At 48.3% G+C, this 122,194-nt stretch overlaps 6 protein-coding genes across 17 annotated transcripts; 2 read left to right on the top strand and 4 right to left on the bottom strand.

The window, feature by feature from the left end:
* The first annotated feature begins 30,733 nt into the window (after window positions 1-30,733).
* Smpd1 (sphingomyelin phosphodiesterase 1) lies at window positions 30,734-34,616 on the top strand. Its single transcript, XM_021655065.2, has 6 exons — window positions 30,734-31,197; window positions 31,517-32,289; window positions 32,806-32,977; window positions 33,181-33,257; window positions 33,578-33,723; window positions 33,852-34,616. The coding sequence occupies exons 1-6, from the start codon at window positions 30,907-30,909 to the stop codon at window positions 34,259-34,261; spliced, it is 1,869 nt and encodes a 622-aa protein (XP_021510740.1). The 5' UTR covers window positions 30,734-30,906; the 3' UTR covers window positions 34,262-34,616.
* A 53-nt stretch (window positions 34,617-34,669) lies between these two features.
* Window positions 34,670-58,211, bottom strand: Apbb1 (amyloid beta precursor protein binding family B member 1). Of its 4 annotated transcripts, none has more exons than XM_021655059.2 (14): window positions 57,870-58,211; window positions 50,232-50,966; window positions 44,260-44,435; window positions 44,106-44,162; window positions 43,938-44,023; window positions 43,779-43,842; window positions 43,246-43,395; window positions 42,804-42,931; window positions 42,291-42,405; window positions 42,055-42,139; window positions 41,744-41,827; window positions 35,617-35,732; window positions 35,321-35,497; window positions 34,670-35,239 (listed from the first exon to the last, which is right to left on the bottom strand). In XM_021655059.2, the coding sequence occupies exons 2-14, from the start codon at window positions 50,950-50,952 to the stop codon at window positions 35,072-35,074; spliced, it is 2,127 nt and encodes a 708-aa protein (XP_021510734.1). In that variant the 5' UTR covers window positions 50,953-50,966; window positions 57,870-58,211; the 3' UTR covers window positions 34,670-35,071. The 4 variants fall into 4 exon arrangements, with proteins under 4 accessions (XP_021510734.1, XP_021510733.1, XP_060223758.1 ...); XM_021655058.2 differs by lacking the exon at window positions 57,870-58,211 and adding an exon at window positions 57,551-57,708; XM_060367775.1 differs by lacking the exons at window positions 50,232-50,966; window positions 57,870-58,211 and adding an exon at window positions 45,984-46,119.
* Window positions 58,212-68,597: 10,386 nt separating this feature from the next.
* Hpx (hemopexin) lies at window positions 68,598-76,395 on the bottom strand. The gene is made up of 10 exons (XM_021655088.2): window positions 76,240-76,395; window positions 76,041-76,099; window positions 75,889-75,960; window positions 75,470-75,591; window positions 72,971-73,124; window positions 72,179-72,391; window positions 71,794-71,922; window positions 69,317-69,447; window positions 69,071-69,233; window positions 68,598-68,937 (listed from the first exon to the last, which is right to left on the bottom strand). The coding sequence occupies exons 1-10, from the start codon at window positions 76,320-76,322 to the stop codon at window positions 68,678-68,680; spliced, it is 1,386 nt and encodes a 461-aa protein (XP_021510763.2). The 5' UTR covers window positions 76,323-76,395; the 3' UTR covers window positions 68,598-68,677.
* Window positions 76,396-85,357: 8,962 nt separating this feature from the next.
* Trim3 (tripartite motif containing 3) lies at window positions 85,358-107,605 on the bottom strand. 7 transcript variants are annotated; one of them, XM_021655077.2, is made up of 12 exons: window positions 107,434-107,604; window positions 100,087-100,252; window positions 94,059-94,290; window positions 93,734-93,885; window positions 93,363-93,543; window positions 92,230-92,962; window positions 91,968-92,071; window positions 87,947-88,114; window positions 87,598-87,766; window positions 87,296-87,366; window positions 86,025-86,165; window positions 85,358-85,910 (listed from the first exon to the last, which is right to left on the bottom strand). In XM_021655077.2, exons 2-12 carry the CDS (start codon window positions 100,215-100,217, stop codon window positions 85,758-85,760), a joined length of 2,235 nt encoding a protein of 744 aa, XP_021510752.1. In that variant the 5' UTR covers window positions 100,218-100,252; window positions 107,434-107,604; the 3' UTR covers window positions 85,358-85,757. The 7 variants fall into 7 exon arrangements, with proteins under 7 accessions (XP_021510752.1, XP_021510750.1, XP_021510753.1 ...); XM_021655075.2 differs by having other exon boundaries at window positions 93,734-93,903; XM_021655078.2 differs by having other exon boundaries at window positions 107,408-107,604.
* Window positions 107,606-109,594: 1,989 nt separating this feature from the next.
* On the bottom strand, window positions 109,595-114,383 carry Arfip2 (ADP ribosylation factor interacting protein 2). Of its 3 annotated transcripts, none has more exons than XM_021655085.2 (8): window positions 114,212-114,383; window positions 113,294-113,434; window positions 112,980-113,076; window positions 112,205-112,323; window positions 111,827-112,048; window positions 111,131-111,288; window positions 110,809-110,983; window positions 109,595-110,357 (listed from the first exon to the last, which is right to left on the bottom strand). In XM_021655085.2, the coding sequence occupies exons 2-8, from the start codon at window positions 113,390-113,392 to the stop codon at window positions 110,202-110,204; spliced, it is 1,026 nt and encodes a 341-aa protein (XP_021510760.1). In that variant the 5' UTR covers window positions 113,393-113,434; window positions 114,212-114,383; the 3' UTR covers window positions 109,595-110,201. The 3 variants fall into 3 exon arrangements, with proteins under 3 accessions (XP_021510760.1, XP_021510761.1, XP_021510762.1); XM_021655086.2 differs by having other exon boundaries at window positions 113,294-113,394; window positions 114,212-114,358; XM_021655087.2 differs by lacking the exon at window positions 109,595-110,357 and adding an exon at window positions 110,365-110,506 and having other exon boundaries at window positions 114,212-114,368.
* A 108-nt stretch (window positions 114,384-114,491) lies between these two features.
* Timm10b (translocase of inner mitochondrial membrane 10B) lies at window positions 114,492-120,935 on the top strand. Its single transcript, XM_021655068.2, has 4 exons — window positions 114,492-114,571; window positions 114,710-114,805; window positions 114,984-115,183; window positions 120,792-120,935. The coding sequence occupies exons 1-3, from the start codon at window positions 114,542-114,544 to the stop codon at window positions 115,158-115,160; spliced, it is 303 nt and encodes a 100-aa protein (XP_021510743.1). The 5' UTR covers window positions 114,492-114,541; the 3' UTR covers window positions 115,161-115,183; window positions 120,792-120,935.
* The last annotated feature ends 1,259 nt before the right edge of the window (window positions 120,936-122,194 follow it).

Here is a 122,194-nt window from a genome sequence, read left to right on the forward strand (position 1 = left end):
TGAGTGTTTACCTGTGTGTATGTATGTGCACCATATGTGTGTCTGGTGCCCATGGAGGCCAGAAGACTTCAGGTCCCTTGGAAATGAAGTTGTGGATGGTTGTGAGCCGCCATGTTGAAGCTGGGAACCTAACCTAGGTTTTCTCAGAGAGCAGCAAGTGCTCTTAATCTCTGAGCCATCTCTCCAGCCTCCTTTTATTTTGTACTTATTAGTTTACAAGGTAGTAGATTTCCGCATTTCATACATCATTTGGTTGGCCCCTCCTTTTCTCCATCTTCCTGCCTCCATCCCCAATTATAAACCCAGAATTCTCTGTCTGCTTTCCTGTCACACCTCTACCTTTCTCCCTTAAAGCTCGTCCCCACGGCCCCTTTGTATTTACATTCTGTTCTCTTTCTATGCTCACTACCACAAACTAAACTAACTCTAAGAGCTGGAAGCTGAGGTCTGCATACGAGAGAACGTGAGCCTGGGTCACCTTGGGCTCATAATATGATCCGACTCCAATCATTTTTCTGACCCCAGTTCCTTTCACACTAGGGCGATGCACAGCTCGTTGCTGTTGTCATGGCGTGGCTGTAATGAAATCCCTCAAGCAGCGGCACCCAGTTGCCTCAAGGAACTGAAAGTCCAGTGGAGGAGTTGACGCTAAGCCTGTGAGTATGAAAATACTTAGGTGTAATTGGGATAAATGTCAGCACAGAGCAGTACTAAAGAGAGGCAGCGAGAAGGCCCCAGTGAGTGAAGCACTCGCTGCGTAAACCTGACAGAGTTTGATTCTGGAACCCAGGCAGAAGGAGACCTGACTCCACAAAATGTCTTCCAACACAAACACACACGCAAACACACCCACCAACACAAAAGAACATCGATAATAATAATTTTAAAAGAAAACATAGAGAGATGGCTACCAGCCAGATGGCGGTGTATGCCTTCCAGCTCCCGGGAGGCAGAGGCAGGCTGCGTCAACTCCAAGACAGGAAAACCAGTGAATACAAACCAAGCTGCGTGGCCACAGAGCCTCTCTGAGCTCCTCATGGGTGAAAAGAAAAAAGAGAAAAGAAAAGAGAACACTAGAAGCTGATTTGTGATTAGTGAGATAAAATTTTACAAACATCAAACATAAACATTGTTTTCCTAAATTCCCTATTTCCTCACTTCACATCCGCCTCAACACAAAATGCCATTTATCCTCCATCCTAAAAATCCTTCAAGTTTATTTTCTCTTCCCTCACACACTTCTTAATTCTCATACACTTTAGGTACTGAGGTGTGGCTCTGGAGGCAGGGTGTTTGCCTAGCAGGCACGAAGCCCTGAGTGTGTGCCCCAGCACCACAGAAACTAGGCCTGGTGGCACAGCATGCTTGTTGTCCTGGCGTTTGGAAGGTGGAAGCAGAAAGATCAGAAGTTCAAGGCCATTCTTGGCTAAATAGTGACCCTGTCTCAAATGTGTGTGTGTGTGTGTGTCTGTGTATGTCTGTCTGTATGTGTATCTGTGTGTGTTTGTCTGTCTGTCTGTCTGTGTGTGTGTGTGTGTGTGTGTGTGTATCAATTCTAGCAAGGTTTCCTTCCTGTGCAGCTGGCTCTGCTTGTCTCCACTTTTACACCTTGGCTGCCGAAGTCACAAAACAGAAACTTGGCTGTATTAACCTCCTATCTGCAAATCTTCACCAGCTAAGGACAGGACCCAAAGCCTGATCTGGGTTGTGGTGGCCTCAGTAACTTCCTTGCCTTATCTTTCTCCCTCCTTGCCATTTCCCACCCCTGGTCTCTCTCACCCTGGGCCTTAGGCATGTGGCACATGGACTTCCAGGAAATCTACCCATGCCCCAGGCTGTTTTAAACTCCACACCCAAAGCCTCTTTGTCAGGTCTCTGTGGCCCCACACAGCTCCCTCATCTGTTGTTCACCAAAGGAACCTGCTCATACTCGGAGGAGCCACCTCAGCGTCTTCTCTTTCACCTTTGAACGTTTACATCCCCTTCAAACTGAATTCATCCCTGGGTTCCAAATCACTGAGTACCTACTCATACTACAGCCTTTAATGTGTTTATTATAATTACTCCGCTTATATTAAACTGTTATTTCCGTGACTGTCAGCTCTCGACAGTAGTGACCACCCTGGGGCAGCCCACCCGTGTGTCAACAGGGCCTGCCATGGATTCTATCATAATTCAAGTGTGCCCTTGCTGAACAAATGAAGGTGTGAAGGAGCCAAAGGCAGCGAACAAGTCGCTGGTCGTTGCAAGGCTTGGCCTCTAGTTAGCCTGTGCTTGGGGATTTGCCGTCAAACCTGATTCCTTCCTGCCTCCGGGGACAGTTCATTTCTCTCTCTCCCACACCTCACCTGCCTCACCTGGGCCCCACCTTGGGCCCTTAGCCAGACATCCTTTCACCCGTGACGCTGCAGTGCCACCTGCTGGAAGTTGGGACACCTGCAGCTCAGGCTGGAGAAGAGGAAGGGTGAATCTGATCACTCGTTAAACCCCGCTATTGGACCGTATACCAGAAGTTCCCACCAAAGCGAGCTCAGATTAATGGATGTTTACTTAGATTTTCCACTAATCAAAGATCAAGAATTATGTCTCAACATCTTTCCATACTGTTAGAAAGGAAGTGGTGTTTTGTGAGGACGTAAATGTGAAAGCTGAGGCAAAAAAGGGGAATTTAAGAAAATAATGACATTTGCTTAGCGTTAAACATTTGTAATGCTGACATGACTGGGGCCTTTTCTCAAATTCTCAGAGACAAAGTTCCCACCCTTTTGCCAATGACCCCAGAACAGTCCTCCGTCCCCTCAGAACAGAGCTGCAAGCTCAGGACCATTGGCCACACTCAGGAATTGAGACAGCCCTGGAGACTCGGGAGAGTATTTTTTCAGATTCAGGGATCTGAGCCCTATACAGGAATTGGAAGGATAGGGTATCGTAAGGGGCTTCCTGGGCTTTCAGTGTAATGCCTCCTGCAAGCCTTCTCCATCCCACTGGAAAAAGACCTCTGCTTCAGACCCTCATTGATCAGAGGCCTGCCCTTGGCTCCTCCAAAGCTACCCTCAGCATGATCTGGCTAGGAACCCTCACCCAGATCTCACTCAACCTCGGCACTGACTACATCCTCCTAGGGACCTATATTGAGCTCTTTGTTGACCAGGAACTTTACACAGTCCCCTCAATGACCAGTGTCCCTGCCTCAGCATCCTTCACAGCCAGGGCCTCTCTGGTTTTCCTCATCTCTGTGACAGAGGCCCTCCCTCAAAAGCAACATCAGGGATGGATTTCTTCATTGGATCCACAAAAAGGCATTGATGGCATCATCAAAGCAGAAACACCCAAATTAAACAGAGAACACACTTTTTAAATGAATTTAGCATTTGTAGAAAAGTATTGGTGAGATAAATAAAACTTCATTGGCCATTCTGGATGACCTTATTGGCTAATTTTATGATCAATACTATTTTGTTTAAGATAACATAAAACTGGTTATCAACTTTACGGTGTTAAAATTTTCAGCAGTTTCGATCAATCCTCATCCCCATAGGGACCTGATACCTATCACTTGGGCTTTGTGGCTGAAGATCTCTAATGAGGGTCCAGCAAGCATGATGGCCTAGACAGTCCCTTATGACCACCCAACTAACTGCTTTCCACTTCCCTCTGGTCCCCTAAGAAGTTGAAGTCTCCGTGATTCTGCCGCCTGCCTTGTCCCCAGACCCTCGTACAGACATAGGACACAGCTGTGTCCAGGCCTCCAGGTGTAGATTCTACCAGTCTAATTGGTGTAAGGCCAGAGATTGCTTCCCAGAAGGCCAGCGCCAGCTACCCCAGCCTGCTCTGCCTGTGTTAGCAGAGATTAGCAAAGACTCTCTGGACTCAGTGCATCTGACACACACTAATCCTCCCAGATAGCCTCTCAGATCAACAGACCAGCCTCCCGTTTGACCCCAAATCCTCTGAGGCTATAGCACAGGGTCAAAAGTAAGTGTGATTTATGAGAGCAATTAGAGTCAGGTAGAAAAACAAACAAAAAAACCTGGGACTTGACGTCTCATTCCTCCCCCACCCCCCAGCCTGAGACATCTATCTTTTCCCTGTCATTTTGGTCCACGCTGGGCCTTCCTGTTCTTAACAGGAGACTCCTGCCCAGGAACTTTTTTAAACATTAACCATTGCTTGGTCACCAGCTGCCCCAAGGCCTATTTTTTGCCTTTCATAAATATTAATAGAGCCTCCAGGTTGAGGACTCAAGTCAGAGAAACAAAACAACCCCTTGTTTACCAAAGGCACAACAGGTCAACCACTCATTTCACTCATTCATTCATTCATTCATGTTGAATTTACTGAGTAGTACTGAACACAGATTCCATGTTAGGTTTGGAGAATAGACAGTGAATAAAACTGAACTCACCTCCCCATGGGAGACACAGATTTTAGGGACATGGAGTGTCTCTCCCATCCACCCCACTGCCTGGCTTCCTGATGCACGTCACTGCTCCCAGCCTCAACTGGGATGCTGAGGTGCTCATGCTAGTATCCACTGAGCCTTCTCCCCTGCCCTTGCGTGAGAAGGGGCTGGAGAGATGGCTCAACCTTGAGAGCACTGACTGCTCTTCCAGGACCCAGGTACACAGCTACGAAAGCAGGCAAAATACATGAAATAAAAGTAAATCTTAAAACAGAACAAAAGCACATGAAATATTGAAAATGAGCTGAGCACCTCTGTATCCAGGCCTGTGTTTCCTGCTCTGGGTGAAAATGGGGAAGGTGCATCTGCCAGTGATGCGCATCTGGCCACTGCTCCTGGAAGAGAAGCTTAAAGAGGACGCTCACTGTAAACATTCCTTGGGTTCACTTGTTTGCTTTGTTTGAGTTTTGATACCGTGTCACTGTGTATCTCAGGAAGGCTTCAAACTCTCCGTGACTGTCTCTCAGCCACCCAGGGCTGGGACTGTACATGAGGAGCTCTTAGGAACATCTCAAAACTCCCATGCAAAAAGGCAAAGCAAGCTAAATAAAGAGGCCCAGATATCAAGGCCAAAATGTCAGGACTGGCCTGAGAGATCAGCTCCGCAGGCTGAACAGAAAGCAGGCTGAGTTTAAGAAACGTTATTTGTGGGGCTGGAGAGATGGCTCAGTGTTTAAAAACACGGGCTGCTCTTCCAGAGGACCTGGGTTCAATTCCCAGCACCCTCATTGCCTCTCACCAATGTCTGTAGTACCTCTAGTTCCACAAGCTCCAACATACTCGCAAAGACAAAACACCCACACAGGTAAAACACCAATACACACGAGATCATAACAAAGTCTTCAGAAAGAAACCTAGTTACCTGGGAATGCCAGGGACCCAGAGAGAGGCCTGCAGTAAAGGGAGGCTATTTGGCAGTCAGAGAAAGTGTCACACAGTGTTTTGCTCACTCATGTACTCATGTATTTGTTGACCAAAATCCACTGCTGGACACTCAGGGACACAGTGGTTCATTTCTTGAAATTTGATGGGAAAACAGGCAGGAAGACAAACACACAACACAACATGTTAATTGCACTTAGGAATATATGTGTCAGTTGGGTGTGGTAGCAGACCTTTAACTCCAGGATTCAGGCGGGAGTGTCCTCATGAGTTCTAGACCAGCCTGGTCTACACAGTGAGTTCCAGGCTAGCCTGGAATGCACAATGAGGCCTGAGAGGACTGGAGTTCTACCTCCAGAACCCGAACAGACAGGACTAACTACCAAATGTTGTCCTCTGGCCACTACATGCGCACCGTAACACATGCTTGAAAACACGCATAGACACACACATGCACACACATAAAGCTTAGTGGGGCCCCACCACTAAACTTCTTTGGGTAGCAGTTTCACCCTCATTAATTTGGGGGGCAAAGGAATGGCGCCGCAGCCTGTGCTCAGAGAGTGGTTCTCTGGGGCTGTGCCTGATGCGTAGCCAGCAGGAGCTGGAGTGGGCAGATTTCAAGTTCAGCCATGGCCTTGCCAACTTCGGATTATTGTATGTACTTGAGATGCTATCGTTATTTTTACCATTGGCTTTGGTTCCTGGAAAAATTCTTCCTGGGTATAGATAAAATTGGGTTTAGCCTTTGAGATGTGTGTGCATATGGATGTCATCCGTCGTGCGTGGGTGATGGGAGAAAAGATTAAGAATGGCCCCCATGCATGGCTGCACACAGCTCAGGGTGAGTCACGAACCTCAGACCAGAAAGGAAGCTGAGTGGGAGGCCAGAGCAGGCGAAGCCTCAGGTGAGAATCGTGACAGCTCAGTCTGGAGGCAGTCAGGTGGCAGGGGACCTCTCAGCCTCCCACGGAGGTGCCCACAGCTAGCCAGGCCTGGAACCTGGCAGAGGGTCCTGGAAGGCCAGCGGCAGGCCAGGGTCGCCTTTCCACAGCAGGGTGCTGTGTTCTGCAGAAGTAGATGTCAGCGAATCATTTCTATTTTCTCTTCTTCTGCTTAGAAAGAAAAGCTTCAGAAAATGCTGTCTGTTCTTTTGCCAACGAATACGCAGCTCTTGGTTCATTTTAAGGTATTTATTAAAAGCAGTATTTTTAAGACCTTAAAATAAAAATGCCAGTTTGAGCTATGTTCAGAAGAATGAAAGAAAGTTTTGCTTGCATTCCTGAGTTATTTAAGTGGGGGTTGGGGGTGAACCAGTTAGGGGTAGAGAACCAGTTTTAAGTCAGAAAATTCTAAGGTCCAGTGAAAGGAGAGAAAGAAGAGAAACCGTTACTGACTCAAAGCTCTAAGGCAACTCGGGGAAATGAAGGAGATGACTAGGGACCTGGCAGAAACAAGTCAGGTTCCTTCACGAGCTCCCTCACCTGGCTCATGGTGTCTGCCTCATGGCGCAGCTATTCTCATGATGGATGAATGAAGCTGGCCAGAAAGAACCTAAGGTTAGTGTGGGTCTGGGCCTCAGAAGCCCCACAAGGTCTGAGGAGATGTGGGGGAAGGGAGGGCAGTAGTGAGTAAGGAACTAAGGAATGTCCCAAAACCTGCAGCCTCCTTCCTCATCCTTCAAGTCTTTGTGTTTGAGAATAAGCCCACATGCCACCTCCCCATGAAACCTTTCTGGCTTGAAACCCAGCTGACCTCTCCCTAGTATTAACTATTAGCTTAGATCCATTTTCTGACTTGCTGCTCATTAGCTGTCAGAGCATCTATGCTTGGCCTGATTATGGGGGCTTTGGTAGTCTTTTAAAGCCAATTTTTATGATAATTCTTTCTTCTCTTCTTTCTTCTTCTTCTTCTTCTTCTTCTTCTTCTTCTTCTTCTTCTTCTTTTTCTTTCTTCTTCTTTGTTTTTTCAAGGCAAGGTTTCTCTGAGTGGCCTCGGCTGTCCTGGAACTCACTATGTAGACCAGGCTGGCCACAAACTCACCGCCTGCCTCTGTCTCCCAAGTGATTAAAGGCATCACCTGGCTTGGAGGTGTCTTTTAGCTTTGGCTTTTACTTTTTTTTTTTTTTTTTTTTTGAGGTAGAGTCTGGCTTTGAATTTGCTGTCTAACCCAGGCTGGCCTCAAACACAGACTCCCCCTGCCTCAGCCTCCAAAGCACTAGGAGTAAAAGTACGCACTGCCGCACCAACCTCCGAAGCACTAGGATTAAGAGTGCGCACTGCCGCACCAGCTATAAAAGTTGTTGCTGCAGCTAATTGAAAGTATCTCCTTCATCGGACCTGGCATGATGGCGCACACACCTTCAGCCCCAGCACTTGGAAGGCAGAAGCAGGTGGATATCTCTGAGTTTGAGGCAAACTTGGTCTATGCAATGAGTTCCAGGCCAGCCAGGGCTACAAAATGACACCCTATCTCAAAACCAAATGTCCTTCATTTGTTCTTCTATTTGGATAATGTTTTGATGCTAAAGCTTGAAACGTCCTGGGATTGATAAGAGAATGAAGAAAGGACACACAGACGCACATACAAACAGCGCTGAAGTCAAGTGGATCACGCTTTGATGGAGAGACAAGCAGAAACTCAGCATGTGTGTTTATGTGCTTGAATCAGGGAGGCAGGTTTAGAACTCACTCACTCAGGACTGCATCCCCACACTAACAGAATCTGGGCTATGCTGAGACCTGAGCCAGGCTAGATCCTAGAGGAAAAGGTGAGAAAGCTAGTTTGTGGTGGTACACATTTTTAATCCCAGAACTAGTTACATGGATATAAGCAGGACAGGAGTTCAAGGCCTGCCTTGACCATTTAGAGAGTTGGAGGCTAGCCTGGACTACATGAGACTCTGTCTAGGGAAAAAAAGACAGAACACTGGTGTCACTTCCCAGACTATCCTGAGCAGGAAAAGGGATCTTACCTCCATGAAACAATTCTGCATAATTCCCTTTTTTTTTTCCAGAATCTTTCTTGAGGTTTGCTTCTTTAATTTTATTTATTTATTTATTTATTTGTCTATTTATTCATTTATTTATTTATTTATTTATTTATTTATTTATTGTCTGGAAAGATGGCTCAACAGTTAAGGGCACTTATTGCTCTTCCAAAGAACCAGAATTCAATTCCCAGCCCCCACACGGTGGTTCACATCTGTAACTCCATTTTCAGGGAATACAATAGCCAATCTGGCGTCCACAGAGGCACCAGACACACACAGTGCACAGACATACACACAGGGGAAACACAACACAAAATTTAAAATGAATAAATCTAACTTTAAAAAGCTTTCTTTTTGGTTGCGAGCCTGATCCATGTCTCCAGATGTGGAGATGTATTTCTGACTCTTTTGCTTGCTCTTGGGACTCTTTTCCTTCTGTTAAATTACCTTGTCCAGCCTCGATAGGAGGTCATTCAAATTGTCTTATTGCATCTCGTTTTGTCCTGTTGGGCTGTTGTCTTTTGGAGGCCTGCTCTTGAGAGAGAGTAGATCTGGGAGAAAAGGAGGTGATGGGGAGCTAGGAGAAGTGAAGAGGTAGGGAACTGTGGTTGGGATGTATTATATGAGAAAAGAGTTTATTTTTAGTTAATGTTTTCTATTTTCCTGCATGTGTGAAAATGTGTGACATGTAATCTCCAGAGTCCAGAAGAGGGTATTGGATCCCCTGGGGGTTGTGAGCTGCTGTGTGGGTGCTGGGAACTGACCCAGAGTACCAAGTGCTGTTAACCACTCAGCCATCCGTCGGCCACCACTGCCACACAGAGGAGGAGACTGAGGCTTGAAGTGTCCAGATCACAAAAGGACGAGATGAAAGCTTCGGCTTGAACATGTCACCTTGGTCGGCTCTTATTCTTCCTTGGGGAATGTGTGCCTCCTGGCTTCACGCCTCCCACCTCAGCCTGAGTCTCTACAAGGTGGCATTGCCCACCAGAGCTCTTAGACCTCTGCAGTTCAGCGAACTCATGGACAGTCATCAGGGCCTGGAAACAGCCGTCTGGCAGGGTCAGGAACAGACAAGGCCCTGGCGTGCGATGTGGCTTGTTTCTCACGAGGTCGGACTTTGACAAGTTCTGGTGGAACTGGGACATGGACTAATTCTGTATGGACTTTACAAGGTCTGGCACAGACACATCCTGGAGGGTGTGTGGTTTGACAGCAACGGCTGGATGAACCCCGGGAGGCAGTAGGCTAGACTTGGTGGGACTTTGTCCTGACCTCTGCCGACCTCCTGGGATATGGGCAGCCTAAGCTACACACAGCCCTCTACCTCCAGGGGTTCTGCCTGGGGCCATCTTCTCAGAGAGTCTAGTGAGGATTCACCTAATTTCCTCTCCCTAATCCCACTGCTCCTACAGTTGCCACAGCCTGCAGCTGAGCCTGTCTTAGCGGACCCTCCTCACCCTAGGGACAATCCCTCTTGCGGCCAGTTCCGGTTCAGGCATCATGTGAAGCCACAGTGCCATCTGCTGGCCATTATGAGCCTTGCCGGCCATGCCAGTCACAGGCAGGATTTAGCCAGTATGTGAAGACTTCTGTGTTCAAGACCTGGAGAGGACAGGAACGCCACGAGGACCAAATATATCAGGGCACAGGGGTCTTTCATGAGACTGTTTCTCCAACCAAGGACTATGTATGGATACAACCTAGAATCCCTGCTCGGATATAGCCCATGGTAGCTCAGTGTCCAAAGGTGTTCTCTAATAAGGGGAACAGGGACTATTTCTGACATGAACTCAATGGCTGGCTCTTCGACACACCCCCCACACACACACCCAGGGAGGAGCAGCCCTGCTAGGCCACAGAAGAAGACATTGCAGCCAGACCTGAAGAGACTTAATAAGCTAGGGTCAGATGGAAGGGGAGGAGGTCCTCCCCTATTAGTGGACTTGGAAAGGGGCAGGGAGAAGATGAGGAAGGGAGGATGGGCTTGGGAGGGAAGGAGGGAGGGGGCTACGGCTGGGATACAAAGTAAATAACCTGTGATTAATATAAAAAATAAATAAATTTAAAAAAAAAAAGAGAGAGAGATGACTTCTCCCTCAGGCCTCAGGCTTTGATGATCGGAACCTTTGCTCCAGGACTTTGGTCACCATGGCTTCTTCCAGTCATCCTCCTTGGGGTCAGTACTCACTCGGACTCCAGCCCCACCCCTGATGACCAGGGCTCCCTGGATCATGACCCCGGTGGTCAGGACTCTTCCTGAACATCCACAGTAACCACAACTCCTCTGTGCAGCAGTGGTAAGGGAGCTTCACTTGATCTTCCCTCAGTGACAGGCAGAGACCTGTGCTCAAAAGCACTAGAGGGGCCAGGTGTGGTGGCACACACCTGTGACCCAGCACTCCGGGAGGCAGAGGCAGGTGGAATCTCTGTGACTTCGAGGCCATCCTGATCTAAAAAGTGAGTTCAGGGTGGCCACAGCTACACAGAGAAACCCTGTCTTGAAAGAAAAACAACAACAACAAAACAAACAAACAAACAAAACCCCAGCAGAGGCCAGAAGGCCAGGACCCCTTGATGAAATGCTGTGAGCAGTCTACTGAACATCCTGAGACATCCTAACCACTCTGTTAGGAGAGGCCATTGCTTGGAGAGCACTACACACTCGGAGTAGCCCATGGGAGCTTTTGCTTCACAAACACTGATAAGGTCCTATCTGGTTCCCTGTCTATCATATCCTCCCTTGACTCAGCAGAGGCCAGTGCACGGGTCCTGCCTTGTCCTTTCTGAGCTCTTGGCTCCATGCCTCAGACAGAGACCTGGCTGTGCTCCCATCTCTGGAGGAAGGTAGTCTGTGCTGGAATGACCGGTCCCAGGTGGGAAGTCCAGCCCGAGGAAACCCGACTGCGTCTTCTGCCACCTGGACGTGCACCTGCCACCGCCTGGACATGACATCTGCTGGCCCTCCAGCCCCTGGCCCCAGACCTCCATACTGTCTCAGCTCACGGCCCACAGAGTCCGCCGATCCAGCATCCCTCCAGCGTCCCTCCAGCCCCTGGCCCCAGACCTCCATACTGTCTCAGCTCACGGCCCACAGAGTCCGCCAAGAGCTTGTCGATCCAGCGTCCCTCCAGCGTCCCTCCAGCCCCTGGCCCCAGACCTCCATACTGTCTCAGCTCACGGCCCACAGAGTCCACCAAGAGCTTGTCGATCCAGCGTCCCTCCAGCGTCCCTCCAGCGTCCCTCCAGCGTCCCTCCAGCGTCCCTCCAGCCCCTGGCCCCAGACCTCCATACTGTCTCAGCTCACGGCCCACAGAGTCCGCCGATCCAGCATCCCTCCAGCGTCCCTCCAGCCCCTGGCCCCAAACCTCCATACTGTCTCAGCTCACGGCCCACAGAGTCCACCGATCCAGCATCCCTCCAGCGTCCCTCCAGTCCCTGGCCCCAGACCTCCATACTGTCTCAGCTCAAGGCCCACAGAGTCCGCCAAGAGCTTGTCGATCCAGCATCCCTCCAGCGTCCCTCCAGCCCCTGGCCCCAGACCTCCATACTGTCTCAGCTCACGGCCCACAGAGTCCGCCAAGAGCTTGTGGATCCAGCATCCCTCCAGCCCCTGGCCCCTGGTGCTCACTCACTTCCTCCTCTTTATAGATCCTAACATATCCCAGGTGCGCTCTCTCTCTCTCTCTCTCTCTCTCTCTCTCTCTCTCTCTCCTTCCCACTGAGTTCACTTCTTTATTCAAGCAAATGTCAAGTGAGCGCCAGCATGTGTTAGAAATACACCAATGCAGGAGAAGAAGGGACAGTAACATGGCAAGGGGTGAGAGCTAAAGGATGAGTAAGAACCCACTGTAGAGCTGAGGTTGAGGGAAGTATTTGAAGAAGGAACCACAGACACAACGCACAAGGCCCAGGCATCCCGTGCGGCTAGGGCATAAAGTGAGGGATAGAAAGGAGGAAAGAGAGATTTGGACAGGAGCAGAGAGACAAGGGTCAACGCCTGGAACACCTTGGAGGTGATAAGTATGATACTTTTTTTAATTTCTCGTTTGATCAGTCCAGTAGCGCCATGGAATGCTGGAGAGGAAGAAACATAAATAGAGTCAGGTAGACGGTCAGTTCAGTTTGTCATCAGCAAACATTTACTGAGTGGTAAAATGAATAAAATGGTAGTCCACCCCCCCAAAAAGAAAATTATGCCCTGGAATCTGTGCATGTGACTTATTTAGAAAAGGGGTGTTTGCAGAAAATTTAGTTAAGGCTTCTAAGATGAGACCATAAATTCAGTGGGCCCTAAACCCAATGACAAGTCCCCCATAAAAGACACATACCAAACTAGAGTTGGTGGCACATGCCTATAATCCCAGCACTTGGAAGGCTCAGGCAATGCGATTTCCATGAGTTTAAAGCCAACCTGTGCTTAACTGATGCTACATATAGCAAGACCATACCTCAAAAACAAGAGGGTTAGGGTATAGCTCAGTTAGTCAAGTGCTGTGTAGTATTCACAGAACCTTCGGTTAAACCTCCAGGGCCACATCGGCCCATTATGGCAGTATACATTTGGAATCCCTGAGGAGCACTGAGGAGGCGGAGGCAGGAGGATCAGAAATCCAAAGCCATCTTGCTACACATCACATTTTAGGCCAGCCTGGCCTACGTGAGACCCTGTCTCCAAAACAAAGCAGCACCACCAAAAGCAAACTCACAGTACACGCACACAGCATAGAAGGTCAGGTAAAGACAGAGGGAGAGACAGACGTGGACCTACCACAGACTAACGAATGCCAAGCACAAGGTCCTTCCTTGGGGCCTTTGCAGAGAATGCTCTGGTAAGATCTTTTACATTTTAAATCTAGGCATCAGAACTGAGAGTAAGTCCCGACTCTCCTAAGCCACCAAGCTGTGGTGACTTTTTACACAGTCCTGGGGAACTGCCACGGTGCCAACCATGTGCTGTGATTCAAACTGAGCGTATAATGCACACATGTAGGCCGTGAATCTTATCGATGAACAATTTGGTAAGTAAATGTTTGCTTAGCACCTATTATACAGCAGCTACTGTTCTAGCCACTGGGTTACACGGGCAAAGCCTTCCACTCCCTTGTAATTAATTCCGTTTAGTAACGCCTTTGTTTGTTCATCTCTGGGTGGCCTCATTTCGGTAGGAGACTCAGCCCTTCTTTTTCTTTTTGGTGGTGCTAAAGATCGAACCCAGGGCCTCCCAAATGCTAGACAAGCTTTGCCACTGAACTATACTCCACAGCCTTCTTTTTCCTTTCTATATTCCAAAACAATATCTCTTTAAATTGCCCCAGCTTGGCCTTGAACTCACACCGTGTTTGAGATTCCCCTGTGTATCTGGGAGCATGGCCACCAGGCCCAGCTCAAGATTTAGCCTTTCTTCTCACCCACGTGATCCATTCTTTGCATTAAACTCTCTCTGAGGGGCTGTGGAGAAGACTCAGCAGTTACGAGTGTGCACTTGTAGAAGACCTTCAGCTCCCAGCTCCTAAGTCAAGTTGCTCAAAACTGCGTGAGCCTCTTGCTCCACAGAATCCAACACCCTCTTCTGGCTCCTCAGGTATCCACACACAGAACACCCACCCACCCACAAGACACACACTCATACACATAACTAAAAATAAAATATTTATGCATAAATAAACGCCATCTTATGCAATGTGGTTCGTTTTTCACAGTGCCCTAATCATATAGGTATAAGATGAAGGGGTATGTTCAAAACTGTGCTAGGAGAGAGATCCAAGTGTTGTGAAGGGTTTCAAACCACAGAAAAAAGATCAGTAAGAGCCAGGCATGGTGACACACATCTTCAACCCCAGCACTCAGAGAGTAGAGAAAAACAGATCACCATGAGTTCAAGGGCAGCCTGGTCTACATAGCAAGATCTAAGCTATAAAGTGAGACTCAGTCTGAAAAAAGAGGGAAAATAAAAGTCAGACGGGAAGAAAGAAAGGAAGGTACCAGCAGCAGTACTACATACCTCAATCCCAGCTTTCAGGAGGCAGAGGCAGGTGAGTTTGAGGCTAGCCTGATATACAGAGTGAGTTCCAGCACAGCCAGGGCTACACAGAGAAACCTTGTCTTGAAAAAAGAAAGAGAAGAGGAGGAGAGGGGGAGAGAAAAAAGGAGGAAGGGAAGGAGAGAGGAAAAGAAAAGAGCTCAGGCAAGCATTGTATTTCAGGGAGAAAGAGGAGGCTGTGTGGAACAATGAAATACATCTGAGTGTATTCAAAGAACAATTTACAGCTCCTGGTACAATCCTGTGATCCTGACCACCGAGAAGAATGAGGTGTAGAGGAATTTTAACCCAGCAACTTGGCTGCTCTGATCAGATCTGTGTGATCCTGCTGGAATGCAGACAGGCCCTTAGCACACACCTTTAATCCCAAACAATGAAGGTAAGGTTAGTTTGTAGAAAGAAGCACTCATGTTCGAAAGTGATGTCTAGTTGAGAGGCAGACAACCAGGTGCAGTGGCAGATGCCTGTAATCCCAGCACCCAGGGAGCCAGAGGCAGGTGGATAGCTGTGAGTTCGAGGCCAGCCTGATCTACAAAGTGAGTCCAGGACAGCCAGAGCCACATAGAGAAACCCTGTCTCGAAAAACCAAAAAAGGAAAGGAAAGGAAAGAAAGGAAGGAAGGAAGGAAGGAAGGAAGGAAGGAAGAAAGAAAGAAAGAAAGAAAGAAAGAAAGAAAGAAAGAAAGAAAGAAAGGAAAGGAAGACAAAGGGACAAATCAGAGAAAGATTTGACAGACTAGAAGCCCAGCTCTCAAAAGAAGGAGAAAAAAGTGGGAAAGCAGCAGAGAGAAAAGGAGAAAAAACAGTTTTACCACGACAGTTTCACAGAGACAAGTTGTAGAGAGAACAATCTAGAAGATGGATGAGCCAGAGACTGAGAAGGAGCCAGAAGATTAGAGCTAAACTTAGTATGAGACTAAGCAGAGTAATTCAGTCAGAAGCTGAGAGAAGCCAGTTTGAAACAGTCTTCTTGGAGAGGAGTTTGAGCCAGAACACCTGAGTTGGACCAGTCAGCCAGAATTCAGAAAGCACTGGAAAGGGTGAGTTTATTCAGCACTAAATCTCAAAGGCTGAAAGTATTTTAGACCTAGATTAGACTGTATGGAGGTTAGAAGCTTCCAGGACTAGGTCTAGGTTAGCAGAGGCAGTAAGCCTCTGAGACCACATTTACATCTGGCAAATAAAAGTTACTTTTACAGTGAGGCTCTAGACCAACCTGAGCTACATCTTGAAACTGTCTCTAACAATATAAAGAGGTTGTGGATCTGATTCTGTGGCAGAACGCTTGCCAAACATTTGGGAGGTGCTGAATTCAAGTTCCTATAATCCTAGAACTGGGAGGTAGAAACAGGAGAATCAGGAGTTCAAGGATAACTCCAGCTTCATGACAAGTTCCAGACCAGCCTGGGTTACAAGAGACCCTGTCCAAAAAAAAAAGTTATATGGATGAAATATATCTTAGAGTATGGGTTTGGTGTAGTAAGAAAACAGTCAAGCAGCCAAAGTTGTGGGGTAGGTGGGGGTTACCTCTCCATTCAGTGGTTCTCAACCTGTGGATTGTGACCTCTCTGGGGGTCGAAGGACACTTTCACAGAGTCGTTCAGATATTTACATCATGATTAATAACAGTAGAAAAACTGCAGTTATGAAGTAGTAACAAATGTACTTTCATGGCTGGGGGTCACCACAACATGAGGAACTGTATTCGAGTGTCGCAGCATTAGGAAGGTGAGAACCACAGCTTTAGATGGTTCCTAACTATGGTCCATGATAGTCTCCTGTCCATTAGTTCTTCCGTTTCAGCTCACTCCATTTCTTGCAGTCTCAGCTCTATCAGGATGTGATTTCCTCCCAAGATCTTTCCACTTGTTCTTTCTTCTGCCAGGAATTTTTTCCACCAGTTAGTCCATTCTCATCTCCTTTGAGTCTTTTCCTAATCCACCTGCTTGAACTGAATACGCACCAAGCTCTCCTTCACCCCAGCCACACTTGGTTTTCTTCATGGCACTGATCGCCGCCCCACACTTACTTGCTTTGTCAGCACTGTGATAATAAGGATTTCTTAATATTTATTTACATATTCTCAATGCCTAGAATTTGTTCTAAGTTACCTACTCAAGTAATTAATTCACCAGTATGATCTGATATACAGTGTATCTCTCTCTCTCTCTCTCTCTCTCTCTCTCTCTCTCTCTCTCCCCCTGTGTGTGTGTGTAAGAGAGAGAGCGATGCTGAGGATTAAACTCAGGGCCTCATACATACTAGCCAAGCACTTTATCACTGAACTGGCATTCCTAGGTGTCCTGTGGGCCACATGATTGCAGTTGTGAGCTGAAGTTCTCTGAATAACTGTTGCTCTTTCTTCCTGATATTTATTTATTTACCTATTTATTCACCTGATATTTATTTCCCTATTTATGTGATTTTGGTGTCTGCACATGTGTGCATATGGCAATATGTGTATGTACATGTACCCAAGCACAAGGTGCAGAGGCCATAGAGGGATTTAGGTGTCCTCTGTCACTTGTCACTTTCTGCCTTATCTCCTGAGACAGGCCCTCTCACTGGTCCTGGAGCAGGCTTGCTTTCTTTTTCTTCCTTCCTTCCTTCCTTCCTTCCTTCCTTCCTTCCTTCCTTTCTTTCTTTCTTTTCTCTTCTCTTCTCTTCTCTTCTTCTTCTCCTTCTCCTTCTCCTTCTCCTCCTCCTTCTCCTACTTCTTCTTCTTCTTCTTCTTCTTCTTCTTCTTCTTCTTCTTCTTCTTCTTCTTCTTCTTCTTCTTCTCCCCTCCTCCTCCTCCTCCTCCTCCTCCTCTTCCTTCTTCTTCTTCTTCTTCTCCCCCTCCTCCTCCTCCTCCTCCTCCTCCTCTTCCTTCTTCTTCTTCTTCTTCCTGAGCAAGCTCCAAAGATCCTATCTCTGCACTTCCTCCCTGCCACCAACTCTGGGGTTACTGGTTCATGCAACTATACCTGGCTTTTAAGTTAATTTGTAAAATGTGATTGGATGTCTTGCCTGCATGTATATCTGTGCCCCGCGTGCATGCCTGGTACTTTTGGAGGACAGAAGAGGACAGATGTGTTGGGTCCCTTAACTCTCTGCTTCTGCAAACAACACTTTGCTGCAAATGTCCACAGCTATCTTTCTGTATATATCACAATTTTGGTTTTTTGAGCCTTTAAAAACTCAACATATTTTGGGTCATGACTGCTTCCTGCCATTCTGACAGGGACAGCCTCGCAGGCCGTGAACAAAGGCTCCATGTACTTTGACTTATTCAAGCTTCTTGGTGGTTCTTTCTTCAACTACCACATAACAATGAGATTTAAGACTTCTGTCCTACCTGTATTCAGCCTGATGATTTAACCTTTCTTTACGAGAACAATGTAACTAACAGTCAACATTACTTTCCTTGGGTTTCCCATACAACCAGCTCTTAAAACCTAAGCTAATACATAGCTGCAATCTTAAATTACCCACACTTTGATGGCCCTGGCTTAGATAATGCATATGTATCTTTTGCTGAAAGTGACAAATACAGAGTTTGAAAGAAGCTTCCTAAAAGTTGAAAGCAGGGGACTGCAGAAATGGCTCAGTGGTTAAGAACACTAGCTGCTCTTCCAGAGGACCCAGGCTTCAATTCCCAGCACCCACATGGCAGCTCACAACTGTCCATAACTCCTGTTCCAGAGGACCAGTACCCCTCACACATGCAGGCAAAACACCAAGTGCAAGCAACCATTTGAGAATATTGGTTTAAACGATGATGTTTGCTATCTGGGTCAGTTTGGATCAGTTGAAGGCAATGACGTAATCCCTTGTAAGACTCTGTTAAAGATTTCTGTGAAATATCCCATTTCTCCCCCCCCTTGCAGTGTTTTCTATAATGTTAAATAAATACAGAGAGAAGCCTCTTGTGAGGGACAGATGTGCACAAACACCCAGAGACCTACATACAGAGGACAGACAGACAGAGAGACAGAGATACAAACACAGCTCACGTTCAGACTCGTACAACGGACAAAGGGCAGAAGACACGAGGAGCATGAAGTAGTGAATCCAAATCTGGACCTGCTCCTGGTTAAATGACTCCAAGAGAAAGTGCTTTTATTTACATCCTTAATGTGACACCGATCCACTACTGTTAACTTGGAGTTCATCACTAAGGCCCACAAACCTCTGGTGCTTGGGACCAGCTGAGCCCAAAGATGTCATCCAGGTTCTCCAAGTCCAAGTGAGGGTGCAACAGGCAACAGCTCCTGTTTTCTTTTTTGTTACTTGAGACACTCTCCTGTAGGCCAGGCTGCCTTAGAACTCTCTGTGAAAGCTGATGCCCTTAAGTCCCTGGTCTTACCACCTCCAGCTCCCTAGTGCTGGGTAGTACAGGCATGTACAAATACTACATCTGGCATTGCTATCTCTTTTCTTCTGAAAAAAACAGAATAGATATTTCTAAAATAAAATCCATAACAGAGAAGTTAAACTTTAAAAAAAACTGCATTCCAATAGCTGCCAAAAGAGAAAAAAAAAATAAAACTAGAAAAAAATTATTGAAAAGTTTGTTTTGTTTTGTCTTAAGACAAGGTCTCCAATGGCTCTGGCTGGCCCCAACTGAACTTGTTGTTTGGCTGAGAATGACTTTGAACTCCTAGTCATCATGCTTCTGCATCCCATGTACTGCCCAGCTCAAGATGGAAACTATTAGCCGTATCAAAGGGTAACCTCTATAGAAAAGAAATTCCTAGAAATGCATAGCACCGACAAGCAGGCTGGAGAGATGGCTCACCGATTAAGAGCACTGGATGCTCTTCCCAGCATCCATGTGGTGGCTTACAAAGGTCTATAACTTCAGTCTTTCAGAAGAGGGATCTGAAACCCTCCTCTGGCCTCCAGGGGTACCAACAAATGCATGGTACAAGCAAAATACTCATACAAATAAAAATTTAAAAATAAATCTTAAAAAGTACCAACAATCCAAGAAAAAAAAGGGTAAAGGAAAGAAACCAACTAAAAGTTAGACAGGTGGCTAGAAATATAAAAACGCACCCAGGTTCAGTCACAGAGAACTTTCAGGTGTCATTCGTGAATCCCATCACCGGTAAAGGTACGCTCTGCTGCGCCGTGCAACTTAGGAAGCAGGAATTGCCAAGTTCTTGTTTCTGAAGGCAAAGATTATCTATACAGAGTAGATAGGAGTCGTGCTTGTCTTAGATGAGAGGAGCTCAGTGGCTGAGAACAGGTAACATTTTCTTCTGGCTTTCCACTCTACTCTCTTTTGAACCTTCTGAATTTAGATTCATATAAATATGTTACTTGTTTTTGTTTTTGTTTTGTTTTGTTTTTATTTAATCAGCCTGATCTCAGCCCCCTCCCTCCTCTTCTCCCAGTCCCACCCTCATCCCTCCCTCACCCTCATTCCCTTCTCTCTTTCTTCTCAGGAAAAATAAGGCCCCCAAGGGGTGCCAACTCACCCTGGCACTTCAAGTCACAGCAAATCTAAGCACATCTTCTCACGCTGAGGCCAGATAAGGCAGCCCAGCTAGGGGAAAGGGATCCAAAGGCAGGCAACAGAGTCAGAGACAGCCCCCACTCCCATTGTTAGGGAATCACAGGAAGACCAAGCTGCACATCTGTTACATATGTGTAGGGAGTCTACGTCCAGCCCATGCATGATCTTTGGTGGGTGGTTCAGTCTCTGTGAGCCCCAGTTCACTCTCTGAAGGTCTTCTTGGAGCGCCCTTGACCCCTCTGACTCCCTCAATCATCCTCCCACTGCTCCACAGAACTCCCCAACTTGGCCAATTATTTTGCTATGGGTCTTTGTTTCTGTTTCCATCAGCTCCTGGATGAAGCCTCTTAGAAGACAGTTATGCTAGGCTCCTGTCAGACGTGTTACCTGTTTTTAAATGTAATTCAAAATACTTCAATAAAGGGATCTCAGCTGAAGTCAATGTCACTGTCAGAACCCAAACCTGTTTCCAGACTTGCTTGAACAAGCCCTTCTGCCACCTCAGTCTAAATTTCCTCCATTCACTACTACCCTAAAGCCTTTAGCGGTCACTTCAGTCCCAGCTGACCCTTTCATCTTGTGAACACAGGAACTATTTTAAACGTCAATCCCAAAAGGAAAACAAAATAAAAATCAGTTGAAATTCTTATCTAAACTCAAAAAATTAAGTCACTCCCAAACTCATCATGTTCTCTGAACTTTCACAGGCCACACGCCATAGCCTTGAGAATGCAGAGGGAATGCCAAGGCAAATTTAATCAGAGGCAGTGAGGAATGACCAAAAGTATCTCTTATTCCCTTTGAGGAGACATGGGACAGGTGGGGTGGGGGACCACAAGAAGGGAAATGGTTCAGTGGGTTTTAGTAAGTACTTGATGCACAAGCATGAGGACCTGACCTTGGATCCCGAGAGCCCAAATGAAGCCAGACTGGCATCTACAATCACAGCAGTCCTACACAGAGACGGGAGGCAGAGACACTGGAAGCCCAGCCAGCCTAGCGTACACAGCAGCAAGCAACATGAGACCCTACGGCAAAAAGAGTGGCAGATGATGACCAAAACGACACTTGTGCACCTCTCTCTGCCTCTGTCTCCATCTCTCCACACAAATGCACTCAAGCACTATATTTTACATAGGAAGGGAGAGAGGGAGGGAAGGAAGGAAGGAAGGAAGGAAGGAAGGAAGGAAGGAAGGAAGGAAGGAAGGAAAGGGAGAGGAAATGAAGGAAGTGAAGAGGAGAGGAGAGGGAGAGGGAGAGGGAGAGGGAGAGGGAGAGGGAGAGGGAGAGGGAAGAAGGGAAAGAGAGGGAAGAAGGAAAAGAAGAAGGAAAGGGGAGGAGAGGAGAGAAAGGGTGGGGAGAGGAGAGGAAAGGGGAAGGGAGAAGGGGGAAATAAAAGCGCTTTGCCATTCGTCACAAGCCTCCATCATCTGCATGATCTTTGATCTTCTATTTACATCCCCTCCTCTCTCTACTACACAACACTTGGCTTTCAACATGCCGAAGAGCTTTATGAGGCATGAGGTGAAGATGAAATAAGCTCTTCGGTCCTGGATCCCTTTCACGCAGATTCACCTTGGACAATGACAAGAGCCTACAGTAAGCTGAACTGTGTTTCATCACTCACATTTGAGAGCGTTCCTTAAAGTAGCTGGATTTACTTATCCTAATTATGACACCAACTAAGAAGCAGAGTAGTAGCCCTAAACACCCAAATATTTCCAAATATCACTATGCTTTCCTAATCAGTCAGCCTGTGTACTGCCATAACTCTGCTGAAATTACCAACTTCTTGTCCCTCATGGTTGCTTGTGTCTTTTCCGATAGAGTAGTGGAAATTTGTCAATCAAAAGACAGGAATCAAAGCCATACTCATACAATAAAAAACTAGACCAATTTCTTGGTTGTTTAAAAATAATTTTTAGATTTATTTATTTTATGTGTGTGGGTGCATGGCTTGCAGTTCCCACAGAAGTCACAAGAGGTCATCAGATACCCTCGTCATGGAGTTGCAGATGGTTGTTGAGGGGTCCCTGCAGTCATGGGAAGTAGAGAAACATGGGAGTGAGGACAGACGGAAACTCCGTTCAGCCTAGCTCAGCCAGTCTGGTCCAGTTCTGGAGCCTGACAGTCGGCCAGTTTACTTTTAGACAAATTTAAATCTGGTACAATTTTGGGGAAAGTTTCCTAATGTCAATTGTTCCAATTCCATGTGCACAATAAAGCTTAGGGCATCTATAGCTTGAGGTCCTGGGATCTTTGCTGTCTCTGCCAAGAGAGCATAGAGCTCAGCAGAGTATAAAGTGTGGCGTCTCCCCTAAGCGTGGGTTTTAGTGACTAAGAAACAAAGATAAAGCTCTGGAGAGGGAATAAATATGGAATAAATATTCTAGGGTATCTGGGTGAGGTCTGGCCCCACACACAGCAAAGGTCACAAGGTCATTAACAACATCCACACCCAACCTTCTGGGTGGGAATCGGGTATTCATTTTCTCCATAGAGGAGACAAGCCTGTGTAATTAACATTCTTGGTTTCTCCAACGCTTATCTGTGAGCATTCCTGACCTCTGCTAGTTGTCAATTGTGAGTGCTGAGAAACAAACCTGGATCCTCTATAAGAACAAGTGCTCGTGAATGCTGAACCATCTCTCCAGTCTTTGCCCTGCTCCTTCCTTGCTTTTTTTTTTTTTAACATCTTCAGCTTACTTCCTAACCAGGCAAAGAGTGGAAGGACTCTCTCTGTTCCTGCTTTTGCTCTGTTCCTGCTTCACCCACTGTGAAGGCTGGAAGGGTGGCCCATCAGCTGAGAGTATTTGCTGAACAATCATGAGGACTGGAGTGCAGACCCCAGAACCCACAACACCAGTTCTGAGGGAACAAGACTTTTGTGTGTGGCATGCTCACCCTGCATGCATTCGTGTACAAATATAAACCTCTAATAGTAAAATGAATGGCTCCTTGGTGATTTGCAGGTGTTGCAATGTGACGCTGGATTTCCCACCTTTACAGTCACGTTTAACCTCTGAGGCATGGCTGTCTGGAAATGCCAAACGGCATCTTGAGATCTGTGACTGTTTCCTAAACTTAAATGAATTGTGGGATCATAACAGCCTGTCACTGACTGACAAGAGTTTCACAATAATGTGTGGGGAAAGAGGATGAGACAGAGTCACACAGAGAGAGACAGAGACAGTGGTTGTAAGACATTACTACTGAGATTAAGATAGAGGCGTGGACAACCAGGAAGAGCCCTAGGCCTTGACTTCTCCACTTAGTGGACTTAAACCAGAGTCTCTCTGAAAGGTAAAAACTGGACCTACTTTAGGGGCTTGTGACACTTTTATTAAAATTTCTGGTCCTTCCAGGCTTCTTACCTTTTGTTCTTTTTCTGTTTGTTTGGTTGGTTGATTGGCTGGTTGGTTTTTTGTTTGTTTGTTTGTTTCTTTCTTTCTAGACAGGGTTTCTCTTTGCCTCTCCTGGAACTCACTCTGTAGACCAGGTTGGCCTTGAACTCTGAGATCTGCCTGCCTCTGCCTGCTTCTGCCTACCGAGTACTGAGATTAAAGGTACCACCATCACCTGAATTTTTTTTTTAGATTTATTTTATTTCATATGTATTTTGCCAATATGCATGTGCATGTGTGTGTGTGTGTGAGAGAGAGAGAGAGAGTACCACATGCATATTGGTGCCATGGATCCCCTGAAACTAGAGTTACACACAGTTGTGTGTTGCCTTGTGGGTGCTGGGAATTGAACCTGGGTCCTCTAGGGAAGCACCCAGTGCTCTTAACTGAAGAACTGGACATTTGGGGGTTGTTTGTAATGCTGACATTAGCCCTAGGGTCTTTCTCATGCTGGGCCCTTGCTCTCCCACAGAGACACATCCCTAGTCCTGCTTTTAGTTATGAGACAGGCTATAAGTAGTTCAGGCTGCCCTTGAACTTGAGTTTCTAACACCCCTGCCTCAGCTTCCTGAGTAGCTGGAATTACAGACCTTTCCCAGCAGACCCAGCTGGACTGGATGCATGGATGAGGTCAGAAAGCTGTTGCACTCGGGGTAAGAACTGTCACATGTGCTCATAGCCAGCTGGAAAGTACCCCAGAGCTCAGTTTCTTCAGAGACCAGATATGGTGAGAAATGTAAAACTCTCTGGACTTAACAACAGGATTTCCCTTCATCCAGTGTTGAGACATTCTTTCCTCCTTCGAGCTCTCGTTACACATCTCTGAGTCACTACAAGAGAGGCGTCCACATGGAACAGAGATAGCAATGTCTCCAGACACAGGGAGGCGCTCACGCCAAACGCCCCGTGTGAGGCGGCTCTGGATGGAGAGCCTCCTCCAGCAGTGACTAGATCGTCTGGAATATGGGTAACTCCGTGTGTCCGCATGCGTGCTGACAGGAACCAGCTGGGGTTGCTTGCTTTGCCTTTTCACGCCGACTGATGGAAGAGACACAAGCCACCCAGTCATCACGATGCCAACAGTGACAAGACAGTCATGACCAATTCCTCACTCCCAGATGGCTGCGGTCTCTCCCCCAGGGTAAGGGCAGGTGTGGGAACCACAAGCTCTTTGGCAATGCAGACATACACTGCATGTGCGAAGCACACACCTTGGATTTTGTCTGTGGTTCCACCATTACAGAGATCCCAGTTTTCGTCAAGGTAACGTGGCTACTTTCCAATCAAATCTAGCATGGCCTAGCTGGGTGTGGTGGCTTTCAACTCTAGTCCCAGCACTTGGGAGCCAGAGGCAAGAGGAGTTCCATGAGTTTGAAACTAGCCTGCCCTACAGACTGAGTCCAAGCAAGCCAAGGCTACAGAGTGAAAACCTTTCTCAAAAAAGAAAAAATTAAAACAGCTTAGCAAATATTTTCTATAAAGACACAGGCAACTTCAGATGTTGAGACTCATACTATCTATCACTGCTGTGATTATTCATCTCTGGCATGTCGATATCAAAGCTGATGCAGATAATGCGCAATGAACAACACGGCAGTGTTCCAATAAAACTTTATTCACGGACATTAACATCCAAATGTCATGTAATGTTTTCTCTCTCTTCTCCCCCCTCAGATAACTACAGGTGACATTTAATATCAATTAAATCATGCCTTGTTCACCGTGGTCACACACACCTATAATCCCAGAACTAGGGCGTTTGGGGGAGTGGCCTGCTTTGTTCAGGACCACACAAAGAGTCAGTGGCAGAACCGGGATTTAAACCCGGGAGGCCTCAATCTAAAGCTCCCCTTAAGCACTGCTAGGAGGGAGTCTGCGTCCAGGGTGTTGGAATTGCCCGTTTCTAAATGCACGTTAGTTCACTAGCATTCCCAGAAAACTCCACAGGAGGGAGACCTTTCCCTTCCCAGACTCGGCTGCTGGCTTGGGAGTTCTGGATTTAATTTGGAGTTTCACAGGCAGTTGAAGAATTGAGTGACCAGAATTGGTACGGAATTTACACAGGTCTTCTGACACAGAGAAATTTGGCACCATAAACAGGTGCTCAATCAAATCATCCCAAGTTAGAGATTAGCTCTGATCCCAGACGCTAGCCTATCTGGCACAAAAACCCAGGTTTAAGTTCTAGCACTGTACAAAAACCAGGCCTGGCAGCATACTCTTGTAATCCCAGCACTGGGCAATTGCAGACATGAAGAGCACACGTGTATGTTCATCCAAGGTACACAGCTAGTTTGAGGCCAGGCTGAGCAGCAAGCATGAGGCACTATCTTTAAAATAGAACAATAAGGGAACTGGAGAGATGGCTCAAAGGTCAAGTTAGGCACTGGCTATTCTTCCAAAGGTCCCGAGTTCAATCCCCAGCAGCCACACGGTAGCTCACAACCATCTATAGTGAGATCTGGTGCCCTCTTCTGGCGTGCAGGTGTACATGCAGGCAGAATACTATGTAAGATGTAAATAAATAAATCTGAAATGATGAGTGGTTTTCCGCGGCCATGCGGGTGCCAGGAATAGAAAAGCAATATGAGCTCCTTAAATCACTGAGCCATCTCGCTAGCCTTCCAAGCCTTAGGTCTTTATACAACAGCACTTCCCCGAGTGCTGCCTGTCCCGTAGCCTAGACAACTCCAGGAGAGGTTTTTCAAGGTCCTAACGTGGTTCCCAGCCTTGTAATGGCACCGGCTATATAGTGGAACCCTCTAAGACAGACACTTGGAAGGAGGGTGTGGTCGGCACTGTGCGCAGCCCAGGTTTCCCTCTGCACAGCGTCAGACCCTCACCCTCGGCCTCTGAAGGATCTTCTACCTATAAGAGTCACCATGCCTGTGGCCACTTCCCTTCCAGAGGCAGCACACATCCTGACTGACCTGCTTGGGGGAGAATGAAGGTTCAGCATACTCAACCTTTGCTGGGAACAGCTTTGAAGGTTGTCTCCTTCCAGCTTGCTGTAGGCCTCTGTAAAGACTCTGTCTGCCCAATCCTCTTTTCTTCTTCCCGTTCTCAGGTTCTGGCTCCTACACTAAAGCTCCTGTATGTTCAGCTCTAGCCTGTGGTCTTGAGAAGCCTGATATCCAAGTGTCAGTGCTGGGACTGCTTGAAGAACAGATGTTGGAATGATGTGGGTCCCTCACCACCCAGCTGCTAATAAAGACAGTATCCATCACTTGCTAAGTGGAGCTCAGGAAAGTTTCTAACAAAATGACATGATAGAAAAAAAAATGTATTCCCTGGCTTAGTGAACTGGAGAATTTTAGTTGTTCTGTTAAGACAAGGTTTCATTCTGCAGTTCAGGCTGCCCTGCACCTTACTGTCTGGACCTTACCGTCTGGACTGTCTGGATCTTACTGTCTGGACTGTCTGGATCTTACTGTCTGGATCTTAACTGTCTGGATTTTACTGTCTGCACCTTACCGTCTGGACTGTCTGGATCTTACTGTTTGGACCTTACTGTCTGGACTGTCTGGATCTTACTGTCTGGACCTTACTGTCTGGACCTTACTGTCTGGATCTTACTGTCTGGACCTTACTATCTGGACTGTCTTGACTGTCTGGATTTTACTGCCTGCACCTTACTGTCTGGACCTTACTGTCTGGACTGCCTGGCTCAAGCCAGCCTTAAACACACAGCAATCCTCTTGCTTTGCCTTCTCACATGCTAAGACTACAAGCAGGAGCCACAGAATCTAGCCTGTAAATCAGTCTTTTGGAAAATGCTAGAGAAATGTTAATTGTAAGGATAAGAGAATGAGTTAGGTGTTGCTTAGCCTTACCAATATTCTGAGGGGAAAAAAAAAGATGAAAGCAATTCATTGACGGAAAAACTTTAAAAATTATGGTCTAAGTGAGGTAGAAATGCTTTAATTGACAGAAACAATTGGTGCCTTCACAGAGTAGGCATTGAGAAGATGCATATAAAGAACAGAATCTCCACCAAGTAACTGTTCCATGAACTCTCAGAGGACATGAGGTTTACTAAAGCAATGAGGAATGTAAGGTGAAGGAAGAATTGGAATGTCCCAGGAGATCATAAAAGATCTTCCGGACAGGCCACGGCTGGCCAAGGAAATAGCACTTCTTAGCAGGCCCCATAAATAGCAAGATGTTAGCTAGAAGGTGCCCTGAAAAACAGAGACAGGAGACAAGCGCTGCCGGAGGAAGTCAGGCCTTTAATTCCAGCACCTGGGAGGCAGACGCAGGTGGATCTCTGTGAGTTAACGGCCAGCCTGGTCTACAAAGTGAGTTCCAGAACAGCCAGGGATACACAGAGAAACCCTGTCTCCAGGGAGGGGTGTGGGGTGAGGAGTGGGGCAGACAAAAAGAGACAGAAAGAAACGACGTGATAGGGTCCTGGGTTGTCTTCACAGCTGTGGGAGTGGTTTTGATGACCTTTTCGGAACCATAAAGCCTCTCTGGAGTAGGTATCTGTGGTTAAGCTTGCTGTCAGCCTCCCCTGTGTGAATGTGCCACCTCCACCCCACCCCCCAGGAAGTGAACTTCAGGGTGGTCCCCACTTCTTGGAAGTGTCTGCCTTCATTCAGCCACCAGAAGCTCCACAAAGGTCTTTCGGCATCACTGAAACACCTTCAGTTTAAAATATTCTTTATATATTTATTCTGGGTTTCTGAGTCTGTTAGTGGTATTGAGAATTTTTCTCTGGGAATGAGAAAAACAACTGATTATTTGAGTGGAAGTCAGGTACAGAGAGCTCTTGAAGGGGTGAACTGTTCTGAGAAACAACCAGCTGTAAACTATAGAGCAAAGTGACCTGATTTTCAGGTATAAAAACCCTGTGTTTGCATGTTTGGGGTCGTCTCCTGTCTTTGGAGGGGCGACCCTATCTCGATAGCAATAAAACCTCTTGCTTTTGCATCAAGTTGTGGTTTGTGAGAGTTCCTGGGAAGGGCGCGATCCTCAGCTCCTGAGCAGTGAGACTCCAGGTCTTACAGTATCAGGTTTAAATCTGAAGAATTGGGGCGGGCAGGAGACTTGACCCAGCTGTTTAGAGCATGTAGAGCAATTGTAGCTTTTGCAGAGGACCCTAGTTTGATTCCAGGCACCCACGTGGTGCCTAACAAACATTGGCAACTCCAGTTTCAGGGAATCTGTCATTTTCTTCTGACCTTCCCCAACACCAGGAATTCTTATGGTGCACAAACATACATGAAGGGAAAATACACATATACATAAAATAAATAAAAATCTAGTCTTTTATGTGAAGATAACAGCCACAGATCAGAAACATCAGGGGGTGGGGATGTCTGTGCTTAAGCAGGTACAGACTTCTTTCCTGTTAACAATGCAATGTGACTACTATAACTAGGAAAACAAGCAGTCTAGAATGGACTGAAGTATACCGATGTGTACTCTATTCTATAGAAGAGACCTGAGCATTCTTGGACTTTGGTATCCCAGGAAACATGGCAGGAAATTTGCCTGAATTTGTTGTGAGGATTGAGTTAACTCAGAGCCCTCAGGAAAGCCCAGCACATAATCTCAGAACGTTTTTTGGTAACTATCATGAGTGTCTGAAATGAAGTCTACAAGGCAGGGAGAGAGTGCCTTGAAACAGTTTTTCTCAGAAAACCACTAGTGGGGATTCATAGCTTGGACTCTTGGATTGAGTAGGAATTGAACAGAATAAGTGGCTCATTGTTGTTTTAAACTGCCTTTGGCTTGGTTTTCCCACCTGGGAATAGAGGCAGTTTTTGCGTGGAGGGAGGGTCTCCTACCAGCTCAGGCTGGTCTGAAACTTGTTGCCTCAACAAGGATGACCTTGAGCGCTTGTTTCTCCTGCCTCCACCTCTCAAGTGCTAGAATCACAGGCTTGTGCACCACACCCAGCCCAAGAAGAGCAGTATTAGAGTTATTTGTGGGATTGTGTGAGAATTGAAAATTAATCATCAAGGAATGCCTGGATGAGGGCTTAGCTTAAGGAATTTGATAAATTAATCTTCTTGCCACTGAATATAATTTCTTTTTAATTTTTGAAGCATAGCTTCACTCTGTCCAGAATGGATCACACTTCTCAAATTCACTCTGTAGATGAAGGTGGCCTTGAATGGCTGATCTTATTTCCACCTCCCAAGTGCTGGGATGATAGGAGAACATCCAACTCCTCCTCTATTAAAAAGGAGGAAATGGAATCTCTAGGTGAGCCAAATGTCCCTTCTATCCAGAGAATTGAGTCAGATTTTCAGTGAAAGCCACACTGGGAGAGGTTGGCTGGCACCCATTTGTAAACCCAGCCAGTACTCTGGAGCCTGGCTCCAGACAGAGAGAAATCCTGATTCAAAACATTTTTAACATATACAACTTAAAAACAATATTTAAAACATTTACATGGCTGCTTTCTGATTGGATTTAAGACCCCTGGGAGATGAGATGGAACCCATATATGGCACCATTATCAGCATAACACAACACCTCTCCCCACAAGGCTGAGGGACTGAGAGAGGGAGAGACTGAAAGACCAGAAGCAGTGGACAACTACAAATAAACTGTTTTCTGGACACAACAGGAAAATTGACTGCAATGAGCTCACGGAGATTGTGACAGCATGCACAGGGTATTCAAGCTAGACAAAATTCCAGCCTGAGAGCTGGGAAACCAGCGTTCCCCTCCTAGCTAAGGGGCTGCCGGCACTGGATAGCTACTAGGAAAGAATCCGTCATGGCCTCTTGCAGGTGAATCAGGATCCAGGACAAGTTCACACCTAATAGTGATGCTCTTCCAGAGGAGCTGGGTCGAATTCCCAGCATCCACATGGCAACTCAAGACATCTGTAACACCAATCCCAATCTCCTACGCTCTTTCCAGACCTCCATCCGGCACCACGCACGTGGTGCACATACATACAAAATACACATACACATAAATAATAATGACGCAAAATTTAAAATTAAAATAAAGTAACATTAACAAAGCCTTAAGTGACTCAAGATTGCTGCAATGGTGGCAGAGACTAGGGAACCGAGGGGAGGACCTCCATGGCAGGTCAATCCGCTCAATAGAAGGATCGGTACCTCAACCCTCTCTCCTTCGTCTCCGCGCTCAGCTGAGCCTAGCATCTATTCTAGGAATCTGAAAGGAAAAATAAATAAATAAGGAGCGGGGAGGGGACCGAGGAGGCTCTTGGGAGACCCCTAAGCGCTTCTTCCATCGATTTTGGCCCGAAAGCACCGAGGCGGCCCCTGGCCGGCGCGCCTCCGGCAGCAGTGGCTCAGGATGGCCGAGCTGAGTCACCGCGGAAGGCACCTACCCAGCCCCAGCGTCCCAGGGCGGCCCGCAGCGATGGGGCGTGGCAGAGGCGGGATCTGGGCGGGCCGGCGAGCCCCCGCTTTGCTCCGCCCCCAAAGCTTTGACAACACTCCCCGCGGCTGCTGGGGCTTAAGAGGAACAGGAAAGGGCGGAGCTGTTTGGTGGCTAGTTACTAAGCTATCTTCAACCACAGGGAAGGGTAATCGGTGTCTCCAGCGTTATCCCGGGGGCCTGAGGGCCAGTCAGGGCCTCGGCCTGTGGCCTGGAAGGGCGATCCAGTCCTGTCTACGAAGCCTGGCAATGCCCCACCACGGAGTGTCATCCGGCCAGGGCTACCTCAGAGCCGGCTGGGAGCAGAGGCTGGAGAGGTCCTTACCGGCACCCAGGTTGGCACTCCTTTGGATGGGGCTGGGCCTGGCGCTGGTACTGGCTCTGTTTGACTTTATGGTTCTCTGGGCTCCTGCCAGAGCTTATCCTCTTCCTGCCCAAGGCAGTGCCATAGTGCCCCCACTCCAGAGTGCCTTTGGGTGGAGGAACCTCACCTGCCCGGCCTGCAAAGCCTTATTCACTGCTCTCAACTATGGGCTGAAGGTGAGCGCTTGGAAGGGCTGTGGTGGAAAGCCGGGGGCAGGGTGAGGTGCTTCTTATGCAAACGTGTTACCGACACTGTGACCTTTGTAAAGCAAAGCACAGGCTTTTAATGATACCAGACCCTGAGCTAAGGGGCAGGTAGGTGAGGGCCTGGAGCTACCTAAGCTGCGGGGCAGTGTGTTGGAGGCACTGATGTCTCTCTATCATGGTGACACTGAGGTCATCCTAGCCCTGATTTAGACATGGACGCCTGTGGAGTGGTGGCCAGGGTTCATTTGTTCTGTCTCCGACCTCTCATCATTGGTCCCTTCTACCACAGAAGGAGCCCAACGTGGCACGGGTAGGCTCTGTGGCCATCAAGATGTGCAAGATGCTGAACATAGCACCAGTGAATGTGTGCCAGTCAGCCGTCCATCTCTTTGAGGATGACATGGTGGAGGTGTGGACGCGTTCCGTTCTGAGCCCGTCTGAAGCGTGTGGCTTGCTTCTGGGCCCCTCTTGTGGGCACTGGGACATCTTTTCAACCTGGAACATCTCTTTGCCATCAGTGCCGAAGCCGCCCCCAAAGCCCCCGAGCCCACCAGCCCCCGGTGCCCCCGTCAGCCGCGTCCTCTTCCTCACTGACCTACACTGGGATCATGATTACCTGGAGGGCACAGACCCTAACTGTGCAGATCCACTGTGCTGCCGCCGGGGCTCTGGATGGCCGTCCGCCTCCCGGATGGGTGCCGGGTACTGGGGCGAGTACAGCAAGTGTGACCTGCCTCTGCGCACACTGGAGAGCCTGCTGAAGGGGCTGGGCCCCGCTGGCCCTTTTGAGATGGTGTACTGGACAGGAGACATCCCTGCCCACGACGTCTGGCAGCAGTCTCGCCAAGACCAGCTGAGGGCCCTGACCACCATCACAGACCTCGTGAGGAAGTTCTTGGGGCCTGTGCCGGTGTACCCTGCTGTGGGCAACCATGAGAGCACTCCCGTCAATGGCTTCCCTCCCCCCTTCATAAAGGGAAACCAGTCTTCACAGTGGCTTTACGAAGCCATGGCTAAGGCCTGGGAGCCTTGGCTCCCAGCTGACGCCCTTCACACCCTCAGGTACTCACTGTCCTCGGAAACCAGGAAGCAAGATAAAAAATGGGTGAGGGGGGGAGGACAAAGGGACTGGTGGACTGACTCTCCACTGCCCTCCCTGACCTGACCCCACCTTCCCTTCTCCTGTCTCCAGACTCCCTCTTTTCAGAGCTAGCAGCACATTACCACACCCTAGCTTGTGTCTTTGTTTGGGGTAGCTCTCTCTTTAAAATGAATTCCCCTCCCCTTTGAATATCTCCCACTTTTCTCAACTTGACCTGGCCTGTAACGTCTGCCCTCAGAAAGGCCTTTGTTCTCTCACTCACTTGAATCTCTGTCCTGAGCTCCTGGCACCCTCAGCCCTCTGCGCCTCTTTGCTGTCAGAGCAGCCCTGTAATTACTGCTGTTTGGTCTTGAGCTAGGATGGGAGCTCCTGGAGAGGGGAGATGACATCATGTGTGCCTCTGCCTGGCTCAGAACCAGGGATGCAGGACTGGGGTTGTCCCGAGTATTGACACCTCATATTTACTTTTGTTTCAGAATTGGGGGCTTCTATGCCCTCACCCCACGCTCTGGCCTCCGCCTCATCTCTCTCAATATGAACTTTTGTTCCCGTGAGAACTTTTGGCTCTTGATCAACTCCACAGACCCTGCAGGGCAACTCCAGTGGCTGGTGGGGGAGCTTCAGGCTGCTGAGAATCGAGGAGACAAAGTAAGGGCGGTGTTCCGAACCTGGTGGAGTCTGTGCTGTTGGGGCCGCAGAGAAGCAGGCTGCTGTGGGGCTGAGGCCTGTGAGGCCTGTCACTCCACTTCCTGGAACTCCGGTGTCACTCTCCGTGTAATCCACCCGCCGCCACTATCCCCACAGCCGCCTGGGTTTCCTCGTGCTCTAACTGCCCTGAATTTTCCCTTCAGGTGCACATAATTGGCCACATACCTCCAGGGCATTGCCTCAAGAGCTGGAGCTGGAATTATTACAAAATTATAGCCAGGTAAGGGGGATTGAGGGCTTGGGTGTGGAAACTGAAGGGTTGAAATCCCCTGAAGAGCCAGGCAGTGGTGGCACATGCCTTTAATCCCAGCACTCTTGAGTTCAAGGCCAGTCTGCTCTACAAAAGTGAGTTCCAGGACGGCCTCCCTCTGAAAAACAAAACCCAGCAGTTCTCGCAGGCCTCACTTCCCACAGCGTGCACTTCTCTGTGGGGTGGAGGCTCTACTCTGCAAGTTGGAGACCGGCTACCCTGACTCCCCAGGTCTACCCAGCCTCCTTTCTGCCTCCCTACAGTCTCTGACTATGACTGTCTCTGAGCAGGTATGAAAACACTCTGGCTGGTCAGTTCTTTGGCCACACTCACGTGGACGAGTTTGAGGTCTTCTATGATGAGGAGACTCTGAGCCGGCCTCTTGCTGTAGCCTTCCTGGGGCCCAGTGCCACCACCTATATCAACCTTAATCCTGGTGAGTGGGGCAGAAGGGAACATTCTCTGTCCTGAGGCTGGTGAGACAGAAAGGGTTCTAAGCTGACGCAGGCCCTTCCTAGAGCTGCCTCTGTTCCCTTCTTCCTACTCACACCTTCTTTCTTACAGGTTACCGAGTTTACCAAATAGATGGAAACTACCCCGGAAGTTCTCACGTGGTCCTGGACCACGAGACCTACATCCTGAACCTGACCCAGGCCAACACACCGGGAGCCACACCAAACTGGAAGCTCCTCTACCGGGCTCGAGAAACCTACGGGCTTCCGGATGCACTGCCGGCCTCCTGGCACAACCTGGTCTACCGCATGCGGGACGATGAACAACTCTTCCAGACCTTCTGGTTCCTCTACCATAAGGGCCACCCGCCTTCAGAGCCCTGCGGCACACCCTGCCGCCTGGCCACGCTGTGTGCCCAGCTGTCAGCCCGCGCAGACAGCCCTGCTCTGTGTCGACACTTGATGCCCAATGAGAGCCTCTCAGACAGCCATAGGTTGTGGTCAAGGCCCCTGCTGTGCTAGTGTTCTAGGCACCAGAGTGGGGAAGTTCATGTGTTAGGAAAGGGACACACTCCTGAATACTGCTGAGTCAACCCGAGGCAAAACTTCTGGGGAAAGGGAGCCCTGTCAGGCCAGGGAGCAAGCCTTCTCCTGGAGAGCTTGTTTGGCTAGACTGGGGGAGGGTTTGGCTGCCCTACCTATGCCCCAAATCTGGATTCCCCTGGGGCTGGATGTCTTCTCCAGGCCACCGAGATGAGATCTCGGTGCCCTGGATACGCAGGGAGGAGCTGCTGCCCCAGCCTGGGCTGTGCACCTGTGAACTCTGTACTGCTGCTTGATCCTGCCGGGGTGTCAGAATAAAGAGGCTTAGACTCCAGACTGCACTGCCACAGTGTCTCCCAGACAGGCAGGGACACAGGAAGACACACAGCAGCGCAGACAAACTTTATTAGTGATATCAGTACAGCGGGAGGTGCCCGCAGGACAGTGGGGAGGGGATCCATGCCGAGACCAGTCCCCTCCTGCCCCTGCTGGGCCTTTGAGGATGGGGCCTGGCTTGGACCAGTTCCTCCTGCTCCACCTCAAACACTGGGGATGGAGAGCCCAAGGCTGGCCTTGCTTCCAGCCCCTCATGTCATCAGTCCAGTGTAATGACTTCTGTGAAGGAATTCAGTTTCTCTCTCCCAGCCCCTTGGTCAGGAACCCCAGCTACTGGCGGGTCAGCCCAGGGAACATGAGGTATTAGGAACAGCATTCAGAGCCCCTACCTGCCCCAAACCCTTGAGTTCCCTGGGGCCCAACACAAGCAGGTGGAGGGAGGATGGGAGTTCTTCATGGGGTCTGGGATCCTAGACGTTTGGGCTTGAGGGAACCCCACAGTGACTGAACACCCCTGCGGACAGTCCACCCTACACGTCTTGCAACTGACTCCGCAGGGGGTGCTGGGAGGCAGGAGGTGGAGGTCTGGGAACGGGCATCCAGACACTTCTGGTAGCGGAGCTGCCGAGAAGCAGAGGGGTGGTCAGTCTCCACCTCAGCCCCGTGAGGTCACACTGCTAACCCACTACCCAACCTACTTACCATGCATGCAGCCTGCACAGCCTCTGAGAGGCTGGCAGCATTGGGCTCGCACCAGAACATGTGACAGCAGAAGGAGGCTGGGCCGGCAGCCATGATGAATGCGAAGGTGTGCACATCTCTGCCCACAGCCAGGAAGGAGAGGAACCGCACCCGGCACTCCCCCAGCACTGCTTCAGTCTGCAGGGGAGGCGCCCAGTTAAAAAGGAACAGCCCCTACCCCTGTTCTGCAGAGGCACACCCTTTTGACTGGCACCTCTTCCCCTCCACGGCAAAGCTCGGTCACCCCAGCTCTTTACCTGCTGGTGCAAGATGGTGAGGGTAGCAGGGGCCACGCTGACGTGACTTGGGGTCCACTGCTCACGGCTACTGGAGGACAGGACTGACTCAAGGGCCCCGTTAATCACATCTACCCCTGGAAGATATGAACACAAACATGCAAAACTGAGGGTGGAAAGAAGCCAGAGAACCCAGCTCTGACTGTCAACCCAGCGTCGTGCTGCAGCCCCATCTCTCCAGAATGTAGCCTGAGTGCGCGGTTGTCCAGCTGCCCCTCCTGGGCACTCTCCTCCTCAACTTCACTGACTCCTGACCCTTTTGTTCATCCTATCTTGAATCTTGCTTTTCTTCACTGATTCTGTCTCTTACTTCAGCCCCCTAAATGGACGGACCCCTCCCCACTGAGTTCTGATTTCTCCATGTTACTCTACGTATTGAAACATTACATGGCTTCTTTCACACAACAGTGCCTTCCAATCAACCAGGCCAGACCTCTCTCTCCAGACCCAAACCTTTTGTTTTGAAACAGGTTTTCTCTATGTAGCTCTGGTTGTCCTGGAACTCACTCTGTAGACCAGGCTGGCCTCCCAGAGACCTGCCTGTCTCTCCTCACAGAGTGCTGGGATCATAGGCATGTGCCACTGCACCTGGCCCAAACTTTTTTTAATTCTTAATTTATTATTCATTTGTTGTGTGTGCATAGAGGTCAAAGGATAACATGCAAGAGTTAGTTCTCTCCTTCCGCCATGTGGATCCAGAACTCAAGGTGTCAGGCCTGGCTGCAAGTGCCTTTACTGGCCGATCCACCTCCTGATCCTGCTTTTCTGCTTGGTTTGGGTTTTGTTTCATTTGTGAGACAGAGTTTCACTATGAGTTCAAAACCTGGTCTACATATGGAGTCCAAGCCAGCCAAAGCTACATAGTGAGACCTTGACTTGAAAAACAGAATAAAACAGTAGTTGGAAAAGCAAGCAGCTCAACAGATGGGACTGGCTGTGGGGCTGCACAACTTCCCAGCACTCTGCGGCAGGCAGAGCTCTGTGAGATTCAGCCTGGCCTGATAACGGTGAGTTCCAGGACACACACACACACACACACACACACACACACACACACACACACAGGAGGTTCAGCAGGAGTGAAGGAGAAGGTGAATATTAATAAAATACATTATATACATGTATGGAAATGTCAGTGAAATTCAGTATTATGTATAACACATGAAAACAAAGTGGTCTCTCTGGAAGTGGTGGTGCACACCTGTAATCTCAGCACTTTCCCCAGAGATGGGAGAATCACTGTTTAAGCCTAAAACGAACATAGTGAGTTCCAAGCCATTCATGGCTACATTGCAAGACCTTATCTCAAAATCACAATCAAACAATCTCATAATGGCATCCTCCACCTCAAATTGCTTTTAAAGTTCTATAAAATCCCAGCATAGGGAAGGCAGAGTCAGGAGGATCACCAGCCTAGTCTAAGAAAGTTTCAGTTAGAGCTACTTGAAGAGACAGATGTGAGTATGTTGGGGGAGAAAGGTATTTAAATTTGAGTGGGAAGATGTCCTAAGGACATAGTCTATATGACTAATGGCCAAGTCTCCAAGGGCCCCTTTCCATTGCCTAGCTCAGAACTCCTCATTCACATCCTAGGTTCCAAGACATGGAAAGACACACCAGAGAGAAAAAAACTCTTTTGTAATTGTTTTCAAGGCAGGGTTTCTCTGTGTAACCTTGGCTGTCCTGGGACTTGCTCTGTACACTAAGCTGGCCTTGAACTCACAGAGAGCTGTCTGCCTCTGCTCAGCTTCAGAGATAACTCTTCTACATTGGACTGTGGTCATCTCAAGGACAGAGACCTGGATTTTGATTCCCAGTCTTCACCAAGGACTTATCTGCTGAAGATTTGGGGAACATGGGGATGTCACCATCAAGGAAGCATGGGCAAATGCAGGGAAATGGAAAGTCCAGTGACACAGGAGTGCATAGGAGGACGATGACACAGGAATGGCAGATGGGCCGAGGCATGCTGCGAGAGCCTCAATCGCAAGGCAGAATGGCGTAATGTCTATGACATTTAAACTGAATCACTGGGGATTTCAAAGGTCATGGAGGTGGAAGGATCACCAAGGTCAAAATGAAGAATATGCAGATGATCCTGGGTTGGAGCCTGACTTCTGAGTCTTCTGAGGTGGTCCAGAAAAAGGCAGCTGGTTGGGTGTGGTGGTGCACAGCTTTAATCCCAACACTTGGGAAGCAGAGAGAGGCGGATATGTGAGTTCAAGGCCAGGCTGGTCTACAAAGGGAGTTCTAGGAAAGCCAGGGGTACACAGAGAAATCCTGTCTTGCAAAAAAGGGGAGAGGGGATGGGGAAGAGAGAGAGAGAGGGAGAAAGGAGAGGCAGCTAAGTAGCTGAATTTTTAGCTCAGGGTTAAAACCTGCACGCTCACCAGTCCTACACTACTTCCCCTTATCCTTCCATGCATTTCCACCCCCAGGGCAGCTGTTACTTTCAAACATACCATGCAATGCACTTCTTATTGTTTATCTCTCCTGGCTAGATGTAATCCATCTGAATGACAGAATCACGGTCAGTGCGGTTCACTGATGTATGCTATTAGAACAATGCCTGGCACAAGTAAGATATGCACGAATAATCTACTGGGCTGATGGATGAGCACTGCAGCTTCAGGAGAAAGACAATGTTTTTAAAAGTGGAGGTGGTGGCACACACCTGTGATCCCAGCACTCTGGGAGGCAGAGGCAAGTGAATCGATGTGAGTTTTAGGCCAACTGGTCTACAAAGTGAGTCCAGGACAACCAAGGCTACACAGAGAAACCCTATCTCAAAAAAAAAAAAAAAAGGAGGGAAGGTATAAAAGGGGAGTCCATGGTTGCTATGATAACTCAGCTGACTTGCCACATGAGCCTGAATGTGAGTTTAATCCCCAGAATCCATACAGAGGTGGAAGGAGAGAACTGATTTCTCAAAGTTGTCCTCAGACTTCCATAGATGAACGAACACACACACACATACTTTAAAGAAGTACAGTTTTAAAGGAGGAAGTAGGTTAAGAACCCCCTGATCCATAAGCCCTGTCTTTAAAGGGGCAGACCCATGGACCTGAGAGGGTAGCCAAAGATTGCAGGTGGCACAGGTTGCTTTGGCACTGTGAGGTCCTGTATACAATGTCAAATGAAAAGGGCTGATAACTGGAAGAGCCAATGGGCCTTAGAAGTTGTGGGTAAGAAGAAGGAAATCAAAGCCAAGTCCCTGGGTCAGCTACCCATTTCTACTCTATAAGAACTTGTTCCCACCTCTAGCTCCAAGCTTGGTCATTCAATCCTTTATTCCTTCTATATTTCATTCCCCTGTTCCTCCTGTTTTGTTTTCCTCCATACTTATGACCAGCCATCACTACAACCTAACGATGCCCAAACATATAAATCAAGCTCAGACTCTACTCTCAGCTATAGACAAGACCCATGAACCTAGATGCCCAACTTGTGTTGTTTAACAACATATCAATCATTCAATTTTACCAATAAAGACTCGGGAGCCAGATGCTGGGGTGAAGGCCTGCTAGCTCAGAGAGGCAGAGGAAGCACCCAGCTGACCTTTCTCCTCAGCCAATGTCCCAGAAGGAATCTTCAAACAGGACTCCTCAAACTAAAGGTCCCTCCCTTCTACTTCCTGCGTGTCTCTCTATCAGTTCCTCTGACTTCCTCTTACTCTATTATGTTTTGTTTGTTTGTTTATTTGTTTTTGCCTCATTTTTCGAGACAGGTTTCTCTGAGTAGCCTTGGCTGTTTTGGAATCACTTGATAGACCAGGCTGGCCTCGAACTCACAGAGATCCACCCGCCTCTGCCTCCCTTAGTGCTAGGATTAAAGGCGTGAGCTACCATCCCTGCTTTTCAATGTGTTTTGTTTTGTTTTATTTTGTTTTAATGATCCTATGTTCATTTGCTGGCTTGCTTGTTCCACCTCTTGACCTACGGTTGACTTTATTTAATCCTGTTTACAATACTGAAGTAGAAAGCTCTTGGATTAAAGGTATGTGTTAAGTTTGAGCCACAGCACAACTAAAAACAGTTTTTCCTAGTAAATAACACAATCTTGGGGTTCACAGTATGTTCAAATGTCCTGCAACAAACTGGACTCTCCCACTCTGTTTCTCCAAAGACACCTTGAATTTGGCATATTTAGAACTGAACTCACAAACCCCACACCAAAACTAAGGTCTCTGCCCGTGTCTGCTCCTTTCAGAGGAAGGTGCCACTAGCCAGCTGATACTCAGTCAGTCCAATGCCATGGCTCCGTAATGACTCCTTCAAGTCATCCTTAAAGCCTTTGCTTCTCACCCTACTGTCAAGCAATCACCTACTGGCTTACACTCCTTTTCAGCTGTGCTGTTGTCTAAGACATTCTTATTACCGGTTACCTTGAAAGGCAAGATCCTCCTGCATGCCCTATATCTTCTTCCACCTGCTCAACATCTTTCTTCATGGTATAGCCTACATTCAAATATGTGCAAGAACACTCCTGAAACATACATGGTTTTGGTAAGTGTCAACTGTGCCCCACAAAGGCCTATGTGCTATAAAGCCTTGATTCCCAACCCACTGTGCTTCTGGAAAGTCTAGAACCTTGAGAAGGACAGCAGCAGGTCTATCCCGGGAAGGGATTGTACAGCTTGAGCTTCTTCTCTTTTTTCCCCAGGGCACGGAGTGGCTTTGCTGTGCCACAGGCTCCTGTGTGATGTGACACTGCCACAGACAAAGCCAACCAAGCATGAACAAAAATACACTTCTTCTCTTTATATGCTCATCACCTCAGGTGTTTTCTATAGCAATGGAAGCTGACCAATGAAAACGGTTCCCTGCAGCTCTTACCTTGAAGACTGTACTACTGTCCTAAGCTAGTGGTCTCTGAGCTTGATCACTGCCCGCCTCTCTGCCTAGGCCCACACAGCTAGCCTTCTCTTGGTGCTTCCCAAGTCCCACAGTGTCCCTGCTGTGGACTCTGACACACATCCCCTGCAGCTGAGAGTGGCCTCTCCCTGGCCTTCATTTAACTTGAACACATTCACTGCTAGTCACGTTTCTCAGTTCATATGACACTTTCAAGGTAACTGTGGTTTTTCCTCCCCATGTTCCTATGTTGAGGAAGCAGGGTCTCTCTGTAGCCCTAGCTGGCCAAGAACTTGCACAATCCTGTTTCAGTTTCCCAAGTACTGGGATTACAGGTGTCACTACATCAGGCTTCCCAGGAAGCCTTCCCTGCTCCCCTAGACCAAATGGAAGTCTTCTGTCACATCTTGTTCCTTCCTTCCCATTAAAGACTTAGTTTATTATCACATTTGTTGACTGGCTCCTGATTCTCTATTGGAGGATCCCATAAAGTCCATGAAAGCCAGGCTGTGGCCATTGTTTCCCAGGACCCACCACAAAGCCTGACATAACAGGTTTCTACGGCAATTGTTAAATAAATAAACAAATAAATGCAGGGCACTTTGAAAGCATGGCCTCTTGCCTCAATTCGTTATTTGTAAACAGGTATTAATGTAACTGAACACATAGGATTATCAAGAATTAATGAAGGTTGGAAGTAGAACTCAGTGGTAGAATACTTGTGTCTTGTATACCTGAGGATTTGGGTTTGATCCCCAGTCCTACATACACAAACACACAGACACACATGCACACACACACACTTAAATAAAATAGTGGATAAAAAATCTTTACACTTGTTCAATTAATGAAGCCTGTGTCAATTATGCTTACTGCTTCCTTCTCTAGTTGCTCATGTCTCACATTTAAGGCTGCTGTATTGAACCCAGCACCAGGTTAATGCCTGGTGTTTCCAGCCACCCAAATACCTGCCTCCCACCGAAGCTTTCCCATGGGGTGGGTGGGAGGAAGTCTCCCTCTGTGCCCAGCTCAGCACTAGTCCTGTGGAGATGTTCACCGAAGCATGCACACTGGAGCCACAGGCAGGACACAAGGCTGAACCAGAGCCCTAGGGAGGTGGGATGAATTCTGGGAGGCAGGGAGATGCCACATGTAGGAAGGCCCAAGAGAAGCGCTCCCTAGAAAGCACAGGGCAGGCCCAGAGCCCTGGGGCTGGGGGAAGAGGGCACACATACCAACAGGTTTGGCGACAGGCACGTTCCCCAGGTAATAGACTTGGAACTTCTGCACCAGCTCGTTCTTAGGTGCTGGAAATTCCACTGTGGGAAGAAAAAGGTCAACTGTTCTCCTAGCCTGCAACACCAGCATGTAAGCTCTGCATCTGCCCAGCCAAATCCTCACCCCCTCTTTGCCCTACTCCCTCTACAGAAGCCTCTCCACTTATGTAAAGTATCTCATCTCCACGTGCTCATGTCTGCCCAGGAACCTAGTCACTTCACCTTAACTCACGAAGCTGGGCTGGGCCTTAGGAGGCTGTGGCACTTACCTTGAAAAGGGACATCCACAAGTTTAGAGTGGTCCAGGGAGAGTCCATTTACCAAGCAGCGAGCATTGCGCCGTTCAGACATGATCTGAGGAATGAATGGGGGTGGGGGATGGGATCTGTTAGAGCCACATGTCCCAAAGCTCCCACCTCACTCACTACCCACCAACTTAGCAACCCTAGCCACACCCTCCTAGAGCAAAGGTGGCAGCTAGTCCAGGGAGTGGAGGGGGCCGTGCCTTGGAGCAGATCTCATGCAGGCTGGTGGCGATGTTCTTGGCAGGTGCCTCACAGCGAAACACGTGGCACTTGAGCATCTGGGTCAGCTTATCTCGAGCTACGTAGGCAAAGTCCCTGTTGGGGAAGGGTCAGCTCAGTATCCCTAGAACCAAGTGTCAAGCCTGGCCACCATTCCACCCTCCACCTCCCTGGCCACGGCAGCTCCTCCAGGTTTTCCACCCTGCTCTTCTGTAGGTTCTGCCTTAAGGAGCCGAGGAGGACAGATAGGCGAGCATGCCGAGGTGGGGGATAATGCCCAGCGCAGCAGGCAGGAAGGGACAAGGCACAGTAGGGGAGCCTGGGTGTTTCCACACATCCAGTCCAGGCGTGGAAGAGGGCTCAGTCAAAGCAGATGTGCATTAATACCTTTCTCTGGGTCCGGCAGCACAAGAGAGCCAAAGAACAGATTAGAAAAGATTCTGACTGCCAGATGGGTGACCCCCCGCCCCACACTCCTGGTGCCCTGTGCCCACCTTCCACTGTCCCGCCCAACGCCCCATACACGAATGCTGACGATGGGCTGGACATGCAGCAGCGCCTGGCTCTGTGGCTCCACCAGCTTTAGTGTCTCATCCTCCAGCTGGAGCAGCAGATCCTTCCCCTGCAAAGCAGGAACTCAGTGGTACCGCGGGGGGGAGGTGGCAGTGCTCTGCCATCTCCAGCTCAGGGGACGCTGGCCACCACTTGGGAGGAGAGGGCTTACTTAGCTATCAGAGTAGCTACCTGGGGGTCTTATTCTAACCAAGGTTCTCTCACGACCCGTCATCACTGTTAGGCAACCCCCCGTCATGGTTACCGGTCAGGGTACACATCCATCCCACAGGGCTGCTGCTACACCAGTACCCACTCCCATGTCCCCATCAGCCCTCTCTGAGGCAAGTCAAATCCTCCGTATCTCGTGGCTCGGGTCCTCACCTCTCCCCAGCCCCCAGACATTGGGTCATGTAGATTGTTTTTGTGGTAGGAGAGCTGACGGATACAGTTGTTGACTGCCACACTGCTGCGTCCCGGGGCCAGCTCCTCCTCCGTCATCTCCACCCAGCCTAGAGAGCGCACTGCGAAGCACTGCCAGACACAGAAGGAGGTGGGGATGGAGATCTGAGATGGACTTGGAGGTGCCTCAGTCACAGGACAGAGGAGCTCCTGACTTGGAACACAGAAGGCGGGAGGCATTCTAAACTAACATTTGGGGACGCTCCCCAAATGAGACACGAAGAGATGTCTGCTGATGATGTCGGGAGTCCCTAGGAGACCCTTGGGCCAACTGACTTAGATACTGAATCTGTCATTAGACTGCCCAGCTCACACACACAGTCTTGTGCTGAAACTGGGAATAACTCCTGGTTTTGGAGCTTTGCTGAGACCACAGACACACCCATAGCACAGCACTGAGGCCTCTCCTCCAAACACGGGCCTGCTTACAAAATGGGTGCTGATCTTGAACAAACCTTGACTCCTGGGTTGGTGTTTCGTTGGGGCAGCTTCTCCTCCTCTTGGGGCAATGGCTCTGGGCTGGAGGCAGATGGGAACACTTGACATAGCACCCTATTTTTAGAGTTGTGCCAACACCCCTTCTAAACCGTAACCCACTACATCTGGTGACTCACCTGAGGCTCTGAGCTGGGAAGGGCAACGTCCCCTCCTCAGGGTCCTTCAGTCCCAAATCCATTGGGGCCTCCTCACTGGGTTCATCCTTTGAAAAGGGATTGAGGAGTCAGGCCCCAAGTGAAGCCCTTCTCCAGTCACCCCACAGTGAAGCCGGTTACTTCATTTACCTTCCAAAACTCTCCTTCCTCAAAGCCTTCTTGGTGAGCAAAGCCAGTCCAGGTGAGCTGAAGGAAGAAACAGTGTGGGGGTGGTAGTTCCACCTGCTCCAGAAGCACACACCCCCTCCACCCCTGGCATGAACAACAAGCCACTGGGCCTCACCTGAGATTCTTCTTGGGGACTACTCCCCTGTGAGGGGGAGGCCCGGCCTGGGGGTTCCCACTGGGTGGTCCCTGTTGGGATGTGCCAGTAATAGGTCCCTGAGGTGTCCTGGACCCTCATCCATCCAGCCGGCAGATCGGAATCCGTCTCGAAAGCGTTGGGGTTCCAGAAGGAATCTGCCAAGTAGGAGACTCAATGAGGGTCAGCCCACCCACCAGGCAGGCAGTAGATGACCAGTCCCCTTCCCAAGACCCCATGGCTGAGCTGGCAGAATGCTTCCTGCCTGCTTCTAGAGCGGACAGCTGAGTCACCACATTGGAAGCCACCAGTGGGGAGCCTGGCCCAGGTCTCCTGTGCCCTGCTGCCACCTACTGTGGCCACATGGAGGGAAAGTAGAAAGCAGAGAGGAAGGAGAGAAGAGAAGGAGGTTGAAAGGCCCCAGTTTACTTCTTCATACATCATGCATATCCATTATGTCTGGCTATAAAAGGCACACACTGCCAGCTCCTGCACACATCCACGTGCACACAAACTCACAATACATGTAAGCCCTATCACACACCTGTGCAGCCATAAACAGTGCACAGCCACATAAAAAAAAATTCTGGAATGTATCACATACAGGTGTGCTTGTGAGTTCAGGGGCAAAAAACATAGCAGCACCAGTTACATACTCGTGTAGAGCTATGCATATATATATGCATATTTTTATATAGCTATATATGCCAGCCCTACCAACAGGTGTGAACAAATCAGTGTAACAAAAGCTCCCAACATATGTGTGAGTGCCACACATACAGGTGGAAACACACTCAGACACAATACCTGACCAACCCCTGCTACCTCTGTGCAGACACACACACACACACACACACACACACAGAAAGAGACTACATATCTGTAATATACAGCCCTCCTCTCCTGCATCTACATCACTCTGCCCCTGTCACCACACTATGTGCCTTCCGCCTGTGCTCTCCTTCCTGGCCCCACCCCACAGCACAACCCGCTTCACACTGCCCCTCACCAGCACACCCCACTTCACACTGCCCCTCACCAGCACACCCTGCTTCACACTGCCCCTCACCAGCACACCCAGCTTCACACTGCCCCTCACCTGGACTGTTGTCCTGCAGGATGATGGCCAGGAAGAAGTCCTGGGAGAACATGACGCTCACTCCCTGCCCCTCCTGCCTTCACCCTCCCTCCTCACATCCCCTCCAGCCAGCTGGGCTGGCAGCCTGGTGCTGGGCTGCAGAGAAAAGCTCATCCCGCCCCCTTCTCACCAGGGCAGAGCGTCTGCCAGGCAAGATCCTCCTCCGCCTGGAGTTCTTGAGGGAGGGACCAAGACCACCATACTAGTGAACCTCCTTGGGATGGATATGGGTGAGGAAGAGGGACTTATGAGACCCCAGGTCTGCTCTTTCTTTACCCTGGCACCCCTCCCCAATCCTGAATCTCTGCCCCACCCTCCAGTGGTGACATCAAAGCCACAGTTAAGCCAGTCTTACAAACAGCAGGAGGCTCTGCCTCTTGGGAATGGTCCAGTCACCTGGGGCCCAGCAGAATCTATACACAACACAAACAGGGTGTGGCTTCCACACCCTCAGGGATCCCTCTCCTATCTAGACCCTGTCCTGCACTTTCAACTAAAGGGTGGTCTTTGAGGACCTCAGTCCTAGCAACCTGGAAGATTTGAGGCTTCCCAGCACCGCCCCCCTCACCTGCCAGGGCCCAGCTAGGCTGCAGCGTCTCCTCGGCAACCGCAGCACCGGGATGGCTGGGAGTGCCCAGACTGCTGACGTGCTTCCCGTTACCAAGGAAACCAGGAATCCTGACTGGTCCAAGAGGCAGCACAGAGGCTTAGGCAGTCTCAAGACCCAGGCAGCTGGGTACCAAGGCACAGAGGGCCTGGGAGTGGGTGTGGCTATGGCAAGGTGTTTCCACACCTGCTATGAGTTATTCAGGCGAGGTGTTTCCCCACCCTCAGCCTGCAAATGAGGTAAGCCCACAGACACCCAATGAAAAGGGAGCTCTTGCCCAGCCCACCTTCTAGATGCCCATCACGGTGACTCCACCCTCTACTATCCCCCTCTACTGGGGCTCAGCACACGTGTGTTTTCCCCAGACCCTTCCCTCTCAGGACTTTGCTGCTAAAACCTTCCAGGAACACCAACCCCAAGGGCCCCTTGCCCTCCACAGCCTGCTTCATGGTAGGTCAGGCATTTCTGGAATGTGGGGGCCAGTTCACTCTTTCCCCTGACTGAGTCATGCACACCAATCCATCTGCCATCCCTGTCAGCCTGTGCCTTCCTGCTTCAAAGAGCTTCATCCTTCCGATCTGTCCTGGAGGGGGCAGCTCCTCCCCCCTTGACCATCTGGGAGGCCCTTCTGGAGCCTGGCACTTCTCTCTTCAAGCACAATCCACCAGGGGCCTTTGCTTCCACGCACAAGCACTAATTCCACAACCGTACACTTTTCTGCAGGCACTCACACGGATCCAAATATCCCTGTGGCCCTCCCTCCATTCATCCATAAAAGCTTTAGCGGTTTAGGCAGGCAAACTCCTTTGCTCAGGAGACCAGGATTCGTGTAATGCTCTCCCACACCCCACCCCCCAGGCCACATCACTACTACAGCCCAGACAACCAGCATGTTTTGATCTGGATTACTGCAGAACCCTCTCAACTGGTTTCCTTCTGTCCCCACCACTGGCTACGCACTATAGCCTGAATGAGCCTTAGGAGATGCCAAACTAATCAGGTTACTCTCCAGTTTAATACTCTTAACTGCCTTCTCATTGCCCTCAGGACAAAACCCAAACCCCTGCACAGGTTTTCTGTACTATTAAGAGCCCCTAGCTTTCTGGCTCTCAGCCTTGCCTCTGACAACTCCCCAGCTCCCCTGGCTCCCTGCTAGGGTTCTAGCTATTACTCACTCCACCTTCAGACAACGGCAGAAAGGGAACTCTCGTTACTGACCCACTCTTCCCCCCTTCCTCAGGCAGGCAGGGTGCCCTCCTACTCCTCTATCCACCCATTTATCATCACTGATTATGAGTCTATTTCTGTTTCCCCAGTGTGAGGGTAAGAACATCTCTGTCCTGTCTTAAACATTCTGAGCGTTCAGGACAAGGCCTTGCTCAGAGTGTGACTCCAACACAGGGAGTAAAGCTCGTTCATCCTCCATTCACATATTCACTCAGTTCACGTAGTTCATTCACTCACAATGACTCTGTGGCGATCCTAAAGTGGGAAGGAAAAGACAACTTTTGTTCCATCCTACCCCATTTCCACTGAGCAGAAACCCACCATCTGCCTCTCTCATGTCAGAGGCTGTACAGAAAGAGCAAGCAAGAGTAAGAAAGAGCAAGCAGTAAAGAAACACCTACAACTCCCAGAACCCACCAGGGCAGGACTGGACTGCTGAGCCCTCTCACCCCTCCACGCCCTCAATGACATCACTGGCCATACCCAGTTCACCCTTAGTTTTTCTGTACTGCCACTCTCCCACCTCAGAGGACCAGAAACACTGCCACCAGTGACAACTCCCAGAACCAAGCCTGTCTGGCCAGTGACATCCTGCCCAGGGCTGCAGCTAAACCACCTGCAGCCTGCAGTGATACATGCCTCAAAGAGATATGCTTTCCTGCACAGCCCTCCTGAAAAACCAAAATTAGTTTCTGGCTTTCTGGCATTTAGAAACTGGGCTAGTATACATCAGAATCTAACTTTCGGCTTGTATATCTTTCCTCCAAACTCAGCCCCATAAACAATCAGCTTGATTGAAACGAAGCTGTTCCCTTTGAGAGGATGGAGACATTGACCAAAAGCCACTAACCTCACACAAAAAGAAACAATTAGACTTTACCTTATGTAAGGGACCACCAATGAGGTGCCCTCAAAAAAACAAAACAACAAAAAGCCACTGAAACCTGAACCTGATCAAGGTTCTAGAATCATCTACTAGTTGACAAGAAATCCAGAAGAGGAATATATTCAAAATCACTTGGGGAGAAAGGTTTCAAAAAATCGGATCATAAAATACTGAGAACGGAAAATGTGTGTGTATGCAATCAATAGAAAATTAAAGGGAGAATTTTTATACATTCAAAGAAACTTTAGAGCCACGTTTTGTGGTTCAGGCCTATAATCCCAGCACTCAGAAGAGAGACAAGGGGATCGCCACCAGTTTAAAGCCAACTTGGTCTTCACAGTGAGTTGTGTGTTCTAGGTTAGCCAGGACTACAACATGAGTCCCTAACTGAAACAAATGAAAGAAAGAAAGAAAGAAAGAAAGAAAGAAAGAAAGAAAGAAAGAAAGAAAGAAAGAAAGAAAGAAAGAAAGAAAGAAAGGAGGGAGAGAGGAAGGAAGGAAGGAAGGAAGGAAGGAAGGAAGGAAGGAAGGAAAGAAGGAAGGAAGGAAGGAAGGAAGAAGGAAAGAAAAGGAAGGAAGGAAGAAGGAAAAAAAGAGCCAGCAAGATGGTTCTTCAGGTAAATGTACTTGCTGCCAAGCCTGATGACCGGAGTTCAGTCCCTGAAGCCACATGTTTGGAAGGAGAGTACCAACTCCTGAAACTTGTCCTCCCTCCACATGCATGAGCATGTATTTAAAACTAAACTAAACTAAAAAATATAACGACTGTGGGGCTATTTAAGTATCAATTCATGTAGTTCTCAGCCTTTCAAAAGGCTGAGTGGGACGTTTATTAGACCACGGGGAAAACAACGTTAACATTAAGTGAACATTCGATGATAGACGGAATCACAGAGTTTGTTTTTATGTTTTTTTATAACCTAGACTGGGGTTCAGAACTAGATAAGGCATTGACACAGCAAGATCAACCATGCTCTGACGAGTCTCGAAAATGGGTGATGAATAAGTCAGACTCCTTAGCTCTACTCTTGTGTGTGCTTGAAAACACTGTTAGGCTTTTTTTAAGAAAAGAGATGGGTGAAGCTCTTGGGTATCTGAAATGTATGTCCTGCCAGGAACCGTTTGTGGGAGTGCAGGTATTGTTAGTACCTTGAGAAGTAAAAGTCAGTGTCTCTGTCTCTCCCTCTCTCTCAGAACCCAGGTCATGCATGCTAAGTGAGTGATCTGCCATTAACTTGTATCACCCCCTACCAAAGCTTTTCTTATATTCCCTCCCTCAGAGCTTCTGGGCTGTAGCTAGAGCTACAGCAGAGAAATCTCTGCTCTGTATAACATACCCAGATGCAGAGCTTCAACTTTACTAAATGGGTCACATTTAGTGATCAGTCTTTGTTCTCTAATACCCAACTCCCCAGAAGGATGCCTCAGTTTATTCTTTCTTTGTCCCCTAACTTTTAGCCAGTATCTCATTCCTGGCAAAATGGCATCCCCGAAATAGCCGCATGGTGCTCTGCATGGGGCAAGTGGATCAAAAGCATAAACCAACCCCCACACTTTCCAGACAGGTATCTTTGGGGAGGTGCTGGCTGCTCCTTCTAGATGTGGATGTGACTGATAAAAGAGGGCGTTCTATGCCAAGCCCACCCTAGTGCCCAGGCTGTGTGCACTGGTGACTGTAGAACACAGGCCTCAGAGCTCACTCAGGTCTACACTCAGCTCTGCTTTCTCTCTTAGTTCCACTGTGAGCCTCAGGAAGCCACTACCCTTGCCTGGGCCTCTTTATCATCATGTGTAATATGAACATTGTCACAACAATCCTCTCATTATTAAACGCATGATGGTTAGCCAAGGCTCAGTTTCTTGGTAAGAGCTCAATAAGCCAGTGACTCTACACACCAGCCATGACAAATGGATCTACTCTTCATTCTACGCATGATGGACAGACTTTTCAAACGGACCAAGCACCCTCTGACTGAGAAAATGCTGGACTGAGGATATAGGATCTGCAACTCATGCTTGGGCTAGCCATGGCCTCTGCATGGAGTGGATTCTGACCCCATGCCCTCCCTATTGCCACATCTAGCTCCACAAGGTACCTGTGTCCTCCGGGGAGCCATAGGAGGGGCTGCCCTGTGATAAGGTGGCCCAGCTTGAGTCCTCGTCACTGGCTGCACTGTTCCGCATGCCAAATAGGAGGCTAGCACTCTTGCTATGTTCCCGGGGGCCGTCTGTGAGGGCCTGGGGCCCAGAGGGGACTTCCACATTTTCCAGAGGCTCAGGCGGCCCTGGAGGAGAAGACAAGTCTTCCTCATCATCCTCTTCTTCCTCGTCTTCATCATCCTCCTCAGCTTCTCCTGCTGCCTTCTCCTCTCCTTCATCTGGTCCCTGCTCCTGGGTGTTGATGATCAAGCCCGATCCACAAAGCCCTCGGTTGGCTGCATTGTGGGCGGAGAGCTCCAGCTCAGAATATAGATGCATCAAGCCTTTGGGACCCAAAGGTGCTGTCTCAGCCTCCTGGCTGGCCTCCTCTGCCAAGGTCAAGGTCACATTTCGGTTCTGGTCTCGGTGGGCTGTGGCAGCCCTCCGAAGCTGGTTCTGGCCTTCCTTCAACCACTTGGCATTGGCAGGGCCTGGTTCAGGCACACTGCCCTCCCCCATAGCACTGCGAAGGTCCTTGGGTACCACAGCTGTGGCTTGCAGCTTCGCGTTGAGCAGCTGGTTATGGGCAGCGTGCAGGGGCAGGGGGAAGCTGAGAGCAGGGCCTCCGTGGCTGTTAGCATTAATGGCCGACTGGCTCAGGGATGATGGAACAGACATGGCCTTGGTAGATCCTGTGAGACAGGGGGGAGAGACCATGTTGAGTGTTCCTATTTCTACTCCAGTTTTAGGTCCTGTCCCTCATCTTCTTGTAACTCAGTAGGGTGGCACACACCAACCGAAGGTACCTGTCCCCACAACCCCCCCCATCACAAGCCAGGCCCAGCTCTGCAACCTATCCTTTTCCCTGGTGTTCTGGGGAAGCGCAGTGGTGCCTGCTTTCGCTTCCCTACCAGAGTGTCTGCACAATGGCTCTCTGTGCATCCCCATGCCCCACTTGACCAGCCGGGGCTCACCGTGCCAGGGACACAGACAGCACAGGACAGGCTCAAGTGTTTTGGATACTGAACAGACTATCCCTTCCCTCCAGCCACAGTGCTATCTGGAGCCTCATCACTGCCAGCCCCCTGGGCTGTGTGCCCTTCATTATAACTCACTAATATCAGCCACGCCTGGGCCCACTCTAGACCAGGGACCCGTCAGACAGGAGTGATGGGTGTGCAGAGCCAGCATACATTGTCCAAGAGAGCAGGTCACAGAAGAAGGGCCTTCAGCTCCAGTTCTTGGCTCCCCTAACCATAGGCAGTGTCTGCCTGTGAAATATTTCACCTAGGGCACAGTCTCCCCTGCCAGCCCTTATACCACCATGGTCACCCCAGAAGCTCCTGATCTGGAACCTTCAGCCTTTCAGGTCTTTGTCCAAGGACCCCTTTATCAGGAAGACTTTCCCTACACATCCATTTCAACCCAATTCAGTTGGCATGGACCATCACCCACCACACTCATTTAGCATTTGTATTTGCTTACTGATCTCCTCGTAGCTAAGTTTCATGTTGGTGAGACTTCTGTATTATTATTGTTGTTATTATTATTATTTACAATACAGTACTCTCAGCCTCTATCAACATAGAGCAAGAAGCTGGAGCCAAGTAGTTTGCATTCATTGAGTAAGTGTACAAACCTACCCTCACACCTCCTCGGAGGAAAGCACACCCTGGATCTGTCTGTCTCAGCAGTGGCTCAAGGTATCTCAACCACATGCCTCCTAGTCTGTATGAGAAAGGGAACCTCTTGTCTACAATGCCAGCCCCTTCTCAGGTGTCTTCCTCAACAGCCCCAATCAGGTTTTCAGTATAACCTACCCTCTGAGGATCCCTGGGACTCCTCACAAGGCCCAGTCCACCCTTCTCATTGTCCCTGGCCTGCTCTGGAACTCTCTTTATGAACCCTGCTCTCCCTGAAACCCCCAACACTAGTTCTTCCTTGACCAACCACTACTCAACTCTCCCCCACTCTCAACTCACTGTAGTACCTCCCTCAGCCAAGCCTTCCTGCCACCCCCCCAACAGCTTCCCTCAAAGCTCTCTCTTCCTACTGGACTCTTTTCTGTGCACACAAATCCCCAGCACCCCAACAAGCACTGTGGGTCTTCCTTTCTGATTGCAGCTCTTTTCCTTATCTTATCTAACACCCTGTCTCCTTACTCTCTAGCCCGAGATGTCTGACCCCGGCCCACCACCGTCTTAGTCCTCCCCACTGACCGCAGTGAGTGCAGGTGTTACAGGAGGCCTGAGCTCTCCCATCTCCTCAGGCATGGCCCAATACCCTAAGACAGGAGCCAAAGTCTGCATCTTTTACCATCTCGAGCTCCTGGGAATCTAGCACAAGGCTGGGAATACTTGTATAAAATAGGTAAGAGAAGGCAGATCGGTCTGAGTTTAAACCAACTGCTGGACTGATCAGTGTGGCTCCACCTGGGCTCTGAGGAAACAACTCATGGTTGCTGGAATAAATGAAGGGGAAAAAATAGGCAGTTCTCTCTCCACCCAGAACCACAGTAATTTTCCAAAAATGGAAACCAGATTGTGTCACTCCCTGGTTGACAAAATTAAAGGGCTCACCACTGCCTTTAGGATACAGTCTGAGCTCAGTTTACAGGACACCTGAGAGGCCACTGCAGCCAACCCCTAGTGCCTCTCTGGCCACCCTTCCCCCTCACACCTTATCATCAGCCATATGAAGTATGAGAGGTTCTGGTACACATCAAACAAAACCCCCCAGTCTTTGTTCACAATGTTCCCTTAGTTGGAATCTATCCCTTCTTGTAAGAATCTCTTCTTGTATTTCAAATCTTTCCTCAGCATTCAAGGCTCCTAAGCAACCTTCCCTGAACGTTCCTCTCCTTCCAAGGGCCATCCCCTTTCTGTGCTGCATAACACCCAGTGTCATATGCTATCAGGAAACTCTGTCTTGCTCAGTATTATAATACCATCATAAAGGATAATATGTTCTGTGTCTGCCAGAGTAACCACTGTGAGGAAGGAAAGGACGGATGAAGGTGGACAGATGGGGGAACTAAGAACCTGGAAGCTTGGAACTGGCTGGAAACTGATATCAAGAAAGCTTGTACAGACATCTTGGGCTAGAGAAGACAAAGGCGACCTTAGAAAAGGAACTGGGGAACGATGAAGGAGCCCTGACAGGGACAGTGAGACAGAAGTCCTGCCCAGATGAGGCTCAGGTCTCGGGGTGGGAGGGAGCAGGAAGAGAAAGCATTTAAAACAAAGTTCTGGCTTAACAATTGTTCCAAGACAGCATCTCACAGAGACCCCATGCCTCTGGACAGCTCTCAGGACCTCAGGAAGGATGAGTTCTTCTCTGAAGCAATGGGGGACAAAGCTATGCTTCTAAGTCAGGCTGGGGCTGACTTTCCTAACACTAGAGCAAATGTACCCGAGGAGAACACATGTTTTGAGACACTGGGTCAGTGAAGGGCCAGGCTGACTTTAGGTCAGCCCTGAGCATCAGGGCACCAGGGCAGAAAGAAGTTTAAATAAGATAGGGAAAGTCTGTTGTAAGCACTGAGGCCCAGCTGTCAAGCCTGAGGCACTGTGGCCACTACATTTTTGCCAAAAATATAAGCAGCTACCTAGGTTCTTCAAGAGAAAGCATAACCCAACCTTTCCTCTCTCAGTAGGGTTATCCGTACTTGGGGCATCTCAGAGGACAAAGAAGGGGCCAACATGCTTCATTAGTTAAGGGAGCTCGCCAAACAGCCAGGTGACCAAGTCCAGGTCTCAGTGCCTGGAAGGAGAGAATCAGCTCCATAAATTGTCCTCTGGCCTTCATACCTTCTTCTCCGTGTCACAGGCAGGCCTACACCCCCCCACAAATCTAAACATATGGGCTTTCGCTCAAGGCACAGGCTGAACAGGGCCTTGAGGTAGAGACTAAAAGGAAGGGTCACACAGCCTGAAAAAGCTGACATCACACCATAGGTGAGTGAGCCGAGTCCTGGTCCAAGCCAGGGGTCTTCCAACCTGACAACCTATGAGACGCCAAGTACTGTACCAGCCATGGGGAGGGCATAGGAAACAGGAAATGTTTTCTTCCCTAGAGGAAGTCACACTCTAGGGAGTCACTGAACAACCCTTACAGCATGGTAGGATGACAATCTCTAGAACAATTCCTAGCACCTATAAGCACTTTCTTCTTCTTTATTTTAATGAGATTTATTCATGTATTTTGTGTGTGGGCACACCTTCACCATAGCACATGTGCGAGACTCTCCTCCACCATGTGGGGCCTGAAGACTTGACCTCAGGTCATTGGGTTTGGTGGGACCACCTTCACCTGCTGAGGCCGTCTCACCACCTATTGATAAGCACTTTTTTTTCCTTTTTCTTTTTCTTAATAAGCACTTTTTAGTGGTGGAACAAGTGACAGGCACCGAGATGGAGAAAGAACAAGCCACTCCTGAGCGTAGGGTTTACCACAGCTCTAACAATGAAGCCTGCCTGTGCATCAGTCAGAATTTGTCTTGAACCATCCTTCAGCTCTCCCATTTTCTCCATCTCCTTTACAAATTCAGGGAAGAAGGGGGAGTCATTAATTGGGGAACATCTTCAAACGTCCAAACCAGAAGAATCTGTTCTCCTTCCTCTTGCTGCCTAAAACCAAGGGCTGCACCTACTGTTTAGATCCTCTCATCATAGGAACAAGGTATTTCTTGGCCTGAACCTCACCCTAAGCCCTCAGGGTTCACGTTCTCCTCACACTCATTAGAGACATTTCCTCTCTTCCCTTTTGGCTTTTTTAACCCTGCTTCCATTCTCAGTAAGACTTAGTAACAGCATCTACTAGGTAACCATGGCATTTAACCCATTGGATGCCTGGTCACCATGAAGATTTTCAGCAGAATTTAACCCCATGAGCCCCTCATCCAGTGTTCATTCACAGCTCCCGTGTTCTACATTCCTGGATTTCTCTCCATGCATCTGGCTCCTGGTCTGTTTGTTTGAGGCCTGTTAAAACTTCCTTGCTGGCTCATCCTCCTCTCAGCCATTCCAGGCTGAGTTTCTCAGCTTTTTTTCTTCCTTGTTCTGTAGGAGCATTCAATATTCAATAGGAGTATTCATTCATGCCCACATTTCCAGTTACCATCTATACAATGATTTCCAAATGTCAAGCTCTCTCATCTCTCCAGACATGCACATTCACCTCTCTACCCAAAAACTCGCATCTAGCTGTCCCCAAGGCCTCTCAAATTCCTATCCTATCTCGTTCTCTTTCAGGATGTGGGTCCCTGGGATGAAATGACCACCCATTCTGTTGTACAGTGCTGTACGATCCTAGACACATGCATCACCCTTGCTGCTTTGCACTAAATCATTCCAAAACAAAGCTCATGTTAAAAAAAAAATCTGGATGTATCCACTCTGTACCTCCACTATCACCCATAATCTCACCAAAGTCAATGACCTCATGGTCAAAGCCTTTGGAAGTGTCCTCAATTGTCCTGTTAGCCTGGCCATGGCCTTCCTCCCATCTGGCCCCAACTCCTGTCATTGACTTCCCCAGCCTAAGCTGGCTTCTTTGATTCCTGGAAGGCATCACGGTCTTTGTTCCACACGATTTCCCTTCTGCCTAGACCCTCAACCTCAGGTTTCCTGAGCCTTGTCATTCCGATTGTCCCTTTACACACTAGTTCAATCTACCCATTCCCCAGAGGAGTCTTCCCTCGACCCCTTCCCTCTTATCTGCACACCCGTCTACATTCTGTTCTTCGGGTCTCCAAAGCACCATGCATCTCCCTTCGTGATGTTTATTACCTCTACAGTGCCATTCTTACTTGACTTGCTGCAGAGACATCATTTCTCTGTGGGCAAGAACCCAGTATATTTTGTTTGTGATTATGTCTTTAGTACCTAACGTAGTGCCTTGTAAATATTAGGTGCTCAAATCCTATTTGTTGAATGAATAAATGACGGGATGTGCTTTTAAAATTACCATTATGCGTGCTGTGCTGATAATAGCCAAGATGAGGTAGGCAAGGGGGTGCTATTAGAGTGTGGGGGGGTGTAGATTAAGTTTGACAGCAATAAGAAGTGAAATTAATAGACCCAAGAAAGACTGAAGTAGTGGGCATGGCAGAACGTGGTGAAATTAGATGGGGGGTGGTGCGGGAGAATGTGGCCCAGAATTCCAGTGTGAACAGAACCTGAACTGAATGGACAGTTGTCGTTTGGGGAGGTTGAAGGAACAACAGATATGGAAGTAAGATACAAGGGGGACAACAGACATTAAATAATTCACCTTGGAATCTGCAGGTTTGGAATTCCTGTAGTACAGTTCAAAAGACAGCTGGTATATATGAGTTTGCATTTCAGCAGAGTGGTCTGGGTGAGACAAATAAATTTGGAACTCGCCAGCGTATGTATGAAATTTAAAGAGTTGGACATAGAGGAAGTGGTCAGGGAGAAAGGACAAAGTGAAAGAACGCAGCCCAGGCCAGAACACAGCACGACTATGCGGAGAGGAGAGTTAGAGTCTGAGAAGCAGCAGACAGTGCCTAGGAGAGAAACCAGGAAAACGCTTCAAGGAGACTGAACTGACACACACCCGCTGGACACTCCTCGAAGGTAGCAGGCTCACAGCAAAGTGTCCACTGGGGTCACAGAGGGCCCCGGTGACCTTGCCTGGAAGCTCCCGTGGATGTCAGAGACAGAATGGAGTGGATTTTTTTAAATGAATGGGAAGTTAGGGGACCACTGTGCAACAGACAAACAGGACTCACAAGAGGCTGGAAATAACCTCTGAACTGGAGAAGGAAAACTGCTCCTATGGAGCACTCTAGACGCTCTTAGGCCTCCCTGTCGGGCAGATACGGGAACCTCGCCGACCCCAGGGCACACCCCTCGGTCGCTGAGGACAACAAAATGCAGCTTGACAGATCCCAGGACTCTAGGCTGGAATCGCGCGGCCTGGCTCCAACCCTGCTCTAGTCCCCTTCCCAACATTAGCCCTCCCCTCCCCCACTCTTCCATCGCCCCTCGCTTTGCTGCTCCACCACCACCACCACCACCACACACCCAAGGCATCTGGGAGGGCCAAGAAGCAAAGCTGGGGAGCGGTCGGTCTGAGGACCAAAGTGAACCCTGCGGAGGGTGGCTCTGCAGGCCCGCGGCAGGAAGGCGGCGCTGGCATCAGAAGGGGGTGGGGGTGGTCAGGCCTGGCCCGGGCACCGGGACCCCTGCGAGGAAGGTGCTGCAAGGGCCACCGGCGGCCTAGGCTGGGCCCTGGCGGGGGCAGCTCCTACCTGAGCGGCGAGGCCCCAGGCCCAGGTGGCTCAGGCGGCTCAGGCTGCAGGGCTCCGGCAACGCCGCAGCTTCTCCATCACAACATCCCCCGCCCAGGAGCGCGCAGGACGCGGGGCCGCGCCCCGAGCGGCGGAGTCGCGCACGGGAGGGGGAGGGGCGCCATCTTGGCCCGGGCGGGGCGCGCGAGCCGCCCCAGCCGCACCCTGCAGACCCCGGCCCTCCGCGGGGCCCGGAGCGCGGGCCTCGGGCCTATCCCGCACGGCCGCGCCCAGCCCCCGAGACCCCCGCCCAGCTCTCCCTTCCACGCCTCCGACTCACCTCCGCCGGGCCCGGTCCTGCACCGACGACGGCAGACGCGCCTGGAGCTCCGGGCCGAGCCGCTAGGGCGGGCGGGGGCGGGGGTTGCCGAGGCCGCGGTCGCGCCTCGGGAGGCTGGCAGCCCGCTGCTCTCTGGCTCTCGAGGCAGGGCTCCCTGACGTCCTGGGGATAATAATAGCGCGTATTTATTGACCGCTTACTCTGTGCCAGGCTCTATGTTCAACCGTTCGCCTGCATTCATCCTCAGATCAGCACTGTGCAATGCCCACAACTGTTATTCTCGGGTTTGAGCGGCAGGTGCCGACATTCTGAAGGAGAACGGGACTTGCCCGCAGTAACAGAGTTGGTGGTTAAAGTAAACCAGAACTGAGGTATTTCTTAACACTCCACCAGTGCCTCTGACTAGAAAGCGGTGACACAGCCCCCACCCCACCCCGTGCGCGCTCCCGGGTAGAAATTAGCTCGAGGAAAGCACCAAGGGGAGCCTATGAGTGGAAAATGTACGGAAGAGCTGCTGAGGTACTTGCTATGTTCTCGTTCGCTGCAGACCTGTGTGGCAGTGAGGCAGGTCTTAGTGGTCGGATCGCTGACCTAGAGCCCATCGAGAATGAGAGGAGCAGAACCCCTAAAAGCGTGGTTCTCTAGACTTTAATCTGTGGGCTCTGACCAACTGATTGGAGCTGCATATAAGCCTGACAGTGCCCAAATCTAAATTCATTATTTCATCTTGTGTTCATCCTCTAAGAAATTTCCCTGAAGTGGAAAAGTTGTCTCTGTCTCTGTCTCTGTCTCTCTCTCTCTCTCTCAAACAATCTGGATGCAAGTTCGCTTTATCATTCCCTTGCTTGTTCAAAGCCAGTACCCCAGGTTGTCATTGAAGACACTTTCATTTATCCTGAGGTGAATGTAAATGCTTTAACTTTCTGTTGTGGACATTTTCACATATGTGTGAAAACAGAACAGTGTAACAAAACTTCCTATGTCTCTCATTCATCTTGTACAATTACTGACTTGTGGTTAAGGGTCCATTGTAATCTGACAAGCTCCTATGGTATACAGACCGTGTTGGGTCACAACCAGGACATAACGTAAGGACCCCAAAATGAATCAGGTTTAGCTGTATCCCACCTGGAAGATGTGAACGTGACCTGAGTCCTCGGGAAGTGAGCAAGGGTTACCTAAAAGGATAAAGGTATCTTCATTCATCCATCCATTCATTTGCAACAAATAATTATACTGTAAGAGGCACTGTCCTTGGTGCTAACGCCCAAAGAAACAAGGTAGAGTTCCTGCTGTCATACAGCTTACAGGTTAACAGAGGAAAGAGACGAGCAAGTAATTAGAGGCATGGTGTCTTAAAGAAAATGCACAGAGCGCTGTGTGGATGCAGTCAGTCTGGCCTGGAGATTTGGAAAGCTCCCACAGGAAGTAAAATTTAAGTGAGAGAACAGGATGAAGGAAGTAGAGGTCAGACAGAAGAAAATTACTCCAAGCAACAAGAGTACCAGAAGAGTATGGCTACTGCTATAGTATAAAGATCTCCACACACACTCATGTTGAGTCAAGAGGACTATAAGTTCAAGGCCAGCCTGAGTTACTGTATAGTAAGAGCCTGCCTTAATCTGACCCCAGAAGCCATGAGGGTTCTGCTTTCATGGATGAGTTTGTCCATTTGTGGATTAATAGATTAAAGGGTTGTATGGAGAACAGGTTTGGTATAAAAGCCAGTTTGGCTGTATCTCTTTTATGCACTCCCCTCCCCTTACCATGTGATGCCCTGTGCCATCGTGGAACCCTGTAAAGTCCTAACAGTGGGTTGAACCTCACCAAGTATTCACCTTGATCTTAGACATCCCAGACTCCAGGAATATCAGTAAATACACAGTCTGTGGCATTTAGTTATAACCCAAAAAGCAGACTAAGGCAAGTGTGATGGTGTAGAAGACTGTTCTAAGAGATAGAATAGTGTCAGATCAAGTTGGGTCTTGTATGGTCCATTCTGAACTTTACTTTAAGGGCAGGAGAAAGTCATCAGAGTGTAGATCGAGAGAAGGCAGATGTGACCATCTAGATGTTGGGGGAGAATGATAGGTCAAAGTTGGAAGAATGCAGACCAGCTAAGAGGAATTAAGGTGACATAGGTGGGAGATGATGACTAAAGAGCATTCCAGTGGGATTAGGAATGGAGAAAATTGTATAGGTTCAATAAATTCAGGAGGCAAAATGTACAGAATTTAGTAATTGCTTAATTAGTTGGGCATAGAATTGGGGAAATGACTTCTAGATTTTTCACCCTGACCAATGAGAAAAATCAGAAACACTATTTATCAAAAACAGCCTACCCAAATTATTTTTCTCTCCAAGTCTAATTGAACAGGAAGCTGAGGTATTGAGGGAAATATTTTCAGATAATCACAGAGACATAAACAATCTAATGAGAATGAGGAGTCTACATTTCTTTTCAAGAAAGAGTTTCTTTATATAGCTCTGGCTGTCCTGGAATTCACTGTAAACCAGGGTGGCCTTAAACTCACAGAGATCCACCTGCCTCTGCCTCCTGAGTGCTAGGCTTAAAGGTGTGTAACCACCTGCATTGGTTACTTTTCTGTTGTTATGATAAAACACCATAACCAAAGCAGCTTGTAGAAGGAAAGGTTTCTTTGTGGCTGACAGTTCCAGTGGGAATTGACAGAAGCCCCTGACTGTCATGGCAGGGAGCATGGCAGCAGGCAGGCAGGCATGATGCTGGAACAGGAGCTGAGAGCTCACATCTTTATCCCCCACCACAGGCAGAGGACTAACACATTGAATGTGCCAAGTCTTTTAGACCTTAGAGCCTGTCCCCAGGACTCACCTCCTCCAATAAAGCCTCACCTCCTAATCCTTCCCTGGCAGCTTCGCCAACTAAGAACCAGCTGTTCAATTTTATAAGCCTTCGTGGGGGGGTCTCATTCAAACTTCCATAGTCTAATTAGCAAAAGTATAAGGTGGAAAAGATGCACGCTTCATATAGGCAGGGTTCTGTAGTTGATCTACACACAGTCTTCTTGACTTCCGTACCTACTCCTAGGCTTATAAAGCCTTCTTACACAGAATCAGTATGTGTCCCACACTCTTCCTTTCTCTGCTCTTCCCTCTGGTCTTATGTTCTCTATGCCATAATATCAATCCTTACCCTAAGAAATACTGTTCTGACCAATGTGAGTCCCTCTGAGGTAGCAATCTGTTGTAGTCATTATATCAGAACTAGAAGAAGAGTGATTACAAAGAAACCTATCTAGAGTCACATTCTCTATAGCCCAGGCTGGCCTCAAACTCACTGTGTAGCTGAGGCTGGTCTTAGCCTCTTGAGACTCCTCAGCCTGCTGGGTTCCTCTTCCAGTACAGAGACTATGAGCACATGCCACCATACTCAACGAATAACAGAGTTATGTTATTAAGTTAAATAGACCAACCAATTAGGATTATTTGGCAATTGGTACCCAAGTCATCTACATGGAAGAACAGAGTTTTCATTCATTTTAATATTTTAATACCTTAGGACAGGAATAACTTAATGATTCACTACACATGAGTATTGGAGGGGTTATTACATTTTTTACTTATTAATTAACAGAAACATTTTTACTTATTTATTCTGTGTGCACGTATGTATGGGAGCTCATGCATGCTATGGTGCTTGTGTGTAATTCAGAAGATTAAATGTGGGAGTTGGTTGTTTCATTCTTTTCCTTCTACTGTGTGGGTCCCAGGGATGGAACTTAGGTCATCAGATTTGGCACTGAGCCTTTACCAGCTGAGCCATCTTGCCAACCCAAATATTGAGTTTTTGTTTGTTTGTTTGTTTGGTCTCTGAATCTGTTTCCAGAGGCTATTAGATGGAGCCTCTTAGAAGACAGCTATGCCAGGCTCCTGTCTGCAGGCATTAACAGAGAATCATTAATAGTGTCAGGCGATGGCTCTCTCCCATGGGGTGGGTCTCAAATTGGGCCAGGCATTGGTTTGCCATTCCATCAAACTCTGCTCCATCTTTATCTCTGCTGACCCATCTTGCCAACCCAGATGTTTAGTTTTTTGTTTATTTGTTTGTTTGTTTGTTTGGTTGGTTGGTTGGTTGGTTTTTACATTTTGTTTCATTTTTTGAGGCAGAGTTTCTCTGTGTAACTGCCCTGGCACTCGGTCTGTAGGACCACTCTGGCCTCGAACTCACAGAGATCCGCCTCTGCCTCCCAAGCATGAGATTAAAGGCATGTGCCACCACTGTCCACTGAAATATTGTTTTCTAGGTGTTGGCTTTCTTTAGAAAAATCTATATAATAAAATATTCTTGTGTACTACATGAGGTATAATTCAGAAATCAGATCCCAGGCCTGGCAAGAACTTCTTTAAGACACCTCAATAGAAATATCCTACCTGGGCAGTGGTGGTTCATGCTTATAATCCCAGTACTTGGAAGGCAGAGGCAGGAGGATATCTGTGAGTACGAGGCCAGCCTAGTCTACGGAGCAAGTTCCGGGACAGAAAAACCCTGTCTTGGAAAGCAAAAACAAACAAAACAACAAGAACAACAACAGGAAATATCCTAACTCACAACAGTACTAAGATAAAAAGACACAGGCCTGAGACCTGAACTCAAGAAATGCCAGAGCTTAGGAAACCAACAGCGGAAAGGGCAGGACAGAAAGGAAGCCAAGAAGAAACTTGAGAATGAGAGAGGAGCTGAGAGAAAGTAGCATGGTGGATGAGATGTAAGGGAAGGAGTTCAAGGACTATGAAAGGCCGACAGCAGCAACCGCTGCAAAGACTTCCAATAAGCTCACAGCAAAAACAACATTCTTTGAATTCAGCACGGTGAAGGTCATGAACCTCCATAATCTGGTCCACATCAGCAGAAAATTGAAGTGCCCACACTGACGAACTGAACAAGCAGGAAGAAGCTAAGTAAATGAAGGACCTCCATGTAGAAGCTTGAAAGAAACAGGAGGTAGAAACTGGAAAATGATTTGAGGTTAGAGTTTGGTTTGGGGCCAGATATAGAGGTGCACGCCTTTAATCCTAGCATTCTGAAGGAAGAGAAGGCAGGTCAAGGCCAGTCTGACCTACATAGTGAGTTCCAGGACGGCCAGGGGGACAGAGAGAGACCCTGTCTCAAAACAAAACAAAACAAGAGTCTGCTTTAGGGGACTGGAGAGATGCTCAGCTATTAAGAGCATTAAGAGAACCCCCAGCACCCACACAGTGGCTCACAACCAACTCCGGTTCCAGGAGATCTGATGTCCTCTTCTGGTCTCTGTGGGTACTGCATTCATGTGGTACACAGACATACATCCAAAACACACTATATAAAATAATAATTAATAATAATAATAATAATAAATCTTCTTAAAATTTTAAAGATTCTAGTTTTGTGTCATGGAGATTTCTCAAGAAACTACAATCAAAACTTTGGAGAGACAGAAGCAAGAGGCTCTTAAATCTGAGACTAATCTGAGCTAAATATCCAGACCCTGTTTCAAATTTTTTTCATTATTTTATCATTTTATAGCCTGATCACAGCCACCCACTTCTTCCCAGTCCAACCCTCACAGTCCCTCCGCCATTCTCCCTTCCCTTTCTCCCTAGAGAAGGGGAAAAATCCCAGGGGTACCTTCCCCCCCTTCTCCCCCCCCCCCCCCCCGGCACATCAAGTCACAGCAGGACTAAGAACAGCCTCTCCCACTGAGGCCAGACAAGGCAGCCCAGCTAGGGGAAAGAGATCCAAAGGCAGGCAACAGGGTCAGAGACAGTTCTCTTCTCATTTTGTTAGTGGACCCACATGATGTCCAAGCTACACATACGTGTAGGGGGTCCTATGTCCAGCCCATGCATACTCTTTGGTTGGTGGTTCAGTCTCTGTGAGCCCCCACGGGCCCAGGTTAGTTTATTCTGTAGGTCTTCTTGTGGTGTCCTTGACCCCTCCAGCTCCCTCCATCTGTCATCCCACTCTTCCACAAGACACCCCAACTTCAGCCTATTGTTTGCTGTGGGTCTCTGCATCTGTTTCCATCAGCTGCTGGATGAAGCCTCTTAGAAGACAGTTATTCTAGACTCCTGTCTGCGAGCACAGCAGAGTATCGTTAATAGCATCAGGCGATGGCTCTCTCCCACTGGAAGTCCCACTTGGCTACAGGCCGTGGCCATGTCAGACTCCATATTCCCCATCGCTAGGAGTCTCAGCTAGAGTCACTAGTGTAGACTCTTGGGAACCACACTGATTTCCATTCTCTCTCAGTCCTCCCCCCAACCCCACTCCACTCTGCTCTCCCTGCACCTGATCTCCACCCCTCTCCCACCCATTTTTTGTAAATTTATTAATTTAAATTAAATTAAATTTATAAATTTAGGGAGGGGTGGCTAGAGTGATGGTTTAGTAGTTAAGAGCACTTGCTGCATTTGCAAAAGACTTGAGTTCAGTTCCAGAACCCTTATGGGGCAGCTCACAAGCACTTGCAACTCTAGCTCCAGGGAATCCTACCTCTGTGCAAAACCATAAACCATACATATGTGGCATTCTCTCTCTCTCTCTCTCAGCTTCTTGTTTGTTTGTTTGTTTGTTTTGGGGAGGACAGGGTTTTTCTCTGTAGTGATGGCTTTCCTGGAACTGGCTCTATAGACCAGGCTGGCCTTGAATTTAGAGATCCAAATACCTCTGCCTCCCAAATGCAGAGATTAAAGTTATGCACTACCATACCCAGCTCACATTTTTTAAAAAGTTTCATTTATGTATCTTGGGGGATGACTAAGGTCAGAGGGAGCTTTGCATGCCCTGGAGCTAGAGTTACAGGTAGCTGTGACTCCCTGTCATGAGTTCTGGGTTCTGAACTCAGGTTCTCTTAACAGCTGACCCATCTATCTGGCCCCCATATACATGCATACATGCATACATACATTCATACAAACAAACATAAAACACTAAACTAAAAATAGAAATTGCATCCAACCCGGAAATCCCATTCCTGAGTATATATAGGGTTTACCAGTGGCACATTTTCCACCACTCCTTCACTTAGCTATGAGACCCTATCTGGGAAAGGTGTGTCTCAGATCCGCCCTTCCTACTCTTTATTTTCATGGGGTCTTAGTCCTACAACCCACTTTATGGAAGACTCCAAACCCAGTTCAGAAATGGGTGCATGACTAAAAACGAACATAGAAATCAGGTCCAGGAATTTTCCTGGAACTATTATGTACAGTGTAAGCTTGGCAGGAATCTTGCCACTAAGAAGGTGGTGGCTTCCTGACAATGAGGCCAACCTGAAGGAGGAGGAGGAGGAAGAGGAGGAGGAGAAGCAGCAATACAAGCCAATCCAGATGTGTCATGCCCAGCCTCTGCATCTTTGGACAGTGCCACTTCTCTGTTCTACTCATTCAAACCATGAATCAGTTAGTGTTTGGATAATGCTGTTCTCCCCCCCCCTTTTTTTTTTTTTTTTTTGCTTTAAACTCTTGTTCACTTGGAATGTCCAGTGATTTCTGTAGCCATATTGAACAATGACTGATGTAACACATATTCCTAGTTTGCAACTGTATGTAGGGCATACACACACAGAGAGACACACACATGCACACAGCTTAGAGAGTGTCAGTGTGGTGGCATATGCCTGAAATCCCAGCAGTTGGGAGGTAGAGACAGGAGAAGAGAGAGTTCAAGGTTACCATCAGCTGCAAAGAGATTTTAAGGCCAGCCTGGGCTATATAAGACCCTATCTCCAAAGCCCAAACAACTCAGAGAGTTTCTCAACAGTGAGTTAAGAGGGTTAGCAGGTGTTTGAAGTCAGGCATGTCAAATTCTGAAATTCTCTTTCTCTGACCTCTAGCTGGGTCAGTAAGGCAGAGAAATGAAGTGTCATTATGGAAGTACTTCAAATGTTCAATACTTGTGTTCAATCTAGGGAGGAAAAATGGCTTTCAGGGAATAGAAGATAGTAAGAAAGTAAAAGGGCAGAAGCATGGGTGGGAATGGGGTGTGCATGGAAGCAGAGTAAAACTAGATTGGGCTCACACCTGGGATGCTGTGATTGAAGGGATTTCTTCACAGGTGAAACAGTTGTGAGTGATGAAGAGCAACAGTTTGGCCATAGGGGAGCTGAAGTAGGAGAAACATCTGTACAGAGAGAGAATGTTTTATAACTGACAGGACACAGTCAGGAGGGTGACAGATGCCAGCCATAAGAATAGTAGAGAGAGGGGCTGTAGAGATGGCTCAGGAGTTAAAGCACTTGCTCCACGGTGTGAGAACCTGATTTGGCATCACCAGGAACCCACGTAAATGCTGGATGGGTAGATGCCAGGTGAGCTGAGCAGCCTCCTGTAGTTCTAGCCCGGAGAGAGCAAGGAAGAACAGCAAGACGAGCTGTAGCACTGACTGCTGGGGTTGGCTGAGAGAGCCTGCCTCACTTGCACGAAGGAAGAGTGAGCCGGCATGGATCTGAACATTGACCCTGGGTCCACGTGCACACCTGCACAACATGCACATGCACACACACACACACACACACACACACACACACACTCAAAAATGTGCATGCACACATTCTTCTTGAGCGTTCTATCCCCGAGTTGTTTCCCTCTTTTTATATTTTATTTTGTAAAAAGCTCTTGCTATGTTGCCCGGGCTGCCCTTAAACTCATTTTGTGGCCTAGGCAACAACTGTTGGCTTTGTAAGCCTCCTGCTATCCAGTCTCTCCGGTAACTGAGCTCCCAGGCCTGAGCCACCAAGCACAGCACTACACCCATCTTGAAGAAGTCACAGAGAGTAGGATATTCAGAATAAAACCTCCAGTTTGGTGATAGAGAGATGGCTCTGCACTTAGAAGTACTAGCTTCTCTCCCAGAGGAGCCAAGATCAATTCTCAGCACTCACGTGGCACCTTACCACTGTCTAGTAACTCCAGTCCGGTCCCAGGGGATCACATGCCCTTTTCTGGCCTCCACCAGCAGCACACATACACAGAGGCAAAACACCCAAACTCATAAAATAAAATTAAACAAACAAACATCACCCGCACCCCAGCTAGAGTTTCAGGCTATTTTTTTTAAGCCTAAATTTTAGGTCCTAGAACAAAGCAACCCCAATGTCAGCTGAATTTGGAAAGGAAAGAGAATCTCAGCTGAGAACTACTTGTTAGAGCCTGCTAACTCGTGGTTTTAAGTTTGGCGCCTAAAGCTTTGGGTGGTCTCTGAGCAGAAAAGAACCATGCATGGAAACTTCTATGCAGGAGGCTCCTGCTGGCCTCCAGAGTGCAAACACCAGGGAGGGAAAGAGGATCCAACCGCCCGTACCAGCAGCCTGTCTGTGGCTCCAGGCTCCAGCAGAGTCCCCAGAGGCTGAGCCTGCACGTTCGTCTCACTGTTCCAGCGTTCACAGCCAATCCTGTCTCCAACCTGCCACTGGTGAACACCTGTTGTTCTTGTTTTCGGAAACTCTTTGTCTTCATCCTGTTTGGCCTTAACTCAAGGCAATAGAATCTTGACTGCTGACTTCTGCTGGAACCACTCGGAATTACAAGTTGAACCCTCCACCCTCCCCTGGGAGACATCCCACAGCAACTCCACACCAACCCACTTCGAACAGTTACTTTCCACAGGCCCTGTGGCTCCTGATGCCCAAGGGCCATTTGTGGTCAGCTTGCAGTTTAGGTCAGAGTCTTAACTCTCTTACATGCTGTGCACACTCATAAGTTTCTCTTCTCATTCTGGTCCTTCTTCTCACTGTGTGTAGAGAGATTGGAATACATCGTGGTCTGGGCTAGGAATACGGCTTAGCCGGCTGAGTGTTGTCTGGCACTCACAAATGCCAGGTTTGATCTCCAGCATGGCATGAGCTAGGCATGGTGGTGCATGCCTGTAACCCTGACACCAGACAGGTCAAGACAGTAGTAGTAGAGAAGTTCAAGGACACCCTTGGCTACACGGTGAGTTTGAGTTTGTAGCCTAGTCTACAAGAGACCCTGCCAGGAAAAGAAGGCAAGAGGAGGAGGGAAGGGAGGAAGAGGGGATCAGAAGGATCAGAATAAATGAAAGGAAAAGCAAGCAATAAAAGGCCTATGGTAGCTGATGGGCAGCTTTGTCCTCATAGGGGGTTTCCTAGTAAGGAGAGCAGGGGCTAACTCTGACATGGATTCTGTTGCCTGCTTTTCAATCACTTTCCCCTGCTGGGACTACCTCAAGAGGCCACAGAGGAAGAGGATGCACTCATTCCTGATTCGACTGGATATGCTGGCTGGGGGTGAGGGGTGGGAGGCTGGGAGGGGAAAACAGGGAAAGAGAGTGGGATTGGGAGGAGAAGGGGGAGGGGCTACAATCAGGACGTAAAGTGAATAAATGAATAATTTTAAAAGGCCTATGATCTGGATTTGACAGCCTTCTCTGCAGGCTTCTCTGCCTCCCACAGCCTGGTTTGAGCTTGGAGAGTCTCAGAAGAGTAGTTGCTTGAATGGGTGAGATGGCTCAGCTTTTAAGAGCTCACCCTGCTCTTGACTAAGATCCACATTTGATCCCTAGCACCCAAGCTGGACAGCTCATAACTGCCTGTAACTCTGGCGCCAGAGGATCAGAATCCTCCCACCTCTGTGGGCACCTGCACCCACATGCAAATACCCACATACATTCATATGCTTTTTTTAAACGATAAAATAATAAATATTTTTAAAAGATTTAACGTTTCAGTACAATCAATATCCTATGACTCATGTGAAGAAGCCATCTGGTTTTTATTCGGCTGAAAACGCAGAGGTGGGCTGGGCAGGGCTAATTCCCATCAGGGCTTCTACTGACTGCAGCCGAGGAGGCTGTTGACTCTCTGGGGCTGAGGAAGAGTCTTGGCTGCATTCAGTTTGTCTATACTGCTGTAGCAGTACAAATTAGGCCCGTGGATAAGGTACAAGCTGGGACCTTTGGAAGAACATGAGTTGGGGCCAAGGGACTTTTCCAAACACAGGGCCCCATCAACTTTCTCATGGGGCCATGAAAGTTCCGTCCATGTCGCCTGAGCTCCTGACTTCAGGTCCAGCCACCATAGCCGCCGTCCTGGGAAGAAGACAACAAACTTAACATAGCTCCTATATTATGAGTGAATTAGCTCTATTCATGTCCTCCTGGTCACCTATGCCATGAAGAGCTAGCAGAACAAGACATGCCTTAACACTCAAAAGCTCCTCACCTGCGGTGACATAGAGCCTGGAAGAACCAGGGCAGGAAAAGGCTGCATCTATAGTCTCAAGGCTGATACCGGGAGGGCTCCCAATTTCCTTCTCCAGCCGCTTTGGATAACCACTTACTAGGGTATTGCCTCCCTTTGACAGGAAGACGTACACTTGAGTGCCCTAGGAGACAAAGGAAAGTAATCAACATAGACCTGTAGAGCCTTGTCCCAGTTTCCACCTTAAGCCTTTCTCCCAATACACACCTGGACCAGATAGACTTTATCATCCCAGGAAAAGGCAGCATCTACTGTCGAAGGACCCTGAGGCCAGTGGTGAGCAATGGGCCAGCTATGCCACCCATCACGGCTGGAGTCCAGACGCCAGTAGTGGTTGCCTGTGGGGTGTCAGAGGTAGTGCTAGTGCTGACAGTAAAGCTTCACACAGTGGAGGGACAAGCAATGGATACAGGTTTGCATCACGAAAGGGACAGAATGCATCCAGAGGCCAAAAAGGACAAGGGAGAGGAGAGGAGAGCTATGTTGGGGACAGCAGCCCCACTGGAGTCAGCAAGAGCATGATAGACAATCTGCAGAAGAGCAGACAAGGCTTCCACAAGTGTGTGTGGTGTGTGGAGTAAGGCACATGTGTGTGGAGGGGGTGCATGTGTGTGTGCAGAGGCCACAGGAGGATGTTGGCTGTCCTGATCTATCATTCTCTATCTCGTTCTCTGGAAAGCAGATCTCTCACTAACTCTAGAGCTAGACTGGCAGCCAGCAAGCCCCACAGACCCTGCTGTGTCTGTTCCCCAACAGCAATGGGGTTACAGGTGTACATCCTGGCTTCCCTGGCTTTTTACACACTCAGTTTCACACTTGAGCAGCTAGCATGCTCACTGAGCCATCTCGCCAATCTCTCTTATTATCATAGTAACTTAGTAAAAGAATTAAGACTTCCATTTACCTCCCCTTCCCTCATTGCTCTTTAATTATAAAACTGTTCCTATGAACGTTTGCACTATCCTTCAAATCTAATGGTTAATTTCTATCACTCAGCTCTCAGCAGCATTTGACTGCACACCTCTTTCCTTTGACACAGGGTCTCAAATCTCATGTATGCTGTGGAGCTGCAGGTGGCCTTCATGAACTTCGGATACCCCTGCCTCCACCTGCCATGCCAGCTGATATGGTGCTAGGGATCTAGGCCAGAGCTTTGTGCATGCTAAGCAAGCACTCTACCAACTGAGCTTCAACCCTAACCATTTCTGCTTCATTAAACATTAAAAAAAAAATCTTGGCTCCAATGGTCCTGGACTCACCCAGTGTACTACTTGTCTTTTTGATGGTCCTCTTTGGTCTTATATCTAAAGATCAGAGTCCCTATTTTGTCCTCTTTTCTACTCTAAATGTGCTTAACTCCCTTGGTGTTCTCAAAAATACCATTTATATGCTGGGGGCACCTGTGAACTCCTTGGCTCAGGCTCACCTCTCCTCTGAACTTTAGGCTCAACTTCAATTGTCCACCTGACACATTCTTTTGGTCCTATTTGGGATCCCCAAACCTAGCATGTTCCAATTGATCTCTGCTCCCATCAAACACATGCATACACACACTCACACACACTTTCTTTGTCTGTGATCCCCTCCCCTCCCAATGATCCAACATGCTCACCATAGATGCTTACTCGCCTGACACTTACATGGTCTTACCATGATGTGTTCTCAGCTCAGACCTGTATTGTCACCACATGTATGTTTCATTGCAGCTATGTTCTCATTGAGGTGTGTATTCATATTAAGCTATATTCCATGTAGTTGTACACTTCTATCACAACATATCATATTTTCCCAGTAGTTAGGAACTTTAGAACAGTATTTTTACCTTTCTGTGCCCTTGCCATTTGTGCCCCTTTTGCTCCACGTATCTCAGATTGAATGTAATGTGGTTGTTCCCGCCCCATTTTGGAGATGTCCTCAGTGTAGGAGTATCACATTACTGCCTGCCTGAGGAGTTATATGTCCCAGATATCATGAGATGGCTTTTACCAACTGATGACAAAGGTCAAAGGATGGGTCCCTTCATTGGACACTCAAGGTGAAAAATCTCCTTGAAGCTATATCCTAAGGAGATAACCCTGCCTCAGTGCTTCTTTTCTGTTTCTTAGCAGTGAGGACGTCTCATCACCTAGTGATGCAGAGTCCAGAGGCCTGGATGTAAGGACTAAGAACCTTGGAAAGATGGGGTTCCTGAAATAAATCAAGGGATATGCAGAGTACTCAGAAAGGCATGTGTTAGAGCAAATGACAAGAGGAGACACGGAGACCCAGGAAGACCCCGAGAGTAAGCAAGAGCCAGGGGTCTCAGAGACACACACACGCAAGAGCAAGGGATGCAAACAGGCATGGACACAGAGAGGTCTGGAGATCAAATGACAGAGGACTCAGCAGGGCAAGGGAAACATGAGAAATGTCTGGGGACAGAGAGGAACCATAGAGTATGCAGACAGGAAGCAGGTGATACTGAGAAGCAGACAGGTAGAGGTGGGAGAAAGGCCTGGGCGATGAGAGATAAGGTTGAAAATATACATCTGAGGAGATGAGGGAGTGCTAAGCGGAGGTGAAGGTACAAAGGAACAAAACGTAGGACATGGTGATGAAAGTGATAGGGCTATGTCAGAGAAGAGCGGCACAGCAAGAGAGACAGACGGGAGGGCAGGCATGGGGAACCCGGGGTAGTCTCTCACCGCTGAAGGCATAGGTGGCGCCGCGGTGGTCAGACATCAATGCAGATAAGGCAGGATCTGGGCTACAACGTAGATGCATAGGATGGGTGCTATTCCCATGAGCAGTTGCATTTCTGTGTCTACCATGGCCTGGAAGAGAAACAGGTGATGGGAACACACACACACACACACACACACACACACACACACACACACGGTGAGGGGAGCTGGGGTCAGAGTAGGATCTGAGGCTGAAGAGATGGCCACTGTTAGCAGGAATGTGGGCTCCCCTGTTTGAGGGATGGGTGGAATCACACCTAAGATGTTAGAGTACAGAGTTAAGTTGGGAGATGAGCATACGAGGCCAGCACGCTCAGCCAAGGTCCTAGGGGCTGGGCTTTCTTACCTCTGCCAGGGCAGGACATGAAGTAGTCACGGACATCCAGAGGGTACCTGGGAGGCACCACTCCGGTGACAGGGTGGAAGCGCAGGAACTGGTTACCCTGGAAGCAGTAGTACCGCTCAAGCCACCTCAGAGCGGCAGTGCAATTTCCAACGGCTGGCCAGGAACGTTCCTTTTTGGTTCTTGTGGCAAAGTCCCAGAACCACTTGCGGTTACCTAGAACCAAGAAATCAAAAAGCATTCGGTGAGGAGGGTTATGCACACCTGGGTTTGCCTGGAGCCCAGGAATAGGTCGGATACGGTGGATGGCTACATGGAGCAAACAAGCACAGCAGGGAGGCAGTTGACTGAACTGTTCATACGTCAAAGGCCAGCAGTAAGATGCACATGATCAACCCAGTAACAGAAAGAGCTGGGAACAGTCAGAGAAAGAGGAAATTAACTGAAATCTGAGGTAGGCATTACAAGGCAGACAAGAGAGGAAGCTGAAGGCAAATTTGTTATACAGTGAAGGTCAAGGACTGTTAGAAGTCAAAGTTGGAAGGTCAATAGGGATTTGGTCATGGTGAGATGTATTCACAAGGCCAAGAGGCACAGGTCTGTCAAGAGGTATAAGGGAGAGATGCTAACCCAGTTACCTTCATTAGAATGACCTCTACCCCTTACTCTACTTGACTTCTAGCCTATAACTGGCTTTTCCATGTTTTGTTCCTGAGAAAGCCAAAAGTGGCTCTTCGGCCATTACCCTGATCACCATGACGCCGTCTGTGTTCTTGCATTCCTGTGTGGACACACCTTGGAAGAAAAGGACGCCTTCACTCTGGCCTTCTCCATGGTGACACTCCACAGCCGCATCCACGGGGAATGGGATTCCGGGAAATTCTTCTTGGAACAGCCTTGGGTATCCATTTTCCTTCTTTTCGGGAGGGTATACCCAGACTTTGTCCCCCTGCATTCAAAAGCGCTGTTTTGAAAACCGTTCCCCCCCCAGCACATCGCATGCGCACTCACTTTTACTGTATTGTGTTTACACGCTGTTTCCTTACGGCTATTTCCTTTTCAGTCCCTATACACTATATACGCTCGGCCAACAAAGTCACTTTACTAGCAATGCATACACATCTGGCTATGTATAAGCAAACACTCCTGAAACACACTTAATAATAGCACTCTTAGTTTTGGCAGACCCACAAGTAGTTATCATCCAATCACTCACCCTTCCTCATACACTTGTTTGCCCATTTATTTATGGGCTCATTCTAGAAACATGTACTAAATGACGACTGCAGGCTGGGCAAACACTATGAGTGGCACTGAGTATCCAATGATGACAAGATCCTAACAGCTACATCCCCAGACGTTCGGCAACCAAGATGAAAAGGCATGCAAAACGCATGTTAAAATATAGAGGGGATGTCTACTTATGTCTGGGAAAGTCCCAGAAAGTTTCAGAGTGGAAGGAAATATATGGCCAAAAAGTTGAAAAATGAGTAAGAACTTTCCAGAGGACAGCAGCATAGAGGACCCTAACATGTACTGAATGCTCAGAAGAGACTTTGTGTGACCCTGTATGACTGGTACACAGTGAACATGGCGGGGAAGGAAGGAAAACAAGGCTGGCGCCCTCAGGCCCATAGGCCCCTGGCATACGGTGCCCAGGTACATGATGGTACCTCTACTGAAACAGGAAACACAGAGAAAAGATTGCTTTGTAAGAAGGATGCTGGATTTGAGGTATCCGTGGGATAGCTAAGTCACAGATTTTTCAATGAGAAAGTGAAAACAGATTTCTAAAGCTTAGGAGAGTGACCCAGATCTGGTATCCAAAACAGAGCCCTCAAAGCCATGGCAGTGGCTGAAATCACCCAGGAGGGTTCACAAAAAGTCTCAGAGTGGATCTCCAAGCAACAAACATTTTGTAGTGGCTAATTTTATGTCAACTTCATACAATCTAGAGTCGTCTGGAAGGAGGGAAACTTAACTGAGAAAACGCCTCAATAAGATCTGGCTGTAGAGCATTTTCTTAATTAGTGATTGATGGTGGAGGACCCAGCCCATTGTGGTGCATCTCTCAGCTGGTGGTCTGAGCAAGCCATGAGGAGCAAGCCAGTAAGCAGCACTCCTCTGTGGCCCCTGCATCAGCTCCTGCTCCAGGTTCCTGCCACATCCTTCAATGATGACACTACTGTGGAAGCGTGAGCTGAACAAACCCTTCACGCCCCAACTTGCTTTTGGTCATGCTGTTTCATCACAGCAACAGTAATCCTAATGAGGACACTGGTTAAAAAGAGAGAGTAGAAAGAGGCAATGAAGGAGAGGAAATGAAGTTGTCATTCAGGAACACCCCAACACACACACACACCCTTAGGCAAGTTAGGAGAAGGTATCTCTTCCTATCAGCAGACAATTTGGGCCCAGTTCTGGGGCTTCGTGAACACAAAAGTCACTTGCAGACTTGGCCAGGTGCCATTGTATTGGGAACAACTTGCCCCACATATAAACAGGACAAGATACAGGGTCATAGAAGCCAAGGGGGAAAATGAAGTGAGTTAGGACTAGCAAGGCCAGCTAGAACTAGATTAGGAATGAAGAACAGTCATTGGATATTGGCTTTTCCTGCTTTCTCTCTCTCTCTCTCTCTCTCTCTCTCTCTCTCTCTCTCTCTCTCACACACACACACACACACACACACACAAAGCACACACACGCAGACACACACAGGTGTGTGGGGAGAGACTGTGCTTTTTCAGGAAAATAAGGCATAGGAGGAGGAAACTTTGTACCTATCAGAAAGGACCCTGCTATAATTTGAATGTGTCCTTCAAGGTTACATGTTGGAAAGTTCATTCCCATACAACAGTGCTCAGAGGTAAAGCCTAATAAGTCATTGTTAGTTCATCAGAGACCTGCCACCCAAATGGCTTAATGTTGTTATTGGTTCAATATGATAATGGGAGTAGTTAGCTATCATAAGAGTAGGTCACTATAAAACCAAGTTTGGATCCTTCCTGCTCTCTCATGCTTTCTTTCTCTTACCTTGGTGCCATCTTTCTATAGACTATGATGCAGCATGAACTCCCTTGCCAGATACAGCACTATGCCCCTGAGCTTCCCAAACTTCAGAACCATGAGCCAAGTAAAATGCTATTCATTAAAATTATCTAGTATCAGATATTCTGTTACAGTAGCAGAAAATGGACCAAGTCAGGCTCCATGCCAACGATACTCAAGGGAGGGACTCTAATATCGATCCCAGCCCTTCCCAGCCCAGATCTTCTCTTGACCCAGCAGTACCTTGAGCAAGAAGACACTGTCGGGACCTCGACGGAAAGCAGCGTCCACTGAACTGACAGAGTTCTTCCACCTCTCTGAGATCAGCTCCTGGATCCCCGAGTGACCCTTCCACACGAACTCCCCTGAAAAACCAACACACTCTGGGATCCAGCACAAACCTTTGCAGACTAGGATGGCTTCAAAGAAACGGCTATTGATGGCCCCAAAAATCCCTGAGCCCACCTACAGATGAAGAACCCTCCAAAGGGATCATGCCCGGAGGTCCAAATATTCCAACCTTAGCCTTGTTTTGTTTGCTTGCTTTTTAGGCAGTGTTACCCTTATAGCCTAGCCTGGTCTTGAACTTATTAGTCTCCTGCCTTAGGTTTCCCAGTGCTGTAGTTACTAGCATATACTGACATGCACAGCTTCCCTCCTACCTTTAAAGAATAGCATGGTCCCATTGTGATCCAGGGTAGCAGCATCAAAGCTCCAGCTATCCGAGCAGCGTTCTGGGTTGGGAAAATATCAGTAAGGAGATAAAATGCAGAGACATAGAAGACAGAAAGACTCGGGGAACTGGGGTTCTCACCAGTTACATCTGAGTCTGGCCTGGTCCCATTTTCACCTTCAGCAACATTCCCATGGGCACTAGAGAAAACACAGATAGGTATCTGGTTCCATTTGGGTCCTCTTCCTGTTCCTTAGCTCATGACCTAGGTCTAGAAACTGACCCCACCACACAAAAGCCCAGCGCACAATCCTCTATCCCCAGTTCCAGCTCTACTCACGAAGGAAGAGGGTTGGCAGCAGCTGGGGGCCAGCACAGGCCCAGCAACACCGGGATAACTAGAGCTACCACTGTCCTAGCCATGCTGAGCTGGAAAGGCCACAGGACGGCACTGGGCACGAGGCTGGACTTATATAGAGTTGGTAACAGTGCCACCCCCACTTCCCACCCTATTGGAAAAGATTTGTCTTCCACGGCTATGCCAATATTGGCAGATGACCTCACAGCAAATAAGATCAAAGTCTACAAAAGAAACCTAAACCCAAGACTCTCTTCCCGGCAGCAGCCCCCACCCCCTTCAGCAAAGTTCCAGCTGTGACTAGCCCACATCCACTGTGACTAGAGGTGCAGGTGGTCCTCAATAAGAACAGGACGAATGATGAGCTTTCGGGGGCTGAGTTTGTCTCCACAGCAGGAGAGGGAGAAAGAGGAGAGAAGGAACCTTTTTTATGTATCAAATCCAACTCAACTAAAGCCTGCGGCAACTAAACAGAGGGCTACTTACGCGCACCTACAACCCCTGCACACAAAATGAACTCCCTCAGAGGTATCCAAGAGAACTTTTCCCAAGCATCCGTCATGGGCCATGGAGGCCTTTTCTCAGGGGGAGGGGTTATCCCCAAACCTTTTCAGCTTTATCTCTAGGCTACTGGTTTGGAGATGTCTTACTATTGCCAAATAACCTAAACTCTGTCCCAAGCTCAACCACTGCCAGGAAAAAAAAAATGGTACAAAAAGCTTCTGAGGAAAGGCCTGACAGTAACAGGGCCCAAAAAGAAGATGTCTCTTCCTTGTGGTCTCTCTCCATAGTTCCAACTAAGGGGGAACACACCTTATTTACCTATCACAGAGCACACCAAACTGTAACTAGGATTGCACAATATTTACAGCTGATTTCTACTTGTTACCTTCTCCATATACCCTTTCTTGACCAGCTTTTTTGACCTCTCAGCCTCTGCTTTCCTTATGTCACCTACTGAAATTTGAAACAGTTTCCCCAGCTACTATCTGATTGCTTTTTGTTAGTTTTGTTTCTTAAGCAATCCAGGGTTTTCCACATGTTAGGCAAGTGCTCTACCATTCCCAGTCCTGTTCTTGTTTTGTATTCGTGGTGCTGACTTGTTTTTCCTCTTATCATTAAATTTCTGAGAATTTCCCTCTTCTGAAGTAAGTGGCCATTGTTAATGGGGGTATCTTACGACATACTGAACTCTGGGGGTCACATTTGTCACCGCCCTCTATCTGGTGGTCCTGTTCCTCCCCCAAATGTTTCAGTCCCACACCTTTCTCCTTCCTGAGATTATTCCTGTCATTTCCAGTACCTTCTGTTCTCAGAACTGGCTGGGACCACTCCCAAAGCCTGCCTCATTTCCATGCAAGATATGCTGCCAGCTCAGTAGAGAATTGTAGGTAGTACCAGCTTTGCTGTAGCCTGAGTCTCCCAAACCTCTGCTCCTTAATGATCTTTCTTAGGTGGTCTTGTGGTCCTTATATCCCTCTACGCAACCTTGGCAAGAGCCTGAGAAAGGCTTTCCTTTATGAAGTGCTGAGACTGGACTGGGTGGCATGATCACACTGAGCATTGTTCTGCCACTGAGCTGTTCCTCTCGACCCAAGATCCCCTTTCCAATCTGCAAAAATCCTCCTAGTAGAAAACCAGAGCTCCAGGACCTCCATCCACGGCATGTCACCAGGCTTTGGCCATCACACACATGTCTCTTCCTGGCTAAAAATGAATATGTGCTGTCAGTGTCACTTCTTCCTTATGGGTCAGTTGGCAAAGCTAGATTTCTAAAGGACAAAGGACACTCCTACAACTGAGGCCCAACACACATATTCTCCCGTCGCAAGGTATCTCTGGGTGCATCTGCACTGGTAGCAGATACTCCTAGACTCTTTTCTTTTCTTCACAGCCTCTAATACCTATAACCTTTCTGGAATCCATTACTAACTTGTCGGCCATTCTCCCTCTGCCTAGCAGAGTCCTCTAAAGAGAAACAGCACGTGGGTTAGAGATGACTCAGTGGTCAAAAGCACTCACTTTTCTTCTAAAGGTCCTGATTTCAATTCCCAGCAACCCGCATGACAGCTCACAACTGTCTGATGCCATCTTCTGGAATGAAGATGTACATGCAGACAAAGTACCCATATACAGAAAATATATACATAACTAAATCTAAAATAAGTAAATAAAATGCAGGGAGAGAGAGAAGTGGTACAGATTCGCTGGGCTGTGAATTTGGTGCTGGTCACAGGTCCTAAGACAAGTTACCTCTTCTCAAGCACACAACACAGCACTGACCTTAATTTTATTCCTCTCACCTAAGAGGCCACCTGTGCTCTGTCTCAGTCCATCCAGCCCTCCTCTTGCCTGGACCAAGAAGCTCATAGTTTTGCACAGGCACCCCTGGAGACCACAGCACACTCACAGCATTCCCTCCTGTAAACTGGCTTTTTCCAGACTTCGCTCCCACTCCTCCTAACCCCTAGCGATGTGGACTTAGGGGTACACCCTCCCCTTTGATCTTTTCCTGTCCTCTGTAAACCTCCACTAATCAGAGAGGGTAGAGAGACCTCAGCGCAGCTTGACTTCCAGGAAAATTCAAGCTCTGAAAAATACAATCATTTGCTTTTTGGTGTAGTCTTCTCAATTTTCCCAACCAGCAGCTTGCTTACTTCCTCCAGGAAAGACCAGCAAAAGTTTTAATGACTAGAATATCCTCTGGCGGTACAAGACTATATTTAAGCTGAACATTGACCTCATTATCCCTCGAGATAGCCATGTCCAACCTGCCTTAGAACTAATGTGACTTCAGTCATTCCTCCTGGGACCACTGAGTACTGGGCGTGCTGGACCTGATGCCTTTGCTGTGTTCTCCAGAGCACAGACTGGATTCTCCCTCTCCTGTGGCTTGAAGGCTTAGGAATAAAGCTTCAAGCAGCTAAAAAGAGCTCGCTGCTCCCAATCAACCCTTCCAGCAAAAGCATTTTCTCTTGCTTTATAATGGATCTTGTGAATAGTTCAATAGTCTGAATAGTACAGTTTTTTTTTTAAATTTATATGTATGTGTGCCTGCTTGTCTGTATATATAACCGTATGCATGCAGATGCCTGGGGAAGCCAGAGAGGGGCGCTGGAACCCTGGAACTGTAGTTACAGGCAGTTGTAAACATCTGATATGGGTGTGGGAACTGCACTCTGGTCCTTTGAGATATCTCCCCTGACCCTAAACAGCCCATTCTTGTCTCCTTTGTGTAGAAAATAACTTATTCACATCTACTAGGCACTTGTGTCGCTGTCACACTAAGCACTTACTAAGATTTCATTTAATATATGTCATTTTGATCCTGTGGTTTGAATGTGTTTGTCCTCTCCAAATTCATGTACTGGAAGCTTATTCTCCAATGAATGAGGCAGAGGCAGGAGTTGGGGCCTGTGGGGAATGCAGCTATAAAAGGAGCATGGAGACACAGGCTCTCCCTCTCTTCTGCCCCGTGAAGAGCAGTCCTTCACCAGGCTCCGCACACACTGGCACCTTGAGCTTGGCCTTCCTAGGCTCCAGACCTGTGAGAAATACATTTCTTTGGGTGTTTTGTTTTAGCTGCACAAATGGGGGAGGCAGAACTGTTTGCCCTATTTTATGATTGAGGAAAACGTGAGGACTCTCAACCAAATCGCTTTGTTAGCAACTGATGGAGCCCTGACTTCAACTATGGCTTCTTTATCCCAGCGTGTGCTCCTAAGTTTATGGAGGGCCATGCTGGTAAATATTTAACAGCTGTTCTCTAGGGGGTTCTGTGTGGTCTCCTACCAGAGAGATGTAAAGAAACACAGGGCACCATAATGGTAGAGTAAGTAGTAAGGGGATGCTTTTGAGTATTCTTCAGCTTTGATTTTTTTAAAAAGGATTTAACTATTTAACATTTTTTAGAGACAGTTTTGTAGCTCATGCTGGCCTCAAGTTCATGATCCTCAGGCTTTAGCCTCCTGAGTACTAAGCTAACAGATTAGTTTTGTTGTTTTTTATTTTTGTTTTGTTGGTGGTTTTCTGTTGTTTTTGTTTCTTTTTGAGACAGGGCTTCTCTGTGTAGCCTGGGCTGTCCTGAACTCACTAGACCAGGCTGGCCTCGATCTCACAGAGATCCACCTGCCTCTGCCTCCCTGAATGCTGGGACTACAGGTGTGCGCCACCTCACCAGGCTTTTTCTTTTTTGGAGGGAGGGTGGGGGTTCAAGACACAGTTTCTCTGTGTAGTCCTGGTTGTTTCAGAATGCACTCTATAGTCCGTGCTGGCCTCAAACTCAGGGACTCACCTGCCTTTGCCTCCTGAGTGCTGGGATAAAAGGCATGTGCCACCAGTGCCCAGCAGCTCACATGCTTATGATCATAGATCCCAGAGAAACCTAGGTGTCCATCAGCATGGAAAAGTTACAAAAACTTTTGCTAGTACATATTAAAAAAACAAAAAACAAAACCACAAAGCTGTATGTACCCGAGGCTGTGGTGTGAACTGAAGAAATAGCTGAGCATGGTGGCACACACCTTTAATTCCAGCACTCAAGAGGCAGCATCAGGAAGACGTGAGTTTGAAGCCAGCCTGGCCTCTATAGGAAGTTATGGTGCATGACTGCAATTTAATAATGGCTGGCTTTTAGCAATCAGGTCTCAAAGTACCTGATAATCAGTTCTCATTAGGCAGAAATGAAAGAACTACAGAATCCACTAGATACCATAGTATCTAGTTGTAGAAAGAACTTTTCTTTTGGTATCAAATATGGAATATAACATGAGGCAAGCATTCTACCATGGAGCTATATAACCCCAGCCCCAGATGAGGGTTTTATCTGCTTTTTTCTTCTTCTTCAGCACATGGAACAATGCCCATAATACTGTATTACATAAATAATAAATCCTGTGAGTTCTGCTTTCTAATTATACATGAAATCTGTATATTCCTGGCCCTTTAATAGTGCAAGAATAACATTTTCTCAGCTGCCCACTGAGATAGCTTCCCTGCTTCTTCTGTTCCTCTGTAATCAGTCTGCCCCTATATGTCAGTTTTCATTACCATGGTGATCTCCAAAAGAATACCTGAGGTTAGCTTGAAAGACTTATTATATATTCCAGTTTCGTCATACCCCACCCCTCTTTTTGGGGGTACAGGCTGGCCTGCAACTTGTTATGTGGACTAGACTATCAAATTCAACTGCTCTGCCTCCCAAGTACAAGGATTAAAGGGATGTGCTACCGTGCCTGGATCTTTTCTCATTCTTAAAATATCCTCCTTAAAAACAAGGATCCACAAGGATAGCAACAGAACCAGAAAATTTGAACACAGGGGTCTTTTCTGACCCTGATACTCCAACCAAGTACCAGGCATGGAGATAACCTAGAACCCCTGCACAGATGTAGCCCATGGCAGTTTAGTGTCCAAGTGGGTTCCATAGTAATGGGAAGAGGGACTGCCTCTGACATAATCTGATTGGCCTGCTCTTTGATCACCTCCCCCTGAGGGGGGAGCAGCTTTACCAGGCCACAGAGGAGGACAATGCAGCCACTCCTGATGAGATCTGATCGACTAAGATCAGAAGGAAGGAGAGGAAGACCTCCCCTATCAGTAGACTTGGGGAGGGGCATGCGTGAAGAAGGGGGAGGGAGGGTGCGACCGGGAGGGGAGGAGGGAGAGCCTTATGGGGGATACAAAATGAATAAAGTGTAATTAATAAAAATAAATAAATGTAATTATAAAAAAAAAAAAACAACAAGGATCCAATTGATGGAACCTTTTCTTTTACAAAGACCTCATACATCAGCATTTTTTGTTTGTTTGTTTGTTTGGAGACAGGGTCTGGCTGGGTGGTGGTGGCAAACACCTTTAATCCCAGAACTTGGAAGGCAGAAGCAGGCAGATTTCTTTGAGTTCCAAGCCAGTTTGGTCTTCAGGACAAGTTCCAGGACAGTCAGGGCTATACAAGAAAACTGACTTGAAAAACAAAACAGAACAAAATAAACAAAAAAGACAGCATCTGGCTGTATGGCCTGGTACTCAAAGTGTAGCCCAGATCGGCCTAAAACTTAAAGCAATCTGCCCACTTCAGCAGCCCACATGCTGAGGGCTCAGGCTTGTAAACGCAAGACTATCTTTGCTTTTGTCTTTTGGGGACGGTCTGCGCACTGGAACTCCCTGTAGTAGACCAGGCTGGCTTGGAACCTGAGTGCTGAAATTAAAGGTGTGTACCCCCATGCTCACCATGCCCGGCTATCTCTCCAGTTGTTTTCTTTTTTTTTTTTTAAGGTGCAAATACGGTTTAAAAATATGTATCGGCAAAATGTTTATGTAACTATTCTGTGCTGATGGACACCGAAGTTTCTCTGGAATCTGTTTTCTATTTAAAAGCTGTGCTAAACATTTGGCGAACACACTCTTTGCATTTGTCCAATTTTCCCCTACACTACATTCCTAGAATTGGAAGGCAACAGATAATTTTAAAGTACCCAGTCTTCAACAGAAGTGGTTTAGTGATGTCAATCACTTTCTTTTTCACTGATATTCTCTTCCCACAGCACTGTCCAGTCACCGGTTCATGAGTCCTATTGCTTAAATTCTCCAGTGGTTTGCTGTTACACTCAGACCTAGATTTGACCTTAATTGAATCATCCAACTCAGCTCTCAGTCTTCAAACTGATCCTTTTCCTCTCTCCAACCACCTCCTTTCTGAAGCCACTTTGGCCTCCTTCAGATTCCAAAGCCATCAAGACCACTGCTGTAAGGAAGTCTCTGCTTCCTTTACTTAACATGGCTAATCCCTTATCAATTCTTTGATTCTTAGCAGGCTGCTGACTAAAAGGCTTTCCCAGTTTACCCTATTTAACACTATTTCTGTCCTTGTACTTTGTTTTTTCTCTTCATACTTGAACTCAAGTTGTCATTACACGATTAGTTCTTTGTCACAGTATGTCTCTTTTCCCACTAAACTGTAACCTCCATACAGACAGGACCATTTCTGTCTTGTTTTCCTGGGGCCCATGGGTCGTTCTAACCAATTGTTCCAGGTAGTAAGTGTCCAGTAAATCTTTAATGGATGGATGAGCCTGTTGATTACACATGGACATACAGCAATGGTTCTCAACCTGTGGATTACAACTGCTTTGGAGGCTGCATATCAGATATGTACACATTGCAAGTCACAACAGTAGGAAAATTACAGCTATGAGTTAGCAACAAAATCATTTTATGTTTGGAGGGTCACCACAAATGAGGAACTGTATTAAAGGATTGCAGCATCAGGACAGTTGAGAACCACTGCCATGGAGGATCACTGAACAAGCAGACCTTGAGTACACTCAGGACCACAAAATAACTTTCTGATCTGTCCTGACAATGGGTTTGCAGCAATGCCCCATGTATGTGAAGCTCATTTGAGACTCACCAATTGAATCATGACAGGGCCTCCATAGTCAGACAGTCATTTATACCTACCTGGCGCAGAACTAGATAGGAAATGCCAGGGGTGATGGATCTAGGAACTTAGTGGCTTCCCTTTGAGACACCTCTTGCATGGCGTAGGAAGCCTGCCTAATCTAGAAACCAGCTCTAGAGTCCTGCTCTCTGACTGGCAGAGGAACTATTTAGGACTTCCCAGCCAAGGGAAGTCACCCTACTGTCACTTTATTTCCCTCTTTTGCTTTTTAGGCATTCCAAAGGGGACTGAAGAATAGGGAGTTGGAGCTTCCATTATGCATCACAGCTGGTGCTTTGCCTGGAGTGGAAGGAAGGACTAGACTCTGCTGATACGGAGCCCACTGCCTCTGCAGGTCAATGCATGGAGTGAGGCAGCACTGCTCATAATCAGAGCCAGGCGAGGCCTGGAGAGAACACTGCCCTACAGCTCCAGGCAACGTGCCCCTCCACCTGCCTGCCAGTTCTCAACCAATGGTGAAGGAGAGGACCAGAGAGGCAAGCACAACCAAGCAGCACATCTTGATCTCCACAAAGATCTCATGATGTTGATCGTGCCTCCTACCCAAGGCCCAGGAATCACGCGATATTAGACAAGTCTCTTATCTCTCCCATAACCTCTCATGACCAACCTTCCAGGATGCATTATTCTTCAAATCTTGTGCTACATGCAAGAGCACAGGGTAAAAGACACTGTTACAGCTATAGCTCCAACTCTGTTCTTCAGTCAGCAATGTGATCTATTTCTCTGAGCTTCAGTCTCTAGTAGAGAAAAGAGAATTTGTAGTTCCCACCTCTGGGGTCACTGAATACTGTTTTAATTATCTCTGGGATTAGCAGTTCTACCCAGAGAGACTAGAGGTCTGGAATGCAATGTGAAAGACTCCATCCCACTGTGGGGAAAGGGCAGCAACCTTGGAACACAGCAATGGAAAGGGTTAGGGGTCCAGGGCTTTGGGAATGACCTCTACCAGTTACCATGGAGTCTCTTCCATCCAGCCTCTACTTGGACAAGCCTCAGGGAATGCTCTCATGGCTAAACCCTGTTCCCCGCAGCTGTGACTGGATACTGGATGAGAGCCATCCTTTCCTATTTTGTAGCCCCAAGAGTGTAGCTGTCTATATCTACAGAGCATAGAGATATAGGGCCTGGGAATGAGGAACTGGCAAGTGGCTCAGGCTTCCGGAGACACATTCGCTTTAGTTCTCCTCACCTGGCACTGGTGGAGGATATGCTGCCGGCTTCACGGAGAGCAGGAGGTGGGTATGCACAAGATACATTGTATACATGTGTGAAACTGTCAAAGAATAGTAAAACATGTTCTTCAGGGGCTGGAGAGAAGGCTCAGCAGTTAAGAACCCTGTTTGTTCTTGCAGAGGACCTGGGTTTGGTTCCCAGTACCTACATGATGACTAACAACTGTCTCTGACTCCAGGTTCAGGGGATAGGCACTGCAAGGATGTCGTACCCAGACATGCAAACACAATACTCATATTAATAAAGTCAAATAAGCAAAACAAAAAATTAAAAATATTCTTTAAAAATTTCACCACTTATAGAGGCTGTGTCCTTTGCCTGTCTTTTTGACCACTTTTTAGTCCACAGGAGATACCAACACTTCACCCTTCAGAGATCCACACCACAAGAACCTAGCAAAAACACCTTGGCGAACACATTTATTTAATATGGTGTGGGGTATTGCTGTCTCTGTCAGTGTGTCTGGGGTGGTAGGGAGACAACCAGAGGGACTTCTGAAGTAAGAGGCTGTTCTGGCCCCAGGCTGGGGGTCAGAGAGCAGACTGAGGGTGTGAGGGGTGTGTAACTGGGTTAGGGTGAAGCTCTGCACACATCCTCGGGACCAGCATAGGCCCACCCAGTCACCAAAGCAAGAACCGAATAAATAAAGTGCAACCGTGGGTTGGGGAGGAAGAAAAGGGCACTGGGCATGCCCACAGCCCACATTCAGTGCTGCCAGGTCTGGCCCACCTCTTAGCCAGACCCTCTTGTCCAATCACCCCTATGTCTGTCCCTCCATGAGCCGAGCAGGGCCCTTGTGCAGCTACTGGAGGTAGCGATAGGCCTTAAAGCAGTGGTTGCCAGCATCAGCCACTACCACGTGGCCATCCGAGGTCAATGCCAAGCCCTGTGGGCCATACAGTGGCTCTGCAGACGTGTTGATATAGGACAGGAAGGAACCAGAGCTGTCGAATACCTGGGAAAGAAGTGGAGAATGGAAGCAGAAGTAAAGTCAGGCAGAGAAGAGGCTGTTTGGGGAGGGACAGAGGCACAGAAGAAGCCTCACTCTCAGATCATCCCGGGGCCTTACCTGGATTCGGCTGTTGCCCCAGTCGGCCACAATGATGTTCCCGTTGGAATCCACAGCTACTCCCGTGGGGGCATTGAACTGTCCATTGCCCTCGCCGTGCGAGCCAAATTTGAAGAGGAACTCTCCATCAGCATTGTACACCTGGCAGGGGAAGGGGCTAGGGACTGGGGGCCTGTCCTCAGACAGAGGGCAAGGCCTTGGGGGGTGGGGGATGAAGCTCCAGGGAGAATCCCCAGCTCCACAGCTTAGCTCAGAAATCCTTTCCAGGGATCACATGCTGTACCCCGCTGCCCATCAGACATTCCGGCTGATGTCCCCGGGGAGAGTAGTAGTCCCCTCTCTCTATTTCAATACTGCTGCCACCCTGCTGGCAGAATCCTCCTCCATTCTCACCTTCCAAGCCTGACAGCAAACCAATGAACACACCCCCGATTCTGGCTCAGGTCTGTCTTTCATATATATACTGCTATGCCTGTCTCAAGGTCCAGGCTCTCATCACTTCTTATCTAGATCACTGCCTTTAGCAATGCCCTCGTCAGAGTGACGTTTCTAGGATGCACAGGGGTTCACCATACCCCTGCTGCAATTCCTCAAGCACTCCCCACAGCCGTTTGAGAGGCAGCCTCTTCAGAGGGCACACAGTTCTCAACCTTACCTTCCATCACTATACCAAGTCTGAACTACCCATGGCTTCCAGAGCCCCATAAATGATACCGACTTCCACTTAGGTCTTTTCCTGTGTCTTTTTTTTTTTTTTTTTTTAAATACAGGATATCGTGTATCTCAGGCAGTCCTTGAATTCACCATGTAGACAAAGGTGACCTTGAACTGTTGACCTTTTTGCCTCCATCTCCAAGTGCTGACATTACTGGTGTGTATCACCAGTAATGTGTCCTTTGCCTCAAAGCCCCTCCTTCTCCTCTATTCATTTGGTTAACTCCACTGGTGTTCCAGGTCTTCCCCTTTATCAAAGCCCTCTGCTCATCCCACCCGCAGGTTCCTGTACCTATTCCAGAATCTATGACTTCACATTGTAATTTCCTGCTCGCCTTCTCTTCCCTGATAGACTTAGCCAAGAAGACAGGGAATGTGCTTGCTTTGCTTAGACTGAATCCCCAGCTTCTAGCATAGTGCCTGGGACAAAGCAGCCAAGACATAAATGTTTATTGGTTCAATGAAGGGCTTCAGTGGGGCTTGGGAGGAGAGGGAAGGGAGACTTGAAGAGGAAGGGTCACTGGGACAGTGATCATGGAGGAAAGGAGGACACTGACCTTCACTGAATGATTATGGAAGTCCGTTACTACAATCTCATTCTTGTTGTTCACAGCCACAAAGTGGGGCCCTGAAATTAGAAAGTGGGTCTTGAAGCATTACACTGAGGTGCTCAGTCAGCAGAGGGACTGGAGCTCTGGGCAGGGTGAGACAGATACCCTGTCTCTGGGAGAATGGAACTACGTGTTGGGAAAGGGGAATCAGGGTCAAGACACCGAAGGGGTCTTTACAACTGGAGGACCCTGGGACATTTTAGGGAACTGAGTACCACAGTGTGAAACTTGGGGTTGTTCTCTCAAACCTGCAAAGTGGCGGTCAGTGGCCCCACGGCCTCCAAAACGCCCAACCAGCTTGCCATTGGGCTGGAAGGTAAAGACGCAGCAAGACTTGTTGTCCACCACAATGATGTGTCCGTTCCGGTCCACAGCTACTCCCTTGGGTCCCATGAGGCGGCCAGCTCCAATCTTGGTCTGTAGGAAGGACACCCCATTAGGGACTTTATCCAACTAGTACAGTAGGGGTTAAGCCCTGGCCCGGTATCAAAGCAGAACTGTGCGCTGGCGGTAGACTACCTCAGGCCCTGGCCTGGTTGTATGGTCAGCTGAGCAGATCACCCGGGGTTCAGAGCATAGCAACAGCAAGCATCTCACCTTGAACTTGCCCTCAGGTGAGAAGATGCTGACCCAACGGTTGTCATAGTCTGCCACAATAATGTCTCCATTGGTGTCCACTGCCACACCTGTGGGACGCTGGAGTTGCCCAGGTGAGCGCCCACGGACCCCAAATCTGAACTTGAACTGGCCCTCATTGGAGAAAACCTGGAGTAGAGGAACAAGGGAGGGAGCAGGGAGGTGGGGGAGAACACTGTGGGTACAGAGGAAAGGGAGCCAGGTCCTAGCAGGATCCCATTTAGTCAGTCACTCAACAATCACTTGCTGACACAATGCCAGGGGTACAGAGCAATCACGTGAGAGCTACCTTAGAGGACATGCAGTAAAAGTGTGAAGGGGAGTATGAAAACACAAGAGGGACCAAGGGTATGGTGGGAAAAGGTACCAAGAGAGGGAGATATATGAGCTGACAGCCAATGAAGATATCAACTGATGAATCAGCCGAAACAATCTGTGAAAGGCACAGAATCTAGCTAGCATGAGCCCTGTTTGAGGGCCTCACCATTGTAGCTGGAGTCATCAACACGAATTACATTTTATCCTGGCTATAATGAGGAGCCACTAAAAATTTATGGCTAGAGAAATGACAAGATCAGAGCTCCTTTTACAGAAATATTCTAACAGGAGGAATTCAGAACTAGAAGGTACCCAACCAGTTAGAAACTGTAGAAGGAATCCAGATGAGAAACAATGATGGTTTAAACCAAGGAAACAATCTAAGAGGAAAGCAGAAGGATTCAAGAGAAACACAGGAGAAAGACAACAGAATTTTACAGCCAACTAGAAAGGGGTATGTAGTAAAAAGAGAAAGTCAACAAAAATTCTTCCATTAAGATTATGGGCTGATAAAGCCATCTTTCTTCTGAATAGAATTAATCTTTTTCTTTTTTCTTTTAAGGTTTTTCTCTCTTTTTATTTTTTTAATTGTAATTATTATTACTTATTACAATTTATTCACCTTGTATCCCCGCTGTGGCCCCGTCCCTCATCTCCTACCAATCTCACCCTGCCTCCCTCTTCTTCTCCCATGCCCCTCCCCTAGTCCACAGATAGGCGAGGACCTCCTCCCCTTCTATCTGACTCTAGCCTATCAGGTCTCATCAGGACTGGCTGCATTGTCTTCCTCCGTGGCCTGGTAAGGTGTACCCCCCCCCAGTGGGAGGTGATCATTGAGCCTACCAATGAGTTCATGTCAGAGACAGACCCTGCTCCCCTTACTAGGGACCCCACTTAGAGACTGAGTCTATGGGCTACATCTGAGCAGGGGTTTTAGGTCCTCTCCATACCTGGCCCTTATGTGTATGCATGTTTTGCCTGCAAGCAACTCTGTAGACCACCAGTGCAGGTATTCATGGAGGCCAGAAGAGGGCACCAGATCCCCTGAAATTGTGAACTGCTATGTGGCTGCTGGGACTTAAACCCTTGTCCTCAGAAAGAGCAGCTAGTGCTCTTAACTGCTGAGCCAACTCTCCAGTCCCTCAGAATGCATCTTTCAATCTCCCCTTCTCCTATTCCTCCACCTTAGCTTCCCAAGATACTGAGCCTGCTTTGTCCTGAAGTGTCTCTTTTAATCTTTCCTCTTAAACTCAACAGCTCCATTACTCATTGCTTAAATCTCATACACTCCAGTTTGTTACAGCCTCTGGGGATACAGGAGGGATCAGAGCCAAGAAGCCACCACAGACAGCTCAAGTTTCTGAGCCTTGGGCTTCATATTCAGCTCAGCCCTGCTCTCTCTTTAGTGTACTGGGCTGAGCCGCACAGGGATGGGTCTCTCAGTCCTGCTCTACCACAGCACATCACTTCTCCTGACAGGGACCTGGTAGCAGCAAGTCCTCACCTAGTCAGCCAGCACAGCACCTGGATTCTGCACTGGTCCTATGCAAAGTCAGAATTGTCAGCGGGAGAAAGGAGTGCCATAGGGTAAGGAATGGAAATGAGGGGGACTAAAAGGAACAGCTACAGGAGTTTTCTGGACCTCATTTGGCCCCTATATCTCTGTCCTATACCATGGTAACATTAAGTAGATCTCTGACTTCAATGATCTCAATGTAAAAATGACAACAAAAAGACAAAACATCAGACAAAAATAATAAATCAACCCAGAAAAGGGAAAGTGTAGAAAGTACCACAGCAAATAGCTGAGGAAGGTCAGAGAAGAATGTGATCAGCATGCCACATTAAGGGGAAGAGGATGTTCCCAGAACGAGCTGACAAGATTTTTGGACTAAGATAATGATACAATGCCAAATAGTTAAATTAAACTGTTCATTCAAAATCCCAAATCGTTTTCTTGTTGTTGTGTGTGCTCTGTCAGCAGGGTTCCAGCCTGCATAAGATGACAAGCTCACAAGGACCCAAAGCCTCATGAGCAACGTAGAGAAGTCACATCCTATTGATGTGAGCCCAGCTACATCAGTACTGAGGCATCTGGAGTAAGAGAGGCAAGCACTCAGCTTTGGAATCCAAGAGTGGGCTTCAGCAGCTATGACATCAGGGTGGATTTGGGAATAGGGAGAAGCAAGGACTGTTACAGAATAGCAGGCATTTGGAAGAAAGGACTAGGCCAAGCCTGTCTCATAAACCCTCACCACACGGTCAAGTAGCACCAGCCTTTCTGTGTGTGTGCAACAGGACAGGCGCCCCTGAAGCTCAACCTTTGTGCTAGCAGCATTTCTAGCCTAAAGAGAAGAAAGGAGAGGATGGCAGAAGGTGAGCCTAGTGGAACCCCACCATTACCTCAGAGTCCCAAATCCCTTCCTGTGTTTCTCTGTTCCTCTACCCTAAGAAAAACAGTGGCACACTGACAGGCTGGAGAACCTGGCTGCGAGAGTTTCTTCTAGGTGGAGTGGGGTCAGGGAGGTGCTGAGTGTGACAAGAAAGGCAGAACTGGATTCATGACAAGGCTATTCAGGCAGGGTCAAGAGATTTAAAGATACATCTGTTTTAAAGTAATGATCTTCAGGTTAAGATCTGGCTTCCCAATAATACATTTCTCAGTAGATAATCTCACAGGGCAAAACATCAAAATTCTATAAAGTCATTCCCAAACCATTGACGATCTGACCTCAGTCACCCCAGGTTCCTAATAGCAAGCTTCTTGCAGCCAGGGTGGGATGGGAATTACCTCCTCCAGCACTTTCCCACCTCCCTGCCTTGGTTTACAGTCTATACCTGGATAATGATATTTTTAACAACAGCTAGGTGTTGGGTATAGTACATTACATCATTTAATACTCCTAACAGTTCTGAGAAATGTTTTCCTAATTTTACACATGAGTTAACTACAGTGCCAGGAGGTCACATGACTTGCTGGTACAGAGGGAGCCAGGATTCAACCTGAGGTGTCTGGTTTCAGAGTCTAGGCATTCAGTCTCTGCATTATCTGCCACACTCCCACCCACAGTGCCAGAGCCGGGCTTTCAGCAAGGCATGCGGAGAAGGGAAGCCATGCTTCCTGGTGGTGGCAAGGAGTTTGCAATATATCAGCGACCAAAACACTGAGTGGGACTGGTTTCTGAATCAGCCGTGTGAGGCACAAGGAAAAGAAAGACAGGAACAGAACCACTTGAGGTTGCATGCCATCCTCTGATGAAATCTCTGGCCCCCGAGATGGCTACATTCTCCAGGCAGATAACATGTAGTCTGGAGCCAGGCTGGTATGCTGGAAGATGACGCAGAAGGGCAGACCTCCAACCTGAACACTAAGATCAAGTCGACCGGCCAACAGAAGGCTCCAGAAGAGACAGGAAGAAAGAAAGAAGGAGTTGATCTAGGGGCTCACACAGCCTTAGCATGGCGGACGGGAAAGGTAAGCACTAGAGCCCTGGCTCTGACTGAAGGTCCAGGGCACTATTTTGGCTTGAGTGAGCAAGAGATGCTTTGATTCCCTGCTCCTTAAAGGCGGTACTAACTGTGGGTTCCCCTTCCAGGAGGGACCTGGAAGGCTAAGGAGTGCGAGTCCCCGCTGGTGCTGAAGAAGCCGCCTTGAGAGGTTTACCTGAATACACTGATTGTTGCTGTCTGCCACCACGATGCGGCCACTGCTGGCAGCGGACACGCCTTGCAAATTGGTAAATTCACCTTTCTCCCTTCCACGGCTGCCTATGGGTAAGAGAAGGAAGACATGAATCGAGTCTGAGGTCACAGGCCGCTGTCTGAGCCAGCCCTTACCACCCTTTCCTGGGCCCTAGAGCCACTCCCCTCAACCTTCATCCAACCCTGCCCGTCGCTTCATTTGCTTCAGTGCTTGGCCCTCCTACCAACACGAAAGACGAGCTCATCCTCAATCGGGTTGTCCTTCCGTTTGCCACCAGTGCTGTACATGGAGCTGGGCCTACGCACCGCTTTCTGGCGCACATGGCTGCCAGGACCACCAGGAGACTTGACCCGGCGCTTCACATCGTCCGGGGAAGGCGGCAGGTCCCCGGGTCGCAGGGCACGCACACGGAAGGGGCTGCCACGCACCGGCTGTCCGTAGAGCAGCACTGAGAGAAGCAGGTCACCTTCTGTGCGCGCGGTGTACACCAGCTCGTACGTGCCGTTCTTGTGGTCCACCACCGGCACGGAGAGGCGCACGCCGTCAGGGCCAGTGAGCTCCGCACTCAGCTCCGCACTGCCTGTGCGCACCAGCTGCCCATCCTTGTCTTTGGTGGTGACGGTGAGCGAAGCAGGCTGGCCAACCAGCGCCTGGCGCAGGCCCTCGCCCGTGGCCACTGTCTCGTGTGCAGTGGCACTGGTGGTGAGCAGTGCACCCAGATTGAGCACCGATCTCCGCAGCCCATCTACTTCAAGGACCAGTTCGAGCTGTGCGTTCTCATGTGGCCTTTCTGGAAAGGCCTGGGCCGCCAGTGCGGCCAGCCTCTCCCGCATGTGCTTTCTTACTAGCAACACCTCAGGGGCAGAGCCCAGTCTCAGCGCCTGCTCCGCGAAGCTGCAGCTACTGCCAATGTGTTCCTGACCCTGACGAAGTGTGTCTAACTGCGTCTGCAACACCTGTTGAAGGAGAAAGGAAGGAGAGGGTGTGCAGACTGGCAAAAAAAAAAAAAAAAAAAAAAAAAAAAAAAAAAAGGAAGCTGCTGTGATTACTGAGGAGCTTGTATGTTAAGGAGGGAAAGAAATATACAGAGACGTATGTGGACAAGTAGACAGGTTACCACAGCAATAATAGACCATATGGACAGGGAGGCAGATGACCACAGCAATGACAGACCATGAAGACAGGGAGGCAGGTAACCATAGCAATGACCATGTGGACAGGAAGGGAGGGGACCACAGCAATGAGAGACCATGTCAAGAGGCAGAACAGAGGCTGGAGACAAGGGAACTTTATGCGGACAGGGAGGCAGTCAGACCACCTCATCACAGACAGTGGTGACAAAGGTGACTGACGCACCTTCTGCTTGGCCCCACAGATGTTCTCCAGGTCGCTGACCAGAGCCTGCTTGCGCTGCTGCAGAGCTTGCTCCAGGTCCTCAAAGGCTGCACTTATCTGGGCCAGGGCCTCTGCCTTGCGCTCTTGCAGCTGCTGGCTGATGCCCCCAACCAAAGCGATAGCTGCGGAGAGCTGTGGCAATCTGAGGAGGTGAAACATCTCATACCAGGATTGCTGGAGGATGCCCTCATCAAATAAGTCCTTCTCAAAGAGGACCTCACCACTGCCCTCTGGGAGATCCCCTACTTTACCTCTTAGAGCTTCTATTTCTGCCCTGCCCTGCCCTGCCCTGCCCCGCCCCGCTGAGGCACCAGTGCCTAGAAGATGCCTACCGGCCACGCACAGCCTCAAGCTGGCGCTGCAGAGCTGCCTTGTGCTGCTCCACCACGTCCCGCAGCAGCACTGTGCCGTGCTCCCGGTGCTCCCCTGCGCAGCACTCACCACACATGGCCGTCTCACAGGCCTCACAGTAAAACTCCATCGTCTGGTGGCACAAGGGTTCCTGTGAGGCAACAGCCACACTACACTTCTTTGTCCCTGCCCCTCTGGCCCTCTTCAGCTCTGAAGAATACCTCACCCACAGCCACCCTATCCTCAGCGCCTCTCCTTCTCCTCCCACCCCAAGTCCTGGCCTCACTGGGCCTCGCTTGGGCCCACCTTGCCTTCATGGTTGGGGCAGGAGAGAGGGCGGCCAGCCACGGCGCTGAGGGGATGGGGGTCTTCGGGGTCATGGGCCCCATCGGGCGCCTGCTGCATGGCCTCCATGAGGCTGCTGATGAAGAAGTTGTTTTGTAGGGCCGAGACGCCCTGTTCTGGAAGGATGGACGTCTGCCGGCACACTGGACAGGACAGCGTCAGGCTCTGAGCAGGGATGTAGTTCTGGAGGCATCTGGCCGAGGAGAGGGGAGAGTCAAAGGAGGGGTGCCCACAGCGCCCCCACAGGTGCCTAACCGCTTTTACACAGGTGTGCCATTACTATTTCATTTCAAACCTTCTTTGTGTGAGCCTCATCTGCCAGCAGGTATTCAAAGGTCTATGAGGATTGAGCAGAAATCCATCCCTGGTCTCTCTAAGAACAGCCATGTCTGCATTCCTCCGCTTGAACAAACACAGGCTCACCTCTCACAGGTGTTTACCAACCCTCCTCAAGAAAATATGTAACAAGCCCTCATCCTGCTATTCCTGTCCCCTTTAACTCATTAAACATTTACCAACTGCTTATTCTTGCCAAATTTGTGCCAAGCTCTGGGGATAAAAAATAAAACACAGTGCCAGCCGTTAAAATAGTTCTAGTCTTCAGGGGGAAAAACAAAGACACAGATTAGATTTTAAAGAAGAAAGACATCAGTCCTGAAGATAGTGTACCCCAGTTCAAGTCCAGCGTGGAACTAATCCACTATGTGACCCCTGAACCATGGACTCTTCCCTTATAAGATGGAGACAGTTCAGAACTCAGTCACATAGGGAATAAATGTAAGGAGGATTAAATGCAAAGCCTGGCCCACAAAGGCATGATGTGCAAAGAGCACAGCAGATGTGGTTGTGAGGAAATACGTGTGTGGCTCAGGCAGGTGGAGAAGAGGCCAGGAGACACTTCAGAGGTGATAGACAGGAAATCAGTCGGAGAAATAACTGTTGGGCCACACGGAGAAAGGCAGAGGGAGGAAAGAAGGGTCCAAAAAGCACTCTGGCATGATGGGGACAGCAAGAAACGGCAAGGGAAGTAGAGAAGCCTAGCAGTGGGTCCCAGCAGCAGCAGTGGCCGCAGGAAGGTGAATTTGAAGGGGACGTGACACAAGGCAGTGGCACACTGTGTGGCTAACATTCACTAAGGACACATGTGTTGAACGCTATGCTTTGTACGTCATACGACAGGGTGAAGAAGTAAGTGGTTAGCAATCAAGCTGGTAGGCTCTGAAGCCTGAATTGAAATGCAAAGCAAGTGTGTGCATAACCCACACTCACATTATTCCAGGCAGGAGGTAAGACAGACCTGGATTCCGGGTATGAGTGGAAACAAATTTATATTAGAGAAACAAGGCCAAGTGTGGCAGCACACACCTGTCATTCCAGCACTCTGGAGATTGAATAAGAGTTTGAATAACCAGGGTCAGATGAAAGGGGAGGAGGTGCCCCCCATCAGTAGACTTGGAAAGGGGCAGGGAGGAGATGAGAGAAGGAGGGTGGGATTGGGAGGGAATGAGGGAGCAGGATACAGCTGGGATACAAAGTTAATAAAATATAACTAATATTAAAAAATTAAAAAAAAAATAAAATGTAAGCAGTGAAAATCGGAAAAAAAAGTTTGAATAAGCCTCAGTTTCAAGGACAGCCTGGGCTATGCTGAGGCCCAGTTTGGGGTGGTGATGGAAGATTAGACGTAGGGAGTAAGAGAAAAAAAGAGGGGAGGAGGGAGAAGGGGAATGCAGACAATGAATGAGTAGGTATGGAGAGTGAGGGAGACCAGTCTTAACTGGCTCCTGGCCCCCTAGCTTAGGCATCTGAGACAATGACAGTGACATACATCAAAATGAAAAAAAAAAAAACAAACCAAAACAGAAGAACAGCCCTGGGGAGAAGAGGGATTAAGAGATAGAGATGAGGGGAGACTTGAACATTCAGACAGCCTCAGTAGTCAAGAAAGAGAATGAGATCAGAGAAGATAGACGGTGCGTAAGACAGAGGGACAGAGAGCCCGACAAAGAAGAAGTGAAGAGCCGAGGGATGAAGAGGAGCTGGAAGAGTGGCCGTGTCCAGGCAGTAACATGGCTGCAGAGGAGGGAATGACTCACTAGGTGGGCAGTGGCTGAGGAATGGAAAGGGCCTACTGCATTTGGCAAATATGAAGAGACTTCTCTGTGAAGGTGACAGGGATGGCAACAGCAGTGGGAGGAAAGTCTGAGTGATACAAGTTGAAGAATAGAGGGGAGGCTGGGCAGTTGAGTGGGAAGGGACTTGAAGGTCTGGACGGTGCGGCTGGGAGGCCAGAGAATAGTTTTTCTATGCTAATAAGGGCTACTTTATTTACTTTTGAAGTCTACCCAAGCAATCACTGAGCTTATTTCCAAGTTGAAGTTAGCAGTGCACAGGGAACAATGGAAGAGACTAGGAAACCAGCAAAACAAAGTCTTACAGGAGAAAGGCCTAAAGGGAGTCATGGACCCCATCCTTGGATGGAGAAAAGGAATACAGGAAGGGTGGCTCTAGGGGAGCACAGGGACAAAGTCAGAATAAGGGTGCCTAACTTGCCTCAGGCAGGATGCCCACAAGGAAGGGAGGAGTGAGGAGTGATGGTGGCTGGGATTAGTCACCAGAGGGAGGGAGAGGATGATGACTCCTAGAAGCCAGGCTGAAGGCAGCTGCGCCTGGACATCATGAATCTGGAGGAAAAGATGCCCACGGCGAAACCGTCCTGTATCCCAGTCTCCTCTCTCTTATGCATTTTGTTCTTAATTAAAATGTAGCAACATTATGTGTCGGGTGTGATCTTAAGTGCTTGACGTTTGTTAACTGGTTTCTCTCTGACCTACTTCTCCCTCAAGTCCCTCCCAGTAGAGTGGTTTTTGTTTCATGCTCCGCATTCCTTAGGGCCAGAAGGTGGGGCTGAGCCCTCCCTCTTCCAACTGGAACATTCTATGTGTCTGCAGCTCCTTTGAAGCTGCCCTCTTCTGCTATACTACCCCCTCTTGCGACTGTCTCCCCTGACCTAAGAGTCGTTTCTCCCTTTATTGAAGTCCTTCTTCTGATTCAACTCTTCTGTCTCCCCACCCCCACCCCCTCACGTCTGCACTGTTTTAGCGGCTCTGACATCTACCGTGACATCTCTCTCATGCTTTCTTCACCCTTACTTTCTCACTACCAAACAGCTTTCCCTTCACTTCACCTCATTATCTGTCTACTCTCATTCTCCCACTACCATCCACATCTCATCAGTTGTCACTCCTTGACTCTGAAAATCTGTCCCAAACTGTTCCTTATAGCTCTCGTCCCACTACTCTAGCTCTGACCCTATAGCACACCTCGTAACTGATGGATAACTCCTCCCTATTTGTCAAACATCCCTGGATTGCCATGATTTCCAGCTACTCTTGTGTCTTCTCTTGCTCCTTTAAAATTCACTCTCCATACAACTAGTGAGCTTTTGAAAACATCCAATCAAGCCAGGCATGGTGCCACACACCTGTAATCACAGCACCTGGGAGGCTGAGGCAAGAGGGTCAACTAGATAATGTCAGCTACAAAGAGATTCTAATTCCACCTCCTCCTAGCTCCTGCCTCACTCAACAGCATACACTGGCTTCTTTTCTGGTCTCTTTTTTACTTTTACCTTTTTTTTTCTCTGTTTACTTCTTTTTACTATTATTATTTTGTATTTTTTTCCTTTGAGACAGAGTCTCCCTACATGGCCTCTGGCCTCCTAACTGATGGGAATTAGAAGTGTGTTCCGCCACACCCAGATCTGTTTGCTTCTTAAGGCATGGACTTTTCTACTGCCAGCACCTTCTCTTTTCTCATACCCCTCAGTTATTCATACGTTCTGTAGCCTAGGCTATATTCCTTTGTCCCTGAATGACTCAAACTTAGTTTCTTCCTCTCTAAAATGAAAATGATGGAGCTGGGAGATGTCTCAGCTGGTAAGAGCACTTGTTTTGCAAACATGAAGGTTTACACTTGAATTTCCAGCACCTGCATAAAAAGCCAGGCATAGCTGCTCATGCCTATAACCCAGAATTGTGGGGATGAAGACAGCAGGTCCCAGAAGCTGGCTGACCAACCAACTTAACCAAACAATGAGCTTTCAGTTCAATCAAAGGCCCTATTTCAAGGCAATAAGGCAGACTGCAACACAGGAAGACCTGACATCTTCCTCTGGTCTCTACATGAATGTATGTGAACTCACACACCCAAAAAACGCACCCACTCACATGTCACACACAACCAAAAAGAAAAAAATGTAACATATCTTAAGTAAAGTAATACATGTAAATCAAGAAAAAAGTCCATGGCCAATTGTAAACAGTCAGTGACTTCCCCCAAGAAGGCTCAGGCAGACGAGAAAGTACCGAGGCATCCAGTTACAGCTCTCACCCAGCACCGTGCTTCCATGACATGGGCTGAGCAAAGGACAAAAGTGTGAAGGAAGTGGGCAGGGGATAGTTGGATGGTCAGCTGAGGGTGGATAGGAAAGAAAGGCAAGCCAGGATGGGGAGGGACGAGGAAGGACAAGAGGCAGCAGCTGAGGGGGCGAGGCTTTAGATGGCAGAGCAGCAGCAGGGAGGTAGGAGCTAGAAGAGGAAAGGCTGGAATTAATAATCGCAGAAGTACTACTTCCCAGGTGATGGATAACAAAGCTGAAGGAGAGCCAGACAAAGCAGATGATATCCATGGTCAAGGTCAAGAACCAAGACATAAGTGGGTGGGGTCTACAGGCAGATGGAAGAATTTCAACGGGCAGGAAGGCTGAGAACTTTGCCCAATGATAACCAGCAAGAGGATGGTAAAGTTGGCATTCAAAGAGCCATGCTGTCTCAGAAGCAGGATCAGACATGGAGGAAGCAGAAGAGGGATCGAAAGTTTGAAGAGACTGGTAAGAAGACCTGTGGACTAGGACATCTAAGACACAGCCAACCATAAAATAGGCCAGAGAGAAAGTGCTGCCAAATACAACGTGGTCATGCAGAAAACCATGCAAAGGCTCTGAGTGGTTCTCAGGTAAGATGAGGTTCCTAACGGGCTTATACGAGCTCACCGCCCTATCCAGTTAAATCCCAGAGCCACTCTGCTCCAGCTACACAGGGCTTCTCACAGGCCCCAAGGCCTTGCCAAGTTCTCCATTCTGCCTAGTCCGCTCTTAACCTTTATCAACCTAATTCCTGTTCATCCCTGGGATGCATGGAATTCTCCACGCTGAGATCACACAGTGGAGCACAGTATCTACAGAACTTCCTATGAGTGTAATTCATGGGTCTACAATCCTGCTCTATGAATACTTGATTGCCACTTCCCTCACTTCACTACAAACCCTTTAATCATAAAGGTCGTTTCTGTAGGGCTTGGGTATGGTGGCACACAATTTCAATCCCTGCATTTAGGAGGCAAAGGCAGGCATATCGCTGTGAGTTCAAGGCCAGCCTGCTCTATATAGTGAATTCCAATCTAGACAGGGCTATACAGTGAGACCATGTCTCAATAAATAAATAAAATAAAATCCTGCCTTATTTATGTTGCTCCTCAGCGCATACTCAGTGACTTGGATAGGGTCTGACACACAGCAGTTACTCAGTAAGGAAATACTAACAGAGGGAAGGCATGATGCATATGCTACAGGCTGGGAAGGGGCTGCCTTTTACTTCCGGCCTCAGAAAGAACAAACCTGACATCAACTATCCATCCTTCCATCAGTCACAAACTATACTGATCCGGTGCTGCTTGGGAGTCTCAACATGGTCTGATGTCTCCTCTGGCTGCCTTGTGATTGGGGAAGGAGCTCACAAAGCCTGATCCTAGGCAACACTCGGGCCCAGTGTCCAGAGTTCTTGGTTCTCTCACAGTCTACCGCAATCAAATCCTTATCTCCTACAGGGTGGAATTTATGTGTTCCTCCCTCCGTGTGTGCATTCTCATGATGTATAACACACATTTCCTTTCGGGGGTAGGCCCTTGTCCCTGACTGATAGCCCCTCACCTTTCACAGAAGGTATGTAGACAAGGCAGAACTTTGGGGCACCGGTACCGATCCAGGCAGATACTGCACACCAGAAACTGCTTGTCCATTGGCTGCACCTCCGGGCCAGGACTGTCCTCCCTCTTTGCCATGGTGACCACAGATGGTTCCTGCCACTCACACCAGCCTGTGTACAGAGAAATGGTCAGCAGCAGGGAGGCCAGCATGCCCTCCCCCACCCGAGCTCCTGCAGAGAAATGTGCCCCTTTCTTCCCTGCCAAGGACAGGACAAGGTGGAGTTGGAAGAATCAGGGTGAAGTGCGTGGGCCGAGTGGTTCCTGAGCATGGCACTATTTCAGAGCACAGATCTGGGTTCCATTTATAAGGCCCCCTCTTTTGCCATCATGCATACCCTGGATCATTCTTATCTCTTCAAGTCTCAGTTCCTAATTCATAACAATACAAATACTAATTCCCATCTCAAATACTTGTTTTAAGAGACTGAAAGGATACATGTCAATTGTACAGTATGGGAATAACTTTTGCACCGACACCCCAGCTCTTATTCTGCTCAGTGCTGAATTCCATCCAGCCTCCAAGAGTCATTTCAGGTAGCCCCTCCTTCTCCCCATGCTCTGACCCACCACTTGGCACAACTGCATAAGGTTGCGCTCTGTGCCACACCAATCAGTATTAAAGTTAAGGATGGCTCCCAAACACTCTTTCCTCCCAAGCCCCAAGCTGATGCCCCAAGCCCCTCTCAGGCCACCCTGAGCTCTCTACTGGAATGCAGCAAATGGAGTCCTGCTCTCCAGAGCCTGTGCATTCCCATTCACTGCCCCTTCTAACCAGAGTGAGTTTTCTAATCACAGATTTGACCCTACCATTATTCCTCTTAAATTCCTTCAATGGTTCTCTGCAGTCCAGAGGACAGTCTTTAATCTGGCCCAAAAGGCTTAGCAGTACTTTCTCCAGACCTCTCACTCAACCTCTGCTCTAATAATCTATGATCTGTCATAATGGTTTCAATTCCTAGAAAACTCCATGTTCTTTGTTTCTGTAGTTACACATTCTGTTCCCCTCTGCCTGAGATACTCCCATCCCTTGCCTAGCTTTCATGTAAATGTCACTTCCTTTAGGAAAGCCCTCAGACGCTTGGGTTAGGTGCTACTCCTGTCCCTCAAAACCTTGTATATCCTTTATCCTAGACCTTACCCTCTACTATAATTTTGTAACTTCTCTGTTCCCTTCATATTCAGTGTTCTTGAAAGCCAGCATAATATTTTACTTCTCAATTCCTAGGATTTAGGAAAGAGTGTATAGAATGATCTGTCTTTACTGAACTGGATAGTTAATTCAAAATATTTATTTACTAAATGCCTACTGTTCACAGACACTAGAAATGTCTGAGCAAATGTGGGGGAGATAGCAGATAGTTAAGAAGCATTACAAACAGCTGGGTGTGGGGGCACACACCTTTAATCTCAACACTTGGAGGCAGAGGCAAGTAGGTGTCTATGAGTTTAAGGCCATAGTGAGTTCCAAGGCAGCCAGAGCTATCCAAGGAAACCATGTCTCAAAAACAAACAACAAGAAAAAAATATTACAAGTAACAAATAATACATAATTGCCCATAGGTGGCAAGGAGTACTATGACGAAAAATGATGTGAAGAGTAATTAAATTCTTTACTGATTGATCACAAAAGGCTCTGCAAGCAGAGAATGTAAGTGAGGACACTGGTGGGAATGATGGACATGAACATTCGTGGGAGAAGGCTCACACTTCTATGGTCCATGTGGTCAAAACAAAGTGAATGACAGCAAGAGCTGAGGGCAGGGACGGGCGGGACTGCAAAGGACCTGTAGGCATGGCGTCACTTTACCCTAAGACAGGCAAAGGGACAAGGCAGTTTACAAATAAATGAAAACAAGCCAGGATATTCTGGGGGAATAATGACAATCATGAGGAACAAAAGCTAGGTGGAGTGAGGGAGACCAGTCAGGAAGAGGCCCCAATTCTTCAAGGAACACAGTGCTATACAGTTAGGGGCAGAAAGGCAGGTTAATGCGAGAAACGTGTATGAGGCTGACTAGGACAGTGTCATGGACTGGATGTCAGCTGGGGAAAGGGGCACTGGTAACAACTCCCTGCTTTCTCAACTGAGGAAAGAGAGAGCCATGAACAGACCAAAAAACAAACAAACAAACAAACAAACAAAAAACTACAGAGGGGCTGTCAGGGGCGTGGTTCCTGGCATGCCAAGTTTGAACTACATACGTGATGTCCTGGTGGAGCTGCTAAGTGAGAGACACAGGAGCTCAAGGGAGAGGTCTGGGCTTGCTACTGACTTGGAGTCACTGGCATATTAACGGCCCTTAAAGCAATAAGGGTAGATGAGACAGTCCTTAGGATAGAAAGTAAGGAGTGTTAGAGGGTGATAAACCAGGTTAAAGACTAGAAGTGTTCACTAGGTTAGGCTGTGTGGAATAGTTAGGGCGGAAGCCAGGCCAGAGTGATGACAGAGCAGACGTAGACAACCACAGAAATTTATTCATGAAGAGACTGTAACACACGCGGTGACTAGGGCCAGATCACCACTGCCGTGCCCAGCTAGACGGCACCACGAGCTTCATAAAAGAACGAATGGATGACAGCCCAGAGACCTCTTCAGGTTTGGGGAGGGATGGGAGGAAGGCTAATGTGCATTGTCCTGTGTGTATGAGCTGTGGATGTGGGAAGAAAAGAAAGGACTCTCTTGAGAATATTCTCTCCTGATATGGGCACTGGCTTTTGGGGGAACTTAACAGCAGGACAACTTAAGAAGGAGCAAGGGCAGCTTCGGGTCTGGCAGGGCTGGGAGGCTGAGCCTGGCTGGGGTAGCTGGACGGACGGTAAGCTCCGCCCCTCTCTGAACCCAGGGGATCTCCCAGCCTGTCACACAGAGGCGGGAATTGGGCTAAGTCCAAGGACCAACAGCTCCTCCCTCCCTTCCCCTTCCTGCTTCAGCTTTCCACCCAGATTCACAGGGCATCACATCTGCTGTGGCCATACCCCAGCCTGAATCTAAGATTCGCTGCGTTGATTCCCTCAGCTCCTTGTACTCCTGGGTCACCTCTCTGTTCTAGACATAGGCCTCCAACAGGCCCAGGACTCAGTGGGCACAGAGCTAGGTTGCAACCTCCTTCCTTGGGCATCTTTCTCCCTTATCCCATCCAGCTCCTTTATGGTTTGGTTCTAAAGGCTCTTCATTCCTCATTCAGCATTCACTGGACATCTCTGCTGGGATACAAAAACAAACGGACACAGCTGAGCTGAGATAAACATGTGGTACTGGGCCTGAGGAAACAGGCTGCTCTAGACGTACAAAGCCCCTAACTTGGACCTGGGGTGGGGACAGGCCCAGAGGAATGGAGACTGAGGGTGGGTACATTACAGAGCACATAGACTGGCTCTGGGAGCTGCATCACTCACGGGGGCAGGAGAGGGCCAACAAACAAGATGCAGAGCTCAGCAGGGGCTATACCACATAATGCTTTGTTGCTTTAGGAAGGACTTTAGACTTTACCCTCTTCCCTGCTAAGGGATTAAGGCTTTATCCAAAGTGCAAAAGAAAAGTTTGATGGTGGTTGGGGAGGTTAAGCCCAGAATGACAAAAGTAAATTTTTGATTGCTGTGTGGAAAATACCAAAGCTCAAGAATGGAAATTTAAGAGACTGGCCTAAGAAGGGTAGTTGCTAGGGGGAGACTAAAAGTTTTCATAGGGAGAAACCAATAGAACCTGGAAACTAGTTGGTTTCATATGAAAAGACAGGGTAGAAGAAGGGATTTAAAATGGTTACTAGTTTTCCAGCTTAGAAACTGGAAGAGTTTGGGTGACAGGGTGACATTTCCAGTGTTTAATGACTCCAAGGTGCCCATGGGATATATTCAAGTGGAACAGTCCAGCTGGAAAGGTAACATGAAGTATAGGAAAGAGAAGAGATGGATTTAGAGGTCTCTGGAATAGGGATGTTTCTGAAGCCACAATGAAGAGAATGACAATAGGTATGGTGCAAAGGAGAGTGTAGGAATGCCAATATTTATGATAAAGGCTCAGAATGTAAAGTCTGCAGAGAAGACTGGGAAGTTGTCAGAGATAGGAATGGCAGAGAGGAAGCAAGCTATCTGGAGGCCAAGGGAGAGGAGAGCCTTACCATCAAAGCAGTGATCCGCACTGTGAAATGTTAAGAGGCCCCACAATTTAAAGCCCCTAAAGCTACTCCAGCCTCAGGAAGTATAGTTTCTGGCATCTAGAGAAGTCAAATTCAGAGAATTAAGTTGATTTTGAACAAATGAAGACAGCTAATGCTGAATGAATGAGATCCTTGACATAAAGGGGAAAATATGTTTCAAAGCTCTTCAGTTTTTCCAGATTCTCAAACAGTAATCAGCTTCCCCCATGATGTTTTCCTCCAATCACAAAGATTCCCAGTGTGCAGGATTTACACAGTTGTGATCTAGAGATGACCACGGGCATTGTTGAGGAGGTGTGTATGGGTGTCCCAGGGAGTCAGGTAGGCTCACTTGCTAGAATGATTCCCACTCTCTAGCCTCCAGGTATATTTGATCATTTGAGGCTCAGAAAAACAACAACTATCTGTGGGTTGTAGCCTTTGGGCTTTCTCCAAAAGAAAAGAATCAACAATGGATGAGGGAAAGACTTCAAACCTGTGCAACCTTTCCTTTTCCAGGGAAGGAAAGTGATGAAATTCCTATTATTAATCTCCTTCACTAATGTCTGACAGAGTAGGTACATGGATCATTCGGTCAAATGCCCATGGACACACTCCAGGCCAAGCCCTTCATCTAGGAACTAGACATACAGAGTTTTTCAAGTGGCTTCCTACTTTTAACCTGTGGGAAGCTGACCTGCATATACATGAGACTGACTTCCAAAATGCTAGGGCAGGAAGTACCTAACTTGGTGGAGAATGAAAAAGGCTTCCAGAGGAAGGGATGTTTGAGCTGGATCTTGAGGGACAAACCTGAGTTTGACAGGTGCTTTGGGAAAACTGAGTAAAAGAAGAGAAATATGAAACATTCACACGTAGACTAGTAGCGTAAGAGTAAGACTAAAAGGGTAGCACCTAAATTCCATGGTTTTATGCCCCACTGATCTAAGTACCCACTCACTGTGTTGGCTGCTCCCACTGCCCATTCCTTAAACGTTTAGTTCACAGGGTTCTGCTGCAGCATCTGTTTACATCTTCTGCCTGGTCAACCTCATTATTTTTCAAGGTTCTAATTCTCACCCAGTTCTAACAGACCCCGAAGCCTTGTGCTGAAAGACTCCCTTGAGTCTAAGACCTGCACATCTACTTGCATTTTTGGACATGTCTGCCTGGATGACGGACAAGATTAGAGCCAAAGTGAACTCATTTCCTCCTGACTTTGTCTTCCTGCTGTGCTTCTCCCCATCATAAAAGGCACCACAGTTCACCAGGCCTCAGTCAGAATCCAAGGAATCTCAACTCTGACTTTCTTCTCACCTCACATACAAGGCATGATGCATCTGAGCACAAAGATGTGCTCAAGTTTTAAAAGTCAAGAGATCCCTTATGGTTGGGGTCCCCATGACACTCTACTTGTTCATCCATTTACACACACATATTGACAATAATGAAGAAAAGGGGGCTATTAATTTGAAGGAGAGCGTGGGAGAGATTAGTAGGGCAGTAGCTGGGAGGGGCTCGAGGGAGTGGGCAAACTCATGTCATTCTATTTTAATTTAAAATGTGTTTTCCCCTAGCCATGAAATTTAGGATCTAGTCTTGTCACTAACTCCACTACACATGATAAGTCTAAGCAACTTTTCAACCCCACACCCATATTTGTAAAATGGGAGGGAGACGGTTTTCTTGTTCTCAGATGTGACAGTCCAGAGGCTCCCCTTCAAATTAAAAGGCTCCTGCAGTCTGCAATGTGCCCATGATTAAATCCCATCCAAACCCACCTTGCTAATTTCTATCACAAGGTTAAGCATGTTAGAGAGTGCTCACAGGACATCCCTCCTCATACATTCCAAAACAAATGTTTTCTGGGTCTAAGCCACCCATGATTTTACTCTCAGCACTCTTCCCTATAGCCATCACAAGTTTTCTGACTATAGGCAATACAATCCCAGCGATGGTCCGTTTTTTCTCAAGTTCTATGAGCAGAAATGCCACAGGCCCTTAAGTAGCAGAGTCGGTAACTACCAAATATAAAGTGCTCAATAGATGCTGGTGACAGGAGAGTTATGTTTAAACTCTGCAGGTCCCTCTCAGCGAAGAGAAGCAAAATCAAAAGCAGTAACAAGACAAAGGAACAAAGTTCCAAGGAGAGAGACCTCTATTTAACACAGGTAGCTTTCCCACAGCATTGACGGTAAGTGCTCTCTCACTGGAGGCGTCCAAGCCGCTGAGAGGCAGGCACCTGTCAGGCCTGCAGCTCTCCCTTTCTGCAGCAAACCAGAACCCTGCTTAGGAGTCTGCTTAGGAGACGGCTGCCCAGTGTGGCTGCAGACCTGTAGAGGCAACTGCCTCACCCTGAAATCTCAGGTCTGTCTTCCCGCTAGAGCAAGTCCTGGGTTTCTGCAGTCCTCAGTGGACTCCCACACCAGGAACGTGCACAGGGCCTGCTTTTTAGTCAGAGTGACCTCCCTGGGGTGCAGCCTGCCCTTCCAACCTGCAACCATCTGTCCCTGCAAAACCAAGTCCAGGAGGAAGGAGGTGGGAACCAGGGAGGGGTCAGGGGTCCTCCAGGCGGGGCCCAGGCTGAGGGAGAACGAGAGGGGTCCTTTCCTACAAGAAACACCCCCTGCAGGAAGCTTCCTGTCCAGCAAGCAGTGCCCGCAGCGGAGGAAGGATGTCCTCCATCCTGGCTAGTGGGCTTCTTGTTGCCCAAGGAAGGAGTAGAGGTGGAGACGTCTGCACCATGGAGAAAGGAACCCTTCGGACAAGCGGGGCCACAAAATTCCAGAGTGTCAATCGGCAACCCCACCCACCCACCACCATCGGCCGCAGCACTAGGCACCCTCCGCCAACACACACGGGCTCCCAAAACCCGCGCTCCTGAAAGGAACCATCACCCATCCACCCGCGCCTCCCCCCACCGCACCGCCCGCAAACACGGACCTCACGTGAGCAGCCACAGCCCCAAGAATCCCCCCGCTGCTCTCACAGACACGGACACGCCTCACGTGGACAGAGACAGGAACAGCTTTTGAAAAGCATCTGCGCCCCCACCCACAGACGCTCGGACCGACACGCCGCCGCCAGCACCAGGACCCGCACCCCAGCACACAGGGGAACCAGACGCACCCTTGGGGCCCGCGCGGCGCACTCACAGCGTGGGAGCAGGATGGGAGGGCAAGGCCCGGACTGCAGCCACTCGGAGCGGCCCGCGGCGCCGACCCCGCTGCCAGCGCCCGTCCGCCCGGCCCTGCCCGCGGCGCCGCCCCACGTCCCGCGCCTCCGCCTGTCCCCGCTCCGGCGCCGCCGCCGGACCCGTCGCGCAGGCCGGAGGGAGGGGCCGGGGCGGGGCTGCGGGCCGGCCGGGGGAGGGGCGACTCCGGAGCCGAAGGCCCGCCCCGGCCCCGCCCCGCCCCCGCCGCGCAGGCCACGCCCCCGCCCCTCCTGCTCTCGCTGTGGCCTCGGCGGTGCGCCTGGGAGCTAGCCGGCCGGCGGATCCCGGATCTAGATCCGGGATGGGATCCTTGCTGCTGCCGCGGGCTCCTGAGCCTGAGGGCGAGAGGCCGGGCTCTGGTAGTGGCACTTGGTGCCTTCAAGGAAAAGCAGCTGGAACCAGCTGGATCCAGTACTCCGAGATCCCGTCCTGTCTGCTTCTGGTCGCACCTTCTCAGGCTTTCCCGGGGCTCCCGAGGAATCTGCTAGTTTGGTTTCCGCTGAACAAGAGGGAGGGAGACCACCTGTGCCTCGGCCCAGAAGTCTTGGAGAAGGGGATTGCGAGCTAATTGGGAAAGTTCATTCGGTTCTAGATGCCTCAAAAGCCCCCTCGTGAGGAAATTTGGTTTAGACCATCTAGGGACTCCTTCACACCAAAGGCCCAGAGCAATTCTCAGAATCATTGCACCACGGAAAAACAGCCTTGGTAGAATACAATCAAACTTGTGCATTAAAGGGACTGAGTGTTGATTCCGTGCCGGACAGAGCTAACACTTTACATACATTATCTCATTTAATACGCATGACCGTAATAGGCAGCTGCTTTTATTAGCTGCTTTACGACGGAAGAAGAGGAGTGTTCGTTCCCCAGGCGTCAATCTAATCAGCTAGAAAATGGTGGGCCCAGGTTTAGGCTCTGCTCTCAGGTGGTCTTCAGCTACTTGGAGATCCAGTGCTCTTACAATCAAAACTCCCCAGTGGTCCGTGAAGTAGGGGCTAATATGAGGACCAGCACCTCTAACAACTAAGACAGGCAGCTGCCTGCATAAAGGCTGACGAATGCCCGGGAGGCCTAGCTGGGGATTGCAGCATCAATAAATGACTGAGTCAGATCAGGCTGACACCCTGTGCTATGAGAACCCGCTGACTGGGTTAGCCCTTCTCTACCCTCTAGGGGTCAGAGAATTCTGAAAAAATCTGCAGTTGTCTTTGGGGCCGTAGTTGATGGCACTTGAGCCCCAACTAAAGTGCTGCTGGGAGTTTTCTTATGATTTCTCACATAAAGCTCAGGTTTGATTTCACCAGGCGCGATGCAGGTTACAGCAGGAGCGGCCTTTATCTCTGCACGTAGCTGCTCACTGCTTGTGCAGCAGCTCAGGGTTCATGCTCAGAGCGGAAGCTAGGGCCGCTAGGCTACCCAACAGCCTACAAACAGCCTATTTTCTCAGGCCCTTGCTGCCAAATTTCTGATTAAGAGGTTTCTTAGTTCCGTTTCTCCAAAGATCAAAAGTCCTAACTTCTCACAACCAATTTTTTTATTCTAGAATTCTTACTCAGACTTCATGTACACTGGCCTTTCTGCCTGAGCTACCTATTTCTCAGATCTTAGCTTTTAAACTGGCATCCCCATGTCTCCCCGAGTCTAAGCTTGATGCCCCTTATCTGGTGCTCCCGTTGCATCCCGTATCCTAGCATTTCTCATTGTATTCTAGTTGCCTGGTTACTTGTCTCTATCCCCCACTTGGCCTTAAGCACTGTGAGCAGGGACCGTGTTTTATTCACTGATGTTTCCCCAGGGCCTAACACAGGGCCTGGCAAATAAAAGCACTCAGTAAACATCGCTGTACGATTGAATGAGAATGTGATGCTTAGCCAGCCCAAACCCCTCTGGACCCTATGCTCTTCAGACCCATAGCTGTCTTAGTGCTAATGGGAAGAGAAAACAAAGCTTTGGCTCTAATGAGGAATGAGGGGGATCAGGCCTTCAGCAGCTTCTGAAACAGCCACAGCTCTTCCAAATTCTTAAAAATTGGATGCATGGTTACTGGGCATTTCTTACCGTCCACCCTCCTCTAGTCCCCCACAAATTGACCTCACTGGGCCTGCTTTTACGAAAGGTTTATTCCTAGTGCTAGAACCCAGTCTTCTGGGGCTCTAAGCACAATTCAACTGGGTGGGTGGACCTGGGGAGGGCCCATTCAGATGCAGGGCCATAAATGGTTCCCATTATCCCCACCCCTTTGGTCCCAGTTCCCTTCTCTGCAATGGTCACACATCGAGGAGGGACAAAGGGTATTGGAGGCAACACTACTGGCCCAGGGGAGCCCAGGAAGAGCTGCCATTGGCTGACAGAGCCTTCTGAGGCCCTGTCTTTGGTCAGGGCACGTCCCGAGAGCTGGGGAGAGGCCTGAGGAGTGAACGCCATTGGCCAGGAGTGTTTTGTCATAGCCTTTGGCTGTGGAGTGAAAGGAAAGAATCTGAGAATGAAGCTCAGTGGCCGGGAAGATAAAGGACAGGGCAGCAGCTCCTGGGCCTACAGACCCTCTTCAGACCACAGCAGTGCGGGCAAAACTGGTGTCAGACCCCAGCCGGGAAAGGGGAGCCCAAGCCAGCAAGTAGGTGGCGAAGGACGGCCCATGTCCAATCTCCTCCACCCTGGGGTTGCCCCGCCCTGTGTCTTTCTTGGTAGCCAAGTTGGGCTGGAAGCCTCTCACTGCTCTTCTAACCAGGAAGGCTTCTCGGCTCCTGGAGGCCGCAGCTTGATGTTGAACTGCTGCAGGGTCTGCTCCAGCTGTTTCTGGTTCCCGGCGAAGTAGGCGGACACCGCGTTGTGGAAGAGCAGCAGCTGTTTGTGCATCACCTTGATCTGGGGGCCCGGCAAGGTCAGCTAAGGCTGGACTCAAGCACCCTTCTTGAGGGGCAATGAGCCTAATCCCAGGCATACACCAGAGCATGGCCTCTGCTGACAGTGCTGTGGGGGTGGGGGCTTTCCAGGAAGTCAAAAGAGAAGGGACACTATGAAGAAAGAAACCTGACTTTATCTGCTGGGTCTTAGGTTCTGGCACCGCAGCCCAGGAGGCAATTTTTTTTTTTTTTTTTCAGTTATGCTCCTGAGACTAGTAACCAGATCCTCAACAAAAAAGGCTGGTGATGGAGAGGGTAACCGTGACCTGAAAGTGCTCACGTATCAAGGGCCTAGGGGAACAACCCACTCTTGGCCAGGCTGCATCTCCCCACCCAACAATCAGGAGGGCCTGAAGGGGGGGGGGCACTGTCACATGGGAAGGTGACTTAGGATCAAGGGAGTAGAGCAGCACCTTGTTTTCTTCCAGGAACTTGAGCTTGATGGCTACATCTCCCCGCAGCTTCTCGTATTTGTCCCGATGGGTCTGGAACGTGGCCTGGGCACTCTCAAGTCGACCACGCGTCCCTGCATCCCGGGGGCCTAGGCTCAGCTCCTCTAAGTCTGTCCGGTAGGCATCATATTCCAGCCTGGGAAGGGGGTGATAAAGGCTGGTCTCCACCTCTTCATTCACACACAGAACTCCTCTCCTTTCTCAATGTGTATGCCCCTAAATGTTTGAATTTTCACCCCCGCCAGCCAACTTCCCAGACCTTGGGCTTTGTCAGTGCCCACACCTGGCGGCCTCATACTGTTTGACAGTCATGAGTGTGTCTTCCATGGTCTTGGTGACCAGTGTGTTGATACTAGAGACAAAGAAGTTCACAGCCCCTAGCAGCGTCTCCCCATTCTTGCACAGCAGCTTCTGCGTCTCCGCATTATAGCCAAATTCCTCCTAAGGGCAGAAGGGAGGCACAGGCCTTGAGTAACAGTCCTTACCTGACTGGAGCTGTAGAGCCCTTTATTTCCCTCCATCCCAAAGAAGAACCAGCCATCAAAACTGAAACGACCAGACTGCCTTTAGCCAGGCTCTCTTAGCCACAGTTAGTAAGGTCGCCTTGTGGATGCCTGAGGTAGGAGTGTGGGGGTAGGAGGTCTTGGGTGAGTTTACAGGACAGGAACACGAGAAGCTAGTGCAGCAGGCAGGGGGGACTCTGATTAGGCCAAGCACCACAGGCATTCTTGATGACATGGAGAAAGGTTACTTGGGTGGCTGTAATTGGTGAGCCCTCTCCCACAACCCCTCCAACTTCTGGACCTCTGTACAAACCCTTAGGCTGCCTCCATACGTGAGTGATGCTTGGGGCAGGACTGGGCACAACCCTGAGGGGTTCTCCCTGGGGGCTGCAGGAGGGAGGGAGGGAGGCTGAGGAATGCCTGCCTGGAAGGGCCAGGGCCCAGGACCCCCACCCTCTTCATTTTGGCTGAGGCACCTGAAGCTCTGGGGACTTCTGGCTGAGGTCAGCAAAGGCATCACCTAGTGCATGCTGGGTCTGCAACAGGCTGTAGAGGTGGGCTGTCAGTGCCCGGCCCAGCTGCAGGACACTTTCATACTTGCGCTTCGTCTCACGCAGCAACTCAATCTGCAGTTCTAGCTCCAAGTCCACAGTCCGGGAGCCTCGGCCAAATCTCTCTGATAACAGCTGCTTTGTGCACTGATTGGGAAGTGAGAGGGAGGGGAGGTCAGAAATCTAAACCCCACCCCAACCCCAACGAGTGGCTACTCCAGCACCCCATCCTTAGTCATAGCAAAGATCCAGGGGAGGGAAAAGGTCCCATGGAGTTTCTGAGGAGAGGCACTTGAATCTTACCTTATATGTGTTGATGCCCCATTTCTTGACGATGTCAAACTTTTCTCCAGCGATGCCCCGGGCCACCTCATCACCAGGGCCGGAAGGTGAGGTGCTGTGAGATGGATGGCGGCCAGATCCTAAAGGACCAAGTTCTCTGACACTAGTTTCTCTCAGATACAACCAGACACTTGTGTGGCCCCACTTCCCTCCCAGCACATGAAATGATCTCTCTGAAGAAGGGAAATCTAGACAGACAACTGCATTCTTCTGGTCAATGGGGGACAAGGACTTGTGAGCTGACAATCAAGTCAGCTCAATGTGCATATCTGGCGTTCTTGAGGTAGGGCAGGAGTGTCGTTGGTGTATACGGGACGAGGAGACAGGAGCAAACATGATGAGTGAGACTGGCAGGGTCAAAGATGATGGCACTGAAAACAGGGAAGCTGGATGGTATTTCCAGGTGGAATTATTGGAAGAGTTTAAAATGAAACTCTGAGAAGCCTTACAAAGTTCCAAATCAGCCTTAAGCTCCAGAGCTCTCATAACCTAAAGGTCTTGACCTGGCTCAGGTGGTGGCGTTAGAGAGGAAAAGACAAATGAGATATCTCATATGGCAAATGGGAACCAGACGGGAGCTCTGGGAGCTGCTCCGGCACCGGACGGTCTATGGATTTCACACTAGCAGTTCTTGAGCTCTCCAGTCCAACAATCAAGCTCTCCTGTATGTGTCCTACGGCCTCCCAACTGTCCTAATGGCATCCCCACGCAAGACCCCTGTCTCTGTCATCCATACCTGTGGGGATGAGTCCATCACCAGAGCCCCCATAGCCACCAGACACTATGCTAGTTTCATTGAGGTTGGGTCCTGACACCATCACCTGCTGGAGGTCCTATAGGCCAGAGAAGAGGGAACACGGAGGGGGTGGTGGTAAAGAAAACATTTTGGGGATGGAGAGAGTGCACAATAAAGTCTCTACAGAACCGTAATGAAGATTTGCAAAGTATGAAGGGATCTAGTTAAATAAAGGCTAACGGGATGAGAGAAAGTAAAATGTCTATAAGTCAGGATTGCTAAATTGAAAAATTAGAAGAATCAAACAGAAGCACCTGCTCCAGCCCATCGTCTTCAGGAAGCTGCCCAGCTTCACCATTTCCGTGGATGGGAATCTCCATCGTGGCTGCCTTCCCTAGGATCCCGTCCGTCATGGCTGGGGAAGGGACTGGAGTCAAGGTTTCCACCCCAGCACACTGTGAAGCCCAACACAGATAATTCTGGAAACTGGCCAGCACTCCAGAACAAGGAGGCCCTCCTTGTGTTCTCAGAGATTTCAGAGGTTGTCCTAGGGCTCGAGTGTCCCTGGGCATCAGCCACCACTGCTTTCCCCGAGTGTGCACGTCTTCCCTTCTAACTACATTATTTCTGCAGATGCGTGCATACCAAAGCCTCGAGTGTCTTCTCACAATCCCCAGCCTCGCCTTTAGTAACCATGTATGCATTCAGTCATCCAGCAAACAGTCAGTGAGTGCCTACTATGTGTGAAATACTGAGGCAGCGGGATTACAGCAGTGAGGACCAGCGGGAAGATCTGTGCGCTCTGGGAACTTAACCCTGCACAGCATGTTTACCAGGAAGCAAAACCCTTTCCTAGGCGCAGATGCTCACTTGCCGCTCAAGCATGCTCTGCAATCCTGGTCTTTCACAGCCTTTGGTGTTCCTTCTCCTCTTCCTTAAGACGGTCTCTCCTTTCTCCATCACATGCACCTGCCTCCCTCAGGCCCTCCCCACCAGGCCTTAGTTGAAGCAGTTGTTGAATGTTCCTGGTGTCGGGTGAAAGCCTCTCTTTCCCAGGACACAAGCAATCCCTTCCAACGTCAGTTTATACCTCCCAGATGTGAGAGGCTCCCCCCACCCCCATACACCTGGGCATCAGGTGTGTCCTCATCCTTGCCAAGGGCTCAGGGCATCTTGCCCCCCGTACAGGTTCCTGCGTTCAACTTCCCTTCGTCCAAGTACGTCCTTCTCACCTGAGCCGGGCCGCTCTTCCCCTCAGGGCGCGAGGCCCGGACCGCGGGGGGACCTCGGGTTCCAGTTCCCGTCGCGATCCGAGCAGCAGGTCAGAGATTTGGCGGAAGTGACGTACTCTCCGGGCAGAAGAAGCCGGCCACGTCGCAGAGGAAAAGGGCGGAGGTGACGTTTGGCAGCCGTGGGCAGAGCTCTCCTGAAGCCACGCCTTCAAGCTCTTGGGCGGGGTGGAGTAGCAAGCGTCTACTTCCGGGGCGACTCGGAACTTTCTCCCTCCCCCCGCGCCCCGCGTGGGGCGACGGAAGTGACGTGACCCTCACGCCCTGGGCGTGATGGAGCAGCAGCAGCAGCAGCTGAGAAACGTGAGCGATAGCTAAGTTGCCCTCGGGTTTAAGGGCTCGGTTTGAAGCCGGGTTATACGCAAGAGCCCCCGAAGGGGGAGGCGGGCTGCGCACCCCGGGAAGCCGCGGGTGGTGAAGCCTTGGTCCCTTTTCTCTTAGTTGCGAGACTTCCTGTTGGTCTACAATCGGATGACAGAGCTGTGCTTCCAGCGCTGTGTGCCCAGCCTGCACCACCGAACTCTGGACACTGAGGAGGTGGAAGCTGGGGCGGGGGGAGGGGGGGCAGAGTTGACAATAACGTGACGTGACAGCCCTCGCCCCTCCACTTTTTCCCTCTCTTCCGTGACCTCGCCCCTAGAGGAGACCCAGAAAGGAGGAGGAGGGTTTGCCAGGGCCCCTTTGGGTTTCTACTTGTGTCCGTTCTTCCTTCCAGGAGGCCTGTCTGCACAGCTGTGCTGGAAAACTCATCCATTCTAATCACCGCCTCATGGCTGCTTACGTCCACCTCATGCCCGCCCTAGTCCAGCGCCGCATCGCGGACTATGAGGCTGCCTCGGCCGTGCCAGGTGTCCCAGCAGAACAGCCCAGAGACTCGCCATCAGGCAGCTAGCCTTCCTGGCCCTAGGAGAGAAGGTGCTTGGATAGTCCCCTCTATGGACCTTGGGCTTGTTGAAATTTGTACAGAGAGCTTGAGCCTGAAATGGTACTGTTGCTCCTTTTCTTGGAGTCAATAAACCCGTTTTCACGCTGGTTGATTTTTCTGGACAGGAACTTTTGTCCATTAATTGGTACCATTCTTCATTCTGTCATTAGTGCCTATATACTTCCCTTGGTCCTGGCAGTTGAGAAACTGCCTTCTTTATGTAAAACTCAGCATTCGCAGATCCCCCAGCAAATCAGGGATTATGGATATAGTTTTAAGAATGGGAATAGCAATGGGAAATTGGTTCCAAAAAGAGAGCTCCTTGAGGCTAACTCAAGTACCTGGTTATACATTGGCTCATAACTCTTTGTTTGCTTGCTTGTTTTTGTGAGCTGTCATACCAAAAGAAAATTTTTTTTAATGGATCTAGGGTAACAAGGCAATATCAAACAATAAAAGGAGGAAGGAAACAGTACCACCATAGGCTTTAGCCACTGATTCCTAGGAGGTCAGTGACAACAGAAAAAAAAAGCCTCTAAGAATTCGGGGATGGGGATGTTGGCTAGAATTTCAAACTATTCTCCAGTTTACTGTCATTATTTCCTGCCTTTGTGAAATTAGCAATAAAGACTTTATACAAAGAAGGGCTTTCTTCTTGTCTTTAGGGTCAGTCAAGAAGACCACGGTAGTCAAATCTCAAGTAGAGAAACCTAAGGGAGAGTTTGATGGTATTAGAGGGGATTGTTAAATAGAATCTGTGTGACCCCTAATGCTTCCTTAGTGTTTCACTGCTTGTCTAGAATCTCCTAATCCCAGCTCTCTACTCTCCACCTTACATTATTCTCACTGGTGCATGCCAGCCTCTCCAATTTCATTACCAACCCCCCTGCAGGGTTCACATCTGTATTCATGATTCTTCTTTTCTGGGCAATGCCATTTACATGACTTCATTCCTAGTGTGGGGCTGGAGAAGGAATGAGGATGTGGCATGAACCACCGTGAGGGGCTTCGAGAATAATGGCAACATGCAGGGAAAGCAACAGCATGGGCTCTGCATTTGTTATTAACAGAGGTTTAAGTTCAAGGCTTGTGTGCCAGGCAGGAACTCGAACAACCGGGGCCCCCCATTTCTTCTTCACTTCTTCCCTTTCATTTTTCACAGAGGAATTAAATTCACAGCCCAAACCAACCATTCATAAAGCAGATTCCCCCCCCCCCCCCCTCGCACCTGCAGGTCAGAAATAATGCTTTTTATTTTTTATTTTTGAGATGGGGTCTGGAAATCATAACTAAAGACAGCCTTGGAACTCCTGATCCTCCTGCCTCTACCTTCCAAGTGTTGGCCAAAAACTTGAAAATCTTAGTGGACTCTGTATTAAAATGCAGATCTTGCACCAAGCCTTGTTGTGCATACCTGTAGTGCTGGCACTTAACAGGGAAGGATTGTGAGTTGAAGGCGTGTGTGGTCCCCAGACCCCAGACCCCATCAGTACAATGCAGCTGGGACAGTTGCCCATGTTTGTTCCGCAGCAATTATCTTCTCAAAGTCGTGTCTATTGAGTGCTGTGTATACACATCATACTTACTCATTTTTAATTGAAAAACGAGGAAGTATTATTTCCATTAAACAGGTAAAGAAGCAAGAATCCAGAATGAAGGGCAGCTTTGTCTGACACACACTTCTTGAAAAACAGATTCTAGTGTGTCGCTGCTTTCTTTTTCTTTTCTCCTTTTCCTTTTAGGTGGTTTTGATGGGGGGCCCATTGGCCTTAAACTTGTGATCCTCCTGTCTCAGCCTCCCAGGTGCTAAGATTACAGATATGAGCTACAACTGGTTTTATTCTTTAGAAAGATAAGATTTGCTGACCAGGAGCTTCCCTATGGAGTGACCTGTCTACATGATAAAATTCATTCCTTGACAAGCATAAATGTAAGTGAAGCAGCTTGGGAACTTCTTAATTCCCAGAGACAGGAAGGGGAAGATCCAGGACCCTGCTGCTAGGAGAGGCTCTACATCAGCATCTGTCTGTTCCTGTCAGCGACCGTCTGTTTCCTTTCTTCCTGTGTCACATAATTAGTAATTGCTAGAAAAAAACACATCTTCCTGAAGCCCACACTCTGAGCTACCTGAACTTGTTTTATATGTTTTGTTTTTGAGATAGCCTCACTATGCCGTCTCAAACCTTGAATTCAAATCCTCTGGCCTTTACTTCTAAGTGCTGGGATCACACGTGTGCTCCCACACTCAGACTACAGAGCTCTTACACACATCATCACCTGCACCTTGTCTGCCTTCATTGCAAAAACAAATGTGCCTCATTCTGACCTGTCAGTGTTTTTCTACTTTCAGTCTCTTCTCAAGTTTCTTTCCTTTAACACTTAGGAGAAACCCGTTCCTACTACTCAGTTTCTATAGCTGCTGGTCATTTTCAAGTCTTGTCGTAAAGTAATAGCCATTGGAGTAATGAGAGCAGGGCAGTGTTCGCAAGCACAGCACACAGGAATAGTTTTGCGGGCTTTTCCTTTTCCTTTTTTTTTTTTTTTTTTTTTTGAGAGGAGAGGACTGTTTCAAGGGATCAAATACAGGATTTTGTACATGATAAGAAAGGTCTCCACCACTGACTTCATCCACAGGCCAGGAGTAAATTTTAACATAGTCTTACCACATCACAAACGGAGGACAGGGGTGTGACTTCATTGTGACTTCAGGACTTTACTGCCTGTTCCTTGGCTTAATATGTTTGTTCTAAAGCTGTTCATCCATGCAGCCTTCTCACTGTTTTAATATTCAAATGTACTTTTTCCCCCTTTCCTCTACATAGCTCCTATACTTACTGTTTACTGCTTAATGCTTTGGTGTTTATACAGACAATTTGATCGGTAGTAAAGATCATTTAATTCCTTGACCCATTTTATTGTGTGTTGGCTATTATCATCATTCTAAACCACTCAGTCTTCAGAGTACTATTACTAGAACAGCAAAATACTATTTAATTTTATTCACTGACCATATTCCTTCTACTTGGTAGTAAGTCACTGTCCCTACTGTCTCTTGATTTTACTGTAGTTTTCCCATTGTTTCTTTTCTCACTAGCACTTGCCTTTAGATTCCTAGCCAGCTTAAACTCCAGTAATTTCTCTCCTATAGCTGAACTTTTTTGTGCCTTGCCCCCTTATGAAGCATTTGTGTCTGCGTTTGAACAACTAAATGCTACTCAAGGGGATCACTGTAGAGCATATTTATGCCACTTTGAATTCATGGTTAAGTTTAACTGGACTCTCAGCTCTCACAATCTCATTGATGACTCTGTGTGTGTGTGTTTGAGCAGGCCATCACCCTATAGCCCTGGCTGGCTTGGAACTTCAAAGATCGTCCTACTTTTGTCTCTCAGGTACTGAGATTTTAAGTCACTGTTTGTAAGCCTCTTAGCCCTTACTCTTCTTTCTGTAGGCCATACCGTTCTTCCATAAGAAAAAGTAGAAGCTATTGTAGGTAATACCTGGTATCTTGCTGCTGACTATCCCATCAGTGCCATTCCCTTGCCCTTTTAAATAGTGAGAAACCCTCTCATCTAACGCCAGTGCCCATTCTTGGACTTTGAATCCTAGTCATTTCCTTCTTGAGTGCTTCCAACTTCTTGCTTATTGTTGTCAGTTTCTAAATACGCTAAGGTCTCCACTATTCAAATAGTTATACCTAGTTATCATCCTACTCTTAACACTTTACAGCTATATCTCAGACACAGGTGTGTCCACCTTGCGAGCCATTCTCCATTCCCATTCCACAAGCTAGCACATTTTCACTTCTATTGAAAGAGTGCTTACTAAGACCAGCTGAATGATAGCCTTATCTGTAAATCCATTATTTCCTGGTCCTCTATGTATTTCATCTCCTGGTGGCATTTGATTATATAGTAGTTAGTTCCTTATTGACATTCCATCCATCAGTGTCTTCATTTCACGCTTGGATTTTACTCCGGTCTCTCTAACTGTGGTGTCCTAATCTTTGTGGTGGGCTCACCCTTTCATAGCTTTCACTAGGTCGTGCTCTGTCTGCCGAGTCTCCCCCGCTTTGGGTCTTAGGTACTGATGACTCCCAGATCTTTGAGCTACTTGACATCTTCACTTGTCTCAAAAACATCCCAAACCAACTTTTTTTTTTCTTAAAACTTTGCTGTTATGCCTGGTATTTATCTAGTTGCAGAAGCTAGAAACCTAAGTACATCCTTCTGATCCTCTTACTTAATTGCCATTTTACATTTCTAAGTACCTCTTGATTCTGTTTCTTTGCATCTTGACTATGATCTTCCAGTGGGGATATTACAGTGCAGCTTTTCCCTATGCCTAGTGTGTGTGTGTGTGTGTGCATGTGTCTGTGTGTATATGCACACAATCTACGTGTATTTAATGTACAGTGTAAGGGTTTGTGCAGACATAATTTTAAAAGAAATAACACCTCAGCTTAGAAATCAAGTAAAAGATAGATAATCTAAGAACAGAGACACAAAAGAGAAGCTGGACAGCTTGCATCAGGGCTCTTGATTGGAGACCTGCTTTGACCTTGCAGATACTTCTTTATCTTAAAAAGCTTCCTTCCAAGGTGTAGTGCTTGTTCTAGGAGGAAATTACTTCCCAACACCATCCTAGCCTCTGGAATTCTACACTAGAGAAACAAGCTGCCATGCCCAACTGGACATTTACCTTTTTATCCCAAAACTCACTGTATAGTTTCTTCTAACATTGAATGGTCAGTCATCACCCAAAGTCCCTTTTATAGCATTTACTCTTTCAATTTGTAGGTCCTATAATTCTGTATAAATATTTAATACTTTAGCTCCTCTTTATCAGCAGCTTAATTGAACTTCCATCAGTTCATGATGCAGAGGACAGACGCTGACAGCCTTTTGTCAGGAGTCCAGATCCCTTTTGATTATCTGGAATCCAGCTCAGTTAATGATAGCAAAGAGTCAAAACAGCAGCTTACCAACTTTTTATTTCTTTCTAGTAAAAAACCTAGTCCAAAGCTCATGTGGTGGCTTCACAATTGTCAGAGACACAGGCTGCCAGGCTGCTTCTCAGTTTTTTGATGGCTTCTCTGGGGTCTTCCCTTCATCCCTGTGGCCCAAGGTGGAGCCTTCTTCATCACGTAAACCTTTCAAGGAACAGAGTGGAGCAGTTTGTTGGCAAGGGGTATGTCTTCCCTTTAAGGATACGTACTGGAAGTCACACATTAAAAAGTTCTCATGTGGCCCGATCTTGTTATAAAGGAGGCAGGGACTGTAATCTCTATTCTTGCCAACTAAATTAGGGGTTCTCTTTTGAAGAAAGAGGGACTTGATCTTAGATCTACCAATTCATTTTCCAGACTAGCCAACTGCAAAACAAAATACAAATGACTACTCATTAGCTTATTGGTTTTTGTGACATCAGACTCAGCATCACAACTGGGGCTTTGTTTGAACATGTCCCACATGACCTCTCTAGACTCATTTTAAGCCTCTTCATTTTTTTTTTCCTTATGCTTCCGATTAGAAGGACATGTTATTTGTGGTTCTTGAATGCATTTTTCTGATTCTCATTCTGTCTTTGCTTTTCTAGGTTGAAGTGACACTATGTATTCACATGCAAATCTGATGTTATCTTAAGACCTGAAGTTTAGGAGAGATGGGCTACAATAAGGCTGTAAAGTGAATAAAAAAAATAAAGGAAAGAAAGAGACTTCTTTCCAGGAGTCATAACTGACAGGTTGTAAGCACCTCCCTTTCATGGGGCATATGGTGAGATGATAATATTCAGTAAACTGAACTGATAATAAAAAAGACATGAAGATTAAAAAAATGAGAGAGGCAGTAGTTGTTCTTTTGGAACTTAATATGTAAAGGTCAATATAGGAAAAGTAAGTACAACTGAGGTGAGTTTTATATAGAAGAGGTGTATCTTGTCATGGAAAATACACTAGTATAAATATACTTATTTATGGGATCAGAATCTTCCCTAAAGAAGTAATTTGTTTTGCATTCATTTGTGTGTCTGTGTGTGTTTGTGTGTGTAACCCACATGTGTGCAGTGCCTTTGGAAGCCAGATCCCCTGGAGCTGAAGTTATATGCAGATGTAAGCTTCTTCATATGGGTTCTGGGAATCAAACTGTGGTTCTCTAAAATAGCAAGTGCTCTTCACCACTGAGCCATCTCTTCAGCTTCCTGAAGATATGACTGGAAGTTCTTAAATTATATTTATTTTCCGTGCATACATATGTGTGGACACAAGTGCCAAGACAACCATGTAGAGGTCAAAAAGCAGCACAGACCTCCACATGTGTGAAACAAGTTCAACCTCCCCTTTATTACACACATACACACACACCTGGAGAACCCTGCTTTAAATAAATAAAAACAAGATGAAACAGGTGAGTTCAAGATCAGCCTGGTCTATTGAGTGAGTTCCAGGATAACCAGGGCTGTCTTAGAAAAAGAAAGGTGGTAAAGTTTTATTTTGGGGTTTGTTTTGTTTTGTTTGGTTGGTTTTGGGTTTTTGAAACAGGTTTCTCTGTGTAGCCTTGGCTGTCCTGGACTTGTTTATAGATGAGGCTAGCCTGGAATTCACAGAGATCTGCCTCCCCGAGTGCTGGCTCATTGTAAAGTTGTTATTTGAAAATAAAGAATAAAACAAAATGGTGATGAGTGGTTATAGGAAGTTTGAAATAGTCTTATGCAGAAAAGGGAATTAACTGGTAATATAAAACATAGTGAGATTTTAGGTAGTATTAAGGTCACATCAGGAATTACTGAACAGAATTCCTATTTATTTTTGCCTCTCTGGAAAACAGTTGTGTTAAAGTGTAAACTTATTGACCAACTTGGGGATTTCCCATAAGAAGAGTTGGTTGCTTATGCCTTTTTTTGTTCCCTCCCTGAACTCTATTATGTTTTATTCACATCAGTTATATCAGGTATCTATTTTCTATGAGACTAAATATTTTATACACATAACATCATTTAAT

This window comes from Meriones unguiculatus, chromosome 14 (genome assembly GCF_030254825.1).
Source record: "Meriones unguiculatus strain TT.TT164.6M chromosome 14, Bangor_MerUng_6.1, whole genome shotgun sequence".
Lineage (NCBI taxonomy): Eukaryota > Metazoa > Chordata > Mammalia > Rodentia > Muridae > Meriones > Meriones unguiculatus.

Coding starts and splice junctions, on each gene's coding strand:
- Smpd1 (XM_021655065.2), top strand. CDS start 30,907: ATGCCCCACCACGGAGTGTCATCCGGCCAGGGCTACCTCAGAGCCGGC. Junction 31,198..31,516: donor CTCTCAACTATGGGCTGAAG/GTGAGCGCTTGG, acceptor CTTCTACCACAG/AAGGAGCCCAACGTGGCACG. Junction 32,290..32,805: donor GACGCCCTTCACACCCTCAG/GTACTCACTGTC, acceptor CTTTTGTTTCAG/AATTGGGGGCTTCTATGCCC.
- Apbb1 (XM_021655059.2), bottom strand. CDS start 50,952: ATGTCTGTTCCATCATCCCTGAGCCAGTCGGCCATTAATGCTAACAGC. Junction 41,828..42,054: donor TGTGGATGTCCCTTTTCAAG/GTAAGTGCCACA, acceptor TTCTTCCCACAG/TGGAATTTCCAGCACCTAAG. Junction 35,733..41,743: donor GCCTGTCGCCAAACCTGTTG/GTATGTGTGCCC, acceptor CATATCTTCCAG/GGGTAGATGTGATTAACGGG.
- Hpx (XM_021655088.2), bottom strand. CDS start 76,322: ATGGCTAGGACAGTGGTAGCTCTAGTTATCCCGGTGTTGCTGGGCCTG. Junction 73,125..75,469: donor ACAGTGTCTTCTTGCTCAAG/GTACTGCTGGGT, acceptor TTTTGAATGCAG/GGGGACAAAGTCTGGGTATA. Junction 69,234..69,316: donor ATAAAGTCTATCTGGTCCAG/GTGTGTATTGGG, acceptor TTTGTCTCCTAG/GGCACTCAAGTGTACGTCTT.
- Trim3 (XM_021655075.2), bottom strand. CDS start 100,217: ATGGCAAAGAGGGAGGACAGTCCTGGCCCGGAGGTGCAGCCAATGGAC. Junction 92,072..92,229: donor TGAGCTCGTCTTTCGTGTTG/GTAGGAGGGCCA, acceptor TCTTACCCATAG/GCAGCCGTGGAAGGGAGAAA. Junction 87,767..87,946: donor CACCTGAGGGCAAGTTCAAG/GTGAGATGCTTG, acceptor TCCTTCCTACAG/ACCAAGATTGGAGCTGGCCG.
- Arfip2 (XM_021655085.2), bottom strand. CDS start 113,392: ATGACGGACGGGATCCTAGGGAAGGCAGCCACGATGGAGATTCCCATC. Junction 112,324..112,979: donor TGATGGACTCATCCCCACAG/GTATGGATGACA, acceptor TTGGTCCTTTAG/GATCTGGCCGCCATCCATCT. Junction 111,289..111,826: donor AGAAGTCCCCAGAGCTTCAG/GTGCCTCAGCCA, acceptor TTCTGCCCTTAG/GAGGAATTTGGCTATAATGC.
- Timm10b (XM_021655068.2), top strand. CDS start 114,542: ATGGAGCAGCAGCAGCAGCAGCTGAGAAAC. Junction 114,572..114,709: donor AGCAGCAGCAGCTGAGAAAC/GTGAGCGATAGC, acceptor CTTTTCTCTTAG/TTGCGAGACTTCCTGTTGGT. Junction 114,806..114,983: donor GAACTCTGGACACTGAGGAG/GTGGAAGCTGGG, acceptor TCTTCCTTCCAG/GAGGCCTGTCTGCACAGCTG.